The 144,179-nt window shown below is 39.2% G+C and overlaps 2 protein-coding genes across 4 annotated transcripts; one reads left to right on the top strand and one right to left on the bottom strand.

Moving 5' to 3' along the window:
• Window positions 1-56,531: 56,531 nt before the first annotated feature.
• LOC126298623 (gem-associated protein 2) lies at window positions 56,532-59,345 on the bottom strand. 2 transcript variants are annotated; one of them, XM_049990028.1, is made up of 2 exons: window positions 58,727-59,307; window positions 56,532-58,638 (listed from the first exon to the last, which is right to left on the bottom strand). In XM_049990028.1, the coding sequence occupies exons 1-2, from the start codon at window positions 59,095-59,097 to the stop codon at window positions 58,569-58,571; spliced, it is 441 nt and encodes a 146-aa protein (XP_049845985.1). In that variant the 5' UTR covers window positions 59,098-59,307; the 3' UTR covers window positions 56,532-58,568. The 2 variants fall into 2 exon arrangements, with proteins under 2 accessions (XP_049845985.1, XP_049845984.1); XM_049990027.1 differs by having other exon boundaries at window positions 56,532-59,345.
• Window positions 59,346-65,866: 6,521 nt separating this feature from the next.
• Window positions 65,867-143,215, top strand: LOC126298449 (vang-like protein 2-B). 2 transcript variants are annotated; one of them, XM_049989779.1, is made up of 9 exons: window positions 65,867-66,607; window positions 66,687-66,804; window positions 79,249-79,443; window positions 94,244-94,504; window positions 99,989-100,141; window positions 104,533-104,742; window positions 121,556-121,763; window positions 133,557-133,765; window positions 138,776-143,215. In XM_049989779.1, the coding sequence occupies exons 1-9, from the start codon at window positions 66,495-66,497 to the stop codon at window positions 138,992-138,994; spliced, it is 1,686 nt and encodes a 561-aa protein (XP_049845736.1). In that variant the 5' UTR covers window positions 65,867-66,494; the 3' UTR covers window positions 138,995-143,215. The 2 variants fall into 2 exon arrangements, with proteins under 2 accessions (XP_049845736.1, XP_049845737.1); XM_049989780.1 differs by lacking the exon at window positions 65,867-66,607 and adding an exon at window positions 67,680-67,817 and having other exon boundaries at window positions 66,719-66,804.
• Window positions 143,216-144,179: the final 964 nt, after the last annotated feature.

Here is a 144,179-nt window from a genome sequence, read left to right as displayed (position 1 = left end):
TTCCATGTCATGTCTACTCGCTGTAGACATATGGAGGCCTTGAGCAGTGCAGCATACCATGTTTTCTCACCTAATGAATGCACACCACTACTGCACCCAACGACCACGGTCACCTCTGTCACGTTGGTTAACCACACCCTCGTGCCTGCTGTGTCGCGCATTATATGTGGAGATCATCTCGACACATCTCGACACCCCCACCCCCCACAGAGTGATTTTGGGCTACACAGTTCTGCGACATCAACATCCATATGCAGTATTCAATCTAGATTTTTCTGACCACAGCTCAGCCTATGTCTGCGAAACAGGTTCTGACTGGCAGATTCCCAAAACTCCCTCCAATGAAAGACAATACTAAGACTTGGTTTGCTTTGACAACTTCCTCAACATCCATGCCATCACGGATGATGATTCATGTTTCATTTGCCTTGTCAGTCACTTGCATGAACACACTGATTTCATCAGTGATGTAGTCCTCTGTCTGCCTACTGATAATAAGTACTGTGATGCTAAAGCTACTATCATCAAACCTCATTCACACCCACCAGCTGAGGTTATTCATCACATCATTCATAAAGAAATCCTTGATTATCAGACTCCCTCTCAACTCTGGCATCATCTATGAGCTATGGTAGATGCAAATTTTATGCCTGATATTGCAGTATAGACTATGTGGTTGGTCAAACTACCATATGAATTGCAACTACACACATTTCTGAGCCCTTGGAGGCCAAGCTTCGTTTTGCACATCAAGTCTATAGCATTCTTTGACACACATACCTTCTCACCTACGTCAGTGTCCTCTCAAAGAATAAAGTTGTCAACTGTGACCACCCTCCCTGGCCCCTTCCAGCTCACACAGGCAGCAGGGGTCCCATGAGAGCACATGCAGTACACCAGGAGGACATAAAACCACCTGGCGGCAGCCTGTCCACACCACCTGCACTGGATCCATTGTCGCCGCCACCAGCCACTGCTTGCAAGAAACACTTCCAGAAATGTCTCAGTTTAGCCAGTGAGTCCATAGATGGTAGCATAAGGGGCATGCGGTATAACTGGCCAGGCTTTCTCACCCAAATTTTGTGATAATTAAGCCACTCTATCCTTGAACTGACTTAGTAAGCTACCGCATAGGAATTCTTACAACCTGTTATTTAGAGATGCTCTCGTAATTTTATGTCCCCTTTGCGAGCCGTAGCAGCGCCATCGGATTCTGAACGTGCAATGCTACTGCCTATGTTTTACATAATCAAGTGGGAAGAAGTTTTTTTGTGAAAATGATTTTTACACTGGATGCCATTACATCTGTTTAATAAAACACTGTAAAATGAACTTGTTGACAGTGATTAGTAGATAACTATTTACAGTATGAGAGCATGGTCCGCTGCATGACTAGACCAAAAGGCATCCTATCGACGACTGCTGACTATGGCACACAGTCTGTAAGTTGAGAATACATTCAGTATAGTTCACATAAGATTGTACATCTTTGGTTACGCCAAAGTTATTCATTTATTTATTAATATCAATGTTTCCTAGCATTGTAGAGTTGCTGAAAAATATTGTTTATGACTTGTACACTCCTTGTAATGTCTGATTGGCAGAAGGCAATTTTTGTTAGCAAATATTTATTAATAACAATTACTTGATTCACGTCAGAATAAATGTACTTTCTCTACGTATCTCTTCGCTGACGTCACGAGGGATTTCCACATCGACACCTCATCCCAGTGGCTCTGAAAGTGCCAGATGACAAACTGCCCACTCCTTACATGCTGAAGGCACACCCAAACACTTCGCTGACTCCACACGGATCTCAGCAGATGGCGTGCATGCAGTACGGAGCACTCCCCATTCCAAGTACCCTCTCTGTTATTTAGACAATATGTTTGCGCATGCAGCATGGGACTGCTGCAATCCCTTAAGGGTCTATATTCTGCTTGCAGATTGGCTTAGGCACCCCAGTCCGTGACGATCACACACCATGCCTTATTATGCAAGTCAGAAAACGCCGACTCCATCCCAGGTGGATGCCTGTGCGTATTGGATCACATAATGAATTTAAGATTCCTGATCGATATGGGTGCAGAGGCCAGCATCTCCGTAATCGTATTATCATCTGCTCACACATCCCCAACCAAGCACACATTATGTGCAGCTAACATGTCTAACACCAATTTACTCTTCACAGTAGACCTTCAAGGCACGTTGCTCTTCATCTGGTTTTTATCTAGACATTCCACATCACGAGTGCTGAAGAACCTGTACTTGGTATGGACTTTCGGTAACATTTTGGCTTGTCACCAAACATTCAATTTAACTTTTTATTCCACCACACATCCAGCTCTCGCATTCTGCTCTGGTTTGGACCCACAACCAATCTATTGCACACACACATAACTCTCTCCTTCGCTCTCTCTTCAAGTGCTCTACACTGACAGCTCTTCTCACCACATCAATAGAAGAGATTATGATCAAGTGCTACACATCCAAACTCTGTACGAGCACACAGTGGCAAATTTTGTCAATTGATTGATGCAGCAGCCAAGCAACTGTTGCGATTTCATCACAGGCTGCACCATTTTACCAAAACATAACCGCTGTGTACAGTCACACACCTGCAGTCATGCCCTCGCCCCTTCTCGTACCACCATTTCTACAGGACTCTAGGGGCAGCGGCACTTCACTTCTCAGTGTTGCTCTCCAGTGCATTTCCCTCTCACATCTTGACTGTAGCGCTACTTCCGCGAGTATGCATGATTTGTACATGGCAAGTTTTACTAACAGTACTTGTCACAAAATCAGTACTATGGAGGGCCACCTTTACGCCATGAGGGTTGCTGCCTCAGTCCTAAAAAACTGTATCACATGAAAAACGCTGTCAAAGAGTTGCTAGACATAGGTATTACCCACTGCTCTGACACCAACTGATCTTCACTCATCACCTCGTCCTCAAAAGAGATGGTTCGTTTTGATTGTGTAGGGACTACACAGTCCTGAACACTTGCACTATTATGGACAACTACCTAATCCTGCAGATATGGGATTTCGCCCAACTACTCAATGGTGCATGAGTGTTCAGTGTACTTGACTGCTGCAAAGCTTATCATCAAATTCCCATGTTCAAAGACGACAGACCTAAGACAACACTCATCACCCCTGTCGGACTTTTTTAGTACTGTTTCATGCCTTACTGACCCAAGAATGTGTCCTTGAGTTGGAAATGATTTATTGACTCTTTATTGTTCATCCTGCCATTTTCATCTGCCTACATCTATGACGTTTTACCCCTCGGTCTAGGAACACAAACAGCATCTGGCCCATGTCCAGGCCACATTCCATAACAACGATGTCGAAATAAATCATGAAAAGTCACAATTAACTTGTAACAGAGTTACTTTCTTAGACAATACTGTTTTTTCTGAAGGCGTTAGACCACATTGACTTCATTTGTAGTCGCTAATTGCCTACTGACTACTGTGAACTGCAGGAGTTTTGGGCATTATAAACTTTTATCGTCGACATCTGCCACACCCTGCCTCCATCCAGGCCTTACTTACCGACGCTCTGCCCGACAAAAAACAGCTCCAGCACAAGAACGGAACCCTGGATAGATGAAGGGATCCATTCTTTCGATGCTCCGAAGATCGCTCTAGTCCACACTTTTACACTGACACATCCCGTACCCAACACACTCATTTCAGCCACTGCAGACGCAGCAGCACATCAGCAATTCCACCGAGCCCCTCAGATTTTGCTCCAAAAACCTATCGTCTTCTCACTGCAAGTGGTCAGTTTTCGATTGTGAGCTCCTAACAGTCGTCAGGCACTTCTGTGATGAAATAGAAGGGCGTGAGTTTACCATCTTTATTGATCACTAACTGCTTGCAGATGCCATTCACAACCCAGGTAGAGACATTCTCCCAAGTGACTCAGGCACATGGACTTAATCAGTCAATATTCGATAAACATTTGTATTGTCTTCGGTTTGCTGCAGAATCCTTGAACATATTCTCAGTTCGAATATAATAAACTTTCTTGACACTGAGAAGCTTATGTCCACGAATCAGCTTGGTTTGGGAAAGCATCGCTCACGCGAATCTCGGCTTGCCCTTTTCTCACATGATATACTGAGCACTATGGATGAAGGGCAACAACCAGATTCCATATTTCCAGATTTCTGAAAAGCATTGACACAGTGCCCCATTGAAGATTGTTAACGAAGGTACGAGCATATGGAATAAGTTCACAGATATGTGAGTTGATCAAAGGCTTCTTAAAAAATAGAACCCCGTATGTTGACCTTGATGACGAGTGTTCACCAGACCCAAGGATATCGTCAGGAGTTCCCCAGGGAAATGTGATAGGACCGCTGTGGTTCTAAACGGTTTGGAGGACAGGGTGGGCAGCAGTCTGCGGTTGTTTCTTGATGATGCCATGGTATATAGTAGGGTGTCGAAGTTGGGTGACTGTGGGAAGATACAAGGCGACTTAGACAAAATTTTCCAGTTGGTGTGATGAATGGCAGCTAGCCCTAAATATGGAAAAAATGTAAGGTAATTCGGATGAGTAGGAAAATCAAATCTGTAATGTTTGGATACAGTATTACTGATCTCCAGTTTGAAACAAGTCAAGTCATTTAAATATCTGGGAGTAACGTTGCAAAGCGATATGAGGCGGAACAAGCACATGAGAACTGTGGTAGGGAAAGCGAACGGTGGACTTCAGTTGATTGGGAGAATTTTTGGAAAGACTGGTTCACCTGTAAAGGAGACGGCATATAGGACGCTGGTGCGACCTATTCTTGAGTGCTGCTCGAGTGTTTGGGATCTGTACCAGGTCGGATTGAAGGGAATCGTCGAAGCATTTCAGAGGTGGACTACTAGGTTTGTAACCAGTAGGTTGGAACAACATGTAAGTGTTACAGAGATGCTTCGAGAACTCACATGGGAGCCCTTGAAGGGAAAGCGACGTTCTTTTTGAGAAACAGTATTGAGAAAATTTAGCTAACCGGCATTAGAAGTTGACTGCCGAACGATTCTACTGCCACCAACATATATTGTGTGTAAGAACCACAAAGATAAGATACGAGCAATTAGGGCCCATACGGAGACATATAGGCTATCTTTTTTCCCTCACTCTATTTGCGAGTGGAACAGGAAAGGAAATGGCAATTAGTGGTATAGGGTACCCTCCGCCACGCACCGTACGGTGGTTTGCGGAGTATCGATGTAGATGTAGAGGTACATATATAGAGCTGATAATGTCATCGCTGATTATTTGTCATGAATGAACATCATCACCTCTCCCATCGACATGAACAAGCTGACTCTCTTACATAAAGACAAAATTGAACTTGCAAACATGCCAAAGAATCCCAATGCTGCCAAGCTCCTCTATGCCAATTGTGTGTGATACTTCTACAGGTACACCCCAGCCAGCCTTAGTTTCCTTCACTTTGATGAGCACTGTTCGCATCCTTGCATGGCCTCACTAACACAGGCACCAAAGCCACTACCTGACTTGTTACTTAACACTTCATGTAGCCTGGAGGCAAGGCTGATTTCTGGAACTGGACACGTGCATGTATGCCTTTGTCAGAAAAGCAAAGCTGGATGACATGTACACCCACTTTGGACCAATTTAACGTCCCCAAAGGGTCGCTTGTATACACTGACATCATTGGCCCTCTCCCTCCTTAGAAAGGTTTTCAATACATACTCTAGATCATCGATTAAGTCACGAGGTTGGTGGAGGCAGTCCTGTTATCTGATTTTACAGCTGACTCAATTGCTGATATTTTCGTCAACTGCTGGATCACACATTCTAGATGCTCTTCCTCCGTTATCACTGACCAGGACCACCAACTTGAGTCTTTCTTGCTTTTTTGCTCTCATCTGCCACAGTGATTCCTAGTCGGGGACACTACTGTGGATGCTTCTTAGCATCTGTGCTGCACACAAAGAGGATCTACATGTGTCACTCGCTGAAATTCTATATGGGGAACTCTCGTTCTGCCAGCTGAGTTTGTAGAGTATTCTCACTTCCTGACTGAAGACGAGCTCCCACTCTAGATGAACAAGTACGCTCACATATTTCTCATATTCATACCGCCCTGGTGAAGCGACACATCCTGCTATGAACCGTCATACATAAAAAACTTTCTAATGGTAAATACGTCATGCTTCATGATGACTCATTTCACGCATCTCTCCAGCCTCCATACTTCGACCCTCACAAAGTCCTTAGCCAAGGACAGTACATTATGGACATGCTGCTAAATAGCAAATGTCAAACTGTCTCAGTGAAAAGGATGAAATTGGCTACCCCAACCCGAACCTTGCGACACTCCTGCCATGAACGACGACGTTTCTCTGTCTGACACTATACGATGGTTCTTTACAGGATACAGTGCACGAAGACTGTAATAACATTGTGTCCATGTGTGACGCTTCTCTCTCTATCCCTTCACCCCCCACGCCATCTACAGTGTATACAGTCAACGTCATGGGCCTTAATACAGATGAACTCTCCATTGAGATATGGCGCAGCACAGCCTTTGTCTTCCTTGCCCCTCCGACAATGCAACCTGATGCACCCACAATCCACAGTCAGCTACTGGAATTCTTCTAGCTGCTGGTAGATGCAGCTCAGGACCACATCATAGACAAAATCTCAGGCAATCGTGTGCTATCCATTATTATTATACACCAGAAGAGTGCAGAGTGGCATGCTGCCCAGCACTCTGAGCCCAGAGGCTTCTCTGGCCCAGCCTGCCCTATTCGATGCAGCTGCCTACCAGCTTGTGGCTCTGGGTCACATCAATCCGCCACAGTCCACCACACTGAGCATGCTTTGTCACAGCATAGGCAAGCATGCGCTACCAAGGGTGCACAGGTGACATGTCGAATGTTCCTATTTTGGGTTGTTTTGGGGGAATAGACAAAACAACAAAGTCATTCGTCTCATTGGATTAGGGAAGGATGGGGAAGGAACTCAGCCGCGCCCTTTTCAAAAGAACCATCCTGGCATTTGCCTGAAGCGATTTAGGGAAATCATGAATGTCACTATGTGGTATGTGTGTCTCACCATACCTGCCCTCACTGAAATAATTTTTTATTCACAGATGTCTTACTTTTGTCATATATATATATATATATATATATATATATATATATATATATATATATATATATATATATATATCAAATCACCACAGTGAATGTTTGATGATGACTTCACATGTCACTTTCATGACAAGATACTGGATAATTAGTTTTAGTTATGATTCATTACAGGTGAAACCAGTTAACACTACGGTGATCTTTAATAAAACCGACAAACTACAGGGACGGATTTTTGACTGGAAACGGAGGTAAAAAGGCCCTATGAACTTGTGTCTGGAAATGAATCGTTGCCACGGTAGATGGCGCTGATAAATGAAAGTTCCTCTGACCATGTGCTGTGTGTTTGTTGTGTGTTGCAGGCTGTGTGACTGATGAAGCATACTGTGAACAGCAGAATCGGCCAGTATTCATGTCGGGAACAAGCCAAGATAGTGTCTGAGTATGGCCAAGCAGATAAAAAGGGCCTAGAAGCAGCACAGCTATACCATTGGCTGAGGTAGCTCGTCAAACTGAGTAAATGTTATTAGCATGCAGAAGCAAGTAATAAGACTCATTCGTGACGTAAATTCCAGAACATCATGTAGAAACCTGTTCAAGGAACTTTGTATTCTAACCACTGCTCCTCAGCATGTTTATTTCTTAGTGAAATTTGTTGCAAGTAATATATCGATATTTCCTACCCATAGCTCAATACATAGTACCAATACTAGGAATAAGAGGAATCTACATAAAGAACTAAAATCACTCATCTTGGTCCAAGAAGGGGTCCAACATTCAGGAACACACATTTTCAATGAATTTCCAGCAACCATCAAAAAATTGGTATCAGACAAAGCACAGTTTTAACAGAGTTTGAAAGACTTTTTGATAGGCAAGTCCTTCTATGGTATAGATGAATACGTTAAAAGGGACTGTTAGATGAGCTTAAGTAAAAAGTCTTTTAGATTTCAGTTTTGACAGTGCTTTCACAACAGTCAATATTAGGTATTCTGTGTATGATAAATTTACTAAAAGTGCATAACTATGTTTCATTCTGACAGTGTATTAATTTATCTAAATATTAGCAGTTCCAGTTTACTGTAATGTATTCACTTATTTTGACAATTTGCTAACATATGATCAGTGTAGTGAGTATTGTAATCACATATTATATGTTTTATGTTATACTTCCTGACTTGTTCCTCAACCACAAGAATCATCTCATTTTTGGGTGTATCGAACGAAAACTGAATTTAACCTAATCTCTCCAAAACAAGTACCCTCACAGACACCAACAACATCACACAACGTTTCAAGTCCTTTTTGGACGCTTGTGTGATCATGGATCGTTTCAGAACAAGATTTGGAGGACTCGGTGCTACAGGATATTTACACAAACCCTATTGCAAGCTCCAAGCAAGTGGCCCGCCAACATGGTGTAAGCCAAAGTACCACTATGTGTATATTTCATGACAACTGCTACTACTCCTATCATCTGCATTGAGTGCAAGGATTATTAGCAGAGGATTTCTCTGTATGAGAAGGATTTTGTTGATAGTTTTTCCACCAAAACGTGTGAAAGACTTCAGCTATCTATAAGCTGAGGCTCATATAAAGCTGTCATTATTGGCCCTGCTGCCTAGTAATATTTGGGAAATAAGCTGGGTTTTATTTCATATCAAAAAACAAAACTAATTTGAAAAGCAGCATACATAAATCAAACATAAAATGTGCAATACACATATACTTTTTCATCACTACAAACAAAACTTAATGTCTGGAAAAGAGTTTCAGCATGTTTTTCACTCATTTGTCTCTTCTAGAATTACAATGAACAAAAAGAAGAGAATCAACATTATTCGGTTGTAAAAGCGACCATCTTGCATTGAGACTGACACCAGCATAACTAAAATTTCTCTTAGAAGCATGCTCATACAAAACATTTTTCTGGAGATCTTCTTAAGAGTAAGAAAATTTTGCCCATTTATTTTTCAGTAAGAAGCCACATTTTCTTCCATTTTGTAGTCCTGACTCAAACATCTCTCCAGCTTATCCATTGGAGTAAGATTATCTTCGACATCTGCCCACGAAGCAAATTTATTTACTTTCGCTGGCTGTGAAGTTTTTGTGGAATTTAATGAAAGAATTTCCTTTTCGTGGCTGTTACATGTCTTTTTCACAAAAATGCATTTTACTTGATTGGAAAAGTGCAAAAGTTTCTCAATATATCGTTTTGCATATCAGCGCCAATGTGAGCCCGGCACTGAATATGAAAGTTTATTGAAAATAAAACCAGATGTTATATTATTGAAGCTATCTAAACCACTTCATTGAATTTCAGGGCTCTGCCAAGTTCGCTCACAAATTCGATCGAGTGATCTGATAAAGTATTCTCGTATATTTGCCTGTTTCTCAGGAGAGAGAACATCTAATCTGAGCCCATAAGGCCTGTATTCGATTCTGTGACCGACTTTGGTTTCTATTGAGAGTTGGCAGTGAGCTTTGAAACTGGCCACTGGGGAGCTACTAAAATAGCAGTAAATCGATTACACGTCTCATCTCTGTCATAACTTCAAGTCTGTTGTCTTCAGATATCATTTGTAATAACAAAATGGTGGTCATCGAACAGTTACTACCTCATGGCACCTTTGGTCAATTAATTTTTCGTCCAAGTATAAAATGATGTATTTACATTAAACTCTTATTTCAGAGGCTTCTCTGTCGTGACATGTCGAGCCAAATATTGTAATAGTGGCAACAGAAGGGTTGCAAAAGCCCTCATGTTTTAAGGGGCTTGCTATAAATTAAACGATAACATATAAAAACTACAGTAATAAAATAGCATACATACTGTGATAAGAGGAATTAGTTCGTTTATCGGCATGATATCAGTTCCTTTAATTTGAGCTATTTCTCGCTTCTCAGACCCTTTCCGTACACTACCAAATAATTACTTTCTATCTATTCTAGCACTGTCAGCTGCGTGTTACACAGAGTTCACGAGAACTGGCTATTCACACCACACCGGGTTGTTCCGCCACCTCATATATAATGCATGTCTTTGGAGGGAGATCCCTCTGTCAGGTACTGAAACCTAGCGGACAGCCCCCAAAATGCTGTCAGTTGGGTTCAAGCTTGTGTGAGAACTGGTTTAGTGTGAGGAACCATTTTCGTTTTTCTTGAAGATTTCACCTCATTTTTAGCTTTCAAGTCATTGAGGAATGTAAATTTTGCACTGAAAATAGAAATGTAACGTTAGTAAATATTTACACTGTACCTATTTAGGCACATTTCAATGTCATTAGTTTTGCTTATTCTGTACCCTTTTCGACGTAGGCTACGTTACTTACGTCCGCCATGTTACGAAATCGGGTAAAGACGTCACCATGTGATGGGGCTATCCTACGATTCCATAAAGGTGACGGCACTACCAGGTTAATGCGTCGTTATGTTTATACGATTTTCGTACAATTTCAGATTCCTCATGTACGAATAAGGACTACAGAGAATGTACAATGCACTCAAGAAGAGCTCCAGGTTTCCATGCAACAAGTTGCTGAGGGAAAAATCATTTATAAGTGTTGCATTGGCATTTAAAATATCTATGTGTATGCTTCGAGACAGACTGAAAAGTATAAAATCCTTCAACACCAATATGTGAAGACCTCCCATTTCTAACAAGGAACACGAAGTAGAACTGACAAAACGAATCACTGGTGTAGCAAACATTTTTATGGACTTACTATCACAGATTTGAGACAGTTGGCATACCATTTCACAGAGGAACTTTAAATCAAGCATAAATTTAATCAAGATAGTAAAATGGTAGGGGAAGATTGGACATCAGGCTTTCGAAGGAGAAAGCCTCAAATTTCGTTGCACAGACCACCTGCAACAAGTATTAGCAGAGTAACTTGGTTCAATAAAAAGGAGATAGAACTTTTTTCAAAGACCTAAATTCAAGTATGGCTAAAAATAAATTTCAACCATCCAGAATATTCAACATGGACGAGACTGGTATGTGCAGTGCAAAAACTGGGTTCCAGTTTAGGGCCTAAACGTCAAAAACAAGTTGGCGGTGTGACCAGCTAGGTAGAGGTGTGTGCTATATGAATGTTTCTGGACACTATGTCCCACTGACGTTCATTTGCCCTGAAAAAGGACGATTCCCCTACTCAAGAGAGGAGGACCAGCAGGCGCATTTTACAAATGCTCACACAGTGCATGGTCTAATGAAGAAATTTTCCTCCACTAGCTAAAACACTTCAATAACTTTACTAAACCATTAAAATAAAACCCAATTCTGTTCTTACTTAATGACATTAGAAGTCACATATTACTAGATACTTATGAGGTTTGTCACAAAACAACATTCATTTGTTATCAATTCCTCCACATACATCCCACAAAATACGACGACTTGACGTTATATGTTTTTCAGACTGCTGAAAAATGCTTTCAATAAGGAATGTGACAAATTCATGAGATTAAATTTATACAGAAAGATAACACCATATGACACTGCTAACATAGTCAATGCTGCATGTATAAAAATTGTAACAATTAAGAAAGTGTTCTGGGATTTGAAAGTACCAGAATCTTCCCAGTAAATGCAGATAAATTTAAAGGACTTTGCACCATCTCAGGCTGGATATCCTTTCGTGATATATGACCAAGAAGATTTTAGATGATTTGCTTGCATTTCCTGGGTGCTCTGGAACGTCATCAGGAAGTAAATTTGGGAAAATGTTTTCTCAAGTGTTGGATAAGCTATCACCAATTCCCAAAGTGGCAGTGATTAATGTTAGTGGAAATTCAAAGCGAGAAGGTCCACTCCTATGAAGTTAGTTCTTGAAGATAGCAAATTGTAAAAGAAGGTAAAAAAATTATTAACAAAGAATTAGCTGCCAAGAAAGTGCCAACAAAACTTTTGGAAATAAATACACAAAATGTGAAAAAGAGGTGTTATATTAAAAAGAAGAATGTCTCATCCAAGAGAAACAAATCACTATCTTCCTGCCATTGAATCAAATTTGAGAAATCGTCAAGTGAAGACAAGATGGATTCAGACGAAAAAGCATAATGCAGTGACAATGAAGACGATGTTTTTGACATAAGGTCAGATAATATTGAGCTGTGCCTTGTTTGGAGAGTACAGCTTCAATGAGCTTTGGTTGAGATGTAAACAGTGTGGCCAATGGCCACACTCTGGGTATAATTGTGCTCCATGGACAATTACAGGGTGACAATTATTGAACTACATGAAATAAAATCGTCATAACTTCTGAACGATTTGCACTAGAATGTTCAAACTACACGGTTTTCTGCCAGGCATGGTGGAAATTAATATGTGCATTATGGCCTGGTTAAGCAACGAAGCCCACTTTCATTGGATTGGTTCGTCAATAAGCTAAACTGGCGCATATGGGGGACTGAGAATCAGCATTTCACAATCGAGAAGTCTCTTTACCCTTAACAGTTGACATTGTGGTGTGCAATGTCCAGTCAAGGACTAAATAGTTCAAATGGCTCTGAGCACTATGGGACTTAACATCTATGGTCATCAGTCCCCTAGAACTTAGAACTACTTAAACCTAACTAACCTAAGGACATCACACAACACCCAGCCATCACGAGGCAGAGAAAATCCCTGACCCCGCCGGGAATCGAACCCGGGAACCCAAGCGTGGGAAGCGACCATGAAATGCGGGCAGTCAAGGACTACTCAGAGCAATATTCCTTAATGGCACAGTGACTACCATACGGTAGTTGAAGGTTTTGGAAGATGACTTCATCCCCATTATCCAAAGTGACCGTGATTTCGACGATAGGTGGTTCATGCAAGACGGATCACGACCTCATCGAAGCACGACAGTGTTGATGTTCTGGAGGAGCACTTTGGCGACCGCCTTCTGGCTCAGGGGTACCCAGAGACGACTGGCATAGGCCTCGATTGGCCTCCATATTCTCCAGATCTGAACGCATGCGACTCCTTTTTGTGGAGCTATTTTAAAGACAAGGTGTACAGCAATAACCCCAAAAACCATTGCTGAGCTGAAAACAGCTATTCAGGAGGTCATCGACAGTATCGACGTTCCAACACTTCAGAAGGTAATGCAGAATTTCGCAATTAGTCTGCGCCACATCATCGCCAATGATAGTAGGCATATCGCGCGTGTCATAATCTAAATCCAAATATATGTAGTGACGTTTACATGTTGAATAAAGTATGCTAACGCCAGGTTTGTAACTAATTTAAGTTTTTTCTTCATAGAGATCAGTAATTGTCACCCTGTATATTTATGACTTTTGACAGAGGCTTTAAAACGTAACTTTAATTTTTTCATGTATATTAATGGCTGTAAAACTTAATTGCACAAAAATATTATATCATTTAATAAATTTTTCATTAAATTATTTGATTTATTGCGTTTTCCATACTCTTCCTAGTTTTGTAGCAGGTGGCATGAATTCCCACCGAGCGAGGTGGCGCAGTGGTTAGCACACTGGACTCGCATTCGGGAGGACGACGGTTCAATCCCGTCTCCGGCCATCCTGATTTAGGTTTTCCGTGATTTCCCTAAATCGTTTCAGGCAAATGCCGGGATGGTTCCTTTGAAAGGGCACGGCCGATTTCCTTCTCAATCCTTCCCTAACCCGAGCTTCTGCTCCATCTCTAATGACCTCGTTGTCGACAGGACGTTAAACACTAACCACCACCACCACCATGAATTCCCCCAGGTACCTGAGGAAATACCACCACTGTGTATACATTTAATTAAAATTTTTTTAATGCACTTAGAGTGAAAGTACAAGAAACAGAAAAAACTGTGGATAACCAGATAACTGTAGATTCTATTATCCTTATGTAATTATAATTAACTTTTACATCAGTTAAAAATCATTTTACCTTAATGTGGCGCGATTCTTGTGCTGTCGCCTATCGTTGGACTGTTCCAGTGATCTTGCTACAGCAATGAGAACGCTACTTTTCTTTGCATAAGTGCCAATTCTTGAAGCTGAGTAAAAGTACCATGATCTTGTGGATGAGGTGCCGGTGCAGATCTCGCTCGTGACGTCAGCACAGAGATAGTAGGGAAAGTACATTTATTCTGGCGCGAATCAACTAATTGTTATTAACAAATATTTGCTAACAAAAGTTGCCTTTTGCCACTCAGAGATTATGAGGAGTGTACATGTCATAAGCACCATCTTTCAGTAATTGTACAAAGTCAGATAACGTAGGTATTAACAAATAAATGAAAACTTTTCATAACCAAAGATGTACAACCTTATATGAACTATACCGATTGTACGCTCGTATGGCAAAGATGGCACTCGTCGACAGGATGCCTTTCGATCTAGTCATGAGGAAGCCTATGCTCTCGCACTGTTAATAGTTAGCTTATAATCACTGTGAACAGGTTCATTTTACGGTGCACCATAATGGCATCCCATGCAAAAATCATTTACTCAGAAAAAACTTCTTCCCACGTCATTATGTAAAATATATACAGTAGTATTGCACTTTCAGAATCCGACGGCCCAGCTACGACCTTGCAAAGATACATAAAAACCACGTAGTATGAATTCCTACGCGGCAGATCACTAAGTCAGTTTGTGGCTTAATTATCACAAAACTCGGTAGGAAAAGCGTGCTCACTTATACTCTATGCCCCTTATACCACCATCTACGGACTCGCTGGCTAAACTGAGACATTTCTGGTGGTTTACACGAGTGGTCATTCTTGTAACATAGATAGCAAAAAACATGCAAAATGCCACTTGACCCCTTCAGCCTGAGCGTAAATTTTACTGACCAGCGAACAACCAACAAAGTTAACGTTTTTCCCATCACAATCGACTATAGGCTTAAATACTGTCCAAATTGAAATTTTGCTATTCATTTCAGGTGTGAAGCTCTGTGTTCTTGACTGATACTATTTTTCTTTACTTCCCTTTTTCTCAACATGATCCCCTTCCTTACTAAATCTCGTTTAGTTTCTGCACTCATTATCTGTCTTAAGAAAAAATGCAGAAGTTGCACCACTCCACTAAGCACTGCTGTACTAGCCGTTCAGAGGCCATGGCTCGCAATGTCGGTCAGTGCTACCACCAGCATGTAGCGCACCAGTGCTTGCGCACAACACTGCTCGGCCCGTGCAGAGATGTCACAGGCTTGTTTAGTGGGGCCGCAGTCCATGGGCTGCCTCTGTAAGTGTGACTCTGCTGAGCCCATACCAGCCGGTGCTGACGTACTGCACTCCTTGACCCATGCGGTGACATCACGGGCTCGTTTTGTCTGAAACATTTGTAGTCCAGCTCAGTCCCAGCACGCGGGCCACGCCTCTGGGCATGACTCTGGTCTATGCTCACCATCCATAGACCAAACCTTGCTTAGGAAACCTACTCGATCTCGTGCAGGACATCATGCTCGCCTTCGTATTTGGCTATAGGACTTCGTCTTGTCCAGCATCTCCTGTCCAATGTATGCCCCACACTCCGAATTTTGGGTGATGGGAGGGGGAAAGGGGGGGCTCTATAGCGTCTACTGACCACTCGAGTGGCACATTTGGGTTTTGACTGAACGGACACTTTAGTTTAACTTCCATTTTGTTTTTATTCACTGGTCGGTTCACATGTTGTGTTCTTATCTAGTCGATATTTGCGAATAAAATTGTGTTCAATATGTTAATGTGTGTTGGTGCTATTATTCCCTCATCTACCTCAAGGTGATTGGAGTTAGTGCCAGCGATTTTCCCTAATTTGCGACTGTACTTGACAAATGTCATTCCCTCAAGCAGAAAGTGATGATGTTGGAAAAGCAGTGATATGAAACTAGGAAGACAGTATGAAGAGCAGAATGCTATTAAATATTTGGGAGACACACAAATATATTTCAAGTGCTATCCATATAAATAAGAATCAGTGGTACTGAGTAAACAATAGATAGTGCTGTGTTTAGTTGATACTGATGTTATAATAGCTAACATTATTAGATCAGTAACTGTTAAGACTGATTTGAGTGTCCTATTTGCCTCGAGAAAGTATAAAATTCTAAAGCATAAAGCGCCTAATGAATGTCTGTCAGTAAAATCCAAATGTGTTTGTTAATGTAATTAAATATATTGAGTCAACAGTGACTAAAGAAGACACCTCAAACAAGATTTTTGTGGTACAGACCATAATGAATATGGTAAACAAGGGTTTTTCAGGTGGCAGGTGTTCACAGCTACAACTAATAGTTGAAAAAATCCAGTTTCTTACTAAAAATGAAAAGTCAGGTACAGCAAATATATGAATGTAATTTTCAGCTGATAAATATGTAAATTACATTTGTTTCAACCATTCACTCCAAGTACTTATATATTAACCCAAGGACCACAACCAGCAACAGAACTACACTGGTAACTGAAATATGTTAACATGTTGCTTGCCACAGGCTTTGTGGAGAACGTTTCAGAACCAGGCACATACAATTAGGCATAAATCTCTGCTGTGGCCGCTGGTGGCCACACTGTGTTGAAGCTGTGTGGTTCTGCTGTGGCGGCAGGTGACCAAATGGCAGTCCGCACATTAAGAAACACAGTCTGAGTGGGAAAAACCTCACACGCAGACAGATCCATAGATTGGTCTGAAAGATAACTGACTGAAGCCAATAAAAGTAATCACAAATTATTAGTCAAGTGGCAGGCCGATTTGTAGAGAACTATGTAGGCAGATCTTAAATGCTATTGCCAATATCAAAACAGAGAAACATGCGACAGTCCCATTGTCAGAAAAATCAACATTTGGACCATCTAAATTGGCATCTTGTGCAGTGTATTCAGCTGATGGTTCCATTACAGAGAAACAAAATCTGGTAGTACCAGTAGTAGAAAAATTAGTGGTAACTGATTTGACAACACACTTAAATACAATTCACATGCCAGTGACACACAGGCTACTCAACATACTGGACAGTCACAATTATTGGAATTTTCAGCAGTGACCACAAGAGTAATGAGGCTAAGAATAAAGCAAAGTTCCACACTCCAGGAGAATTTTTGGTATTCTTCACTACAGAAGCAGAAGGTAATGAGAAGTTCAGCAGCCCAAACCAGTATTGGTGCTCAGTGAAATTATCTTGATACCTAATAATTCTGAAAAAGAGTGCAAATTTAAACAAGTTTAAATCTTCAACAATTTTCTTCCACAATAAAGAGGACATAAAAATAAAATAGAACAGTTAGTAATGAATCTATATAACACCATGTCACTAGTTATGCACTGGCATTCAGTTTAGAAACTCATTATTCTAGATATACAACTGAGAAAAGCGGAGTAGTGATTTAAGATAGAAATAACGTAGTATTTAGAGCTTTACACTACAGCAATTTTTGTAGTGAGCAACACTTTGAAGTGTGTGGCATAAAACTGACAGCAAATAGTACATCAGCTGTCATATTATCTGTTTACAGGATACAATACGGAATCTTTTTCGGAGAGAAGCAGTCTAGTCAAAATTGCATAAAAACATTTCAGTCGTATGACTTGGTGACTCTTGTCTGACAATTGTTTTACTAAAAATTTATCATCAGGAACATCAAATGGTCAGAACTCTACCTTTTGAAACATGTTTTTCAAGTAAGGGTTTTACTGTTCCTCATACACACAGTGCTCCTAGCTCGTTTAGTAGTATTTTATGGTCAAAGGGCCAAAAGCTTGGGACAAGTCTAAGAATATGCCTGTAACACAATCATCTTTGTAAAGAGCTTCAAGTCATATTTTTGTGTACTCTATAACATCTGACATTATACATCTCCTACATTGGAAACCAAATTGTTGTTTACTGTAAATGATTTATTTATTCGTGTAACTCATTAGACCAGCTTTCATGATTCGTAAAATTATTTTTGAGTGTGCTGACAGTAGTCTCCACAGTACTCTCAACATTACCTTTCTTTAGCAAGGACACAACTTATGCATGCTCTTGGTCCTCTGGAAAAATATTTTAACTTAAGGGCTCATGTTTCTTAATAAGGCTTGTACACTGTCTGTCAAAATAGGCCTAACTGATCGAGTCCTGAAAACTGAAGTACCAAAAAGACAAAATACGTGGGATACAGAACAGCTGACCACTTTGAAAAAACAAGTTATGCTGTTTCAGAATGTTTATTGTAGATTGAAGACTAATCAAGCTAAACAAGCCTATGTTACATGTAGGAATGAATATAAAAAAGCGATCATAAAAGCCAAGAAAGCACACAATCTCAAAAGTATTGAGAAATCCACCAACAAGTGCAAAGCTGCTTGGAAGCTAATAAATAGTGTTTCTAAAGACAAAAGAAATGATACAATTAATATCTCTCCCCAAACATTCAATGATTATTTTGTTAAATCAGTTGAAGAAGTACAAAGGAGTATTGCTAAACACACAATCAGCTCATCACAGTTACTGTCAAAAAATAGTTACTGTCAAAAAATCTCTGAGGTCTCGCCACATTTTGGATTAAGAATAGTGAAACAGTTAAAAATCATCAGACAGTGTAGACATATATGACTTATCCTGTAACGTACTGAAGAAAGTCATAGGCAGTACAGTGTACCCCTTAACACATTGTGCCGGCCGCAGTGGCTAAGCGGTTCTATGCGCTGCAGTCTGGGACCGCGCTGCTGTTATGGTCGCAGGTTCGAATCCTGCCTCGGGCATGGATGTGGGTGATGTCCTTAGGTTTAAGTAGTTCTAAGTCTAGAGTCCCATAGTGCTCAGAGCCAACCTTAACACATTGTATGAACAAATGTGTAGCTGAAGAATATTTTCCTGATGAGCTTAAACTGTCTAGGGTAGTTCCAGTTTATAAAAAAGAGGATAAAGTCTCTGCCTCAAGTTATCGGCCAATTTCCATAGTCCCATCTTTTTCTAAAGTTCTGGAATGCACAATTTACAAACAACTATCTTTGATAATATAGGAATTATTAGTGGATCTCAATATGGTTTTTTGGGAAAATATGTCAAAAATTGATGTGATAGATGCTGTCGTAAAATGTATCCATCAAGTATTTGAGGATAAAGACTTTGCTCAAGTCACTTTTTGTGACCTAAGCAAAGCCTTTGACTGTGTAGAACATACACTACTACTTGAAAAATTGGACTTCTATGGTGTTAGAGGTAATAGCCTTAAACTATTAAGATCATTTTTACAGAACCGTAAGCAAGCTGTCTGTGTTGGCAAAGAATTGTCTAGTTAAGGTAGGTGTCCCATATGGATCTGTACTCGGCCCTTTCCTGTTCCTAATAATGATTAACGACTGGCCATCATGTATTAAATCAAAAACTGTACTATATGCAGATGATACAACTTTTCGGAACAGCAGTAATGACCTCAATAGCCTTAAAACTTGTGTTACACAGACAATTGTTCAAGCATCATACAGGTTTGAACCAAATGGATTTCTGCTAAATGAAAATAAATCTCAGCTGGTAGTATTTAGTCTAAAAGACAAGCTAACATCTGATGAACCTAGTTATGTTAAGTTTCTAGGGGTATATTTGGATGACAAATTATCTTGGTGTCAACATGTCAAGTATCTTAGTGGTAAGTTGTCTAGGGTAATCTATCTGTTAAGGTGACTAATGGATTATGTACCTAAAAATTGTGTTACAAAGTAAAAACTTTGAGGTTCGCCGATGACATTGTAATTCTGTCAGAGACGGCAAAGGACTTGGAAGAGCAGTTGAACGGAATGGACAGTGTCTTGAAAGGAGGATATAAGATGAACATTAACAAAAGCAAAACGAGGATAATGGAATGTAGTCAAATTAAATCGGGTGATGCTGAGGGAATTAGATTAGGAAATGAGGCACTTAAAGTAGTAAAGGAGTTTTGCTATTTAGGAAGTAAAATAACTGATGATGGTCGAAGTAGAGAGGATATAAAATGTAGACTGGCAATGGCAAGGAAAGCGTTTCTGAAGAAGAGAAATTTGTTAACATCGAATATAGATTTATGTATCAGGAAGTCCTTTCTGAAAGTATTTGTTTGGAGTGTAGCCATGTATGGAAGTGAAACATGGACGATAACTAGTTTGGACAAGAAGAGAATAGAAGCTTTCGAAATGTGGTGCTACAGAAGAATACTGAAGATAAGGTGGATAGATCACGTAACTAATGAGGAGGTATTGAATAGGATTGGGGAGAAGAGAAGTTTGTGGCACAACTTGACTAGAAGAAGGGATCGGTTGGTAGGACATGTTTTGAGGCATCAAGGGATCACAAATTTAGCATTGGAGGGCAGCGTGGAGGGTAAAAATCGTAGAGGGAGACCGAGAGATGAGTACACCAAGCAGATTCAGAAGGATGTAGGTTGCAGTAGGTACTGGGAGATGAAGCAGCTTGCACAGGATAGAGTAGCATGGAGAGCTGCATCAAACCAGTCTCAGGACTGAAGACAACAACAACAACAACAACCTAAAAATTATGTTAGAATATCCTATCTCTCATTCTTCCAAAACATAATAACCTATGGTATCATTTTATGGGTAAATTCCAGTTGTGTGCATGACATCCTTCTACTGCAGACGAAAGCTTTAGGCTAATTACAGGGTCACCATATAAGGCACACTGTAAACCTTTGTTTTCTGAGCAAAAAATTATGACAGTAGTAAACACACACACACACACACACACATATATATATATATATATATATATATATATATATATATATATATATATATATATATATATTTGTGTGTGTGTGTGTGTGTGTGTGTGTGTGTGTGTGTGTGTGTGTCTTAATCTATAAGTAAAAAGAAGCTACCCAAAGCTAAATGCAGAGAGAATATACATTGCTGCAACACTAGGACAAATAGATGTATTTACACTCCATTCAACAGACTCTCAACATCACTGAACAGTTATGAACTAATGAGGCACAAATTATTTAATAAACTTCTACTCGCAACCATTGAAACAAGCACTGTATGACCGGTTAGTTGCCCACACACTCTATGACATAAAGGATTTCATCAGTTGTAATATTATACTGTAATAACAAACTGATTAATCTTTTGCAACAGGAATTATATAGTATTATAAATATGGCTTTGTGGGATTTCACCAATCGTAAAACTACACTGTAATAACAAACCCATTCTTTCGCAACAATAATTATATTGTATTATATGTATGACTTTGTCAATTGTAATATTATACTCTAACAATAAATCTATTACAACAGGAATTATATTGTGTTATAAGTATGACTTTGAAGGATTTCATCAATTGTAATATTACACTGTAATAACAAACCTAGTGTTCTATTGCCACATGCATTACATTGTATTACACGTATGACTTTGTCTATTGCCTTAATGGCCAAACGACAATAAAATTATTCTATTCTATTCTGTGCACCCCTTCAGATCAGAGGCTGGAACCTGATCTGTGCCTACGGACGTCTTCGTCTTCTTTTTAAATATCTGCATTGTCTTCCTGGCATCAAGCTCTTTTGTGGGAAACAATCTGTTTGCTGTGTAAATCATTGCGGCTGCTGAATATGTTTTTGGAAGATTTTGCTGCAACTTCTCTGAAATACCAGAGAAATAAATCACTTATGAACTTTCCCTATTCCTCAGTATTTTCTGTTATTTCAGTCCCACTTTCAATTTGTGTGTTGTTATACTTACATCTGCCATTTTCATTTCTTATGACATCCTAAACTACTTTGCTTTTATGTTCTGCATTGTACATTATTTTGTCATTGAATGATTTCTGCAGCACACAATACCCTCATGTATATATCATTTTATACCTGTGTTAGGCATGTAAGACCTGTGGTGTAGTGCAATGTTGCAAAGGCTGAAGAATTGAAGTGTCTGGGAGGACTTTATCATACCTGCCGTTATCCCTGTATTTTCCTTACCTGCTCCTGTCAAATGGCCACTTTTGAAAATCAATCAACAAGAATTAAATTAAACACTGCATAGAATTTAGAAAACTTAGTGTCTACACTGTTTTCCATTTACACTTCATCCCAAGTCTGATTTGCCAATGCACCATTAAAAGTACATACTTTATGTTCCAAGAAGCTGCTTTCATAGAACTGCAGTTTTGTGGGTTTTACCTAGCCTGTATTTAGCTGTATTATCTGGCCATAATTATCAGAAACGCCAAGCTCTCTTGTAAATACTTTACAATTTTCGCTGTCAATACATATAAGTAAACGATTCAAGACAGTTGCTGAACTCTTTGATACCCTAGTGGCAACATTTATCATTAACAACATGCCAAACGGCTCAAACTGTTCGGGAAGTTAATACTAATTACACCCTCAACCACTGTGTTAATATTCATGTCTCAACATTTTAGATTTTTTTGGGGAGAGGGGTGTGTGAGGGGGAGGGGAGGATGGCCTTTTTTCAGAACATCACTTAATTTGTCGAAGTGCCCTTATTACCCCTAAGTGAGCAGTACCACCACACACTAGTTAACTTCTTATAGATGTCTTGCCTTGTTAGTTTAATTATTCTAGTTGTTATCTGTACTAGCTGTTTATCTATGCTAGTTGTTTATTTACACAAGTTGTTAAAATGCCTTCTCTGGCTTTAAAATATGCGCCACCTTTATTAAACATAGATCATCTCCCAACCTTTACAGCTGTTCTACAGTAGCAACTTGTACACCCACATGATGATAGCACTATATGCTATATTTTATTCCCTCTGCAACAATGCTTGGCAATGCATACCACCATGTTGTTCAAAGACTGTAGTTTAGCTACAAGCTGCTGTACTTTACTTTCAATAGACTAGTCCCATACGATACACTCTATTTATTGTTTATATGTTGATGATATCTAACTTGTTCAGATACTTTTAAGGGAGGGAAGCCTATTGTCATGATTTGTCTTTGAAAAGGACTAGTGCTCCAACCCACAACAACAGGTACTTGTCCATATATGGCCCCACACTCATATGGTAACAACCCTCATTTGATGATAACCTTTGCTGTTGCCTATTTCGTAGTTTACTTGTGGGTATATTTACACAATAGGCAGCAAAATACTTGTCAGAGGCTTCTCCATTATGTGATGTAATGTCTGGATTTATTTTGCAGTCTATTTTAATAAGTATTGTGTTAAATATGTCTCAAAGGTCGACATCAGGCTACTCTCCTGATGAAACTGTAATGACAATCTTTATTTAAATTCACATTTGTTGGCTTCAGTAAATCACAACACTCCAACCTAACTTACTGATTGTAGTGTGGGGTCTAATACTCTAATTTTTAAATTATTTTCACACCACACTGCATTAATTCAAACAGAAGGTATGATGTATTTTTTTGATTCATCATAATCAATGTTTTTGGTAAGTCTCCAACTTTCTAATTCACTATTTACATAATGAAACACAGCACAACTTCCATATTTTTTCATACTTAGCAAAATGCATTTTGAGTATTCCAATCCACTAACAAAGAGTGTGAGTGAAGGTTTGCACATGTGTGGGCTTCTGTGTAATGCCTTAAAACTACAGGACAACAGAGACAGAAAAAATACACGGAAACATCAACATATGAATGTAAATATTTTCACTTAATGCAGCCGTATGGTACGTAACATGCTCTCGCCAGCCGACCTATCTGGAATGCTGAGAATTTGCTTGATCAGTACACGTACATCTGGCCACACTGTGACATATTTCGTGTAATTATCATCCGGGCAACAACACAAACAACCCCCTTATAGCAGGTAAATTCTTGAAACATGTTGTGCTAAGATTGAAAAAAACAAGTAATTGGTGCATTTTTCATTGTTTAAATCTGGTACAATTTTGTTTAGATGCTATGGGTAGCATTTGAATATATATTGCTTCGAAATCTTTCAATAACTACACACTCTTTTCTGCCAACTTCACATTTAAAAAGCAATTTAACCACACAACACCACCAGTACAAACATGGCAATGTGTTAATATATTTTTAAAGCACAAGCATTTTACAAGGACCAACGACTTTGCATGGCGTCAACCAAATACGCCTCCATGTCAAATACTTTTTTTTTCTTTGTTGTTATTTCATCCCCCATGTCTCATATGGGCGAGGGGTAGGTTGTCAGCAGTACAATACTCCGTTCTTCCCCCAAGAGTGCTTATAAAAAGAGAACTAAAGCGATATAAAAATAAATATACACAACTGATTACAATGTATGTTAAAAAGGTTAATGACAAACAGCTGAAAGGACAAAGAAAATATACAATTTAAAATTACAGTTGCGATGAGGTGAAATTCTTCGGTGAAAAAACGCTGGAGCACAGCACTTTCGCTGATATCTGAAGAACCCGCACAAGGTGAAAAAGTATTCTGTGTGGAGAGAAAATGTTGCATGGAGGTTCTGGGGTGGGTGGGTAAGGAGATAGGGGTCTGTGAGGTGTGGAAACTATAGAGACGGTAAGTAGGAACCGAAACAGACAGTGGGAATACAGACACTGGGATGGACAGAGGGTATGGTGCCTGGGGAGGGTTGTGGCACAAAAAGAAAGGGATACAGGTGAGTGTAGAGGGAAAAGGAGAGACGAGCCCTGATGTGGAGTGGGACAGATTGGGGAAGGGTTAAAGTTGGTAGGATCGGTAAGTATCAGGGCACATCTGATTTTCTGGGAGAGGGAGTTGGTTGAAGTTACATTCGGATAGGATATGTATGGAGTGTGTGATATGGAGTGTGTGGAGGTGTAGAGATGGAGGGATGTGTTGGTGAAGGTGTGGCACACCTGGGCAAGGGAGACAATGGGTATATTCGAGACTAGTTTGCCGACAGTATAGGAGATGCGTAGGTGTTTGATGTGGGTGAGGAGTGGTGGAAATTTGACAAGGTGGTAGAGATCCAGTTGAGGGGAGTGCGTGGCATTCAAAGATTTGAAAGGATTTATAGAAATTTGGTAGGTCAGAGATCCTCACAACATTTGCAGGGTTTTGTAGGTGGAGACGATAGTGGTGGAGTATAATTCCCAAGTTCAGCCTGTTAGTAATTTGAGAGTATTGTGGTGGTTCTGTTGGATGGTTAATAGGTGGGGGTTTCACGTTAGCTGTTGGTCGAGGGTTACTCCAAGATATTTTAGTGTGTTAGTTAGCTGGATAGGATGGTTATAAATGGTAAATTAGATGTTATGGAGGCAGAAGGTGTGGGTGGTTCATCCTACAATTATTACCTGAGTTTTGGAGGTATTGATCTTGAGGAGCTATTTGTTACATCAGGAGGCCATTGGTTACACCAGGAGGTAAACTGATTGAGATGAACGTGGAGGGATCGTTAAGAACTCTGGAATGTTGGGTAGAGGGCGAGTAAAACGATGTCCTAAGCATACTGGTAGGGATGGTTTAGGCATATCAGCGATGTAGAGATAAAGGAGAGGAGAGAGGACAGAACCTTGGGCGACTCCTGCAGTGGGGTGAAAGCTACAGGAATCAGTACCGTTAATAGTGACAAAGCCTGGGCAATTAGATGGGAAGGATGCAATAAGTTCGACATAGTTAAATGGAAGTGCGTATATCTGGAGTTTGAAGAGGAGTCCTGAATGCCATACACAATCGTAGGCTTTTTCTAGGTCGAGGGAGATAAAAACTGCGGATTTATGAAAGTGGAGTTGGTGGGATAGGAGATGGGTTAGATGCTGTGGGTTTGTCCATAAAGTACCCTGTACATTTAGAATGTCATTACATCACTAGTATATACAGATTAACTTCATAGGTGCAGTGGATATGGCATAGACTTTTCACAAACATCATAACAATTTTTATTTGATACCTGGATTAAAGCAGTTTGAAGAGAAATGAAGGAAACCAAGAATTTAAAACTTTGATGTGCTGCTTTGCAAGAAGTGTCACAGCCCAGATGCACCCATTTATTGGTATCTGCGTCAACCACTGAAAATTTTCGGTATTACACGACACATGAGGGTATTATGGAATGTGACATAGTAAATTTCTGGTTTTATAGTATTGAAAAATGACTTTACAGCAAATTGGTACCTCTGAAAGTATCCAAAAACCACAGAGTTTGCCGCAAATTAATGATTATACCGACTACTAATCGATTTTTTCCCTTTTTCTTGTTGGCTAGTGCACAGTTTTGTTTACTGGCAACACTTTCTCATAGACATTTAGCGCATTTGCTCCCACTTCATTACAGACTATGTAATAACATGAATTTTAAAAAATCTGATCACTGGTTAAATACATTACAAAGCAAGGTGCACCCCACATATAAAAAATATATAAGACATGTCACTCTCTCTCGCTGCCTCCCCCACTCCCTTAACACACAGGATATTGTATGAATTTATAATACCATTGCTCCTGTAACATTTATTTTAGCTCTTCAGTGTCGGACCATTTAACAGCATCAAGTGAAGCTGCACGACACACATGGTTGGCATCTTTTGTAACAATATTTTATGCTTGCTAATCAAATAATGAAGACAATAAATTAAATAAAATTCAACAAAGTAGCTGATTTTGTACTTTGGTAATACTGTGGTTTTTGTCTTATTTTTGTTCCTCGTTACAATGATTCACATTCAGTCTGTTGATTTCTTATTGGCTTCCAAAGCAGAGTATACAACCTAGATGTGAAGATGCCAACGTTGTGGTAAAAATAAACAAAGCAATTGTCCTGTACTTGCGTTAGCTTTTAATTTTCTTCACTGTTTTTTTTTTTTTTTTTCTACAATGTTGGGTTCTCTCTCTCTCCCACACACACACACACACACACACACACACACACACACAGTTTTTCTTCTCTATTTTGCAAAGCATTCTGTCTGACCAGTGGAACATTTCATGAACGTTTTGCTTTTGAATAAAACACAAAACTGTTTCTACATGTTACATAGTACCACACGGTAAGAATATTTCAGTTTAAAACACACAAAGTGGCCACTAATTACACAGTTGTGATCTATCATAAATACATGAAGAGGAAAAAGCCTAATTGAAAAGGTTCACCACTTTCAAAAGAAACGTCCACTTTTCGAGCTGCAGGTTGAAATGCCCTTTTATGTGTATCACTAACAATAAATTAGACACATTTTGCACATACAATAACAGATTTAGAACGTTTATTCAAAATGCAATCAGATCAGCACAGACCTTCGAAGCATTCATATAAAACAAACTGTTTCTCCTTCCATGTATTTCTCTTTGCACCTGTGGCAGAAACAGTAATTCACATTGCTGTTATGAATAAACAAATCGCGAAAATGCAACAAATATTGCAATATTGTAAGTTTCGAACTATGCAGAAAGCACAAACAAGCATCAGTATCCTGAGATCACGTGACAACCCCAAGTTAATCTTGACAACATGTGCGGAATGCAACGCTCACTCCAGAGATGTTTCTACTCTATGTTGTGACATCATGAACTTCAGCGAATCGACATGGCATGTTTATGCGCACACCCCACAGCAGCGAGACGTGACTGATGATAGTTTGCCAGTTTAAATTTCTGTTCGTGTGCATCTAAGTTCCTTGGTGTGCATGTAGTAGTTTCTGCTGGTTGAATTCAATACTACCATCATATTAGTTCAATGGAAAAATTATAGTTTCAGTGTCAATTGTGTTTACAATTTTTATATGTCATAAATAATTTGCCCACACCACATCAAAGAAATCGTCTCATGTCTTTTGAGGATGAACAATCTATCTTCTAAAAGTAAGCTGCCCTCCAATTACTTGTGTGTCTGTTTGTACTTTGGTGACTAATAATGCTATTTTGTTTGGGAATCATATTCTCAAAGAAGCCGAAACACAGACACAGGGGGACTGATATAACCTCAGCTGTTAAGTCCTACAGTGCTCAGAGCCATTTGAACAGACACAGGCAGATGACCATAAATTTCAAACGCCATTAAAAATAGTGGGTGATACTGGTACCAGCTCCTGGTGGTAGCAAGGGTATACCAAAGAACAATATGGCAAGAGTGGGAAACCTTGAATTACTCGGAGGATCACTGAAATCCGAAAAAGGAAATTGGCCGTAAACCTCTACTGAAACCTTTCATGGTATTTTCATTCGTACATAATTTGTGCCATGAAAAACAAGTTGCACCATTTTCTCTAGGTTTCGACTCAGTGTGGGCTTCAACCAGTGATAAAGAAATAGCAGAAGCAGGGAGCCCAGTTGCAGTAGTGGCCATCTGGATGGGAAACAGATACGGCTTCGTCAATGATTGGTGTGGAAGACTGTCTTTCTAATCATGGAGATACGAGTAATTGGCCTTGTCAGTATAGTATGGTATAGTTTAGTGACTGATAATATCAGTATTTATTTTAACAGTGATATTGGATTTATCAGGTTAATACAATGCACAGAACTTGTTATACAAACGTAGATATACATCGAGTTTAAAAAAATACAGTTACAAACTTTGGGCCAGGTGATACCAATGTCACAGTGCCTGTGTTATTCAAAATTACAATGCTATGTTCATTCAGATGTACATCTATGTCTGAAGGAACGGGCACTGTGGCACCTACAGCCATTATGAAAAACATGAAATGTATTCCCAGTTGCAAAGATGGACAACCATCATCTGTATAATGGAATGACGACAATGAAAATATTTGTCAGACTGGGACTCAAACACACAAAATTATTCATAACTCTGGAATGTTAAAGTACATGTCATTGCTGAATGTAATGTAGACCTAGTGTTTCATCGGTGTAGGCTATATTAGCATATTACAGCAGGCTCCAAATTCATTCTAGTCCAAAATTACTAGAAACAAACAGAAATTACCTTTATTTTTGAGATATACTGACACTGCAATGAGAGAAAGGAGGAGAGAGATAAGAAGAGGATGGTGACATTGCTGCAAAGTGGACTGCAAGATTTAGCATGAACTAATGCATCTATGCAAATACCACACTGAAGGAAGAGACCTGGAAAAGTTACTAATCTTTGGCGACTCGGATTAAAGAGCTTGGCCTGCACCTGACATGAAGAGGCATAGAGTTCCCAGCACTCCTCCTTACTGCATTTAATTAGTGAGCCTTAATGCATAGACATTTTAAGGTGAGAAGGGAATCTGTGAGGAGTGTTGCTTGAGATGTTGCAGGGTCCTTCAATGGCCCTCAACAACTGTTGCATGGCCCTTTAACAATCCTGAACAGCTCCTGCAATGCCATTGGTCCACCACGACACTGGGCAGTGGCCAAGGAAGCTTCTAGAAGAATGAATAGCAGTTTCATCAATGTTTGAGATGTCTTCCACTGTGGGTATAGTTAACAGAAATAGAGTGCTCAGTCAATGTACCCATAGTCTGTCGCTCCTTCAACCACTAGCAGTTTTTGAGCTCCTGATCTGTGGATTTCTGCAGAGAGGAGTGTGTGGTGGATGTTTTAAGGTTCCCAATAGCGAGCCTTGACACCAGTAGATGCTGGAGGAGAAAACTGCTTCTCTGGCCAGATGCGGGACGTGGTTCCTGAAGATAGTGCCACAGGAACCACAAGAGCAGAGAGCAATATCACACCCTTGGTCAAGTTTAAATGTGTGACTACCAGATATTGATGTCAAGGGAGTAAATACACTAGGTACTATTGATAATTTGGCCCCAGTAGTGGCATAGGTAGATACTGAGAACAGATACAAATAATCCTGTTCTGCTGAGCTTCAAAATATGAGAGACAGCCTGTGACCTTCAGTTCCTGGATTTTACGTTTTTTTGGTAGGTTAGCACACTTTGGGTATGCAGACAGGCGGTGGTGGTGGTGGTTAGTGTTTAACGTCCCGTTGACAACGAGGTCATTAGAGACGGAGTGCAAGCTCGGGTTAGGGAAGGACTGGGAAGGAAATCAGCCGTGCCCTTTCAAAGGAACCATCCCGGCATTTGCCTGAAGCGATTTAGGGAAATCACGGAAAACCTAAATCAGGATGGCCGGAGACCGGATTGAACCGTCGTCCTCCTGAATGCAAGTCCAGTATGCTAACCACTGCGTGCAGACAGGTGGCAGTGCACATTGCATTTTTGTGGTGTTGGTGGCCACAATCCCCCTAAATCAGGTTGTACGTGCACTGGTAAGACTTGCCCGAAGTGCAAGCATTTAAAGGAGTGGGAAATAACTTCACAACACAGAAATAACACATGATTTTGACCTTTTGTAGAAGTGAACGCCCCTCAAAACATGGATTAATGCACCTGTGCCTATGTTGTCTGGTGGGCCTTGACATGTACAACATATTAAGTGGATCCATTGCCTCTCCAAGTGTTCACATACTTTGTCAGTATGAAACATTGGGCCTTGGTGAAAAATTAATCCCTGTACTACACTAAACTACTTACGTGATACATAAGCAAGAGAGCAACACCTGGAATGAGGTAGGATTTGCCATCTTGATTAAGATGCAATCGCTTCGCAATTTGTTAAAGGAAGAGAGTTCACCTATTAAGTTTTCAATACCTTGCACCCCCCCCCCCCCCCCAAAAAAAAAAAAAGAAAAAAGAAAAAAAAAACTAAGAGGAATAACTGTCCACAAGTCAACTGGTTGTTTTCCTACAATGGTGTAGCCAGTGACATAAAACTGCAAGGGTCATAATGAAGACACCAAATTTTGGTCTCTCTGAAGAGACTGCTAGGGTCTCATGGCCACCTGCTGATAACTTTGGTTGTTTCACGACACCAAATATCTGCCGTGATGCCACCTACTCCAAACAGGTGTGGACTGATGGCCAGTTAGCTTCTCTATTAGCAGATACTGTAAGGGGGAGGGGGGGGATCACAGTCACACAAGGGATGATCTCTGTTGTTAATGGAACTAGGCAGACAGGTTTTTTAGGTTAAAGCCAAAGTCCAGACAGACAACAATCAAGAAAAATAGAATAAAAGAAGCTTCGTGTACAGTACATAGGAATAAAGCTAAGGATAATATCAACTTACTGCATCACAATATCAGGGGAATAAAAAATAAATTAGATGAACTGTTAGTGTGTTTAGATGATCTCAAAAATAAGAATGAGATTGATATACTTTGTCTGAACACCATGTAACTGTGGGGATGGAAAGTGTCAGTATAAATGGGTATAATTTAGCATCTTACACTTGCAAATCTAGCATGGATAAATGAGGAGTTGCCATTTACACAAAACAAGGCTATAAAAAAAACTGTAGATGTAAGCAAATTTTGTGTCGATCAGCACTTTGAAGTTTGTGCATGTGAACTATGTAGTGTTAATATTAGCAACAGTGTACAGGTCCCCATGAGGAGATTGTGAGATATTCATGAAAAAGATTGACTCCCTATTATGCTGTCTGTCAGACAAAAAGAAGAAGTTACTAATCTGTGGTGATTTCAATGTAATCTTTCTAAGCAATTTTGATAGTAAAAGTCAACTAGAAGTGTTATTAATGGCATATAACTTAGAATCAGTGATCAATTTCCCTACATGTATAACTCAAGACAGTAGCACTCTAATGGATAATGTATTTGTTCAGCAACAGGGTATAAAACTAACGCACACTTCCCCTGTGATAAATGGATTATTAGATCATGATGCACAATTGATTAACTTACGAAACCTAGCATGGTGTACACTTCAGAAACCAGTAACTAATGTGTAAGGTTGCTCAACCTGGTATCTACAGACCACTTCAGAGAAAGTTTAAGAAATGTTAATTAGGGAGATGTATATAATGACCCAAGTGTTAATGATAAGTGCAACATATTTCTTGATAAATTTATATCTCTTTTTGAACACTGCTGCCCAAAAATATTACTAAATATGACACCAAACAGTTTACAAAGAAACCTTGGATTACTAAGGTATTAAAGTGTCTTCAGAAAGAAAAGGAAAACTGTATGAGATAGCAAGAATTAGTGAAGACCCAGCAGTAATTTCACACTATAAAAATTATTGTAACATACTAAGAAAAGTTGTCAGGAAATCAAGACATATGTATGTTAGAGATGAAATTAACAACTCGGGCAATAAAATCAAATCAATATGGCATGTTGTTAGAAGAGACATGAAAAGTAACCACTGGGGTAGTTAGTATTACTATCAAAGAGAGCAATATCATCTTAACCAACAGTATACAAGAAACTAATGTATTTAACAGCCATGTGTAGATGAAAAAAACAGCCTCTTGTGGAGTACAGAAAATCATTAAATCTTTGAAAAATAAATGTTCTGTTGGATTAGATGACATCTGTAACAAGATATTAAAACAATGTGGAGTAGTTACAGCTGATGTTCTGAGTCACTTATGTAATGCATCACTAACTCACGGTATTTTCCAAGACAGGCTAAGACATGCAGTTGTCAAGGCTCTCTACAATAAAGGGGATACCACAGCTGTCAATAATTACTGGCCAGTACCCTTGCTTACAGCATTTTCAAAAATCATCAAGAAAGTAATGTATTCAAGAGTGGTTAACCATCACAACAGTAATGGGATACTTAGTAAGTCACAGTTCAGATTTCAAAAATGCTGTTCCACTGAGTGATATACAATTTCACTGCCCACATTATAGAGTCTTTAAATAGTAAAATGTCACCAATAGGAGTTTTCTGTGACTTGTCCAAAGCATTTGATTGTGTGAACCATGACATTGTTCCAGAAATTATAATTCTATGGTATAAATGGAACAGCACACTAGTGGTTTAAGTAATATCAACAGAACAGGAAGCAAAAAGTTTCTGTATGTGGTTTAAGTGATTTAAGGATGTTTGCTACTTCATCTAACTGGCATGAAATTACATTAGGTGTTCCACAAGGTTCGATTATTCTGTTCTGTTCTTGATATAGGTGAATGACCTCCATTATTATCTGAAACAAGAAGTTGACCTGACACTGTTTGCTGATGATACAAATAATGTTTTTGGAAAAAATCATTAATTGGTTTTCTGCAAATGGGCTTGCTTTGAGATGTGAAAAAACACAGTGCATCCAATTTTCTGCTGCAAAGACTACAGTTCTTTCAATAAATATAAAACATCAACAGAAGTTGGTAGCCAGAGTAGGGCATACTAAGTTTTTGGGTGTACATATAGATGAGAATCTTAACTGGAAATTTAATATTTTGGATCTCCTAAAGCGACTAAGTTCAGCAACTTTTGCAACAAGAATAATTGCCAATTATGAGGATACAGAAATTAGTAAGCTACCATACTTTGCATACTTTCATTCTCTTATGTCGCACAGAATAATATTTTGTGGTAGCTCAACACTTAGGCAAAAAGTATTCACTGCCCAAAAGAAAGTGGTTAGAATAATGTTTGGGGCTCATAGTTGCACATCTTGTAGGCATCTGTTTAAAAGGTTAGGAATTCTCAGCACATTTACTCAGTAATGAAATTTGTTCTGAACAACATAGACCAGTTTAAGAACAACAGTGACATTCATGATTATAATACCAGAAGACAGGCAGATTTACCCTATTCTCTACTTAACCTATCTTTTCACAGAAAGGGGTAAAATATGCCACTGTAAAACTTTTCCGTAAATTACCAGATAAAATAAAATGTCTGACAGACAGCAGTAATAGTTTCAAAAATAAATTGAAATCATATCTCCTTGACAACTGCTCCTATAGCATAGATGAATTCTTGAATAGGAATTAATAAATCTATAGGTATAATATATGCACTTTATGCCATTTAAGGGAATGGAATATGTAATAAAAATTTTAAGCTTAAAAAAAAAAAAAGAACTTGATTCATGTTTATGCATTTCTTATGCACTTGATACATCCCAAATAATAACTGTTACCGTGAGATTGATCAATAGAACCCGTAACTAATTAACTTACAGCTCAGGCATCAACAAAGCACTTCCTGTGTTGTCAGGTACCATAAGGGTACCTGATGACCACTGACATGTACAGGCTACCATGCTGGGTAGTGGGCAATCTTCCCCCATCGCCTACACAATCACTCAAAAATTTTTAAAAATTTGAAGGTCAGACCCAGATGTGGGGACTGAACATAAATAAATCTATGTACATATACAGTGTAAAATACAGGGCATAAAGTGAGAAAAGCCATAATCAACATTCTATAAGCAAGCCAGATTGTCAGCAGTTTGTGTCCTAGAGACTAAGTCTCAGAAAAGATACAGCCAAAGAGTTGCTGAAAGATGTAAGTCGAAACATGGCACCTGGAGTAATGGTGAAATTCTCAGAAGCAGTGATATCTTTGGAGAACACACCATGACAAAAATGTTCTACATAGTATACAGGATGTATGAGATTTACGAAAATATGTTGTAGCATTTGTAGATTTAGAGATAGCTTTGTTGTGTGTGTGTGTGTGTGTGTGTGCGCGCATGTGCTTGTATATGAACACTTGCTTGATATGTCCTAATTTGTTGTGCCGAATGGCCAAAGGCTAAACGAATAAAATAAACCTCCAAATTGTACAGAAATTACATTTCAATTATAAGAGTCAAAGGGCACAGGAGAAGACTTGGAAAATCAGCTGAAGGGAATGGAGAATGTCTTTAACAATTGATGAAGGTTGAAGTAGAGATGATGTAAATTGCAGACTGCCAATTACAAGAAAAGCATTTCTGAAAAAGAGAAAGTTGTTGGTATCAAATATAAATTAAAGTGCAAGGAAGTATTTTTTGAAGGTATTTGTCGGGAGTGTAACCCTGTAGGGAACATGGACAATAAATATTTAAGACAAGATGAAAATAGATTTTTAAATTTGCTGCTAGAGAAAAAATCCTGAAGATTAAATGGGTGGATCAGATAACTAATGAAGAGGCAATGAAAAGAAATGTCAAGTAAAATTGATGGCATAGTAGGTTGACTAACTAAAGGGATTGGTTGACCGGGGAAATGTGGTGGCGGTGGCGGGAGTGGGGGTAAAAATAGTAGAGGCAGATAAAGGCTGAATTAACTGAAGTGTTGGATACACTGTCATAACCAAACTGTAAGCATTCAACCCAACCTAGATGTCAGGCTATGCTACACATCATTATATGACCACAACCTACATTTCAGAAAGTAATTCCGAAAGGTACCCAAAAAGAAGAGGATGGGGTGGTGGTGGTGGTGGTGGGGGGTGTTACGAATGTTGCAACAACTTTTTTTCTATTTTTTAAAAATTTATTTTGTATGTAGATGGTCTGAAGAGCAGAATTCAAGTTATCTCAACCCAAAAAACCCTGTGCCAACTTGAGGGAATTTAAAATGTTCAAAATTTTGACTATTTTTTTTCAGATCTTTTGCCCATCACATTTTTGACCTTTGCATTCCATGACAAAAAGCACTTGGATCTTTCTTGTACTGCATTACATTTTCAACAATTTCAACTGTTAAACATTTTCACACCATATACTTCCAAAGATACAGAGATTCAAAACAATAGAAATTTTTCAAATTAACAAAAAACTCCAAAAAATGCCAATTTTAGCACCGTACTATTTTTAAAACCATAATGGTGTGTGCATGAAATGGTCAATGTTTATCAATCCCAAGAAGCCCCCATCCTACATCAGTGCGTTGTTCATTTCTGTCTGGTTTGGAGAACTGGATGGCCAGGTGTCCTTGGGAGGCCTGACACTGTCAATACCAATTACCCTCCCCTCACAACCTTCTGTCTCTGCCTGTACTGCAGTTGAAAACACAGCATCTTTCCATAGCATTGTAGGTCTACTGCTATGCGATGGATTCAGCACTTCTACATGTGCACCTTAATGAAAGATTTCAGTATATGATCAGGCTAAAAAGCAAAATAGATGTCTGAATGAAAATAAGCAAAGTAGACTAATTTTTGTGTTAAATGATCACTTACTTCAGATACTGTTCGAATAGTAAAAAAGGCAGCATTAAGTATTTGAACCAGATCCTGAATGTGGGTTTTCCACGATAGTTTACTATATATCTGAACACTTAGAAATTTGAACTGTTCACTTTTAATACTCATATGCCCATTCTGTGAAATTAAAGCATCAGGTTTTGTTGAATTCTGTGTTACAAACTGTAAAAACTGAGTCTTGCTGTGATTTAGTGTTAGTTTATTTTCTACAAGCCATGAACTTCTGTCAGGAACTACAATATTTGGAACTGAGCCAATGTTGCACACAACATCCTTTACTACCAAGCTAGTGTCGTCAGTAAACAGAAATATTTTGGAGTTACCTGTAATGCAGGAGGGCATATCATTGAAATAAATAAGGAACAGGACTGACCCCAACACTGATCCCTGGGGTAACCGCCAATCGACGTACTCCACTCAGACCGCACATCACGGCCATTCTCAACACTGTGAATAACGACCTTTTGCTGTCTGTTGCTAAAGCAAGAGGTGAACCAATTGTGAGCTGCTCCCCGTATTCTGTAATGGTGCAGCTTCTGGAGCAATATTTCGTGATCAACACAAACACACAACTTAGCTAAATCAAAAAATATGCCTAGCGTTCAAAACCTTTTGTTGAGACCCTCTAGTACCTCACAGAGAAAAGAGAATATAGCATTTTCAGTTTTTAAACCACTTCTAAAGCCAAACTGTACATTTGACAGCAAAATATGTGATATAAAATGATCAGTTATCCTTACATACACAGCCCTTTCAATAACTTTAGCAAACACTGATGGCATGGAAACAGGTCTAAAATTGCCTACATCACCCCTTTCTCCCTTTTTATAAAGCGGCTTTACCACTGAGTACTTTAACCATTCAGGAAACTGACCATTCTTAAAGGAAAAATACAAATATGTCTAAGTACTATGCTAAAATGTGCAGCACAGTACTTTAATATTCTGCTAGGCCCTCCATCATATCCCTGAGAGTCCTAAGTAGTCAGTGATTTGATTATTGACTCTGTCTCCCTCTTGTCCTTATCACAGAGGGGTATTTCAGACATCAATCTTGGAAAAGCATTTTCCAAGAGAGTTATATGATTCCCTGTACAAACTAAGATTTTATTTAATTCACCAGAAATGCTCAGAAAGTGATTGTTAAATACTGTACATACAGGTTGAAAAGTATTTAAACCGACAAACTCTGGGAGGTTGTAGGGGACATCAAAACAAATATTTTTCCCTAATGTCGTTTTTTCCTATGAGGAGTATTTAAACCGGTGGAGGTCGTATTACACTCTTCAGTTGTTAGAGGCTGTATTACGATCTTCAGTTGTTAGAGGGCATATTACGCTCTTCAGTTGTAGGCAACTGCTTTCCACCAGTGCAGTAGTGCATTGTCTCTGTTTACTAATGGAGCGATACATCTGGAGTGAGTACACTGGTATGGTTGATGCGTACTACGTAGCGCACAACAACGGACAAGCTGCAGAGCGGGTTTATCAACAACAATATCCTAATCGCTGTATCCTGCATCATACGACCTTTGCTGCTGTGTACCAACGTCTGCGTTAGACCGGGTCATTTAGCAGATTACCTGGACAGGGATGCTGTTGCATGGTAAGAACGCTGCAATTTGAGGATGCTGTCTTGCAGCATGTGGAGTGGGATCCTTCAGTCAGCACTCGTGCAATTGCACATGACATGGGGACGAATCAGAAGAATGTAAGAACAGTCCATTTCATTCACAGCGTGCCCCACAACCTGGAACCAGTTGATTATCCACCCAGAGCACAGTTTTCGCAGTGGTACCTGGAACATTGTGAAATGCAACCTACATTTCCATCCTGTGTGTTGTTTACCGATTAAGCAACGTTCGGGCATGATGGAGTCTTCAACATGCACAATTCACATTTTTGGAGTGAGGATAACCCACATGCCACAGTTACTAGCACTCATCAAGTGCCGTTCTTCGTTAATATGAGGGTTGGTGTTGTTGGGGACTGTTTAATTGGGCTGTATCTGCTACCTAGGCCATTAAATGGCAGGCACTATTACAATTTTCTCGTCAGAGCATTGCCAGAATTGCTGGAAAACGTCCCGCTCCCTACAAGACAATGCATGTGGTTCCAACATGAAGGGGCGCCGGCACATTTCAGTCATTGTGTGAGTTGATTCCTGGACCGACGGTTCCCAGAAACGTGGATTGGCAGAGGTGGTCCTGTACCATGGCCTGCTTGATCCACAGATATGTCCCCTCTGGACTTGTTTGTGTGGGGAGAGATGCGCAACCTTGTTTACACAACTCCTGTTGCATCAGAAGAGGATTTGGTTGCCCAGATAGTGGCAGCCCCAGGAACAATTCAGGATACTCCTGGGGTTTTTGCCCGTGTCAGGCAGATCATGATCCGACGGTGTAACCTTTGTTTACGTGTCAATAGATGTATTTTTGAAAATCTACTGTAATTGAAATTGGGTTGTGTTAATGTGTTGTCTCTTGGTCATAAAAAATGGAAAAGTGCTTGTTGGTTTAATTAATTTGCCGCCAGAGAAATCTTCCTCTACTGGTTTAAATACTACTTACAAGAAAAAATGACATTAGGGAAAAATATTTGTTTTGATGTCCCCTACAATCTCCCAGAGTTTGTCGGTTTAAATACTTTTCACCCTGTATATCTGATTTATCAGTAACAGAAATATTTTTACTGCGAACTTACTTTATATTGTTGTCCTTGTGCTGCTGACCAGACACTTCACAACTGACAACGTGGTTTTAATTTTTTCCTGTGAATTAGCTGTTCTATTTGCATACTACATACCCTTTGCCTTCTTAATTACATTTTAAGCACCTAAACAATACTGTCTGTCATGGGCTACTGTAGCTTGATTGTGACTACTTCTAACATTGTGATATAGTTCCTGCTTTGTTCTACACGAGATCCTTATCCCACTAGTCAGCCACCCAGGCTGCCTTTTACTGCTAGTACCTCGTTTAGAATGTTCTTATGGAAACTAACTCTCAAAGAGCATGAGAAATGAGGAAAGCATTATATTTGTCTTTTATGTTATCGGCACTATCAACATCCTGCCACTCTTGTTCCTTGGCAAAGTTTAAAAAACTCTCTATTGCCGTTCGATTAGCTTTCCTACGCAGTTTGTTTGAGTACAAAAGCATTTTCGTGTTAAAATTTGTGCATCATGGTCTGAAAGGCGATTAACCCTTTTACTAACAGAATGCCCATCTAGTAATGAAGAATGAATAAAAATATTGTCTATGGCTGTGTTACTGTTCCCCTGCACCCTAGTAGGAAAAAACACTGTCTACATCAGACCATATGAGTTCAGGAGATCTACTGGCATCATTTTTCCTGCACAGTCGTACACAAAATTATTATTGAAGTCACAATATATAACTAATTTTTGGTACTTCCTATGAAGTGAACCAAGATCTCTCTCTAGCTTGAGCAGAAATGCTCTGAAGTCAAGAGTTAGGGGACCTATAAACAACAACAATCTGAAGTTTAGTTTCAATAAATTCAACTGCCCCTGCACAATGTTCAAATATCCGTTCAGTGCAGTGCCGTAACATATCTATGGACTGTGTTTTACGTATATGGCCACTTCGCCACTCTGCAAGGAACTCCTTTGAAAACAGCCAGCTAATCTGTATCTCGGTAAAGGAAGCCTCTGAATTGTCAAATTATTTAAGTGGTGCAATGAACTCAGATTCATAAGGATACAGGTTCAGCTTCATTCCAGCCATCCTGCTTTAGGTTTTCCTAAACCATTCCAGACAAGTAGCAGGACAGTTTCTTCAACAAGGCTGTGGCTGATCGCCTGTCCCATCCTAGTTTAACATATATGTATAGAGGGGACAGCTTTCATATACGAAAACAAGGAAAAAAGTTCATATAAACATTTGTCTGAAAAATCCTTCATTTTTGAGTAATTACTGAAAGGCGACATTCAACAACTTTCCACACTGCACAACTCAATAACTTGCAACTGTTTGGCTCATTATTATTATTATTATTATTATTATTTTACATGTCTAGTTCCATAGGACCAAACTGAGGAGCAAATCTTCAAGGTCATGGAACGTGTCAGTACATGAAATTACAACATAAAAGTAATAACAGATAAAATAAAATGTTTATGAACTTAAAAAAAGACAAGCCATAAGTTTATGTAAATGTAATCAACAATATAACACAGAAATCAGCTTAATTTTTTAAGGAACTCCTTGACTGAATAGGAGGAGCGATTCACAGGGAAACTCTTTAGTTTCTGTACATGTACTATTAGTAGTGACTTTACTGTAAGTGCTCCTTCAAACAGTTCAAGATATTCATTTCATGAACAGGCATATGGGACTTTTATGTATGGCTGCGTGAATGGTAGTGGACACAAAGCTGCACAGCACATGTGGAAATGATGGAATAGAAAATTTCCACAACCAATATGTATGGGCCAAACACAATCCTCCTGACACTGCAGTACATCCTAGACATCAGCATCAGTTAAAGATTAATGTGTGGGCCAGAATTGTAGGTGACTGACACAGTCTTCCAGCATGTCTTACAAGTGCTGCCTACAGAGACATCATTCAGAACACACTCCAAGACTTACTACAAGATGTGTCCCTGCAAATAAGAAGAAACTTTGCTGTATGTGTGCTAGGGCTCTAGCACATTTCAGTCTGTGTTTGAGATGTACTGGCTGATAACTACCATGACAGAGGAGCAGTTCAATGGTCTACACATTCCTCCAACCTCAGTCCTTTGGATTATTATCTCTGAGGGCACCCTAAACAACTGGTCTATGCAGCAGACAATTTGGATACGGAAACTCTATGGCATGTCATGGAATCCTGTGAAACCATCAGGGAATATTTGAAAGGGTGCAACAGTTCATGATTCAATGAGTGCATGCATTTTATAAGGTAGAGGAAATCTTTTCAAGCATTTATGAGTTTGTCTTGAATAATCCCAATCACCTAAATTGTGAACATGTCCGAAAAAAACAGACACCATTTTGCTCCTGTAGCCTTTATGAACCACAACACAAAGGAGATAAAGACATCAGCTGCCAATGGACATTGATTTAAATCAATGGGGAAAGTTGAAAATTTGTGCCGGACTGGGATTCAGTCCCAGATCTCCTGCTTACTCAGTAGATGCACTAACCACTGCACCTCCAGCCACCGTGGTCATTGCAACTCCACTGACTACCCGAGCATGCCTCCTATCAGACCCAAATTCCCAACCTATCCACACACTACAAATATAGTGTCCCTTGCCCATTATCCTCAATACTCTTGGTACCTCGCCGATCGCTCTAAAAGTTTGAGCTTGTGTGCATATGTCCAAAAGAAAAGGCCCTTCAGTGCAGACGCACACCAACCCAAATTCTTACAGGAATCAGTGAGATGCCGTGGGTAATGAGGAATAATTTGGAAGGAGCACTACATTAGTTGTTTATGTATAAGTTGACAATTTAGGTCTGAAGGGAGGCATGCTGGGGTAGTCCATGCAGTTGCGTGACCACTCTATCTGGATGGCGCAGTGGTCAGTGCACCTGCCTAGTAAGCAGATGACCCAGGTTTGAATCCCGGTCCGGTATAAATTTTCAACTTTCTCCATTGATTTAAATCAGTGTCCACTGGTAGCTAATGTCTTTAATTCTTTGTGTCCACAAAGTTTAATTAGAGTGCAGTTGTAATAGAAAGCTTAGTTTAGGACTCTGACATGACAATGGATTTGAATGGTATCATCCAACTTCTCCACCATGGCTACAATTGTCCAATTATGTGTCTCATAATAACACCATCAAACAAACTAATCTCCGAACATCATTGTGATAAGATATTTGTTGGTATCCAAAACAGGCTTGTCATATCACTTCTGTTCTTGACACCTTACTATACATTTCACATTACTTATCGACTTTGCAGCAATACATGTCCTATGCAGTCATGGGCCACTGTTTACTCTGCTGAATTTAATTGTATTATCTATTAAACTCTTTACATCCCTCGGAATGTGGTGATAGGCATTTATGGCCGGATGTCTCACTCCTTTCTATGTCCCACTAATGCAGAGTGGTAGATAGTGCAAACTTCATAGTGGAGGAAATGTACTATGAGGCTGCTGTCAGCATGCCGAAGTTTAAAGAGCTGTCTAGATGTACCCTTGTCCGGTTCTCAGCTACGCTACAGATCAGTTTGCATATAAACAATTTATTTATGAAAATATACAGTACAATCACCAACAAACTTTACATATTCACATACACCTTTACCTTTTACCCAAATGAATACAGACTCATTTACAGATATTTTCCTCCTGTTACGAGTATATAAAGACAAATCAGAAGTGGACATATAAGCAGATTTACCGAAGTCTTTATTGGAAAGTTCGGCCATATGGTAGGTGTGAAATGCAATAATGTCTCTGTCAACGAAACTTTCGAGTCCACCAACATTTGGTACTCCAGAACCTCCACGGACAATGGCTACAGTAAACCATCCGTTACCATGACCAAATGAATCATTAATATCTAAACTAAAATTAAGTCGGCACCCACAGAAAACAGATGGTCCGTCCAGCAAGGCCTACAAGATGTCGTAGAATGGACATCACATATAATCCTTATTATATGCTTCTATGCAACACACACTGCTATTCTCAATGAAGAACTACACCAGATTTTGCCAAAATCTTGTATTATCCAAAACACAAAAGATGCGTTGCGTAGACATTTAAAATTGTCTGCAATATTTGAATTCCAGTTCAAATACTTATCAATTTATACACCTAAGAATTTGGAGTATTCTATTTCATTTTCTGATTTACCTCCAAACACAACTTATAATGATGTGGTCAGGCCTTGTGCAGTACTGAATTGTGTGTATTGTAGAAATAATATCATGTAACACTTTAAGCTGTTGTTCACATTATTCAAACAATGGAAAATCCAGGATGGAATGATGGCAATATTATGTACAGGATAGAGTGCTACTCATCTAATAGTGGACATGTTGAGCAGTAGACTGGCACCACAAAAGGCTTATAAACAAGTGAGCTTATGGTCAAAAGGCCTTCCGTCATTGCTTATCACAATTTTCATGTTTGAGAGGTTCCAAATAAAGACTTTGGTAGGTCATATTATATTTCTGGTATGGCCTTGGCTGTCTGTACCTGCAGTATACATAGACTGGAGAGTGTTGAATGTGTAAATCTGTGGTTTAAGGGCCATGGATGTCATGAAAATTTTACTGTAACTGGTGATTGTACTGTTTATGAGCATCATCATCATCATTAAAGGTGGCCTTGAACCTCTATCCCTCCCATGATTAGTCAAAACACATTGATCTTGCCAAACCTGAGAAGTGTGTGTTGTCTTATTTGAGATTGTCTTTTGGCTGAAAACTCACTTGTTTAACAGCCTTTTTGTTGTTCAACTTATTCTTTATTGTGTGACTGGTTTCAATCAAAGACTATTATCCAGCACACAAAAGGTGGGTAATTGCTATCAACTGGATGAATTCTCACCAATTCACAACTCTTCAGCATTCTAGCATCTTATTTGATGTCATTTCTACAGTTTATAAGAGCTGTGAAACACAACCAACAAATAAATTTTTTCACATATTGTGTTATATATGAATTTCGTGACAGTTCATTTGCAAAGCAGCACTTCTTAATTTTCAGGAACATATATATGTTTTCAGGTATTGAAGTTACTCAAGTAGGCTTGATTCTAATAATAAATTCCACTACAGCTGTAAAAATTATTTGTTACTAAAAAAAGGAAAGCACTACCCAGTTTCAGGGCATGTGTCCCATCTCCAGGTGCACATTAAAATGTGAGTCCCCAAAGGATGCATAAGTAAGGGTGAAATAGGTTAAAAGATTACATCACTTTTCCATGATGAATAATTTTTACAACTGTAGTGAATTTTATCATTAACACTGAATAACAGTTGCGGATGTCCCATCAAGAGAAACGTGTGTTGATTATAATACTTGCATCATCAGCAAAGAGAACTGTTTTTGCTTCTTGGATATACAATAGAAGATCACTTACACATAACAAGAGTGAGTCAGTATCTGTCCCATTGGTGAACATGTATTGATTATTCCCCCCTTTTGTAGTTGTTGTTTCATTGTGAACACTTTCAGAGTGTCTTAATGGACACATTGTGTCTTTTCATTAGATACAAGGAAAACCAGTTACCAGCAAAGATATCTGATACCATAATATTTTAGCTTCTCTGTATAATGCTTGAATTATACAGTGAAATGCTTTTACAAGTCACGATTAATGCCAGCTGACAATATTTTGTCATTTAAACTCTGAATAATCATTAGTGAATTAAAAATATCCTATAGTAAGATTCATTAGAAGTAAAAATTGGGACCGATTAAGTACCTTGTTTCAAGAGAGATGTGTTATGGTTTCCTGAATACATATTTTTTCCAATATCTTAAAGGAGGAGATAAGTATACTTTCTTTCTTTTAGAGGGATTTGACGGTAGCACATTTCTGTCCATGTGCAAATATAACCTGTGATAGTGTATTGTTGCATGCGTGACTGAATACACTGCATATATGTTTAGAATTGTGTTTTACACGAGATATTGTTAACTCCGTGTGAGATTTTTGATTTTCTAAATCACTTTCCTTTAACACAGCATAGACTTTTTCTTCTAGCATGTAATCACTCCTATTTCTCTGTTTGTCCTGTTTCAAACAATTTCCTTTTTGTTGCACATAACATTTTGATTCTTTCTTTTAATCCAGAGTGTGTCTTACCTGCACTTAAAAGATATCATTATAGAAATACATTAAATTTTGAATTGACATTGCCACATTACACACATCCCTCTAGTCAGCTTCCAGTAAGGCTGCCCTGAAACTTTGTTGACCATTAATATGTGTATTCCATCTCCACAATGAATTTTCACTCTGCAGTAGAGTGTATGCCGATTTGAAACTTCCTGTGAGCCACACTGGATTTGAAACCAGTTCTTCATTACAATGTAAAAAATGTTAACAAACACACTGGAAGAAGTAACACTGAAAGGACAGACTTGATATGTGTTTGGATAGCTCAGTTGGAAGAGTCCAAAAAAATGAAGGTCCTACATTTGAGTGCCAATCTGGCACATAGTTTTAATCTTCCAGGAAGTTTTAGTAATCTGTTTTCAGTGACACCACAACATCATTATCAGATAAGTTGCTTGGTATGGCTAGTCATAGAGGTCATTCAGTTTGGATTGATATTTATGTCACTAAGTGTTTACCTTCAAATTTTTTTGTGTATTAATGTAGTACTTTCCTGTGTAACTGTGGCGGGAAAGTTGACAAGACACCACAGCTTTTAAGTATTAAGTAACATTTTCAATTCATTCCTTGTTTCTTAAGTTTCCAGAAAATTAAGATTAATAACTCTGCAGTCAATCATCTGCTTATTTTTGTTTGTTATGTGGTATAGTGTGTGAAATTTTTGTAGGAATATTTGCAAGTTTTTCAGTTGGGGTCTATATGTTGTATGGGCATAAATGAAGAACCACAGGTAGAAAATGTATTTGAGCATGAAGTCTTTTGCGATGGCACTGTTGCAGAAAACATTCTCAGACTTCTTGCCACGTCAATTCAGGGTAGAACCTCATGCTTTTAATGATCACATTTATCATCTTCATCAGGAGCAACTGACTATCTGATTAGCCAAACTTCTGCTGTAATGGCTATATACAGGGTGTTACAAAAAGGTACGGCCAAACTTCCAGGAAACATTCCTCACACACAAATAAAGAAAAGATGATTTCCATGTCAGAGCTCATTTTAGTTTCGTCAGTACGTACTGTACTTCCTCGATTCACTGCCAGTTGGCCCAATTGAAGGAAGGTAATGTTGACTTCGGTGCTTGTGTTGACATGCGACTCATTGCTCTACAGTACTAGCATCAAGCACATCAGTGTAGCATCAACAGGTTAGTGTTCATCACGAACATGGTTTTGCAGTCAGTGCAATGTTTACAAATGCGGAGTTGACAGATGCCCATTTTATGTATGGATTAGCACGGGGCAATAACCGTGGCGCAGTATGATTGTATTGAGACAGATTTCCAGAACGAAAATGAAGGTGTCCTGACAGGAAGACGTTCGAAGCAATTGATCGGCGTCTTAGGGAGCACGGAATATTCTAGCCTATGACTCGTGACTGGGGAAGACCTAGAATGACGAGGATACCTGCAATGGACGAGGTAAATCTTCATGCAGTTGATGATAACCCTAATGTCAGCGTCAGAGAAGTTGCTGCTGTACAAGGTAACATTGACCACATCACTGTGTGGAGAGTGCTACGGGAGAACCAGTTGTTTCCGTACCATGGAGTTGGAGGTTTCAATTTACCAGATATAGACTGGGACACTCAGATGTTTAGGACGGGTGGTAGGGACAGAGCATCGAGTGACATTATACTGAGTGCACTATCCGAAAATTACCTCGAGCAGTTAAACAGAGAACCGACTCGTGGTGATAACATCTTGGACCTACTGATAACAAACAGACCCGAACTTTTCGACTATGCTATGTGCAGAACAGGGAATCAGTCACCATAAGGCCGTTGCAGCATCCCTGAATATGGAAGTTAATAGGAATATAAAAAAAGGGAGGAAGGTTTATCTGTTTAGCCAGAGTAATAGAAGGCATATTTCAGACTACCTAACAGATCAAAACGAAAATTTCTGTTCTGACACTGTTGAGTGTTAATGGAAAAAGTTCAAGGCAATCGTAAAATACGTTTTAGACAGGTACGTGCCGAGTAAAACTGTGAGGGATGGGAAAAACCCACCGTGGTACAACAAAGATAGGAAACTACTGTGAAAGCAAAGAGAGCTTCACTCCAAGTTTAAACGCAGCCAAAACCTCTCAGACAAACAGAAGCTAAACGATGTCAAAGTTAGCGTAAGGAGGGCTATGTGTGAAGCGTTCAGCGAATTCGAAAGTAAAATTCTATGTACCGACCTGACAGAAAATCCTAGGAACTTCTGGTCTTACGTTAAACAGAGGATGACACGCGTAAAACTGAAATACTAAACACCTTTTTCCAAAGCTGTTTCACAGAGGAAGACCGCACTGCAGTTCCTTCTCTCTACGCGAAAGAACTTGCCCCCCTTCTAACAGCTGTGTACCGCAAGTCTCTAGAGGAACAGAAGGTTCCAAATGATTGGAAAAAAGCACAAGTAGTCCCAGTCTTCAAGAAGGGTCGTCGAGCAGATGCGCAAAACTATAGACCTATATCTCTGACGTCGATCTCTTGTAGAATTTTAGAACATGTTTTTTGCTCAAGTATCATGTCGTTTTTGGAAACCCAGAATCTACTCTGTAGGAATCACACATGGATTCCGGAAACAGTGATCGTGTGAGACCCAACTCACTTTATTTGTTCATGAGACCCAGAAAATATTAGATACAGGCTCCCAGGTAGATGCTATTTTTCTTAACTTTCGGAAGGCGTTCGATACAGTTCTGCACTGTCGCCTGATAAATAAAGTAAGAGCCTACGGAATATCAGACCAGCTATGTGGTTGGATTGAAGAGTTTTTAGCAAACAGAACACAGCATGTTGTTATCAATGGAGAGACATCTAGAGACGTTAAAGTAACCTCTGGTGTGCCACAGGGGAGTGTTATGGGACCATTGCTTTTCACAATATATATAAATGACCTAGTAGATAGTGTCAGAAGTTCCATGCGGCTTTTCGCGGATGATGCTGTAGTATACAGAGAAGTTGTAGCATTAGAAAATTGTAGCGAAATGCAGAAAGATCTGAAGCGGATAGGCACTTGGTGCAGGGAGTGGCAACTGACCCTTAACATAGACAAATGTAATGTATTGCGTATACATAGAAAGAAGGATCCTTTATTGTATGATTATATGATAGCGGAACAAACACTGGCAGCAGTTACTTCTGTAAAATATCTGGGAGTATACGTGCGGAACGATTTGAAGTGGAATGATCATATAAAATTAATTGTTGGTAAGGCGGGTACCAGGTTGAGATTCATTGGGAGAGTCCTTAGAAAATGAGGTCCATCAACAAAGGAGGTGGCTTACAAAACACTCGTTTGACCTATACTTGAGTATTGCTCATCAGTGTGGGATCCGTACCAGATCGGGTTGACGGAGGTGATAGAGAAGATCCAAAGAAGAGCGGCGCGTTTCGTCACAGGGTTATTTGGAAACCGTGGTAGCGTTACGGAGATGTTTAACAAACTCAAGTGGCAGACTCTGCAAGAGAGGTGCTCTGCATCGCGGTGTAGCTTGCTCGCCAGGTTTCGAGAGGGTGCATTTCTGGATGAGGTATCGAATATATTGCTTCCCCCTACTTATACCTCCCGAGAGGATCACGAATGTAAAATTAGATCGCGCACGGAGGCTTTCAGAGAGTCGTTCTTCCCGCGAACCATACGCGACTAGAACAGAAATGGGAGGTAATGACAGTGGCACGTAAAGTGCCCTCTGCCACACACCGTTGGGTGGCTTGTGGAGTATAAATGTAGATGTACAGAGTGTGCAGGCACTATCAGCAGCTGATTCGTCTCCACAGGTACACTTCTGCGAATGGTTCATCCAACAATGTGTCAATCCTCATTTCAGTGCAAATGTTCTCTTTACGGATGAGGCTTCATTCCAACGTCATCAAATTGTAAATTTCCACAATCAACATGTGTGGGCTGACGAGAATCTGCACGCAATTGTGCAATCACGACATCAACACAGATTTTCTGTGAACGTTTGGGCAGGCATTGTTGGTGATGTCTCGATTGGGCCCCATGTTCTTCCACCTATGCTCAATGGAGCACATTATCATGATTTCATACGGGATACTCTACCTGCGCTGCTAGAACATGTGCCTTCACAAGTACGACACAACATGTGGTTCATGCATGATGGAGCTCCTGCACATTTAAGTCAAAGTGTTCATACACTTCTCAACAAGAGATTCAGTGACCGATGGATTGGTACAGGCGGACCAATTCCATGGGCTCCACGCTCTCCTGACCTCAACCCTCTTTACTTTCATTTATGGGGGCATTTGAAAGCTCTTGTCTGCGCAACCCCGGTACCAAATGTAGAGATTCTTCGTGCTCGTATTGTGGACAGCTGTGATACAATACGCCATTCTCCAGGGCTGCATCAGCGCATCAGAGATTCCATGCGATGGAGGGTGGACGCATGTATCCTCGCTAACGGAGGACGTTTTGAATGTTTCCTGTAACAAAGTGTTTGAAGTCACGCTGGTACGTTCTGTTGCTGTGTGTTTCCATTCCATGATTAATGTGATTTGAAGAGAAGTAATAAAATGAGCTCTAACATGGAAAGTAAGCATTTTCGGACACATGTCCACATAACATATTTTCTTTCTTTGTGTGTGAGAAATGTTTCCTGAAAGTTTGGCCATACCTTTTTATAACACCCTGTATAGCCTGTAGGCAGCTTGTGACTGATCACTAATTACATAATGCTGTCACAGATCTTGTCAACATCTGCATTGGTGGTACCACCGCTCCCGTAGTAGTGTTAACATTGTGATGAATATCTCTGCCTCTTCTCTACATGTGTGAGTTCACTACCATGCACCACTAAACTCTTCTCATGTGTTCTTATTTCTACAGCCCCATCAATTACAGAATCCAAGTGTGTAGGAGCCTGGGATAAGACTTGCCGCCCCCCCCCCCCCCCCCTTCCTGTGAAACCACATTTTGTGTTTGTTTTTAAGGCTGTACTCAGCAACGACAAATTTCTCCAGTTCTTGATTTTTAATATGACTTTTTGGTTCTGCACAGTAGTTGTAAATGGGATGGACTGACCAACATAATTGCAACCACACCCCAGGAATCCTGAGGCTTAGCATCTTTATCTTCTTAGGAAGAAGTCTTATACCTCACCTTGTCAGGACTCGGCCTATTTTGCTGGATATAACTCCACAGAAAGGAAGGAATACCATTGGTGGTTCAATATGTGAATGTACAACATTTTCGAGTTTTCTTTCCTAGGAGAACGCTGACCTCATATCACAGGAGCCATAGCGGTTCTTTTGAAACGTATACTTCAGATGATTAATTTTTGAATCCAAGCGGTCCTCATCAGACTCTTCTGGACTGTATGAGAAAACGTTTGGTGCTACGATCTTAATCAGTGTGCATCGGCCTGTGGTACATGGAGTGACCAAGATGTCCATATGACCTTTGTTGTACCGAAACTTCTAAAAAGGCAACCTTTCTTCTTTCCTGTCTTGGCAGTGAACTGGATGCTTTGGTGCATGCTGTTCACATGCTCAAGACCTTCTATAACGCGTGGCCAGAACATAAATGTGTCATCACCATAACCATAGAATGAAGTTGGGCGAAGGGAAATCAAATGTAATTCACACTGTTCAAAATGCTCCATATTAAAGTTGGATACTACTGGAGACAATGGAGAACCATCTGTCATTTCATAAAACTTACTGCCATACAAGAAGTTGGTGGTCATCATAACATGGCGGAACTTATCATTTCAGGTGGAAAATGCTCTGCCTACAGTTTCAGTGCATCCTCCACAGGAACTTTTGTAAATAGTGAGACCACATCCAGTCCGATTGAAATATCATTTGCACCAATACTACTCTGTTTTATTTTCTTAAAAAACATGTGAGATTTTCTGATGTGATGACAGAAGCCAATTATTGGAGTCATTAAATTAGTTTCGTATTTGGCAAACCTGTATGTACGAGAGCCAATAGTGTAAACAATTGTCTCAATGGAATACCTTCCTTGTGAACTTTAGGTAATCCATACAGTCTGGGAAATATAGGGTCACAGGCTCTAAGATTTTTCATGACATCCTCTGATAGACCAGAATTCTTCAGGAGATTCACCATTTTTCTGCTTTAGGACAGAGTTGGGTTCCATTTCATGCATTTGATCCGAATATTTACGAAAGTGCCTCAGGAGGACACAATAAAACTGTAGAGCTGAGAATTTTCCTCCTGAAATGATATAGTTGTTCCATCACATTATGATGATACCTATTTCTTTATGGCGGAAGGTTTTATGAAATGACAGATGGAACAGCTATTGGTTCTCCACTGTCTCCAACTTTTTATAGGACATTTTGAGGCATGTGGATTAAATATGGCTCCCCTTCATCCATCTTAATTTTATCGCTATGTTGATGACATGTTTATGGTCTGGCCACAAAACAGTGTAGAAGTTCTTGAGCACTTCCTTGAATGTATGAGCAGCACACACCCAAACATCTAGTTCAATGTAAAGACAGAGAAAGAATGAAAAAGGCTGCCATTTTTAGATGTTTTGTTACAATGAAAGGTGGATGGCATTCTGGGCTACTCAGTATACTGGAAGCCAATGCACACTGAGTTGGATCTCAGTGCTCAGAGTTTTCATCACCCAGTCCAGAATAGAGCAGTTTGAAATACATTGGTACACAGAACAAAAACTGTTACTAATGAGGACCAGTTGGATTCCAAAATTAATTATCCGAAGCATATGTTTTGAAAGAATGGCTAGGGTTCACGTGATATAAAGTCAGCAATCTCCAAGGTAAAATTTAAAGAAAAAGAAAGTGAGAATGTTCAACATTCATGTGATGAGCCACTGATGGTATTCCTTTCTTTTTACAGTGCTATCCAACAAAATATGCAGAGTCCTGGTAAGATGAGGTATTTTCTGATTTCCTAAGTAGTTAAAGGAGATGATACATTCTGTTATGGTCAGTCTTAGACTCAGGAGCCCTGGAATTCATAATATCCCTTGTGGTGCAAAGGCAGTTACATCTGGTCAGCCCATCTGTATTGTTCCTGACTACTGTGCAGAACATTAATGGCATATTAAAAAGCGAGACTTGGAGAATTCTGCAGTTTCTGAACAAAGCCTTAGAAAATAACACAAAATATTATTTGAGATGATAAAAGTTTTGTTCCAGGCTACTGCATAATGGGAGTCTATAATTAGAGAGGCAGCAGAAATAAGAATGTATGAGCAGAACTTAAACTGTGACAGCAGGTGCATGAAAGCGAGCTCTTGATGGTGAGAAGAGGCAGCTATTCGTCACATTGTTTACACTATTACAGGAGATGTGGTGCCAACAGTGTAGAGAGTGACCCATTGGTGACAGCATTATATAATTACCGACCAATCATAAGCTGTCTACGGGTTATATAAGGCCACCACGGCAGCAGTTTAGGCAGTCAGTTGCTCCTGACAAAGATAATGGAAGCAATCATCAAAAACTTGAGGTTTTTCCATGAATCTATGCGGCAAGACGTCCAAGAATGTTTTATTCGGCAAATATATTTCATAATCATTTCTTGAATATAGCAGAAAATTATTGGGACAAATTGTTCCAGAGAAAAATCACAGTAGTATGTTAAAAAAGTAGCTCTCACAAATTTCAGTCATATGAATGTATTACCTACTTCTCCTTCTGAAATTAAGAAAGTTAGATATTCTCTCAAAAATAAAAACTCATCTGGTTTTACTGAGTACTGTTCCCAAATAATAAGTTCTGTCTTATCTGAACTATGTAATGCATCACTAACTCAAGGCATTTTTCCGGGGAGACTGTCTTGTCAAACCCCTATTTAAGAAAGGTTTCCAAAATTTTTGATGAAGTGATGTATTCTAGAATATTATCTCGCCTGAGCAACAATAATATCCTCAGTAAATCACAATATGGATTTCTAAAAGAGTAGCTGCACAGAGAATGCCATTTACATGTTCACTCACCAAAGTTTACAAGCAATAAATAATAAAATAGTGCCAATTAAAATTGACAAACTTAAGTTAAGTACCCTGAGTATGTACCTGTGTTCAACAAAGTATTGTTTCCAAGAAGTTAATTTGCTTAAGCCAAATCTGATGACCTTTTTCTACCAGATAAATGCCTCTTTTGCTCCAGCAGAGTTTCCCCAAAGAAGTATCCCATAATGTAAGTCCGCATGGAAAAAGACATAGTATAAAATAAGCATAAGCTCTTTATTCACACAATCCTTCAGTTTCCTTAAGAGATACCAAACTCTTGGCACTTTACTTCAGAGCTTTTCTGTGTGGGTAATCCAGCATAATTTACTACCAAGGTAGATGCCTAACAACTTTACTAGATGGATTTCTCCATTATTAATATTTCCAAGAGAAAAGAGGATACATTTAGTTTCACTATTACTTGATGTCAGCCTATTTTCCTGGAACCACTGAACTACCTTTTGCATCCTCAAGTTGTTCAATTTATTTGCCAGCATTCACATCATTATGTGATGTGATAAAAGTTGTGTCATCAGCATGCATAAAAGATTTATACAGTAGTAAGTTCAGCAGGTCATTCACATTGACAATAAGTGTGAGAGGTCCCTGCATGGCTCCTTGTGGGACTCTATATTTTACTTTCAGAAGGTCAGATTCATTATTTGAGTTTACAACAACCACCTGGTTTCTATTTGCCAAACATTATTTCAGTAATGCTAGTTCCGTTTTAATTATTCCGTGTGTTTAAAGTTTCTTAATTGAAATGCTATGCAAGACGGAGTGAAATGTCTTACTGAGATCTACTAATGTGGGGCAGGTGTGCTGTCTATTTTCAGATCCATGTAATACTGATGATGCAACTTCTTAATTGTTGACAGCCCACTTCGAAATCCATATTGGGCCTCATTGAGTAGGTTGTTACAATAACAAAATCATTTAATTGGTCTTTCATTAATGTTCGAAATTATTGGTACTACTGCTATTGGTCTGTAATTTTGGCACGAACTTCTGTCTCTCGTTTTGTATATTGGCAAGACAATTGTCAGTCTCAGGCAGTCTGGAACTTTAAACATTCTATTATTCTTTTTATGGTAAAATTAGAGAAACCATGTATGTCATCACTTCTGGAGCTGCTCAGTGATCTGATAACATCAAGTATGTCTTTAGGATAAGTAGTCCGCCACCCAGATTTTGGCAACTAACCTTAAGCTCTGCTTCTTGTGAATTGGGAAGTGCAGCCATGTTGTCATCTAAATTACTTTTATTTGCCAATGCTAATTTTCCACAACGTATAAAACTATTATTTAGCTCATCTGCATTTAATGGAACTGGTAGATTTTCTACAGGTAGCCCTCCTTCTGTCTTAATTATTTCCAAGCGGCTTTATATTCGTTACCGGATTGAGGAATGTGGATACCATTGGCCTTTTTATTTTCAGAAATTATATGTTTAACCCATACATTTTTTGAGTTGTCTTATGAATGTCTAGACCCATTAATAGTACAGGATTTATCATGGTAACTTTTAAACAGAATCCTTAAATGATTCACGTAAGGTGTGTACCGTTTCACCATAACCACACCCTGCCATTGGATCGCCAAATTGTGTATCGTGATTCGTCACTCCACACAACCTTTTTCCACTGTTCAATTGCCCAATGTTTATGCTCATTACACCAAGCGTGGTGTCGTTTGGCATTTACCGGTGTGAAGTGTGGCTTATGAGCAGTTGCTCCACCATGAAACCCAAGTTTTCTCACCTCCCGCCTAACTGTCGTAGTATTTTCAGTGGATCCTGATGCAGTTTGAAATTCCTGTGTGATGGTCTGTGTAGATGTCTGCCTATTACACATTACGACCCTCTTCAACTGTCAGCAGTCAACAGACGAGGTCGGCCTGTACGCTTTTTTGTTGTACATGTCCCTTCATGTTTCCACTTCATTATCACATCAGAAACAGTGGACCTTGGGATGTTCAGGTGTGTGGAAATCTCATGTACAGATGTATATGACATGAGTGACACACAATCACCTGACCACGTTTGAAGTCTGTGAGTTCTGCAGAGCACCCCATTCTGCTCTCTCACAATGTCTAATGACTACTGAGGTAGCTGATGTGGAGTACCTGGCAGTAGGTGGCAGCACAATGCACCTAATATGAAAAACATTTTTTTGGGGGGTGCCCGGATACTTTTGACCACATAGTGTATACCAGTGGATTACCTAGATGTTGGAAAAAAACATTAGCAGTAGTTTTGGCAGCACAGTAAGCAGATACTACCACAACCTTGCTGTCAGGGAAGTGAACGGCAGCAATTTCAATTTCTCCCTCGTATATTAAATGCTTGTGATCTATTATCTTAATTGTATAGGTAAATTTCATCAGTATCGATACCCCACCTTTTTCTGTATTTTATCTAAAACAGCCAGTTAAAATTTTATAGTGAGCTGTAATATACATAGTATGTTCATGTTCCTTCAGCCAGTGCTCATTTAGGCACAGCACATCACACTGAAATTCTTCTAAACATAGTTAAAGTGCTGGAGGTTTATTTCCCATTGAATTTATATTTAAATGGAAGACAGGCAGAGATCCACAGTCTTTAGCTGTTAATTGTTGCAAAGATTAATAATTATGTGACTGTGTAATTAATGATGATGACAGTAATTTCACTGATCAAAACTTGGCTGTACATGGCTTGATCATCACTGTAAGTTTTCCTGGGGCAGACATTCATATTCCATACTATGGATGGTGTACATAGATTTTAATTTGTCACTAAAAACTTTTTCAATTACATTGCATAAAGCAAGTTTCCCCATTGCAGTTAAGGTGCTGGCCAAGTTTTGTATATTGGTCCCTCGTAGAAGAGCTTGTACTGTTTAGCGTCACATTATTGAAATGGTCACAGATTTCTTTTTCCATCAAGTCATGTTAATTCCACTGTTATGGCATTTGTATATGTGAGGCTAGTGTTCTCTTGAGGGCAGAAGTCACATCAGATGCATGATTTTTAAAGACATCATTTTATCCTCCTCCTATAGCAATAAAATCTTTAGCTGACAATTTACATAAGCCCCTCTTTTACCCACAACATTACTCATGCAAAGTGCAACTTTTGTAAACTCTTCTACTTCAGACTTCAGGGGAGAAACCCCATACGCGATTTCTCCCTAATATTAGGTCCATTATTGTTCCTCGTATATGTAAACGATCTTCCACTTAATATAAACAACCAGAATAAGTTCTTTTTGCAGATGATGCAAGTATTGTAAATCCAAACATACAGAAACAGTAGAAATGGTACACAGTGTTGTTAAAAGTATCATTGATGTTTTTCTGCAAATGGTCTCACCCTCAATTTCAGTCCTGCATATCTAGGGGCAATACACCAATGATAAGTGTAACACATGGTGAGGAAATAATAAATAGGGTGGAAACTTCAAAATTCTTGTGCGTCCATACTGATGACAATTTAAAATGGAAAAAAACTTTTTTTCAACTCCTAAAACAACTTAGCTCAGCCACATTTGTGCTTGGAATAATTGCAAATCTTGGAGAGAGACAAACCAGTCAGTTCACATATTTTTACTCAATAATGCCATATCGAATAATGTTCTGGGGTAACTTATCTTAAGAAAGTCTTCATTGCTCAAAAACAAGCTGTAAGAATAATATATGGTGCTCACCCACAATCATCTTGTAGACATATGTTCAAGGAATTGGGCATTCTGACTATTGCTTCATGATACATTTATTCCCACATGAAGTTTGCTGTAAATAATACCCTGCAGTTCAAAAGTAACAATGATGTACATAATTAAAATACCAGAAGGGAAAATGACATTTATTTCTCCACATAAAAACTGCCTTTAACACAAAAAGGGGTGCATAATGCTGCAATTAAATATTTTTTATAATTTAGGCAGTGATGTAAAATTCCTGACAGACAGCAAGTAAAAGTTTAAAACAAACTCCTATTATGTAGAAGAATGTCTACTGTTGTAATGTACTAAAAGGCGGTAGGTAGAAATTACAAACTCTGAATTTTTTTTCTATAAATAAAACAAAACTTTATAAATGCTAAGCATGTTGCCATATTTACAAGTTAATTTGCAATGTGAATGTAAAATGGACCATCCCACATCATTAAAATTTATTGTGCAAAAGATCCATGGAACATGAAACTAATAAACAACTATAAATGACTTTTCTGGTAGTAGCAAATAAGAAGCATGGGCTTCCAAATTTTGATCTAACCAAAAACCACTGCTACCATTATATTTGAGCCTGATTTTATGTTCATTGTGATTTCTCTTTTGTCCATATTTTACCAACAAAAACAGCTTGCTAATTGTTTGTCTTCAATGTTTACAATACAGATTCCTGTATTTACATGGTGTCCAGACACATGTAATATAATATAATATATCACCTTCCTTTTGACGTTCTAAATCATTTTAACAGATAGAAAGTTTAACTTTTTTGTCCATTTTACATTATGATGTAAAACAGTGCAGTTACTTTTGAGTATGACAATTTATCTGGATCTCTTTTGCAGCAGCCTGTCTAACTGAAGTATTTAAACCTCTCCCACCTATAATCACAGGGATTCTATCACTGGTGACAGTGCCCCAACCTCCTATATTTTTAGCAATCAGTCCAGCTCATTTATCTTTCTCCTTCCTATGTAGTTTACGTCATGACACGAATACACCTATCTCCAAATACCAGCAACTGGCACAGCACCAATCTGAGCTTCATCCAGCCAGCAGCAACTTGGTCAGTTTCTGGTTAACAGCCATATAACACATTTTATTATGAGTGAAGTGGCAGAGTAAATACCAATCTGTCATAGTCACAATATCCCTGAAATTTACAATGAAAATTTGCTTTGTTCCCAGAACCCATTTAATAACATGGGCTCTGTATAAAATGAAGTGTGGTGAGCATAAAATTAATTGGTATCTCTAATTACCAATGCTGCAATCCAACAAAAATAGTATGTATACTTGCCCTGACAAACTCATATTAATATGGAAAATTAAGAGAGCTGCTCACTTCCTTTCATAAGACACTATATTATGCTGGGCACAAAATAACATACATGGTTGCAAGGGGAACTGGCAAACACGATAGTATTCATTTACTGAGTCCCCTAAGATTTAAAACTCAAGCACTCTCTTGTCATGATAAAACTGGATCATCAAATGCATTGCATTGCACATTACATTAACCACAACGTCTCATTACATAAAAACGATCACAACAACAAGTTATTGAAAAATATCTACAATGACCGGCTAAACTAATAATGATATTTGCCACTTAAAACGGGGCGTATAACAGTTCAGTGCTTAAATTTGTTACAATATCAGCAGTACTCAACTCCAAATGTCATATGTCTCGGTTGGGATCGCACTTTATATGAATGCACAGAGTGCTTCCTTTCAAAATTTAGTACAGCTAGCTTCGCAATAAATCAGCAGTAACGACTATGACTGGCACCTGTACACCTTATTACACGCCAATAGAAAAAAACGTTCCGATTTACAAATATCTTCACTTGCAATGTAGACTCTTGTCTGAATAACACTTTTCCTCTTTATTTACACTGAAGTTCACTTTTAGTTTTGGAAACGTGTGCAAATTACAGTAAATTTTTATTCAATTACTACGTCTGCAAGATCCGATTGCTGGAAGTATTTGGCAACTAAACAGATGAAAAGATTTAGTGATGTTACTGCAGGCTCTTCAGTATGACTTACTTCACAAGCACGAATTCTTGCACATTCTCGCGCTATCGCGCGAAGACTGCTGCAACTTTCTGGAGTGAGTGGCAACTCTATGCATGCCATTAAAGCATACACCCACCTTCCTTGATTCTTGGACAGATGTTCCGAATTCGATAACCATTCCGCGTTGCACTGCAACAGCCACTCTATCAGAAGTTGCGGCAATGGCAAAACGACACTCAATAACGGAGGTATTTTGTATTCTACACAGATAGCGTACCAAGCTTCCTCGTCGCCTATTTCTGGTACACTTTCTTGCGTATTGCTGGTTTGTGGTGGATCTCTGTTCCTGTATTTTGATACTCTCTCTCTCACTGCTGAAAAGTGCGCAACTTGTAGCTGTTGCCATTCCAAATCTGGCAAGAATTGTGGAGGGATCTTCTCACACTCAGGCAGTACATTGACAACACCTCTGATCTTCCGTTTCTCCTCATCAATAACTGCAGTCACAACGGGGGCACATTGCGAAGCTTCCCAACGAACCTGCTGCAAATAATGCACCCCGTCAACTGGGTCTGTAGAAGGATCAAAGTCTTCTGGAATATCGTCAACATGGAAAGCCCTTTTAAGGATGTTCCAATCATCGCCCATTTTTAACAAAAATAAAACTAGTTTCGCATCTCACAGAGAACTACACAACACCCAGGAAACGTATCTTCTAAAGTTTTGACACGCAAATCTTTAGGTAGCTGAACTTCGTCGGGATAGCTAGATTGACGCCGGTATGCCACTTATCATAAAAAACACTCCTGTTCGACACATCTCACTATGGCGTATACGTACGCATCTTCAATCGGTGAAGTCTATCGATTCTCATGGTCGAATCGAGTTCTGAGACCTGTGTCTAGGGACAACCGATCGATTGCGCTCGGCTGGTCTCGGGCATGCAGCTCGTAGAGCATCCTGGTGGTCGACAGTGAAAGCTTACATTCACCTTAGGACAACGGGCTATTTGATACGTTCCTCGCGATATTCAAAGCTCTACGTTATTTACTGAAGTTTTTAATCTCGTGTACATTGTTACAGGCACCACATCACAATGTTTCGAAGTGCCTAAGCCGCTCATGCGGTTTTTAGGACCTATAGTTTACGGCAATGAAGCAATTTACAAAAAAAAGAAAAAAAATCCTCGAATATACACTCCTGGAAATTGAAATAAGAACACCGTGAATTCATTGTCCCAGGAAGGGGAAACTTTATTGATACATTTCTGGGGTCAAATACATCACATGATCACACTGACAGAACCACAGGCACATAGACACAGGCAACAGAGCATGCACAATGTCGACACTAGTACAGTGTATATCCACCTTTCGCAGCAATGCAGGCTGCTATTCTCCCATGGAGACGATCGTAGAGATGCTGGATGTAGTCCTGTGGAACGGCTTGCCATGCCATTTCCACCTGGCGCCTCAGTTGGACCAGCGTTCGTGCTGGACGTGCAAGACCGCGTGAGACGACGCTTCATTCAGTCCCAAGCATGCTCAATGGGGGACAGATCCAGAGATCTTGCTGGCCAGGGTAGTTGACTTACACCTTCTAGAGCACGTTGGGTGGCACGGGATACATGCGGACGTGCATTGTCCTGTTGGAACAGCAAGTTCCCTTGCCGGTCTAGGAATGGTAGAACGATGGGTTCGATGACGGTTTCGATGTACCGTGCACTATTCAGTGTCCCCTCGACGATCACCAGAGGTGTACGGCCAGTGTAGGAGATCGCTCCCCACACCATGATGCCGGGTGTTGGCCCTGTGTGCCTCGGTCGTATGCAGTCCTGATTGTGGCGCTCACCTGCACGGCGCCAAACACGCATACGACCATCATTGGCACCAAGGCAGAAGCGACTCTCATCGCTGAAGACGACATGTCTCCATTCGTCCCTCCATTCACGCCTGTCGCGACACCACTGGAGGCGGGCTGCACGATGTTGGGGCGTGAGCGGAAGACGGCCTAACGGTGTGCGGGACCGTAGCCCAGCTTCATGGAGACGGTTGCGAATGGTCCTCGCCGATACCCCAGGAGCAACAGTGTCCATAATTTGCTGGGAAGTGGCGGTGCGGTCCCCTACGGCACTGCGTAGGATCCTACGGTCTTGGCGTGCATCCGTGCGTCGCTGCGGTCCGGTCCCAGGTCGAAGGGCACGTGCACCTTCCGCCGACCACTGGCGACAACATCGATGTACTGTGGAGACCTCACGCCCCACGTGTTGAGCAATTCGGCGGTACGTCCACCCGGCCTCCCGCATGCCCACTATACGCCCTCGCTCAAAGTCCGTCAACTGCACATACGGTTCACGTCGACGCTGTCGCGGCATGCTACCAGTGTTAAAGACTGCGATGGAGCTCCGTATGCCACGGCTGACACTGACGGCGGCGGTGCACAAATGCTGCGCAGCTAGCGCCATTCGACGGCCAACACCGCGGTTCCTGGTGTGTCCGCTGTGCCGTGCGTGTGATCATTGCTTGTACAGCCCTCTCGCAGTGTCCGGAGCAAGTATGGTGGGTCTGACACACCGGTGTCAATGTGGTTTTTTTCCATTTCCAGGAGTGTATATCCCACAACTAAAAACATAGATAACTTGTCCGTAAACTACGAGTAATTTTTCACAAGAAAAATATTCCAGTTCTTGTTATCTTAACTAACTAATACTACACATTTCTGGCTGCAGTGGACTACACAGATAGATTGATCTGCATCCCGTGTTTATCGCCAAAGGTTGCACAATCACCTGACATTGGTTCCCTTTATTAACCAAAAGCTTAATTTGATCCTGAAGAAGCGCAACTTTGTGTAGTTATCTAGAAAAGTTCGGATTAAACTACAACAGTTTACGAGCAGCTATGTATTGTTATGTAGCATTCCTTTCAACGAATTGAATTTGCCAGTAACACAAACACTAGTAAATATGTTTCACACTCCTGCAGGCGCAGGAGTAGTCATTAATGTACTCCACAGGCGTAGAGAATCAGAAAAAGTTGACAGATTTTGTAATATCAGCTAGCGTAATGAACCTATTAGTAGAAGACGATCTAAAAGGTATGTATTTTCTGTCAATGTATGAAATACCGTATTTTAAAATTCTGCGAACTGTTTTCGAACGCATACTGATACAGGAAATTTTCTTGCTAAAGAACTTTCAGATGAAGAAGTTGCCAGTAAGATACAAAATGTGTTGCAGTAATTCAAGATTATTGATTGTTAAGCTTACATTAGTATCGTACAACAGTGTGAATTTAAAATAAAAGCTGCTTGCGTGCGTTTCATTAGTGTTTTTGCTGATAAATGAAAAGCAAATGAAAATTGTCACTGCTAATGAAAATGAGAAAACTAAGGAAAGTGCCAAAGCACATTTTTAATGGTCAGAACCATGACAAAGTAGGTGATAGTTTGTTTTTTTGATGCGAGATGTAAACTTATAAACGTGTCAGAAATGAGGTATTTAAATTGAAAATACAGAAACTGAGACATTCTACACTAAAGTGCCAAAGAAACTGGTCCATCTTCTGATATCGTGAAGGGCCCCCTCGAGCAAGCACAAGTGGTGTAACATGACGTTCCATGAACTTGACTAATGTCTGAAAGCGTGGTGCAGGGAATTGCGATCCTGAAATTTTGCGTGGCTGTCCATTAATCCTTGAGAGTACGAGGGAGTGGAGATCTCTTCTGAACAGTACGTTCCAAGGCATCCCAGATATGCCCAATAATGTTTATGTCTGGGGAGTTTGGCAGTCAGTAGACGTGTTTGAACTCAGAATAGTGTCCCTGGACCAACTCTGTACCAATTCTGGACGTGTCGGGTATCGCATTGTCCTGCTAGAATTGTCCAAGTCCGTTGGAATGAACAACGGACATGAATGGAAATGATCAGACAGGATGCTTACGTACGCGTCACCTGTCAGATTCGTATGTAGACGTATCAGGTATCCCATGTCATTCCAACTGCACACCATCACAGAGCCTCTACCAGCATGAACATTCCCCTGCTGACATGCAGGGTCCATGGATTCATGAGATTGTCTCCATACCTGTACACGTCCATCCACTCCATACAATTTGTAACATGTTTCCAGTTATCATCAGTCCAGTGTCAGTACACGAGTGGGCCTTAGGCTTAGAAAGCCCATATTGATGATGTTTCGTTGAATGTTTCGCATACTGACACTTGTTGATGGTCCATCATTGAAATCTGCAGGAATTTGCAGAAGGGTTGCACTTCTGTCACGTTGAACGATTCTTTTCAGTCGTCGTTGATCTCATTCTTGTAGGATATTATTCCGGTCGCAGCAATGTCGGAGATTTGATGTTTCACCAGATTTCTGATTGTCACGGTAAACTCATGAAGTGGTCATATGGGAAATCTCCACTTAATTGCTACCTCGGAATTGCTGCATCCCATTGCTCATGCGCCGACTATAACACCACGTTCAGACTCTCCTAAATCTTGATAACCTGCCATTGTAGATGCAGTAAGCAATATTACAACTGCGGCGGACAATTGTTGTCTTATGTGGGCGTTGCTGACCGCAGCGTCGTATTCTGGCTGTTTACATATCTCTGTACTGTATACCAATTTCTTTGGCGTCTCAGTGTATATCAGAATGTTGAAATAAACTAATTTTTTATGTCATTAGTTTCGACTTTGATGGAATTTGGTATAAATTACACATATGAGAAGTCCAATATTTAGTATGGGGTTAGAAGAACGTCGTGGCAACAGCGTTCTTTCCATAATGTTATGGTATAGCAAGGTTTATGGCATTCAAGATTAAAAATTAAGGCGAATGATCTAGAAATGTAATCTGTCGTAAGAATTTGCAGGTTAAATGGAAACCTCTATACCTTAGTTTCTCTGATAATTTTCACTCTCCTAAATCTTTATCATTAATTTTTACGAAAATTTTGATTATCATTCCTCGATCTTCGACAATCTGGCGATGTAAGCCTTTAATACTGCCATATCTTGCTCTGCACAAATTACAACTATATGTTTTCCTGCTCTGAGCTGCTGACCCGAGGCTAGCCGAGCACACCCCATCGGTACCAAGATTTTCTGTCCCTAGACACGATTGTACGATTATATTTTTCAGGTTTGAAACTACTATGTATGTCTTAAGGATACAGGCTGCTTCAAATTTTGAAGATCTCTCGAAAATGTGTTGGTAAGATTTGTTATAAAATGGTTCGAATGGCTCTAAGCACTATGCGACTCAACTTCTGAGGTCATCAGTCGCCTAGAACTTAGAACTAATTAAACCTAACTAACCTAAGGACATCACACACATCCATGCCCGAAGCAGGATTCGAACCTGCGACCGTAGCGGTCGCTTGGCTCCAGGCTGTAGCGCCTAGAATCACACGGCCACTCTGGCCGGCTAAGATTTGTAATAATTAAATATAAGGTAATAACATAACGACAGATGAAGTCTTCACGGTGTTTAAATTTAAAACTGAGTTGGATGTTGTAATGCCCTATAGTGGCGTAGTGATTCAAGTGCCTGGTAATATAAAAGAAATCTAGCTAATACGTCGGTTCACATTGTGCTACACCTAAAAGTGATTTTTTTTTGTCTTTTCTAAAAAAAATTCTGGGACCTTATTAGCTGAAGAAAGTATGTTCTATAAGGTTTGATATTATGTACTGAAAAGAGCGCTCTCTCCCAAGAGTTAGTTGTATTTCACAATAATTCTCAAATTAAGCATGGAACACGCAGATGCCAGTAAATGTTCGAAATACATTGATGATCTAGTAAAACAAAGTAATTACCACTCAAAGTAAAAAGGATAGAAAAGACATAAATTTGAAAAAGCATTAAAACGTAACTTTTCCCAGCCTCCTAAAAATAAAAATTTAATCGCTAGTTGCTTAAGTAAAGATTTTCCAAACAAGAACATCCTAATACTATGCAGATGTAATTTAATCTGATAGTAGAGCAAGAATGTAATTGCAACTCATTTTTCTTGTTATTTCCGTTACTTTCAAAAGCGTAAAGGTAGGTAAGTTTTCTTGCAGTGAATTGTAATTTTTCGCATTAATTACAAAATATTTAATACAGTCACCACTCTTTTATCATTGGGAAAACGTAACCTCAAGTATTTATCGTAATACATAATTATTGTTTAGAAATAGCCAGTATGAAGTTGGCAGATTCGCACTTTCAAAGAAAGGCAAGAATGGTTTTCAAAATTAAAATGAATGTACCAGTTGAAGATATGAAGTGCTGCTTTAATTCGTGAGCAAGAATGGCTACCAGACTCACAGTACTCCATACATACAATACTTTTACGATTTCGGAGGAGTGTTACAGTAATACTACATTTATTAGCCTGGTGTTCAAAGCATGCATGATTTTGTATATATAACTAGACAAAATTACATTATGTATGTGGTCCTCAAATGAACAAACAATTCAACTAAAACAAACTCGATAAACAAATCAAAGCGAATAAGATGAGGAAAGATGAGAGTTATCCACCGATACACAGCCAGTAAATTAGTTTCAGTTTTCTAATACTAATGGGGCACACACAACGATTGGCTATTTGCTGACCATTTCTGAGAATAACATAACTTTGTTATCCACACATTACTTCCAAGCTTGTAAATAATTAGATGTTGACAACAGCAACCAGTCACATTACATCAGATAGGTAAACTACTAAAAAAATGTTCCTTAGCTGGTGGCATGCATCAACATGACGATGGGTGCAAGTCCCACTCCCAACTGAAATCATGATGAAACTTCCTGGCAGATTAAAAGTGTGTGCCAGACAGAGACTCGAACTCAGATCCGGCACACAGTTTCAGTCTGCCACGAAGTTTCATATCAGTGTACACTCAGCTGCAGAGTGGAAATTTCATTCTAAAATCATGATACCTATTCGACCAGGGGCAACACATTGGGGCCAACGTTGGTGCTAATAGTGTTCGCCCAGTGCGTGGATCAATGAAACAGCATTGGAACCAACGTTGGCTCCAATTTTGGTACGACTCCATTGCTTGTCAGAATTTCGATGGAACATCAAAGAACATTTAACTACTACCGCTACGCGGACCACACACTGGCACCTTCATTCAGTTCTATGTCTTTGTCATTTCGAAACCGTTGGTTTGTTATTTCGTAGTCGTCTTTGTAATCATTTCTAAGTTGAGTTTTTAGAAATGTCTCAGGAACAGTGGAGCAATATTGTTTGCACTCTTAACCACAAAAGCAAAAGTCAGACAAATTTATCTTGGTTTTATACGAATTCAATTGAATGTTGGCTCAAATGTTTGGGCAGGTCCCACAAATATTTGCCAACGTTGGCACTAATGTGTTGACGTAGATTAAGAACAAAATGGATGACAGTTTCACGAGAGCTCGCAGCGCCTAGACAGAATAGGATTGGGAAAGTCGATAAACGTTCCCTATGGTTGGAACTTGGCAAGTAAACGTGATAGTGACGTCACGGACAAGTTTGCCGTGGTGAATCTAGCGGCTGCCAAAATTTGACGTTCTTCGATAACGACCAAGTTTTCGACTTCATCGCAATGTCGTACTATCGATGTATGAAATCGAACTATTTCTGTCATAGGATCGATACGTACGCAAAGTTCATAGACTTTCAAGACAACGCTGTTTTGTATGTGATGTGTTGATGTAGCCGAATAAGAGAGGAAGTTATAAATGTTGCGCGTGTTGACGAAGCTGGAGGGAAAAGCTCCAGGTTATTCCCATTGTGCTACACTTGTAGTGTATTTGACATGTTGGTTCAGAAGCAGTACAGTTTCACGAAATAAGGCATTGTTTGACAGCAAACGATGCAGTCGCGTACTCAGATCTGATTATTGGGACGTGCGATTAGCGTATATGGGATCACTGTGTCTTATACGGTGTATTGAAGTTGGTGCTAAAATAAAACTACTATGAGTGCATACAGGTCAGAACAGACGTGATGAACAATTTACTGCTTTCCGGAGCTGTTTAATTTCTTTAATGTAGCTAGTAATGGAGACGGAGTCTGTGAAGTCGGCTGTGAGCGAACAGAGTACCAGATCCAGGAGATCGCGAAGTCATACTCACAGGAACAACCACAGACTACATAATAATCATAGCTTAAGGTAAGATGAAGTGTAAATCCTATTAAGTTTTATGTTGGCAAGTTATTTCGTTTTTGTTCACTTCGAGACATTTTCCTAGGAGTAGCCGAAGTAACAGGAAAGCAGAGGATTCTATGGCACCCTTCCAGACGTCTGTCACTCTTAGAGATGAAAATCGAGGTGGTCAGGAGGTGATTGAAGTCCAGATTCTTCCGCAGGTAGGACTGCAAATAGAGTTTTACAACTTGGACCATAAGTGCGCTATTTGGCACCCTTGCCCTATTTGTTCTTGGTGCATTATAACATGCATGAGTCTTGTATGCAGAAAATCAATAACAAAAGTTACTTTTTGATAATACTTAGTTGAGTCACATGTTAGAGCTTGCTACAGACGTACATAGTATGTTTCTGTCAAAGTGTATTATTATCTGAGTGAATAACCTGATGAGGGGGGTGGCTAGGAGGATCAGAGCAGTAACTTAGTAATAATAAGCTGATGGTCCAGAGCATTGTGTGATTACAATGTGAAATGCAGAATTTTTGTGCTGGTGTACCACTTTAAGTTGTCACACAGATCATCATCTTATTTCTATTGAAACTAATTCTTTATTTGTAAGTCATTAGAGAAATCAATGTGGTGCTTTCCAAGAATTAGTTGAGTCATATCACTGCAGCCACAAAACCAAAAATCAAGTTTGCTGTCCCAGTTATTGAACCATGGTGTTATTTTTTTATTTTTATTTATTTATTTATTTATTTATTTATTTTTTTTTTTTTGCAAAACATTTATTTGCCTGATAGCTAGATTCTTTTGAACTCGAGTTCAGAGTTGTGGCCTCATAACTCATTTGTCATAAAAAATTCTCTTGTGCTCTGTCTTATATATGAACAAACAGTCTTGATTCACATTCAAGAGGAATAATTTTCAGATTCTCATTTAGGCCTACTGTGGATTTTCTACGTTACTTGAGGAGGGCAGTATCCTCAGCTGATTCCTACTGTATTTTTGTACAACTGAGAATATTCTTCCTATCTTATGATGTCTGTTAGATTATTAACTACAACCTTCCTTCCTTCTCTTTTTGTATTTCAGAGCAGTGAGGTTCAAATTCCAGTTTAGGTAGTCTGTCGGTGCCCATAAGCTCATAAAGTGACTGCTGGTATGGTACCATATACTGGCCGAGACCTTTGCTTCTGCAGCTGAGCCAGTGTTCCAGTGGCATTATTGTTTGTGAGACATTTAAAATCTAACCTTCCTTCTTAAGTGTTTGTAGAATTTGTGTGGTGTAGCTTTTTGTTGTTAAATCTTTTTGCCAAATGTTTGAAATGTAGATTTTTATTAATGAACACTACACCTTCTTTGTGAGTCTTTGACAAGGATGTGTGTGTCCCAAGCTTTACTTTCACTTATCTTGGTTGATCTGTGTAAAATTGGCACATTGTCTTTCCCCCCCCCCCCCCCACCTCTTCCACCCCTCCCCCCTCTGCATTTTCCAGTATGGCTCAGACGTAAATATTAGGCTTTGCTGCCAGCCAGTTTATTAATACAGCTAGACTTTCTGTGTTCACTTTCGTTGTGTTCACCAGCTCAGAACCAATTTGTCACCTTCCAGTCCAACCTATATCTCAGACTGCACTACGGATCACTCTGTTATCACAAGCAAAAATTTTTGGGGTGTGGGAGGTGGTCCAATACAGCACCATGATGATGATCTATTATGCAGTTGATTTTGTATGTAATTACTGCAGTCAAATCCATGAAATGTTCTATGAATTACCATCCTTTCTGTGTAGATATGAGTTCTGCTCCAAAGCATTGTTCTCGGATTATTGTCTTACCACGACATTTTATTTTAGCAATTTTAGAGTGAAAAATTTAGAAAAATTAAAGCTTCTAATCTGGTTTTGGCAATCTTACCATATTAAAATTTTGTGTATTGTGACTTGAAGAGAATTCTTCCCCTTTCAGGGCTGCGTGTTGTGATATGCAGTTGCCTATGACTTTTTGTCAGAAATTCCTAATTTGTTAGGTTTATTTCTTGAAAGTTTGAAGAATTATTGGATCAGTTTTAGTAGGCAATAACAACTTAGCTGCAGTGACTTTGAGAGAGAAATATACTCAGTGTCCTAAACTGGATTAATTAATGCCTTCGATACCTCTTTGCCTACTCTCTACCAAATTACCAGCTTTCTACCTACCAGTCACCACAACCTATATCGGAAAAAATAATATAGGCCTAGGTGGAGAAAGAAAGTCAGTGTTCTGTTCTCTTCTTCTTGGCATATATTTGATATCACACACAAATCATCATTGCATCACAGGATAGAGCCAGCATCTGTTGTTGGCACATTCAGTTGGCCCAAACTTGAATGGACTGCTCATTGGCTACTAAATGTATTATAGGTTACACAAAGTCTGACCAACTGCCAAGTAATGATATTGATTACAGATTTATTTTTTCTACTGGCATGCCATCAGGAAAGGAACTGGTTGTGTTGATTCTAGGCTTGTTACCCTGGAAGCACTCAAATGAATTGCATCTTAGGGAGATATCATTTTCCAAGTATATGTATGCAATTGTAAGTGATAGAGCATCTTAATTTGGTAAAAACCAAATGAGCTAATGTATTTAAGACACTGGTCTCTCAGATTTGGGAGGATGGAGGATTATGCTCTTTTAGGCCATCCTGATTTATGTTTTCCATGTTTTTTTGGCTATGAAGCCAAGGCCTTGTCTAGTTACACACCTGTATGCATCAGTGTGACATGATTTTTTTTTATTATTTTGATGATTTTTTTGCGCTAGAAGCCCCATACTGGTTGAGCAAGTTATGCAAAGTGTATTTTCACAGCTTCCTGGACCACTGAATCATGATAGGATTAAGCAGCTCGTCTCGCATCTGTGAAAGACAATTTGCTTTTATGAAAGGCAGGTATTCATCAAATCCTATGTCGACATGGTAAAATATATGTAGTACTGACAATATGGACTGCACAAGAATATGTATTGAACACCAGCAACACACCTGCTTTTTACAGCTCAGCAAGTCTGAAATGGCTTTCTATGGATTATGGATTATGGAAAACTCAACCTACTTGCTGCAATAACATCCTATTGGGATTCAGTCTCAAGGAAGCTGTGGAAATACAGTCAGCAGATAACCTTGTCAACAGAGACGAAGGTATCCAATGTGACAAATCATGGAAACCACTCATTTCATGTCTGCAGTCTGAGGAATTATTATTATGAGTCCTCACTGGCTGCCATTCCAACACATGCCATTCATTTTAGTAATCAAACCCATAATTTGTAAGCACTGTAGAGTTGGCCCATAAAGTTTTATCTATAACAGATGCTCTTGATGTTGAAATTATCTCTGTCGCATGCACAATTACTCGACAGCATTGTGTCACGTGGTTTAAATGCTGCCAGGCACTCCCTTGCAGATGATTGTAAGGTTATCAGATGACGTATCTGAAGCAGAAATAATACTATCCTGGATGCACACTGAGGATTATGAAATAATGAGGTGTTACTCAGTCCAGTTGGGAAGAAAAAATATTCATGGTACAACTTGACTAAAGGAAGGGATCACTTGGCAGGTCACGTGAGGCATCAAGGAATTGTCGATTTGGTAATGGAAGGAGAGAGAGAGAGAGAGAGAGAGAGAGAGAGAGAGAGAGTGAAGATGAGACATATAATGCAATTTTAGGCATGAATAAAAGAAAGAGCACTGGAGATAGAGATAGTGGTGTTTCCATAGAAGTGGCCAAAGCTGTAGGCAAAGCAATATGTTTCTCCTTTTAAGGGGTTATTACAGAACAACTGCAGAGTAAGTCAATTCTCCCAAAGTGGAGGAGCATGCTAATTGTTCAACTTCATAAGAAAGGTGACTGACAAGAGAGGAATAAAATACTGTACTTTAATGGGAGTCAATGGTTTTGAGAATGATTTTCTATTTTCTGAAGAAAAAAGGCATTTTTCAGCATATAATAATATAGAATATAGTGTCAGCATTGCAGCTGCTAGTTGTTCATTAGGAGAGTGAGAAGTTCACTACTGAAATAGTATTCAGGCAGGGAGTGTCCGTACCACCAAAAATATTGTCTGCCCCCGGTAGCTGAGTGGTCAGCGTGACAGAATGTCAATCTTAAGGGCATGGATTCGATTCCCGACTGTGTCGGAGATTTTCTCCACTCACGGACTGGGTGTTGTGTTGTCCTAATCATCATCATTTCATCCCCATCAATGCACAAGTCGCTGAAGTGACGTCAGATCGAAAGACTTGCACCCGGAGAAACGTCTACCCAATGGTAGGCCCTAGTCACACGACATTTACATTTACCAGAACTATTCTCAGCAGCCCTAGTGGATGTTTCCGGAGTCCTAAACTTGGAAAACTGAGGCGGACTAAATATTAATGGAAAATATCTGTTGACAACTTGCGTGGTTTGCGTCTAGTGCAGAGAAAGTTCAACAGTGGATGGAGTCATTTAATACAGCTAAGTTGAAAATATGCCTGAAAATCTGTTATAATGAGACATAAATAATCCACAAGAAATACACGGAAAAGAATATAGCAGGCCATCACTTAACAATGAAGTCTTTTTTACTGTATGATTAGTTTTTTTCTTTTAACTAGGGCAACTGAAGACAGCAGCTGGTTGCACAGGGAAAAAAGTAAACAGGAGAATAGAAGTGACCTGGAGTGCTGTTGATAAACTACACAGTTTTTGTGCTTAGCTTTTGAATGTGTCTAAAAATGAAACTTAGCAGTCAATGTGCATTTCCAGTTTTGCTTTATGACATGGACATGAAATGTGAAAACCATTGAAAAATAGAATAGCTTATTGAGCTGCAGAGACGTCTAAAATTATTGGGAGGGATGGGAAAGAAAATGTGCTGTGGAAAAGACATAATTATGACTGAAATTAAATTAAGAAAGACATTCATCCAAGTAAATAGCTGGTAGCAGAGATATGGGAACAGTTCTAGATGTTTTGTTGAGATTTTTTTATTTGAAAGATAATTGCATTATGATTACAAAGAAATCCTCCATTTGGAAATATCTGTTAAAGTTCTTTTACTATAGCATTCTGAACTTTCTTTATAATTTATGGATGTTTTTTTAAATGCCAGTCCATAAAATTTTGACTTTTATTCTGTTGATTACTGCCATATAGTTCTGCATTCCCAGAAAAGGAGAGCTTCTACCTTGAGGTTGAACAGGTTTTATAAACAATTGAAATTTTTGCCATACATAAAACCTGTTTTATTATCACATAAGAGATTCATAAAAATCAAAACTTAGCCTTATTTAACATAATTTTAGTTTTGGAAGATGAGTAACACTCATTTTTTCAAGCATTTTAAATGATTCCAAAATGTGTGTGAAAGATCAATTTATACAACTTCTGTGCACTCTGTTTTGTGCTGAAATTAGCCAGTCAATGAACTAAAAATGTGTTCCACTGCTTCAGTATGGTCCTTTGATATAGAGTGATGCCTTCCTATTGAACCAATAGGAACTGGAGTACTTACAGTCTTCAAAACATTGTGAATAGGAAGTGAGCACTGTTGGTGTTGTTGGTTGTTGCTGTCCTTTAGCTGGAAACCTATATCCAGCAGCTGGTCCATGTGGGAGCATAAAAGTTCACTACAGTTTCATTTAACTCGTAACTTGTGTTCGTAATCTCCGCAATCCACCAGTCAGTCACACACACACACACACACACACACACACACACACACACACACACACACACACACACACACACACACACACCACAAACATCCCTCTTCTCAGATTGTGAATCTGAATATTGAAATGAAATGATTGTTGGCCAGGAGGCTCCATGCAGGGGAGTTCGGCCACCGTATTACAAATCCTTTTTAGTTGATGCCACTTCGCCAACTTGTGAGTCGATGGTGATGGTAGACACACAACACCCAGTCGTCTCGAGGCACGGAAAATCCATGACCCTGCTGGGAATCAAACCTGGGACCCCATGCACGAGAAGTGAGAATGCTACCACAAAACCACGAGCTGCAGACATCTGAATATTGTCCTGCTGTTTCTGAGGTGTTGGCCGAATGAACGAAATTTCTTCTTTCTTGCTCTTTAATGTGTGTGCAGTATGAGTTTGCCCATGTTGAGTCCAAAAATGTGTCTTCTGAATTCCTTTCACAGGAGTAGTTTCTTTGGACCATTCTTCTTTTTTGTGCTCATGGAACTCTTCGATTTCCTCTTTGGACACAAGAATGAGCTGGATGGATGTGTAATATTTCTCAACTCTTGTAAAATCCTCAGCATTCTGAATCACAGCTGTATTTGGTCTGGAAAGATTGTTTTGTAGCATGGTGCTTCAGTAGGCCTCCTCCACCATCACAGTGCCACTTCCCATGACCAGTAGCACTTTATACCCAATCAGTTGGTACAAGCGACTTACTCAATTCATACAGCTGGTAATGGTTTTTAAAATGACTAGGGGCACCATCAGAAATAATGATCATCTTTCTGCCCTTGTTAGCAGTTGAAACTGCAGTAATTGTAGTCTTGTCTTGAAAATATGTCACTACTGTAAAAAATGAAACCTGGTCATTACTCAAACAATTCCCTTGTACTTCTTGTGGGAGAATTACAGACTGGTTCTCAGAAAAATCACAGTGAAGCACTAAACATAATTCTTCAGTCTGTAAAGACCCTTTCACTTCTGCAATGTCTTTTTCTTGCAATTCCTTCAGATGCTGGCATGTTACTGCTTTCACTGACCATCTGCCAAGTGAAACTGTCAAAGGCAACAGTTTTCTTAGTTAGTTTATTTACCTCCCATGTTGCATATGTAATTTCTGCAGAGTTTTCTGCTGCATCTTCCAGGCCAAGTTGTCCGCAAAGACAGTCCTCCCTGTCCAGGGCAGTCACCACGTTCTTGATACAAACAAGTCTCTCGCTTTACATCAGAGACTACTGATGACTTCACATTCCCAACCAAGATGTCACATGTCATGTGCTCCATTAATTTCTCCAAAGTTATCACACAAAGTTCAAAATTTGCACAATACACACATAACTATAGACACCTCTAGGTGGATGTGGAACTACCCACTTGGGTTGTAGTGCATAAAATTTTGATCTTACAATATGTGAAGTTGTATAGTTGCTCTTATAAATTGCAAGAGTTTATTTAATTCTGTGAGTCATGTACCTCTTCACTTGCTCAACTTTTTGAGCTTCAACTGTTACAGTGTCAAAAAAATAAATTGTAACTGTAACAGTTCCAAATAAAATGACTACAGTATTTGAATTTGATCTGCTTCTACAGTATCACCATAATAGGGACCTGGTCTTCCAAAGACTCCTTTTACAGACATCACATTACTTGATTTTTCTACCATGTACGTTGATACTGATGAAACATGGTTCCAAATTGTTTTCTTTAAAAAGTCTCTCGAATAATAGTTAAAACTTGCACATTTTCACTGTAGGATGCACAATATTCAACACCTCAATTGATGTTTGTGGAAAAATTCCTTGCAAGAGTGCTTTGGTTCATTTTCTTCTGAATATGGAATTTCTACTTTTAAGAGTGTGGTCAGTTGTGTTATAGTGTATTCATCCATAACTTTAGTATTTTCCTCTGTGCTCTCCTGATGCATAGAGCTTATGACTTGACTTCACTGACCACGGTTTCTTAACTGGACTAGCACCTGCCCTGTAGTTGACTGATTCAGAGTATTTATTTCTTCGTCTATCAATGCAAAAATTGCAGCATCTGCACCATGGGAGTCTTCACCCTGTTCAGATACTATAGTTGTTATTGTTTCAAAACATTTCAAACACAAAAAGTCGTCACTGGAAACATCTTCATTTTGAAACAGTCTTCAAATGAGAACACTTTGTCCCAACCTGAACAAAGTCTGTTTTTGTTTGTTTGTTTGTCTTATATATCACTCTTTTATGGATATGCAAATAGTTGGCACACTTCACTCTCCTGTGGCCCCAGTCGGAAGACATTTCAAACAGTCCTTTTCACGAAACGCACTGCAACTGTGTCAATTGGCAAATTCCTCACGAAAACAGAACTCACTGGATGGTCTCAGATTTCTTAGAAGCCTCTTCAGTAAACAAATTAGCGCTGAACAACTACAATACAGAAACCTACAATGAACAACCATGACAGAGATACTGACAAACTACAACAAAAAGAAATAACTGCAACAATGGAAGGGAAATAACTGCAACAATGGAAGTGAAGGGAAATAACAACTGCAACAATGGAAGTGAAGGGAAATAACAACTGCAACAATGGAAGTGAAGGGAAATAACAACTGCAACAATGGAAGTGAAGGGAAATAACAACTGCAACAATGGAAGTGAAGGGAAATAACAACTGCAACAATGGAAGTGAAGGGAAATAACAACTGCAACAATGGAAGTGAAGGGAAATAACAACTGCAACAATGGAAGTGAAGGGAAATAACAACTGCAACAATGGAAGTGAAGGGAAATAACAACTGCAACAATGGAAGTGAAGGGAAATAACAACTGCAACAATGGAAGTGAAGGGAAATAACAACTGCAACAATGGAAGTGAAGGGAAATAACAACTGCAACAATGGAAGTGAAGGGAAATAACAACTGCAACAATGGAAGTGAAGGGAAATAACAACTGCAACAATGGAAGTGAAGGGAAATAACAACTGCAACAATGGAAGTGAAGGGAAATAACAACTGCAACAATGGAAGTGAAGGGAAATAACAACTGCAACAATGGAAGTGAAGGGAAATAACAACTGCAACAATGGAAGTGAAGGGAAATAACAACTGCAACAATGGAAGTGAAGGGAAATAACAACTGCAACAATGGAAGTGAAGGGAAATAAACATTGTAACAAAGAAATTAGTAAGAAACAACTTCAGTGAAGTTATAAATTACACTTAAAATTTAAAAAAAAAAAAACAGGATTTTATAAAAATAAAACCTATCCAACTGAAAAGTGGAAGCTCTCCTTTACGGAGAATATAGTACTACATGAGGGGAAAAAATCTAACTATTGTGGATTGGCATTTTTGGAAAAAAAACATTTTTTTCTGTAAATTATTAAAAAAATTCAAAAGGCGACAAGAAATTTGACAAATATGTCCAAAAGGAGGATACCATTGTAATTATAAAGCAATTTTCTTTCAAATAATAAAAAAACTAACAAAATATCTAGAACTGTTACAGACATACGGCATTTTAAAAAAAATTCCGGTATTCGCATCTTCAGACTGGTGTTCAGTGTCATCTTTGGAGGCCTGTATCTTGGGGCAGGAAGTTTTTGGGAGAAAACCAAAAAATGTGTGTTTCTTACTTACACCTGAAATTTATCATTTGCTAATTTCGATAACATCCAAGACTATTAAGGTAAACCCCCCCCCCCCCCCCACCCTGCACCTGAAGTGATGCGGATAATGCATTTTATGTAACTGAAGACCATAATGTGCGGAAAGCCTCGAAGCCTTTATCTAGCAGTGGGTATCAAATGACTGATGGTGCTGATTATGGCCGTATGCAGAAAGTACAGACTACCATCAAGAAAACTAAGGCCTTCATCTGGAGTGAAAGGATGTGTGTGGGGCATATACCAAGATGAGAAATAAAATTACACCAAAGAAAACAGAGTGTGAAACTTCGTTACTAGCATAAGAGTAACAACAAATGGGAAAATTATCAGTGAGGAAAGACTAGAAATAGTTCCTGCTATTTCTGAAATGCTTGTTATCCATTAGTTCTGGAAAATATTTTTAGGGCCGTATTTATAACCTTATGATTCAGAAACAACACATGTTTATAAAATTAGGAAAGGAGATAGATATTGAATGATATGACACCTGAGAGCTAAGCTGAAGAAGGACAAAGCGTATGAAAGCACATAATTAACAGCTAATTGTGTCTCAAGTGTAGCAATCTGTGTGGACAACTTCGGACTTCAAAGACTAAAGTAAATGTGTTTATTGTCTGTGGCTATATGCCAACTAATAATGAGACAGCATCAAAAAACACGTCAAATTAAATTTTCAGTTTAGAAATAATTTATTATGATAAATTGAAACTGGGCTACAAAATAGCAGGTCAGCAACTGGAAGCAGTTAATTCCATAAATTATCTGGGAGTACGCATTCGGAGTGATTTAAAATGGAATGATCATATTAAGTTGATCGTCGGTAAAGCAGATGCCAGACTGAGATTCATTGGAAGAATCCTAAGGAAATGCAATCCGACAACAAAGAAAGTAGGTTACAGTACGCTTGTTCGCCCACTGCTTGAATACTGCTCAACAGTGTGGGATCCATACCAGATAGGGTTGATAGAAGAGAGAGAGAAGATCCAACGGAGAGCAGCGCGCTTCGTTACAGGATCATTTAGTAATCGCGAAAGCGTTACGGAGATGATAGATAAACTCCAGTGGAAGACTCTGCAGGAGAGACGCTCAGTAGCTCGGTACGGGCTTTTGTTAAAGTTTCGAGAACATACCTTCACCGAAGAGTCAAGCAGTATATTGCTCCCTGCTACGTATATCTCGCGAAGAGACCATGAGGATAAAATCAGAGAGATTGGAGCCCACACATAAGCATACCAACAATCCTTCTTTCCACGAACAATACGAGACTGGAATAGAAGGGAGAACCGATAGAGGTACTCAAGGTACCCTCCGCCACACACCGTCAGGTGGCTTGCGGAGTATGGATGTAGATGTAGTAACTTTCCACCAATTGACACACCTCGACTGCAAATCTTGCTTGAGAAAATATTCAAGAGAAGATAGGAGACAAATGACCTTGATTTTGTGTATTGCATATGGAAACATTGGTTTTGATCCTATTCATCTCACCAACTAGAAATTTTTGTCAAAGTCATCTTGTATCCTCCTACAGTCACTCTGTTTCGACACCTTACCAACACCACAGCATCATCAGCAAACAACCACAAATTGCTGCCCACCCTGTCCACCAGACCATTTACATATATAGAGAATAATAGCACTCCTATCACACTTCCCTGAGACTCTTCTGACAATAACATTGTCTCTCAAGAACACTTGCTGTAGAGGACAACATACTTTGTTCTATAACTTAAGTAGTCTTCCATCCACTCACATACCTGTGAACCTACTACATGTGCTTACATTCTTTAATAGCCAGCAATGGTGCACTGTCGGACACTTTACCGTACTCTAGAAATATGGAATCTGCCTGTTGCCCTTCATCCATGGTTCATAGAATATAATGTGATAAAATGGCAACCTGAGATTTGCGTGAGTGATGCTTTCTAAAACCAAGCTGATTCACAACCTGCGAACCTTGCAGGAGAGCTTCTGTAAAGTTTGGAAGGTAGGAGACGAGATACTGGCAGAAGTAAAGCTGTGAGGACCGGGCGTGAGTCGTGCTTCGGTAGCTCAGATGGTAGAGCACTTGCCCGCAAAAGGCAAAGGTCTCGAGTTCGAGTCTTGGTCGGGCACACAGTTTTAATCTGCCAGGAAGTTTCAACGGAAACATAGTTTGTAAAGAGAATGTCACTGAGTTTTTTGCAGACTCTGTGCTAATCTTCATCATTAAGATAATTAATATTGACAATTTCATTTCCAGAAGACTGGGCAGTCAAAAAATTTTCCTCGAGAAGCATAAGAGACTGATAAATGTGCCAAAAATATTGTCAAATAGACAAGGCACTGAGCATTGGATAAGCGATAAGAAATGACAAAAAATTACTCACCCCAACATGTTGGCATTCGTAGCAGCTTATTCACAATCCTTCACCACAGCTATCATTATCGTGAAGTCATGACAACAGTCTGACATAATATAAAAAAAGAAAAATCACATAAAGCTAGGTCAAATGATTGTGGAGAACTTTGAGTAAGATGACAGCATGTTTATATGCATGGCCAATGAAAAATTCTGGAAATTAATATTTAGGATGACTACAACCATATGTATGAAAGTCAGTCGAAGTGTCGTCATGTTGCAATATGAAGTCATCACTATCTTCAAATAATTAGAATGTAAGCCAGTCTCATAGCATGCGTAGGTGCACAGCACTAACAATTCTCTCTACAAATAAAATTATCCATAGACTTTGAGAAAGGATGTGACAGAAACACACACACTTGAAAGGAAATGGCAGGGTGACTCCTAGTCACATGTAAATTTCTTAGATACTTTCTCAAAAGGCGAGGGCCCACATTCAGGGTGGTGCAGCACACTATTTTAATCTACCAGTTTGACAAGACTGTAGACTCAGTTGCAGAATGAGATATTCATTCTCATTCCATTTTTTTGATGATATGTAGGGGCTGTAGAACCACTACTAGCCACCTTTCAACATCAACAGAATTTTGTCATTCTTCCGTTCTTCATACTGTGTGTTTCTCGCAGTTTGTCATACAAATGCTACATACAATCAGTTATTCTCTGGTTTGTAACAATGTTAATGCTGTCTGAGAGTGGCACATATTGGTGGTGATGGTGTCACTGAACATAGTCATTGTTCTTTTTTATTTATTGTAATGTGAGTGTGTGATGTGGTGCTACATTGTGCGTAGGCCTAAGAATTAATTGTGACTGCACTAGGAATATCGTGATTACACTACATTTTTAAATTATGTATTTTCATATAGGATGACAACTGGGGCGAAAACACTACTGCCTTGACAGGCAACACTTCTGAGCAGTCAGATGCAGAGGAAATGGCTGTGAGCCAGTGGAATGGAGAACCTGACACAGGCTTCAGTTTCATGTGTCATCGGTATCTGGGATCTGCCCTTACTGGATTTGTGTGTGTTGCAGCTTTCCTCAGTCCCCCTGCGATGGTGGTATGTATTCATTTTTACTGAGAGACAAAGTAACGATCCCAGCAATGATTTGGCATATTGTTAACTGTACTACTACTACTACTACTACCACCACCACCACCACCACCGTACTACTACTACTACTACTACTACTACTACTACTACTCGTTTTACCTTTACTACTGATGTCTTTGTGGTGTAATGTACCTACTGTCACACTTGGTTTGTATTATTCGGTTAGATAATGATAAATCTTTTTTTTTTTATCAGGAAGACCTACAAAGATGAGATAATACACTGTTACCTTGAATGCTGTGTAATGTTGTTAATGGTGCTACAGGCACATGTTGCAGTAAGGAAAGTATGTATAAGCAGAGCAGAGATGAATGGGAATTATTATATTGATTATACTGCCTCAAATAGGGAAATGGACTGACATAAGTGACTTTGACAAGAGGTAGATTGTTATGGCCTGGTGCCTGGCAATGAGCACCTCGGAAATGACTGCATGCCACTGTTGTGAGCATCAATAGAAAACAGTTGGAGGATGACAAGGTGTTGGATGTCGATACCTCATCACAGGACATGGCGGTCACAGGCGTGCTCATACTGTAAAGCAGGATAGGCGTCAGGCAGTCTATAGCAGATCTGACAAGAGTACAATGCTGGTACATGCACAAGTGTTTCAAGAGTACTGTGTTGAGTACCTATTGTTGAATTTGGGGCACTGCAGTAGATGAATACCTACATGTTCCCGAGCTGACCAAATGACATCATCAGTTATAAGTGCAATGGATGTATGATCATGGAGATTGGAGCATAACTCAATGAGAACTTGTTTCCTGGTTGTATGAATCTCTTGTTACACCAAGTCAATGACCATATCTGGATACACCATAATCCAGGCAAACAGCTGCTTGAAATATGTAGCATTCTTTGTACACAGGTTGGTGGGAATGTATTATGTTGTGAGGGACATTGACCTGGGCTTCCATGGAACCTGTGGCAGTAATCAAAGGGACCGTGATAGATGCAGACTACATGGACGTTATTGTAGACCACCTTCATACTTGATGCTTCCCTGATGATAATAATGACATTTTCCAGCAGAATTTCTGGATGTCACATGGCCAGAATTAAGCTGCGGAGGACTGAGGAGCACGATTGTGAACTCACGTTGATGTCTCGGCCACCAGATTTGCATGATCTGGACCCGATGAAATACGTCTGGAACACTATCGGGTGACAGCTCTGCACCCACAAACCACTGGCCTGTCACTTACACTTATTGTGCAACCTGTACATAGACATCTGCTGACACACATCTCCAGTAACATACCAAAATTTTGTCTAAGCCAGCCACACAGAATCTTCTAACTGCATAACACAACTGTCAAATTCATCATATGGTGTCATAGCACACTACATGTCTCTTGCGGTTCTTGAAAGTCAAAGATATGAGCTGTCACAACAAAGATTTTGCTTCTTTATGTTTTTTTTATTTCTTTTTATTAAAACTGTAGCACTGGCTTTGCTCTGCAAGGTGTACAGCGATCTTTAAATGCTGTCTGGTGACCAGTAAGTCTTCCTGTGTGGCATGATGCTGACAGCCCCAGTGGTGTGGTCATGTTTTATGCTCTTCTGGAGCCTTCACAACTGTATTAACTTCTACGTCCATTTGAATGTTTAACAAGGATATTATAGGTGTTAGTTCGGTTTTTGTTGACAGTGAGTGTACAGCTTTCTCAAAATCTATAAATACCATACATAACAGTAATTTACACTCGTTGCTACATTGTATAAATTCATTCCCAACTAGTAAGATGTCTAATGTGCTATATCTTTTTCAAAACCCAATTTGCTCCTATGCTTTATTAAAATGTAGTGGTATTCTATAAATCTTGTAATGTTGCCATCTCACAGTTTCATTTGCTGAGAGTAGTAGCTTGCGATCACAGGATGCTAATGAAGAATACAGAAGGGAAAAAATCAGTAACAAATATATCTGAACCTGAACTATGTTAAATGAAATGTGGCGAGACAAAAAAGACATTGTCCCTTGTTTTTTTGTTCACTTTATTAAAGAGAAGTATTATTCAGTTCTCTGGGTGTAGTTTCAATGTTTGAACAGCTGAATTGTAGATACATGTGTGGGTGTTTTTTTTGCTGATGGCAGAAATGGAAATCGTTGCAGAGTCGTACTGAATATATGAAACTGTCTCAAACATTTTGTTAGGCAACCAGCTTCTAAGGATAATAATGGTTGTGGCCATAAATGGGCTTAAACTTCTTGCCTCAAGTAGTTGAAGGTACAATCCACTTTAATACTTTCAAAACATCAGTAATTATCATAATTGAACTATTTGGTTTTGCTAAGGAGAAACCACAAGAACCAGTTTTCTAATTACCTGTATACCTAGCAACAACACCCAACTTTACAAATGAAAGTGTGTGATTCCAGAGTTCATTGCATAATTTGATACATATACTATATAGACAAGTACATAAAGTACATATAACAACTGGGGTCTAACAAAGAAGAATTTAATTTTGGTAAAGTAATCCAAATACAACTAGTTCCGAAGCCACAAACAACAAAAGAAATCATAAAACAACTTAAAAATAACAAAGTATCTGGAGAAGACAATATAGTTGTTGAATTATGGAAACACTCTAGTGACTACTTTATCATGTGTTTAACTAGAAATCGCTCACCCCATGAACCATGGACCTTGCCGTTGGTGGGGAGGCTTGCATGTCTCAGATAGCCGTACCGTAGGTGCAACCACAACAGAGGGGTATCTGTTGAGAGGCCAGACAAACATATGGTTACCGAAGAGGGGCAGCAGCCTTTTCAGTAGTTGCAGAGGCAACAGTCTGGATGATTGGCTGATCTGGCTTTGTAACACTAACCAAAACGGCCTTGCTGTGCTGGTACTGTGAACGGCTGAAAGCAAGGGGAAATTGCAGCCGTAATTTTTCCCGAGGGCATCCAGCTTTACTCTATGGTTAAATGATGATGGCATCCTCTTGGGTAAAATATTCCGGAGGTAAAATAGTCCCCCATTCGGACCTCCAGGTGGGGACTACTCAGGAGGACATCGTTATCAGGAGAAAGAAAACTGACATTCTGCAGATCGGAGCATGGAATATCAGATCCATTAATCGGGCAGGTAGGTTAGAAAATTTAAAAAGGAAAATGGATAGGTTAAAGTTAGATATAGCGGAAATTAGTGAAGTTCGGTGGCAGGAGGAACAAGACTTCTGGCCAGGTGAATACAGGATTATAAATACAAAATTAAATAGGGGTAATGCAGGAGTAGGTATGATGATGAATAGGAATGTGGGTAAGCTACTACAAACAGCCTAGTGAATGCATTATTGTGGCCAAGATAGATACGAAGCCCACGCCTACCACAGTGGTAAAAGTTTATATGCCAACTAGCTCTGCAGATGATGAAGAAATTGATGAAATGTATGATGAGATAAAACAAATTATTCAGATAGTGAAGGGAGACGAAAATTTAATAGTCATGGGTGACTGGAATTCGATATAGGAAAGGGGAGAGAAGGAAATGTAGTAGGTAAATATGGATTGGGGGGAAGAAATGAAAGAGGAAGCCGTCTGGTAGAATTTTGCACAGAGCACAACTTAATCATAGCTAACACTTGGTTCAAGAATCATAAAAGAAGATTTTATACATGGAAGAAGCCTGGAGATACTGGAAGGTGTCAGATGGATTATATAATGGTACGACAGAGATTTAGGAACCAGGTTTTAAATTGTAAGACATTTCCATGGGCAGATGTGGACTCTGACCACAATCTATTGGTTATGAACTGTAGATTAAAACTGAAGAAACTGCAAAAAAGTGGGAAATTGAGGAGATGGGACCTGGATAAACTGAAAGAACCAGAGGTTGTAGAGAGCTTCAGGAAGAGCATTAGGGAATGATTGACAAGAATGGGGGAAAGAAATACAGTAGAAGAAGAATGGTTAGCTTTGAGAGACGAAATAGTGAAGGTAGCAGAGGATCAAGTAGGTAAAAAGACGAGGGCTAGTAGAAATCCTTGGGTAACAGAAGATATATTGAATTTAATTGATAAAAGGAGAAAATATAAAAATGCAGAAAATGAAGCAGGCAAAGAGGAATACAAACGTCTGAAAAATGAGATCAACAGGAAGTGCAAAATAGTTAAGCAGGGATGGCTAGAGGATAAATGTAAGGATGTAGAGGCACATATCACTAGGACTAAGATAGATACTGCCTACAGGAAAATTAAAGAGACCTTTGGAGAAAAGAGAACCACTTGCATGAATATCAAGAGCTCAGATGGAAACCCAATTCTAAGCAAAGAAGGCGAAAGCAGAAAGATGGAAGGAGTATATAGAGGGTCTATACAAGGGCGATGTTCTTGAGGACAATATTATAGAAATGGAAGTGAATGTTGATGAAGATGAAATAGGAGATATGATAATATGTGAAGAGTTTGACAGAGCACTGAAAGACCTAAGTCGAAACAAGGCCCCGGGAGTAGACATCATTCCATAAGAACTACTGACAGCCTTGGGAGACCCAGGCCTAGCAAAACTATAAGATCTGGTAAGCAAGATGTATGAGACAGATGGAAAAACCCTCAGACTTCAAGAATAATATAATAACTCCAATCCCAAAGAAAGGAGGTGTTGACAGATGTGAAAATTACCGAACTATCAGTTTAATAAGCCACTGCTGCAAAATACTAACACGAATTCTTAGCAGATGAATGGAAAAACTAGCAGAAGCCGACGTCAGGGAAGATCAGTTTGGATTCCATAGAAACGTTGGAACACGTGAGGCAATACTGACCCTATGACTTATTTAGAAAATAGATTAAGGAAAGGCAAACCTTTGTTTCTAGCATTTGTAGACTTAGAGAAAGTTTTTGACAATGTTGACTAGAATACTCTCTTTCAAATTCTGAAGGTGGCAGGGGTAAAATTCAGGGCGTGAAAGGCTATTTACAATTTGTACAGAAACCAGATGGCAGTTATAAGAGTTGAGGGACATGAAAGGGAAACAGTGGTTGGGAAGGGAGTGAGACAGGGCTGTAGTCTATCCCCGATGTTATTCAATCTATATATTGAGCAAGCAGTAAGGGAACAAAAGAAAAATTTGGAGTAGGTATTAAAATCCATGGAGAAGAAATAAAAACTTTGAGGTTTGCCGATGACATTGTAATTCTGTCAGACAGCAAAGGACTTGGAAGTGCAGCTGAACAGAATGGACAGGGTCTTGAAAGGAGGGTATAATATGAACATCAACAAAAGCAAAATAAGAAGAATTGAATGTAGTCAAATTAAATCGGGTGATGCTGCAGGAATTAAATTAGGAAATGAGGCGCTTAAAGTAGTAAAGGAGTTTTGCTATTTGGGAATCAAAATAAATGATGATGGTCAAAGTAGAGAAGATATAAAATGTAGACTGGCAATGGCAAGGAAAGTATTTCTGAAAAAGAGAAAATTGTTAACATCAAGTATAGACTTAAGTGTCAGGAAGTCTTTTCTGAAAGTATTTGTGTGGAGTGTAGCCATGTATGGAAGTGAAACTTGGACGATAAATAGTTTAGACAAGAAGAGAATAGAAGCTTTCGAAATGTGGTGCTACAGAAGAATTCTGAAGATTAGATCGGTAGATCACATAACTAATGAGGAGGTATTGAATAGAATTGGAGAGAAGAGAAATTTGTGGCACAACTTGACTAGAAGAAGGGATTTGTTGGTAGGGCATATTCTGAGGCATCAGGGATCACCAATTTAGTATTGGAGAGCAGTGTGGAGGGTAAAAATCTTAGAGGGAGACCAAGAGATGAATAAACTAAACAGGTTCAGAAGGATGTAGGTTACAGTAGGTACTGGGAGATGAAGAATCTTGCACAGGATAGAATAGCATGGAGAGCTGCATCGAACCAGTCTCTGGACTGAAGACAACAACAACTAGAAATCATTACTGAAATCTGGAGAGCAAACAGCATTCAAGCAGAATGGACCTTTGCATTAATACATCCACTCACAAAAAGGAAAAGAAAACATATCCTAACAATTGTAGGGGAATCTCCCTCTTTCCAGTGATGTGACAATATTGTTATTCATTCTCCATTAATAGATGGGTATTCTGTTAGTAAAAGTGTGAATGACCTTTCAGACCATGATGCACAAATTTAAACATTGAAAGGCTTTTGTACTCAAACCAGTGTCATATTTAATTACAAACTATGTATGAACGTTTTTTAAACCTTGTCAAGGAACAAGTGGCAGGATGTTTATAGGGCCGATAACATAGAAGACAAATACAAATTAACACATTTCTCATGCTCTTTGAGAGTTGCTTTCCATTAGAACATTCTAAATGGGGTACTAGCAGTAATAGGCAGCCCGGGTGGCTGACTAGTGGGATAAGGATATCTTGTAGAACAATGCGGGAATTATATCAAAATGTTAGAAGTAGTCACAATCAAGCTACAGTAGCCAATTACAAACAGTATTGTAAGGTGCTTAAAAATGTTATTAGAAAGGCAAAGAGTATGTGGTATGCAAATAGAATAGTTAATTCACAGGATAAAATTAAAACCATATGGTCTGTTGTGAAGGAAGTGTCTGGTCAGCAGCACAAAGCCGATGATATAAAGTAAGTTCGCAGTAAAAATATTTGTGTTACTGATAAATCAGGTATATGTACAGTATCTAACAATTATTTTCTGAGTGTTGCTGGTGAATTAAATAAAAATTTAGTTTCTACAGGAAATCATATAACTTTCTTGGCAAATGCCTTTCCAAGATTGATGGCTGAAATACTCCTCTATGATACAGACAAGAGGGAGATTGAGTCAATAATTAAATCACTGAAGACTAAGGACTCTCATGGATATGATGGAGTGTCTAGCAGAATATTAAAGTACTGTGCTGCGCATGTTATCCCTGTATTAACCATATTTGTAATTTTTCGTTAAGGAATGGTCAGTTTCCTGAGCGATTAAGTACTCAGTAGTAAAGCCACTTTATAAAAAGGGATAATGTAGATAATTTTATACCTATTTCTATGCCATCAGTGTTTGCAAAAGTTATTGAAAAGGCTGGTATATAATGATAATTGATCATTTTATATCACATGATTTGCTATCAAATGTACAGTTCGGCTTTAGAAGTCCTCTAACAACTGAAAATGCTATATTCTCTTTTCTCTGTGAGGTGCTGGCTGGTCTCACCAAATGTTTCAAATGCTAGGCATATTTTTTGATTGAACTAAGACATTTGATTGTGTTGATCACAAAACATTACTCCAGAAGTTGGACCATTATGTAATACAGGGAGTAGCTCACAATTGGTTCACCTCTTGCTTTAGCAACAGGCAGCAAAAGTCATTATTCACAATGTTGATGACGGCTGTGATGTGGGGGTACTGTCAAGTGTTGTTGTTGTTGTTGTTGTTGTTGTTGTTGTTGTTGTTGTTGTTGTTGTTGTTGTTGTTGTGCGTGCCCCCAGGGATCAGTGTTGGGCCCATCTTTGTTCCTTATTTATATAAATGATATGCCCTCTAGTGTTACAGGTAGCTCTAACATATTTCTGTTTGCTGATGACACTAGCTTGGTAGTAAAGAATGCTGTGCGCAACATTGACTCTGTTTCAAATAGTGCAGTTCATGACAGAAGTTCTTGGCTTGTAGAAAATAACCTAATGCTAAATCACAGTAAGACTCAGTTTTTACAGTTTCTAACACAGAATTCAACAAAACTTGACTTTTAATTTCACAGAATGGGCATATGATTAGTGAAACTGAACAGCTCAAATTTCTAGCTGTTCAGATAGATAGAAAGCTGTAAGGATATTTTTGGCTCAGAAATGCACGCTTCAGGCAATAAGTGGTGTAAGTTCACGAATCTCTTTTAGTCTCATGTTTTTGAGTCTGGGTATTTTGACATTGGCCTCTCAATATATATATTCCTTACTGTCATTTCTTGTTAACATTATTAGCTTATTCTCAAGAATTAGCTACTTTCACTTGGTTAATACTCGGCAGAAATCAAACCTACATTTGGATCGGACTTCCTTAACTCTTGTGCGGAAAGGTGTGCATTATACTGCTGCATCAATTTTGAATATAAGCTATCACTCAAACTCAAAAATCTTAGCAGTAATCCATGCACTTTCAAATCCAAATTGAAGAGTTTCCTCATGGGTCACTCCTTCTATTCTGTCGAGGAGTTCCTTGAAAAATTAAGCTGATTATTATTGTATTTTGAATGTTGGGCTCCATAAGGTTCCCTTTCTGTGCAGCAACCATGGAATATAAAATATAAAATTATAAGGAATGTGGGAGCCAGTCACGGAATCATGATTTGTTTGTGTTGTTGCAGGTCGGTTTCGACTGGTATCAGTTCTCATCTGTGCATTTTTCTAGCCGATGCATGCTGTGGGTGGGTGTGCTGTCCTTGGCAGATTTCTATCATGATAGACATCTGCCAAGGACAGTGCTTCTACTTGTGGCATGTGTCAGTTGAGGGGATGTGCCGATGGTGGCTGGTGTTGGTTGAGGTTGGTTTGCAGTGGGATGGGTGAATTATGTTTCTGTGACTGGTTGCTGCATTTTTTATAATCTTATTGTGTTGTTGATTGCGTTTACTTAAACTTGTGGACTGGCTTTTTTGGGGTTCATAAAGATTTATTTTTGTCTGTTATTACTTTTATGTTGTAATTTAATGTACTGACACGTTCCATGACCTTGGAGATTTGCTCCTCAATTTGGTCCTACGGAACTTGAAGTGTAAATAAATAAATTTTGTCCATTGCACCTTCAAGTAGAGCTGAAAGGATACTTAACACTGAACTAGGAGAATATCAAGCAGAATTTTGGAAGGCAGTGTCCTGCACAAAAAAATATATATATTAAATTTAAAAAAAATACAGAAATGAGAAAAATCAGAAACTTGAAATATAACTTTTGCAGATTTTAAAAATGCCTGTGAATCAGACAGAAATGCACTAAACATTGTAAAAGAATTTGGGATCAATAAGAAAACCACAGAAATAATTAAAGGAACTTTAACAAACACAATGCCAAAAGTAAAGTTTGTGGGGATACTATAAAAACACAATGAAATAGTTGTAAGACAAACAGATGGTGTGTCACTCCCTATGTCTCAGGTGTGTGTTTGATAAGGTATTTAAAGAATGGAGGTAGGTAATCCATCAATATTGTTGTTGTTGTCTTCAGTCTGAGACTGGTTTGATGCAGCTCTCCATGCTACTCTATCCTGTGCAAGCTGCTTCATCTCCCAGTACCTACTGCAACCTACATCCTTCTGAATCTGCTTAGTGTACTCATCTCTCGGTCTCCCTCTACGATTTTTACCCTCCACGCTGCCCTCCAATGCTAAATTTGTGGTCCCTTGATGCCTCAAAACATGTCCTACCAACCGATCCCTTCTTCTAGTCAAGTTGTGCCACAAACTTCTCTTCTCCCCAATCCTATTCAATACCTCCTCATTAGTTACGTGATCTATCCACCTTATCTTCAGTATTCTTCTGTAGCACCACATTTCGAAAGCTTCTATTCTCTTCTTGTCCAAACTAGTTATCGTCCATGTTTCACTTCCATACATGGCTACACTCCAAACAAATACTTTCAGAAACGACTTCCTGATACATAAAATCTATATTCGATGTTAACAAATTTCTCTTCTTCAGAAACGCTTTCCTTGCCATTGCCAGTCTACATTTTATATCCTCTCTACTTCGACCATCATCAGTTATTTTACTTCCTAAATAGCAAAACTCCTTTACTGCTTTAAGTGTCTCATTTCCTAATCTAATTCCCTCAGCATCACCCGATTTAATTTGACTACATTCCATTATCCTCGTTTTGCTTTTGTTAATGTTCATCTTATATCCTACTTTCAAGACACTGTCCATTCCGTTCAACTGCTCTTCCAAGTCCTTTGCCGTCTCTGACAGAATTACAATGTCATCGGCGAACCTCAAGGTTTTTATTTCTTCTTCATGGATTTTAATACCTACTCCGAACTTTTATTTTGTTTCCTTTACTGCTTGCTCAATATACAGATTGAATAACATCGGGGAGAGGCTACAACCCTGTCTCACTCCTTTCCCAACCACTGCTTCCTTTTCATGCCCCTCGACTCTTATTACTGCCATCTGGTTTCTGTACAAATTATAAATAGCCTTTCGCTCCCTGTATTTTACCCCTGCCACCTTTAGAATTTGAAAAAGAGTATTCTAGTCAACATTGTCAAAAGCTTTCTCTAAGTCTACAAATGCTAGAAACGTAGGTTTGCCTTTTCTTAATCTTTCTTCTAAGATAAGTCGTAAGGTCAGTATTGCCTCACGTGTTCCAACATTTCGACGGAATCCAAACTGATCCTCCCCGAGGTCTGCATCTACCAGTTTTTCCATTCGTCTGTAAAGAATTCGCGTTAGTATTTTGCAGCCGTGGCTTATTAAACTGATAGTTCGGTAATTTTCACATCTGTCAGCACCTGCTTTCTTTGGGATTGGAATTATTATATTCTTCTTGAAGTCTGAGGGTATTTCGCCTGTCTCATACATCTTGATCACCAGCTGGTAGAGTTTTGTCATGACTGGCTCTCCCAAGGCCGTCAGTAGTTCTAATGGAATGTTGTCTACTCCGGGGGCCTTGTTTCGAATCAGGTCTTTCAGTGCTCTGTCAAACTCTTCACGCAGTATCGTATCTCCCATTTCGTCTTCATCTACATCCTCTTCTATTTCCATAATATTGTCCTCAAGTACATCGCCCTTGTATAAACCTTCTATATACTCCTTCCACCTTTCTGCCTTCCCTTCTTTGCTTAGAACTGGGCTGCCATCTGAGCTCTTGATATTCATACACGTCGTTCTCTTCTCTCCAAAGGTCTCTTTAATTTTCCTGTAGGCAGTATCTATCTTACCCCTAGTGAGATAAGCTTCTACATCCTTACATTTGTCCTCTAGCCGTCCCTGTTTAGCCATTTTGCACTTCCTGTCGATCTCATTTTTGAGACGTTTGTATTCCTTTTTGCCTGCTTCATTTACTGTATTTTTATATTTTCTCCTTTCATCAATTAAATTCAATATTTCTTCTGTTACCCAAGGATTTCTAGCAGCCCTCGTCTTTGTACCTACTTTATCCTCTGCTGCCTTCACTACTACATCCCTCAGATCTACCCATTCTTCTTCTACTGTATTTCTTTCCCCTATTCCTGTCAATTGTTCCCTTATGCTCTCTCTGAAACTCTGTACAACTCTGGTTCTTTCAGTTTATCCAGGTCCCATCTCCTTAATTTCCCACATTTTTGCAGTTTCTTCAGTTTTAATCTACAGGTCATAACCAATAGATTGTGGTCAGAGTCCACATATGCCCCTGGAAATGTCTTACAACTTAAAACCTGGTTCCTAAATCTCTGTCTTACCATTATATAATCTATCTGATACCTTTTAGTATCTCCAGGGTTCTTCCACGTATACAACCTTCTTTCATGATTCTTAAACCAAGTGTTAGCTATGATTAAGTTGTGCTCTGTGCAAAATTCTACTAGGCGGCTTCCTCTTTCATTTCTTAGCCCCAATCCATATTCACCTACTATGTTTCCTTCTCTCCCTTTTCCTACACTCGAATTCCAGTCACCCATTACTATTAAATTTTCGTCTCCCTTTACTATCTGAATAATTTCTTTTATTTCATCGTACATTTCTTCAATTTCTTCATCTGCAGAGCTAGTTGGCATATAAACTTGTACTACTGTAGTAGGTGTGGGCTTCGTATCTATCTTGGCCACAATAATGAGTTCACTATGCTGTTTGTAGTAGCTTACCCGCATTCCTATTTTCCTATTCATGATTAAACCTACTCCTGCATTACCCCTATTTGATTTTGTGTTTATAACCCTGTAGTCACCTGACCAGAAGTCTTGTTCCTCCTGCCACCGAACTTCACTAATTCCCACTATATCTAACTTTAACCTATCCATTTCCCTTTTTAAATTTTCTAACCTACCTGCCCGATTAAGGGATCTGACATTCCACGCTCCGATCCGTAGAACGCCAGTTTTCTTTCTCCTGATAACGACATCCTCCTGAGTAGTCCCCGCCCGGAGATCCGAATGGGGGACTATTTTACCTCCGGAATATTTTACCCAAGAGGATGCCATCATCATTTAATCATACAGTAAAGATGCATGTCCTCGGGAAAAATTACGGCTGTAGTTTCCCCTTGCTTTCAGCCGTTCGCAGTACCAGCACAGCAAGGCCGTTTTGGTTAATGTTGCAAGGCCAGATCAGTCAATCATCCAGACTGTTGCCCCTGCAACTACTGAAAAGGCTGCTGCCCCTCTTCAGGAACCACACGTTTGTCTGGCCTCTCAACAGATACCCCTCCGTTGTGGTTGCACCTACGGTACGGCCATCTGTATCGCTGAGGCACACAAGCCTCCCCACCAACGGCAAGGTCCATGGTTCATGGGGGGGTGCCATCAATATTAAGGATGAACAACTAGGCAGAAATATATAAAAAAAAAATCTAGCTTTTGCGGTCGATGTGGATTTAATTACTGACTTGCTGGGTTGTGCCAAAGAACAAATTACAGAGCTATGAAAATAAATAGCTAAAATAGGACTAAAATATCATTTGAAAAAACTTAGTTCATGACAAATGCCAGTGATGTTTGTAAAAATTTGTAATGGCACAATATATAGAAATAAATTATTTTAAATATGTAGGACAGTAGATATAATGAGCAATACAAAATATTGTGTATCCATGGGAAGAGCATTTCATGTGACAAACATGTATAACAAAAAATCTTTGTCGTGGAACACACAGTCGAAATGCTATCAATCAGTGGTAAGGTGCAAAACAGTATATGCATCAGAAACCCTTAAATTAGCAAGATATGAGGATCTTGAAAAATTGGAAAGAAGAATTCTAAGGAAAATACAAGGGAACTAAAATTAGTAGTAATGCTGAATACAAATTGTGATGAAAGAGAAGGCTCTATTTGAAAATGTAACCTAGTTTTATGGACACACAAATACTGAATGGCTAGTAGCAGACTAACCAAGCAGGTCTTTAACTTATTAAGCAGCTGGAAATAAAAAAAATCACATTATTAACTGAAACTGGCAAAAATAAGAAAAACTCTGGAGTTAGAATGATCATATTAAATAACAGAACATTTTCTAGAGAAGCAACACAACAGGAAAGAAGAGATAGGTAAATGGTATTAAGTGGACACAGGTAGCATAGGAATGACACACTCAAAGGATTAAGGAAATCTGGGAACAAAGAAATCAAAACATGAAGAAGCATTGTCAAAGTTGATTTACTCTACCCACGAAATCGATGAATAAATTAAATAAATAATACTTTGGAAGGGGAAAGATGAGCTTTGGTTTAATAACTGTAGTAAGGACTTATTAAAGCTGAATCACTGATTCAAGAAAATTGCTACCACCACTGAGAAATAAATGCTGAATTTAGTTATAACAAACACACACAGCAGAGATGGGAGGGGATGTTTTTCAAAACAGTCATATCTCTCAAAATGTCGAAGATCTGAATAAGTTTCAGCCCTATGAGAGTCAGTTAACTTGTTGAAATAGTCTCCCTGATTACCTACTGAGAATACTGGTACTGTGAAATAAAGTGAAGGCAAAAATTATGAATTGTTTCACAAAGGAGAACTCTACCATAGCCCATTCTTTTGCTCACTGTATGGACACAGGTGAAAATTATGGAAAAATATATTTAATGATAACTGGATGTGACTGAATGCATGTTGTAAATATGCAGATTACAGGTTACACAACAGAATGGTCTCTTTTCCTAGCAGCTGTTAATTTGGAGGTAATTTAAGCAATGGATTGCCTCTCATGACGAGGCACAGGTCATTTCAGTTTTCGTGAGGGTCACAGGAATGAAGCAAAAACTCAGTGAACTATATTAATGTCAATTTGTTATAGAACTATGGAAAGTATTTAGTTCACCTTTTTGGTGACTGAACAATTCCACTGTAGGGACCAGTACAGTTTTCACTGGCAACATTCCTGCACAGCAGAGCTGTTTCTAGACCCAAAATGCTGTAGGTAACAGTGTTTAGTTTGTGTTATATTTCTTGGCTGCTGTGTACTCTTTGATAAAATTCCCCATTGCCAATTCATCAACACATAATATCCAAATAGAATTATTAGATCATTCACAGTGGAGAAACATTGTTGGAAGTGTAATTAGTGTTAGTTTTAACCAAATATATTATGATAGGGCCATTATTGTTACTTGTATTTCTAAATAAAATGTAAGACAGTATGCATAAATAAGTGTAATAAATAGGGGAAAAGGGGGGGGGAGATTCTTCAATTTCCACGTTCTGTCCACAAGTAGCTTATAAAAAAGAAGTTGGCAATGATAATATATATCCCCTCTGTGTGTGTGTGTGTGTGTGTGTGTGTGTGTGTGTGTGTGTGGACTCCAAATGTTGATGTAACTTGTTGCTTAGGAAATGTAGTGCTATTTTGGGAATAAATGTGCAATAGCTTGTGTAAAAAAAAAAAAAAAAAAATTAATGGTTAGCAGTACTTGGAAATTATTCAGTTGCCAAACTATTAATATCACAATGCATTTACAAATCATTAAAAAAACTATTAAATGAGAATCAGACATAGACTATATCTCACAGAGAAGGTCTACAGGTGCACAAAAGGCAGAAAAGTATTCCATTGTTCTATTTTATAACAAAGCTGCTTTGTAAATGCCTCTGTTCTTTGTGGATTTAGGTATTACCACGACTGCCAGGGCTGTTACCGATGCCACTTCTGCCTAGTCACCAGCAGTCAACACTGGCATGTGGCACTGAATGCAAGGGTTTGCTTCTAGCTCTTGCTTTCAAGTTAGTGATACTGGCTGTCGGTGCATGGGCACTCTTCCTCAGGCGACCACCCAGAGCTACTATGCCTAGAATATTCCTGCTGCGGGCAGCAGTCAATGGACTAGTGTTAATTTGCACGTTTGCTTACTGGCTGTTTTATGTTGTGCAGGTAAATAACTCCAAAACTGGAAAAAGACATAAAAATAATTATTGTATTACTGTTCTTTGAATTGATATATTGATGTTGCCTTCAGTAGTTAATTGTTGGGATACTACTCTTTCCTTTTTGCAAGTGGTATGTATCTATTCTTAGCAATCTGCAACTTACGTAAAACACTTTACCTTTTAAGTTACTTACCACTAAATGCTAGAATTGGGATGTTCCAAATAAGAATATTTGTTATAAATATGATTAGCGCAACATGTAACATAAACCAAACCATCATGCTATATTCCTTAATCTTGTTTCGGGTTCCATAATCTTGTTTCGGAGAATGATTTATACAAGATTTTTTTCTGATTATAGTGTCATTTTTATATTTGATTCCTGCATCTGAACATAATGCGAGATATTTTTCAGCTGATGATTAGCCTTTCAGATTTGTTTACTGGAGATGTGCTGTCATTAATGACATTAAAATGCTATTGAAATGGTATTAGCAAATTGTAAATTGCTAGATGTTGCTGATCTTGGACAATTGATAAGGGAATGACTTTAGCCTTAGCAAGCAACATGACCCAATGGTTAAGATACTATACATATTCCGTAAAATTTTGGATGAACTGCCAGACGTGTAACTTGGCGGCGTGATATTTCGGCGCAGAGTCTTCTGGCTATCTTTAGGTGAATACATGATGCATGTTCTGGTGGGGTCTTAAATATGTGATCTCAGTGCATTTTTGTCATTATTTACCTGAAGATGTCCAGAAGACTCTGTGCCAAAACATCATGGCAGCAAGTTGCAGACATCTGGCAGTTCGCCCAAAATTTTATGGAACCATCTGTATTCCATTAAAGTTTTAAATTTCACAGTATACATGTGTTTGGGATGGGACTCAAATCCCTATCTGGCCATACTGACTTCAGTTTCCATAATTTCCCTACATCACTTTAATAAAACACTGAAATAGTTTTTTTGTGAAAGGCCATGGCTGTCTTCCCAGCCTATCTTTGTCCCGTCTTAGCTTTGTGCAGAGTCTCTAATGACTCCTTTGCTTCAAGGCATTAAGACTTTTTTCTTGGTGGTTATCACTCACAACAATCTTCCATTGACAAATGCTGTGTGTTGTTAGATTCATTGTTAGTCACAGATGTTTACAGGAGCATAAAAACCACTTTTGGTTATTATACAGGAACATGATTCCTTTGCATCGGTAAACACTACTGCACACTTGTCATTGAGTATTGTTTGCAGGTAGATGACTCTAGTTACACATGAGAGTAAATGGTAAATAACTGTGGTAACTAAATGAAATAATACTACAGACTCAATAAGAGGGCGAAACTTGAAAATGTCCAATAGTAACAAAGACTGTTACAGAAAGAGTAACAAAATCCAGTATTGGCCACATCTAGATTATGTTAGTTAGGTTTTCTGGTTGTGTATTCATGTTAGTAACTGCTTGAAAATGATTCTGATACTGTTATATCATCTGTAAGATAGCTTTCGTGAAATTTAGTGCCAAAGTAATGATTTGCATGTTTGGTCTCTGTAAAAAGGTCAAACAAACTGGTCACACTCTGGCATGTATTTCCCTGCTTCAGGCAGTATAACTGAAAAATATTTGTCTACACATACACAGAATATTCCACAAGCCACCATATGGTGCATGATGGATGATGGAGGGTACCTTGTATCACTACAAGTTGTTTCCTTTAAATAGAGCTAAGCAAAAAGACTCTATATTCCTCTATACAAACCCTAATTTATCTTATCTTGTCTTTGTGGTCCTTACACAAAATGTATGTTGGTGCCAGTAGACTCATCCTGCAGTCAGCTGCAAATGCCAATGAAGCGTCTCGATAATAATTGGATGCTGATCGAACCTATCGGTAACAATCTAGCGATACGCCTCCAAAATGCTTCAGTATCTTGCTAAAATTTGACCTGGTGGGGATCCCAAAAACTCGAGCAGTACTGACAAATGGGTCGCTCTAGCATTCTATATGAGGTCTCTCATATAGATGAGCTACACTTTCCTAAAATCCTCCCAATAAACTGAAGTGAACTATTCGTCTTCCCTAGTACCGACTTTATCTGCTCCTTCCATTTCATATCACATTGCAGTGTTATGTCTAGATATTTAATCAATGTGACTGCATCAAGTAGCACATCACTAATACTGTGTTAAAGGGAACATTTTTCCTATTCATATGCATTAACTTACATAAACACCTGCCTTCAAGGACAACATATTGGGTTCCGTTACTGAAGTAGTCTTAGTCACTTACATATGTGGAAACATATGCTCAGAACTATAAATCTCCAGTGTGGCACCATGTCAAATATTTTCCAGAAATCCAGCAATATGGAACCTGCCTGTTGTCCTTCATCCATAGTTTGCTGGATATCAGGCAAGTGAAGTTTTGCATGAGTGGTGCATTCTGAATCTGAGCTGATTTGTGAACAGAAACTTTTCTGTCCCAAGGAAATGTTGTATTCGAACTTAGAATATTCTCAATAATTCTGCAACAAATCAAAGTTAAGGGTACTGATCTGTAATTTTGCATGTCCTTTCTTTTACACTTCTTGATCATGGTGCCCCACAAAGGAGTTTACACTGTTTGAACTTTAATAACTCAAACAAAATAACAAAAACTGTGAATTTTTAAGTCAAATGGATGGTCACGTCATTACTGAGGATGTTTTACAGTTGAATATGTCAAAATGTCCCCATCAGCAGCAGTATGGCATCTACAGTGCTGCAGAACAGATTGACACAAGTGTTATGGAATGGATTCACAGGCAGTCACAATCACCTCTCTCATGTCATCCAGCATATGTGGCTTTGTGTTGTTGATGGTGTTATTCAGAGCTCCTCACAGTAAGAAACGTATCAGTGTGAGATTGGCAGAGCTGAATGGAAACACAACCCATCTTCATTGTCTCAACAAATGTTTCACCCAGGAATTGCCACACAGCATGGTGATAATGTGACAGTGCACCATCTTCTTGAAAAGCAACAGTCTTCACCTTGGTACCATTGGTGAACAGCTGGTACAATTTGTTTCTGCAACATGGAAAGCTACTTTACACCTGTCACTTTCTTCAAAGAAGAATGCCTTTCAGGTCCTCTGATGGACATACCACGCTGTACTGATAACCCAGGAAGATTAACACCTCATTTTTCCATAAATTGGGGATTATGTCTTGACCAGTACACACAGTTGTGCTGATTGATTGTTCCATCCAATTTAAATGTTACGTCATCAGGCCAAACAATGACATTATTGCAGATCCAGTCACAAAATTCATGACATCTATCCAGAGTGTCCTCATTCATCATGTGAAGCAACCTGGGAATGTTGGATTTAAACTGTACTTGTTTTGAAATGTGGTGAAGACTTGATTTGCTTAAACCTGGTTCACACGCAGCTTGCCGTATGGGCTTCTTTGAGGATCTTGTGAAAGCTTGTACCGTAACATCCACCACTTTTTCGTCCGCTTCTGATTTCTTCCTGCCACATTGTCCCATCTTCAGATCACACGCACTTCCTTCTCTCACAGACTTGTCTTGTAATTTCATTACTGTCACATGTGATGGTGGTGCAGTATCAAACTCTGTCTGCCATCATCTCTGCACTACTTTCATATTTTTAAAATTCTAGTAACACTTCAAAATAAATTTTCTTTGCTCTGTGGGCAATCTTGTTGTTATAAGTAATTACTGGCAACTGAAAATGAACAAAAGAAAAACAAATGAATGGCTACACATTCTAGTCATGAGAGCACCATATAATCACAGTTGGATCAAATTGTAATTAATACCTCATCAGATTTAAAGTTCAAACAGGTACCCGGTATACATGAATCATGTTCTCATTTTTCCAGTCTCTTGGGACAATTCAGTGGACAAGAGTGTCGTGATCAAGGCAAGCTAAGTAATGAGCTGATGTCAAAGAGCAATCTCTGTAAAACTGAATTGGGATTCCATCCATACCTGGCAACTTACTTGTTTACAATTCTTTCAGTTGCTTCTCAGTGCCAGGAATGCCTATTACTCTGCCTTCTGTGTTGGAATCTGTGTGGCTGTCAACAATGATATGTCTGTATGATCCTCCTGTGTGAATGATTTCTTATGAGTGAAATTTAAAACCTCAGCTTTCTTTTTGCTGTCCTTTATTGCCACAGAGACTAGTCAATAAGTCACTGGGTAGAAGCCTTCAGCCAGCCTAGTGCTTCTACATAGGAACAGAATTTTCTGTTTCCCAGCAAGATCTTTCTCTAAGGTATGGCCGTGGAAATTGTTGTATGCTTCTTGCATTGATCTTTTTGTAGATGCATGAACTTGTAACTTTTGTCTGTTATCATTTTCACATTCTTTTTTGAACAGTGTGTGCAACAATCTCTGTTTCCACAGTATTTTCTGAATTTTGTTACTAACTCCCAGTGGATCTTTTCCATTTACAATCCACTTATTTGGCACACGATGATTAAGTTGAGTTTACCTAGGTAGATTACACAAATCCAGAAAACTTGGCAGTTAGACTCGATGTTGACCTCAATAGACAAAATATTTTTATTGACTGCAATGAACACCCACCCTTCTATAGTGTCTAATCCATCTTTTTGATACACGTTTCATTCCTCATTAAATGTTTTAGAGCGTTCTACTTCAGGTTTCATCCAGCTCTCCATTTACAGTTTGAGTATGACAAGTTTCCTAGAGGACAGTAAATTGCATGGAATCTTAGCGTAGAAGAAAACTATTTTTCTTTTCTCAAGCGTTGGATAAGTCAGGAGAAATATTACCTATTAGTTTTTTTCAGCCATATAACTTTTCCCGACTGTCATGTGTAATAAGAGGAAATAGATAAGATCCAAAGAAGAGCAGCATGTTTTATTATAGGTCCATTTAGTAACCGTGAAAGCATCACAGAGATGTTCAGCCACCTCCAGTGACAGATGCTGCAAGAGAGGCATTCTCCATCACTGTGTGGTTTACTGTTAAAGTTGCAAGAGCATACATTCCTAGAAGAGTCAGCCAATATATTTCATGTAAAGGCCACAAAAGTAAAATCTGAAAGACTTGAGCTTACACAGAGGCTTACCGACTATTGTTTTCCCATGAATCATTTGCGACTGAACTGGAAAGGGACAAAGTGCCAGTGGTTCACAAAGTACCCTCTCCCCCATATCCTAAGGTCACTTGCAGAGTATTGATGCAGATGTGGTAGTAATGTTATCACCAGTGAACAATCTTGTTTCTTCATAATCAGTATCCCTATGTGTAAACTCATAAATTTTAATGCAGAGTGAATTGGTTTTAATTTTATTAAGGAGATATTGACACACCTTGTTCTGCATTAAGACTGTACAGTGATTTATGTTACTTTCAGTAAATTTACTTATTTTGATCAGTTGTTGTACTATACAATATCATAATTATCATGTAATAATGGTAATGCTTTGTTTTTAAAAATTACTTACAGGTCACAGAGGGTGGACTGACAGGTGGAGAGGCAGTAGAATACCGAGGTCTTGTATCTTATGCTGGAAGTTTGACGGACACACTGTTGTTCATTCACTATTTGGCTGTCGTATTAGTAGAACTTCGACACTTGCAGCCTATGTATTACATTAAGGCAAGTATCTTTTGTTAAGTAAAATAAGTCTCATTAGAATTTCATAACATAGTTGTGATTATTATTCACTAATTGTTAATTCATCTATGCACCAGAGCTGCATTAATTCCTTCAGTATGATGAGGCTAAACATTATTTGAATAGATTTTCCTTGATTGGTTAGAGGAACACCAGACCAATTCCAGGTCATTAAATTACATACATGACAGCTCACAGTATTTCACACACTCAAACAGCGGCTGGAAGGGAACATCCTTTCATTGACTACACGTTGCAGTGAATCCTATATTGCCCCATTTACAGAGTGGGAGCTCCTCAGTGCCCTTGCACATTGCCCCGACACAACTCCTGGGCCTAATCTCATCCACAGCCAGATGATTATACATCTCTCGTCTGAATACAAGGGACACCTTCTCATCATCTTCAACTGGCTCTGGTGCAATGGTGTCTTTCCATCGCAATGGTGAGAGAGCACCATCATTCCAGTGCTCAAACCCGGTAAAAACCCACTTGATGTGGATAGCTCTTGGCCCATCAGTCTCACCAACGTTCTTTGAAAGCTATTGGAACGTATGATATGTCGGTGGTTGAGTTGGGACCTGGAGTCACGTGACTTGCTGGCTCTGTCAGGGCAGCTTCTGCCAGGGTCCCAGGGTCGCTCTATCACTGATAATCTTGTGTCCATCGAGTCTGCCATCCGAACAGTCTTTTCCAGACAGCAACACCCGATTGCTGTCTTTTTTGACTTACGTAAAGCATACAAAACGACTTGGCGACGTCATATCCTTGCCACATTGTATGAGTGGGGTCTCTGGTGACCACTTCCGATTTTTATCCAAAGCTTCCTGTCACTCCGTACTTTGTGTCCAAGTTGGTGACTCCCATAGTTCCATCCATATCCAGAAGAATGGAGTCCTGCAGGGCTCTGTATTCAGTCTCTCTATTTTTGGTGGCCATCAACGGTCTTGCAGCAGCTGTCGGGCCCTCCGTCTCACCTTCTCTGTATGCAGACGACTTCTGCATTTCGTATTGCTGCTCCAGTACTGTTGTTGCTGTGCAGCGCCTCCAGGCAGCCATCCACAATGCGCAGTCATGGGCTCTAGCCCACGGCTTCCAATTTTCAGCCGCAAAGTCATGTGTCATGCACTTCTGTCAGCGTTGTACCGTTCATCCGGAGCCTACACTTTACCTTAATGATGATCCACTCACTGCAGGGGAGACATATCAGTTCCTAGGACTGGTTTTACACACTATTGACTTGGCTCCCTCATCTTTGTCAGCTTAAGCAGAAGTCCTGGCAGCACCTCAATGCCCTCCATTGCCCCAGAAATACCAATTGGGGTGCAGATCGCTATACGCTGGTGCAGCTCTACAGAGCCCTTGTCCAATCCCCAATTGACTATGCAAGTGTGGTTTATGGTTCGGCAGCGCCTTCAGCATTGCATTTACTTGACCCTGTACACCACTGTGGGGTTCGACTAGTGACAGGAGCTTTTAGGGCGAGTCTAGTGACCAGCGTACTGGTGGAGGCTGGTGTCCCTCCACTGCAGATCAGACACGTGCAACTGCTGCCAGTTTTGTAGCACACATTCATAGTTCCCCTGAGCATCCAATACTATCTCCTTTTTGCGCCCGCAGCAGTACATCTCCCGCATCAGTGACCCAGATCGGGGCTAACAATTGCGGTTTGTGTGTGTTCCCTTCTGTCCGTAAATTTGTGAGAGAACAAGGCACTAAGTAGATAGTATCCCGATAAGCATTAACTTTAATCCGATACTTTATTAACTGTTGAGAAATTTACTTAGATATTAAGTTGTTAGATTAAAACCATGTATGATCACCGCTATGTTGTATGGTTCTGCAAGAGTTCATGCGGGGTATGAACAAGGTTGTATGTCCGTAACGCGAGAACTTCTCAGCGTTAGGAGAAGGCGGAAATAAAATAATTTCCATTATACATGGAGTAATATGTCAGTTTGTTAAGGCGAAATTTGACTAACATTGTTATGTTATGGCACTACATTACCACGTATTTATGATTGACTGGGTGTGTAAAGCTTGGGCATCATTTATGACTTTATGCACATATGGTCAACATTGTGTTTAGGAAACTTGTAAAAACTTGTATTCACAAGGGTGACGTGGAATAAAACTCAGTCTGCAGCTCGTTGTCGTGCGGTAATGTTCTCACTTCCCACGCCCGGGTTCAATTCCCGGAGGGTTCAGGGATTTTCTCTGCCTCGTGATGACTGGGTGTTGTGTGCTGTCCTTAGGTTAGTTAGGTTTAAGTAGTTCTAAGTTCTAGGGGACTGATGACCATAGCTGTTAAGTCCCATAGTGCTCAGAGCCATTTTTAGCCAATAAAACTCACCTGCGCGCCACAGTCATTTCTAACGTAGTGTCGGCGGTTAACCGACTGCTTTCCACGAAGTGGGAGTGGGGCTGTTCCTCAGCTAAGTAACATAGCTTGACATGGTACCATGGTACTTCAGCTTTTTATGTTTGACCGTGCCTTATTCTGGCATGTATTAGTTTATTTTTTGCATCTGAAGAAGGCTAGATTACTCTACCTGAAACCTGGGTAAAGACCAGTAACATTTCACAACTGAGGCGGATTTTTGACATATTAATGTATCACAGTTGCTGACAGGGCTGCAACATGTTAAAAATTGTTAGATTATTATTTTCAGCTACCTAATCCATCAGTGCTCGCACTGTTTTCTGTAGTCACAGTAACAAAAGCATCAACTGTTAGTATTTCAGCTACAAGAGCTGCAGATGCTTCACTGTTTTGATTGGAGATTCTATTCTTTGAAAGATTCCAGATCAGTGCTGTGGGATTTAGGTCTGGATGGTATGATAGCAATTGGAGGTGAACAAAGCTGTTTCCTTGCAAAATTTTGTGTCTGGAATAAGATCAGAAGGTTTTAGCTCCTTAACTAAGTTCAACTTTTTTATATCTGGCTCAATATGTATGAGATGCTTGGCCAGCCAGGACTGCATTTCACTTTCTAGTGAACTATAGGAAGATGGTTTACTCTCTTGCTTGTTGTGATATGGAGCATTATCAAAGCTATACTTCTAGGAGGTATACTTGGAATAATCTGGATATCTGTGTATCTTGTTAATAATTTTTGTTGTCGATTTCTGAATGATAGTACAATGTTTTGCATTTTGAATCATATATGAGAAGTGATCTGAGAACAGAATCCATATCACCACCTGTGTGCATAGCAATTAAAACAGACTGGCTATTTTGTTTGACAATTCTAATTGTACACTGTCACTTTGCAAATATTTATTTGAAGAAATGTTATGGGTTTGAATCCACATGTCTTCTAAATAAACCACTTGCTGCTTTGGTTATCATGCACCATTTTTTTCTGTAAATATCTTGTTTGCACATGAGTATTCATTTATCTTGGCAACTTTGAAAATGAAATATTTTAATAGAAAGAACAATTTCTATCATAGTTCACTTGTTAATCTTGAAGTCAAGTGCTGTGAAGTTTTCACAAATTTGGCATTTTTTGTGTTCATAATATTGCAGAAATTGCTTCCCAATGACACATTTATTTCTATCCACAAATGAGTATTTATTGTGCGCACTTCTTCTTTGGAGTAAATCTTGAATATCATTGTACTTGGTATTGTGTTCCTCCTCGCATAATTTGTAAGCAGTCAGTGTACTCAGAATCAACATATTGTTTGCAATTGCACCTCCTTCTCCATCAGTACTGTCACATTTTTCTCCTTTTTAATGTCAGTAAATTTAATGACATTAACAGCAATCCATTATACCTGAGCAGGAAGACATTTTCTGCAGTCACATCCCAAAATCTTACTCTGAGTTAATGATGTGCACTACTTTTGAACTGGAATGTGGTGGTACCTAGTCATGTGACCAAGTTATTGTTTGCTGTGACCATGTTTGTATTTCTCTGTGTCAAATAATAGTAATTGTGATGCTTCACATTTCTCATAGCAAAAACAATGAATATTGGAATACCTTTCCCTAGAAGTAAATTCTTATGACTACCAGAAACATAAGCCAGGCAGTAATAGCAGTAGAAATGAGTGACCTAATGGGTATATGTAAATCAATTAATGGGAGCTGCTGGTAAGAAATTTTGTGGGCTGAGACTATGATAAAGTTCTGAAATGTACCAAATGTAAAGATATAACAAACTTGGACTCTCTTATGACCTAATCTGTGACTGCATTTTGCACCTATTTATTATCTTTCCGTATTTTTGTCTGTATCAGTATCCTGCTAGTATAACATGCGGTTTAATTTGTGTCCCATAGCCAAGTTGCATTTGGTCATAAATTGTGATGTACATTGGATAATTCAGTGCTTCTCTAATTGTTCACCCATATGTTATTTCTAGATTGTACGAAGCCCTGATGGTGAGAGCCGTTCCTATGCTATTGGACAGCTAAGCATTCAGCGTGCAGCTGTTTGGGTGTTAGAACATTACTACACTGATTTTCCTATATATAATCCATATCTGGAACGGTTACCAGTTTCAAAGTCGCACAAAAGTGGCTCAAGTTTTAAATTCTATGATGTAGATGGAATCAACAACACTTCAGTGCAGGTAATTATTATAATTTTCCAGTATATTCACAGATTGTGCATGTTGTATTGATTTCTCTCTCGTAGATAATTGTGTGCTTTGTTTTTAGATATGTTGGAAACTGATATTTAGCTCATTTTATATCAAACCTGATAAATTTAACTCTAGATAAAAAGTGTTGTAGGGCAGTAATTATAGGTGAGGCAGTGTACATAGTGAGACATGAAGACAGCTGCACTCTTATACTGGAAGATGTGTTTGCCATAGAATTTGATAATCAGGAAGAGCATTTCATAATACACACAAGATGGTGCAGTTGTACTTCTCATACAAACTGCATATTGAAATGGTTTACTCTGAGGTGGCAAAAGTCATGGGATAGCAGTATGCACATATACACATGGCAGTAGCATCATGACATAAGGTATAAAAGGGCAGTGCATTGCTACTGCCATATGTACTCGGATGATTCCTGTGAAAAGGTTTCCAACATGATTATGGCCACACAACAGGAATTAACAGGCATTGAATGCAGAATGGTTGTTGGTGTTAGACGTGTGGTCATTCTGTTCTGGAAATTGTTAGGTAATTCAGTGTGCTGATATCCAGTGTTAAGAGTGTGCCAAGAATACTAAATTTCAGGCATTACCTCTGATTGGCAATGCCTTGGCTGTTAGCCTTCACTTAACAACTGAGAGCAGTGGCATTTGCATTGAGTTATCAGTGCTAACAGACAAGCAACACTGCACAAGATGATAACTGAAATCAATGTGGGGCGTATGATGAATGTATCTATTAGGCAAAATTTGGCGTGAATGTGTAATGACAGCAGATGACTGATGCAAGTGCCTTTACTAATAGCGCATCACCTTCAGCACCTCTCCTGGGATCATGACCAGACAACCTAGACAACTGAAAAACTGTGACCTGGTCAGATGAGTGAGGATTTCAGTTGATAAACGCCGATAGTTGGGTTTGAGTGTGGCATAGGCCCCACAAAGTCATGGATCTGAGTTTTCAACAAGGCACTGTGCAAGCAGGAGGTGGCTCCATAATGGTGTGGGCTGCGTTCACATTGGATGGACTGGATCCTGTGGTCCAACTGAACCAATCATTGACTGCAAATGGTTATGTCCAGCTGCTTGGAGACAATTTGCAGCCATTCAAGGTCTTATTGTTCTCAAATGATGATTGAATGTTTGTGGATGACAATGCACCATGTCAGAACATTCTGGTCAGTTCGCGTGAATGATTTGGCCACCTAGATCATCCAACAAGAATCCCATCAAACATTTATGGGGCATAACCGAGAGGTCAATTCTTGCACAAAATCCTGCACAGGGAACACTCTCGCAATTATGTATGGCTATAGAAGCAGCATGGCTTAATATTTCTGCAGGGGACTTCCAATGACTTGTTGAGCCCATGACACATGGAATTGCTGCACTACACTGGGCACAAAGAAGTCTAACACAATATTAAGAGGTATCCCATATCTTTTGTCACCTCAGTGTAAATACAGTGAGTCAGTAGCTTTAGTTCCACCATGAGTTGTGAAACCATTCATATGTCGATGTGCAATATAACCCCTCACCCCCTTTCCCCCCCTCTTTTTGCTGGAGATGTATATTTTATATTACATATTGGGCCTGGCCTATGAAAATCTTACTGTTGTTTTTAGTTAGCTTGTTGGCTCTCTAGTAGATGATATCATCTAGGTCTTTGCCAGTATTAGCATTATGTAATGATTTGATTACTCAAATGCAGCTGGTTGGGACAAATAAAATCACAATTTAAAACATACTTTATTCCAGCTAGAGTTCACATCCAAGTTCATATCCACACTGCAGCACTGTTCCAATGGAAAGGACCCCCCCCCCCCACAACATCCGCCTGGACCCCTCACTACTTGCGCTGCTTCCGCCACATTTCAGACGTACAAAGTGGTCTCTCCAAAATAACGATTTCCACTACTTTCTCACATTCTGGCATTATAAGATTGTAGTTTAATAACAAATTGCACTGTTCTTAATGAAATATCATTACTCTGTTTTAGTTCTGAGGAAAATTTGTCAAGATGTGACACATGGATACAATATTTAGGAGTACAGATTTCCAGTGAAAACAACAGACATTTGAAAATAATATCTTTGAATTACTTTCAGAGAGTCTTTAGATTTCATTTATCACTAACCATCGATGTTATTGTAATGTTTAATTACCCCCCGCCTCCCCTCTCCCCCGAATTTTTGTCAAATCACAGATGAAGAATAGAATCTCTCAATGGCTAATCTGAAAGACTTACAGTTTAAAGTAACACTTAAAAACAATCCCACCGAATGAAAACATACGTTCCCAGTGATCATTCCAATATCAAATAACTGAATAGTTAATTACACATAAGACTTGAAGTAACAAGTAAATGTAACTAAAATATGTACAAAATATACAGGTAATCTCAACCTATATGCCAGAAATGTGGAAGATATGTAAACTTACTTTCCATACCACATCAAATACCCACATGAAAAAAATGCAAATTTTTCTTTTAAATTGTGTAAGATTGGAAAAAAACCAGTGAACATCTTAAAAATGCATTTACTCTTATGCTGCAGACGATTTTTCAGAACAGCAAATGTGTGACATGTTTTTTTTCAGTTTTATAATGAACTTTTCTTTGTCCCTGTAAAACATACGTATTTCCTACTGTGATATAGCTGTCCCTCAGCATCAATAAAATGAACTCCAACTCCCACATCTCACAAGAAAGTTATCTGTTAATCTCCAACATGTAAATGAAATGGCTCAATTTATTCTCCTACTGTGTAACAACCACATACAAATTAAAATCCAAGCAACAACAAAAGTCTTAAGTGTGCACTTGAGACTCTCACACAATATTATTACATGGGCACTGATGAACTAATACCCATTATTCAGGACTACTATAGAATCTTTACCCTCAAAAGTAGCACACAAATCTATAAGAAAACACACACACACACACACACACACACACACACACACACACACACACACACACACACACACACCCTCCGCTCCCCACCCTTCCCTCCCTCCTCTCTCTCTCTCTCTCTCTCTCTCTCTCTCTCTCTCTCTCTCTCTCTCCCCCCCCCTCTCCCCCTCTCTCCCCTTACTTCAATATATTCCATCATGATCCTCATTCTTTATACAGTTTTATCTCATTTATATTACTCACCCGAAGTATTTTGTTTGACTGTGAGCAAACCAAAAACAGTATGTACTTGGATGTGGAATTGCCATTACTTCAAAAGGCCCATAATGTAATTTAAAAAATTCTTTGTCTCCTTATGGTGTTCTTCTCCTTAGTTCTCGCCAACAAGAGATCCCCAATTCTTATTTGTCATCTTCACCTTACTATCACAGTTCTATCATGTCTTTGCTTTTCTTGCATTGCTCTTTTCTCCATGTTCTCCTTTGCAAATGTTTCTAACTCCCCTTTCATCATCTCTTTATGTGGGGAGAAATCAGTATGTTCAGACATCAGGTTTGGCAGCTTTATGTCGAACTCCACCTTCCGTGGTAAAAATTCCATTGAGCTGTGCCTCACACAGCTCATTAAAGTTTCTAAATCTTTTATATATTGCACCCAGGAGCTATGTTTATTGCCACAATATGTCCTGCAGAGCCATCCCAATTCCCTCATATGGGTCAGTCCATACCAAGTGATCCAGCACTGGTTGCTTGAGCATCTCAGAAATTTTTTATATTTGCTGGGTGAATTCCCAGTGTTTAGTAGTCACAAAAATATTTTTTTAAAAAAAGTATTGATTATTATTTTCAAGTGACGGCCATATTTGTTCCAGGCCGCATGCGCCTTTTTGTATTTGCAAGTATCTACATTTTTTACAATTATTCTGTAGTGGATTGTCCTAAGCCTTTCAGATAAAATGCATTTAGTTCAACACACACTGGGCTACAAATTAACATCATTATCACATAGCTGAATGTATTCTTTAATATATTTTAAATAGTTAAAAGTTATCAGCCACAAATAAAAAAACTCAATTTTTTAACAGTAGTTTTCCAAAGAAAGATTAATTTCTCAGCTTTAATATTTTTTCTGCTATTACATTGTATAGTATAGTTACTTTTTATAGGATGTCAATGGTGAGCATCTTACACTTGAAAAATACACTATTTTAAAAAATGGATTTTATTAATTTTTCCATTTTGTGGCCTGCAATATCTTTGTTGGGGGACCAGAGAAAAATCTGAAAATTTCACAGTTAATAGACTTTTATGAAATCAAACTTCAGTATAAATTTCAACTTTGAGATTACTTCTCTGGTATTTAAATTGCATGTATTTCTAACTTCAACTCTTTGACAGACGTCAAGTTGTTTTTGTGCTCATCTGATCATATTATTTAACATGGCATTTTCTGTATTTCATTGCATTTTTTAAGTCCACAGAGTGTGCATAGCTCAAGTGCACATGCTGAATTAAATCATTGACATAGTCCTCTGGAAGACATAACTTCCACTCATCACTGTTTTTGTTTGCCCTTCTGAACAAAATTCCCTTATGTATTTTGTGGTGTTCATCCAAATTTTCCTCCCCTCTAGTTTCAAGGCTCCTCTTCATCTGTTATAGCGTGAGATCCTGGTCCCTACATACTCCCAAGATTTTTCTCATTTGGCAAATCCTTTATGTACAACATTTAAAATTCTTTATTTTCATCATCTTCCTCGCATAAAATATCCCTGTTTCCCACTGAGAAAAAATCAGCCACAACATTATCAGTACCCTTTATGTACTGAATGCTGTAATTAAATTGCTGCAGGAACATAGCCCGCCTCATTAGTCTGCTGTTCAACAGTTCCCATTTACGTAAATAGCCTCTCTTCGGTCAGTGAAAACAATCATTTTGTCATCCAGTGGATGGTTCCAGAATTTGGTGAATGCCCTCACAACTGCTACCAACTACTTTTCAGTGGTCCCATCACACTGCTCATGTTTGGGAAGTGTCCTTGATGCAAAAGCTATACTCCTCAAAGCTTTATGTCCACTTAGCTTTATGTCCAATTACCTCCCCCCTCCCCCTCTGACAGTGCCACTCCCAAACCATAACCACTTCTGTCAGTGTGTAAACAGTAAGGAAAGGTTGGATCTGGGTGTTACAGCAATCCACTATTACTCAAGCTGTCCTTTATTTGCTGAAAATATTGAGTGCAGTCCTGTGTCCACATCCAAGATGGATGTTTCTTCAGTAACTTGGTCAGATTTGGTGTGTTCAGACCTTGATTCCCGATTATATTTTGGTAGAAGCTACACATTCCTAAAAAGGACGGTAATTAGTTCTTGTTATTAGTAATGGGGCATGTAACTGTAGCCTGTATCCTGCCTGTCTTTGGTATCTTTCCAGTGGGTGTGACAATGTATCCTAAGAATTCTGTCTCCTTCCTTGAAAACTCACACTTGCATAGTTTTAGCTTCATGCCAGGCTTTCTAAGACCACTTAACACTTCCCTCAGTGAATGGTAGTGACTTTCCCAGTCAACAGATGCCATCAATATATCAGTTTGCTCATACATTTTCTACATCAAACAATTGAATGCTCTTATAATAGCTGCCATAGCAATTTTCAGACCAAAGGGAACTACCTTAAACTGGTAGTATCTGCTCCCACACACGAAAGCTGTATACTGCGTACTATTCTTGAGTATAGGAATTTGCCAGAAACCAACATCAAATCAACACTGACTTTATTTAGACATGATGGAACTGATAGAGCAGATCATTCATATTTTCTAGATGGTCTGTTTCCCCACAGATTATGGCATTCAGCTTTCTGCCATCGAACATTAGTCTCACTGATTTTCCCCTCCTCTTAACAGCTAGAGGATTGTTATATTGACTGTTGCTTCTCTCCATTATCCCTATCTGCAGCATTGTTTCTCTGGTACCGCGTGCCTGGGAATTTGAATCCCCGCCAGAAGTCATAGATATCGAAGACCCCTAGAGGTCTCTGTGCCATCGCGCCGTAAGCTGTGATAGTGCAGGCCTCCTGGCCCACATTTACTGTGAGGGTGCTACAGTGGAACACGTGGTTCTGGCGGCCAATAGCGGCGCCCCCGATAGATTATTTAAGCATCTGCCTCTCGCTCAGCCAATCAGTCTAACCTTGTGTACGTCTCTGGATACATCGCCTCGCCTTAGACAGCTTATTTACTTTCTTGTTCTGTGTACGAGTGGACGTGGTTGTTAGGTTTCCTTGTGACTCCATTGTTTCGATCTTGTTGTTGTTCGTTCTGTCCTTCGTTGGTCATGTCCGTCCCACCCCCGTTGTGTTGTTGCTTGCGGGCCGTTCTGCGGGTCCCGCCACGTGTTTTCTGTCACTTCAACCCCACGACCATTCCAGTCGGCATTAAAACACTTTCCAACTCAGTTTCAGCTGCCTTCTTTAGAACAATAGCTATATGGTATGATCTCTGCATGAATTGTTCATGTGGCTTTTTATAATGCATCAAAGTCATCCAACTTTCCAGGCACATCAGAAAAGCTCTCTAGTTCGGCTCCCACTGCTCACCACATTCTCTTGCCCTTTTATCCATTACAAGGGATGCTGTCATCATTTTCCCTCGTTATACTGTATGACCAAATTAATCCCACTTCCTTCTGTTCATAACTGGTTACTGTTGCAGTGTACAACAGCTCTTACATCATTCATCTAATCCATTCCAATAACATCATTTTACAGATTTCAGATATAACCACACAGTTGTAACAAAACTCTGTATCACCTATCTTAAAACACAGCATTACTTGTCCTAACAAGTTTTTTTTTTTTTGTGGGGGGGGGGGTTTGCCACATGATCAAACAGCGAGGTCATTGGTCCCATCGGATTAGGAAAGGGTGGGGAAGGAAGTCGACTGTGCCCTTCCATAGGAATAGGAACCATCCCAGCATTTGCCTAAGATATGGGTTGCATATCTAATCTGTATTCCAACGAATGGCAATTACATAACTTGTGTAATAGATTTCAGATACTCGTAAAACAGCTCAGAGACACCACTAACCTCACTACCTGAATCCAGAAGTGCTTCCGTCTCAAACCCCCAACACTCACTTCAATTTTTGATTGTAATATTACCACCCTGTTACTTCTAAAAGGTTCTTTTTTCTAACAGATCCTTCTCAGTGCTTTCAAATTCATCTGTAGCATCTTCCATGGTTGTAATGTTGAATTCTCCCACTGTATGATTCATTGCTTTATTGCTACTCCCAAAAGCAACTTTACATTTTAATTAAACACACTCTGCACTGGCATCTACATCTCCACAACTTGTATCCCCTGCTGTATTGACATCATACTGCAAAACTGCCCTCTACCATATCAGTTTCATCAAAATGTTCCTCATTAGTTGCCAATAATTTATATTTATTTCATTTCACCACAATAAATTTTTTCTCCACTGTGCTTTAGTATCTCTGACTGCCAGTTCTGTTCTTGTGGCTCTAAGCTGCTGACTATGTTTACATATTCCCCACTAATTTCATCTAGTCCTGTCTTGGTACCCAGGAAAATGAAATTCCATTTTGTTTACAATTTTCACTCGTGTCCTTAACTGACTGCTGCCTTAACATCGTCATTTTCATTAGGTGTAAGACTGCTAGTGCCTCCTCTCTAGAATAAACTTCATCTTATGTGCATAAAGAAATAGTTACACCAGTAACATCTACACTGTGGTGCAAAAATAATTGGTATAGGCATCCATATTCAATTACGGAGATCTGTAAACAGGCAGAATACAGTGCTGTGGTCAGCAACACCTATATAAGACAACAAGTATCTGGCATAGTTGTTACAAGGTGTACAGCTTTGCTTCCGCCATTTGCCAATAGGTGGCGACAACAGTAAGTAGCGGTTGAAAGAAACAGATCGCAGACATCAGGCAGTTAGCTTGGACCTTGATCAAAATAACCTGATTCAAACATTAGTCAATTTGTGTCTGCATCATAAAGTTGTTCCTGACTGAAAATGTCAGTTTACGAGCCTAATTCTCGTCATTCGCGGGAGGTGTTACTGTTCTGTTTCAATGTGAAGAAAACAACAGCTGAGTCTTATCAGATGCTCTAAAGTACATATGGTAAGAATGCTGTTAGTGAACGAACATGTCATGAGTAGTTTCAACACTTCAAAAACGTTGATTTTAATGTTGTAGACAGGCATAGTGGTGGAAGAGAGAATGTTTTCAAAGATGCAGAATTGGAGACATTGCTGAGTGAAGACTCGCGTCAAACTCAAGAAGAATTGTCGTGATTAATGGGAGTGACACAGCAAGCCATTTCAAAATGTCTCTAGGCTATGGGCATGATTCAGAGAGAAGGAACTTGGGTCCCCTGTGAGCTGAAACCAAGAGACGTTGAACGGTGTTTCTGTGCTTGTGGACAGTTGCTTCAGATGCAAAAATGGAAGGGATTTCTGCATCGCATTGTAACCAAGGATGAAAAATGGGTTCGTTACGATAACCCTAAACGCAAAAAATCATGAGGATATCCTGGCCATGCTTCCACGTTGATGGCCAAATCGAATCCTAGGTCATGCTCTGCATTTGGTGGGACCAGCTCGGTGTCATGTACTACGAGGTGTTAAAACCAAGTGAAACAAATTACAGGTGCTCGTTATCAAATGCAATTAAAGCATTTGAGCAGAGCATTAAAAGACAAATGGTCGCAATGCAGCGAGAGGCACGATAAAGTGATTTTGCAGCACAACAGTGCTTGACACCACATTGAAAAAAGAGGTCAAAATGTACTTGCAAACATTAAAATGGGAAATCCTACCCCCCCCCACCCCTGCCGTATTCTCCAGACATTGCTCCCTCTGACTATCATCTGTTTAGATCAATGGCGTATGGCCTGGCTGACCAACACTTCCCATCTCATGGAGAAGTCACAAATTGGATCGATTCATGGATCGCTTCAGAAGATGAGCAATTTTTTTGCCGCAGGATTCATACACTGCCAGAAAGGTGGGAGAAATTAGTGGCCAGCAATGGAAAATACTTTGAATGATACATGTTTAAACAATTTGTTTCATTAAAGCCTCAAATGTTGGGGAAAAAATGGCTGAGGCAAAGTTGTACACCTTGTAGATTGGTTACTGCTACAATGGCAGGTTATGAAGATTTAAGAGAGATTGAATGTGGTGTTACAGTCAGCGCACGAGAGATGGGACACAACATGTCTGAGGCAGCAATGAATTGGGTATTTTCCCATATGACCCTTTCATGAGTGTGTCGTGAATATCAGGGTTCTAGTAAAACATCAAATACCTGACATTGCTGCAGCCAGAAAAATATCCTGCAAGAACTGGACCGACGATGACTGAAGAGAATTGTTCAGTGTGACAGGAGTGCACCCCTTCTGCAAATTGCTGCGATTTCAATGCTGGGCCATCAGCAAGCATCAGCGTGTGAACCATTCAATGAAACATCATCAATATTGGCTTTTGGAGCTGAAGGCCCACTCGTGTACCCTTGATGACTGCACGACTTGATGCTTTACGCCTTGCCTGGGCCTGTCAACACCAACACTGGACTGTTAATGACTGGAAACATGTTGCCTGGTTGCACAAGTCGCATTTTAAATTGTATTGAGCAGATGGATGTGTACAGGTATGGAGACAACCTCATGAGTCCATAGACCCAGCATTTCAGCAGCATGCATATTCAATTACGCTGTTGGAGGCTCTGTAATGGTGTGGGACATGTGCAGCTGGACTGATATGGGCCCCCTGATATGTCTAGATACGGCTCTGACTGGTGACACATTCGTAAACATCCAGTCTGATAACTTGCTTCCATTCATGTACATTGTGCATTCTGATGGACTTGGGCAATTCCAGTAAGGCAATGCAATGCTCCATATGTCCAGAATTGTTACAGAGTAGCTCCAGGAACACTCTTCCAAGTTTAAACACGTCCGCTGGCCACTAAACTCCCCACACGTGAATGTTATTGAGCATACCTGGGATACCTTGCAACATGCTGTTAAGAAGAGACCTCCACCCCCACTCGTACTCTTCTGAATTTATGGATAGCCCTGTAGGATTCCTGATGTCAATTCCCTCCAGCACTGCTTCAGATTTTAGTCGAGTCCATGCAGCATCGTGTTGCAGCACTTCCGTGTGCTTGCAGAGGCCCTACATGATATTAGGCAGGTGTACCAGTTTCTTTGCCTCTTCAATGTATGTTACACTATATCTGCCCCTGCAGTACTACTGCCTACAACAAAAACATCTGAAACATTGTTCCCAATAACAACTTCAGGAAGCCCTCCTGTAATAACATTAACACCATTACTATTATGTGGATCCACTTTCACTATCTCATTTATTTCTACCTCTATACTAATATCATCAGTGACAGCATATGCATTTGCTACATCTTCCTCGAAATAAGGTTCAGAATTAACATCAGTGTCAACAACATTTGAAATATCACATACAGAATCAGCACAAGACATATTAGCATATTAAGGATCCACCCTCCCAACATCAACATGTAAAGCAACACAGTTGCCTGTAACTTCACTTACAATGGTTTCATACTGCTCACTAGTATCAATATGCACTCTGTCAACATTTTTATGAGCAGCTGCAGTACAAGGACAAACACACTATCATACCTCAAAATTTTTAAACTAGCGTTTCCATTATCATTCACATTTGAATTTTCACCATTAAATCCATCGTTTGATTCAACCCACTGAAACAGTCACTCACAGTATCATTTACAATCTTTTCTTTGAATTTTCTCTCCCTTTTCATACTAGCAGTTTCAAAAACTTCTTTCCAAAATTAACCTTCCCACCAAAAGTCTCTCCACACAGAATGAATTAAACTGCCTACATGTTGGTTCCTTCGTCAGCATTTCTCTTTTGGTCTAGTCTTTATCTTAGATCTTACCTCGGGTGGGATTGGGATACCAGCTCATTTCCCTAGTTGCCAGCAGCCACAAAAAGCTTAACAACCAATGAAATTTAGTTTAAGAGAAGCCTAAAGGATTTATTGGTAGCCAACTTCTTCAACTCCATTGATGAATTTCTCAGTAGAACCAACTGATTTGTGTGTGTATATATGTAAGTACAGTATAGCTTGTGCACAATTTCAGTACAGTAATGTTTACATTGTAAATAAATGTGTGGGTGTGTGGTGTGTGTGTGGTGTGTGTAAGTACAATCTAACTTCTGCACCATTTCAGTGAAGTAATGTGTTCATTGTAAATAAGTATTATGGTAGTTGTATTACACGTTTATTATCTTATAAATAAACAATAAAACTTTATTTTAAATTCAGTGCATTATTATTTGTAAAATGATTCTTTCATATAGTGTTCATTAAAAATTGATGATCATTCCACTTGGGACATGCAGAATGGTACATTAGCTTATTTGTTTGAGTTGTAAATGTTTGTCATGTATTGTTCTTTTTCTAACATGTTCTACATCCTGGAGGACGTCCTCACTACGGATCAATTGGAATGAAGTAAATCTAATCTTCCACACCTTTATGTCATCTTCCTATGTGTTTCTTGGCGTACACTAGGGTCATGGAAGCTTGAATAGGAATTCACATCCCTGGCATACAGATTATGTGACGTGCCCATTGAAGTTGTTTACTCTTGTGTTTTATTACTCTTTCTTGCTCTCGAACTATCTCCATCTCTCGTCAGGCATCATATTCTTCTCATCACTTGTCTTTCCAATGTTAGAAGTTTTGCACCTCCTTTTTTGTTAGTGTCCAGCTTTTTGAACTGTAGGGGACAATGGAGCATATAATGGCATTGTAGATCGTCATTTTTACAGCATGTAATATGGCTTTAGACTTGGACATATCTCTGAGGGCATATATATGTCTGGAAGCAGCACACATTCTTCCATGTGCACCTATGGGTATTTGATTATAATAATTGTACCAAATTCGCAGGCACCAGAACTGATCAAAAGACTTGATCTTATCTCTGCCTGGATGTGAAGTGCTCTTGTGCGTATTTAGCTCTGATTACTTGTATATGTTCTGTTTTTTGTTTGTACTATGACAATCCTTTTGTACATCTCCTTAAGATCTTGTTCCATTCTCACCAAAACTTACTGTGTTGAATGTGTAAGCAAACATCTGAAACCTGTCACTTTTCAATCGTAGCCTCTTACACTCTTTAACATTGCTCTTGCTTATGACTTTCTCCAGGTTCAGATTAAACAGTATTCATGACAGTGCATCTCCCTGTTTTAATCCAGTTCTCATGGGGAAAGGCTGTGAATATGCTCCCCCAGTTGTTACTGTAAAACTAGATTCCCTCATACACACATTTCAGTGCATTTATTTGGGATTTGGGACTCCTTCAAGGTTTTATAGATGCTATCTCAATGAATACTGTGATAAGCTCTTTGAAAAATCTATGAACAGTACCTGGTTTTCTTCTCTTTACTGATATTTCTCATGAATTTGCCTAAGAGCAAACTTGTTATCAGTAGTTGAATGGTTTGGATGGAGTACAGTGTGATATTCTCCAATGATACAAGGTCTGTTCAAAAAATTCTATAATTTTGTCCGCAAAATTTTTCTACAATTGCCTTTTATTTATTGTGAATGGTCTCCTTCAAAATACTCTTCTCCTCAATCGATACACCGCTCCCAACACAGATACCACTTCCAGAAGCAGTCTTGGTATGCCTCTTGCCGGGTCATGCTAGGTGCCATTAACAAATTTTCTTTTACGTCATCTATCATTGCAAATCTTGATCCTTTCAGCGGGTTTTTGACTTTGGAAGAAAAAAGTCACAAGGGCCAGGTATGGAGAGTACAGAGAATGAGGCAGCACAGTGATTTCGTTTTTTTGTGCAATAGTCACACACAAACGGGTGAATGTGCGGGTGTGTTACCGTGAATTGTCTTGCCACATTTCAGGCCATTTGCACCTCACATTTTCTTGCAGGTGTCAGAACACATCATGATAGTACCATTGATTAACGGTTTGCACAAATTCATGATGAACTAATCCTTCAAAGTCAAAGAAAACTTATAGCATGGCTTTGATGTCTGACATGACCTGACGAGTTTTTTTTTATCTTGGAGAACCTTTCCGGACCCATTGTGAAGGTTGAACTTTGGCCTCAACACCGTAACCATAGACCCACGTCTCATCACCAGTTATGATTCTCTTAAGGAACATCTCGTTCTCATTTGCGAGATCCAAAAACTCTTCACAGATTGCGTGACAGAGATCGCCCTGGTCTTCACTCATGAACCGTGGGACAATCTTTGCAGCAACACAATGCATTCCAAGATGCTGTGTCAGGATTTCATGACATGATCCAACTGAAATGTTACATTCTTCTGCAATCTCTCAGACTGTCAGTGTTCAGTTGGCACACACAATTTCATTGACACTCCTGACATGAACGTCATCGATAGATGTCCAACTGTATCCTGAACGAGTGTCAACTTTAATTTCTTTCTGACCATTTTTAAACCGTGTGAACCGTTCATAGTGCTGAGTAAGGCTTAAGCACTCTCCACCAAGACTTTCTGCACCGTTTGTGTGTCTGTAAAGGTTTTCTCAAGTTTTATGCAAAATTTAACATAGACACGTTGCTCCTGTGACTCTGCTTTCTCGAAATTCACAACCTGTTTGACACAATGTTCTACTCAATACAGCACTGAAGAAGAACTGACATACATAAAACAATGAAACTTCCAACATACACATTAAACACAGGCATGTGCAGGGATGCCAACCACATTTGGCTCCAACACACCATTGGCAAGAAATTATAAATGTTTTGGAATTTTTTGAACAGACCTCATATTTTCTGCAAATAGCTTTAGCTTTACTAAAATAATTGTAGAAAGGATCTTGTATGCCTTATTGCATGAACTGATTCCTCTGCAATTAGAGCAGTCCATCAATAAATATATTGAACATCTTGGTCCTTTTTATGCTGTTCAGTTTATCTATTGGTAACCATTTTTATAGGACATCACAGTAGTCTTTCTTTCGTTCTGTTGGTGCTGTATTCTATATTCACCCACAGAATCTGTCATTAGTCACTGTTGTTGTTGTTGTTGTTGTTGTTGTTGTTGTGTCATCTCATGTGGTCTATCCTAGTTTGCTTGATCTTCAGCTGTACTTTCACCCTTCTTGGCAGTTCCTGTCTTCTTTCTCTGGCTGCTGTTCCTGCAATGTCCTCTTGATTCAGTCTCTCATATTTCTGTGTCTCCCTGAAAAATACTCATGTGACACTTGACTCGCTCAATACCTCATTCCCTGACTGTCACGTATACTTTTGTCTTTTAACATGCACCTTTCCTGTTCTTCTGTGACATATCTGTGCATTGGAAATCATGATATGCTCTAGCGATCCAAGCTGTTCATGGTCGTTTATATCACCGTTTTATTTTCTAATCTTGACCACTTAACTGATCTATTACTCACTCATCCTTGCTGCCCCCCCCCCCCCCCTTTACAGTCTTGCCCTCTCCCACTCCTCCCCCCGTACTAATGCCGAATTGCTGAAAATAACAACTGTTTGCACTCTGTCAACTTTGCTGTGTAAAGTAACATTATGGTGTAATATCCCTAAATGTGCTGTCCTTTCTATGAGAGATAGATAAGATATTAATAAAAGGTTAGAGGAAGGTGAACCTGCAACCAAGTTATCTAATGAGTATGAGGTTGGTAAGTCAGCAGTTACATGTTAAAAAAATTAGAAGCATCACAAATTTTATATCTAACCTTGATTCTACTGATGGATCGACAGTTCGTAAAACTGAAGTTTGCCATAAACACAGGTATAGATGATGCTGTGTGCAAGTGGTTTACACAGAAAAAAAAATCACAAGAGGAGCCCATCTGTGGTCCCATTCTACATGAAAGACCAACTCAATTTAGTGGAAACCTGGGATGGCCTTCGAATTTTAAAGCAAGCATAGGCTGGTTAAAATTCTTTAAATCAATGTATGGCATTCATGAGCTTCAAATAAAAGGAGAAAAACTGCTGATTCTTTCAAAGTAAAACTAGGGGTATATTGGGGGAAGAATGCTATGCTCTGAAAAAAGCTTACAGTGTTGACGACACTGGGCTCGATTGGAAAGATTTGGCAGAAAAACTCTTGCTTCCCGGCATGAATAAGTGGCACCTAGGCCAAAAATGAACAATGAGCATATTATTGCTTTAGCTTGTGTTAATGCTGGCGGTAGCCATTGATTGCCTATACTCATCATTGCTAAAAGTAATAAACTGTGTTGTTTCAAATGCATTAAAATGTTTGTGGTGTCTATTGTTTACATCTCACAAAAAGGTGCCTGAATGGATAGCAAGATTTTTCACAGAATGACTTATGGAAGTTTTTGTGCCTTCTGTAAAGCTCATCAGTTAAAGAATGGGAAAAAGTGGAAAACATTATTGTTCCTGGATTGCAAACCAAATCTTCCATGAAGTGATACCTTAAATGAAAAAGATGCATTCATGAAAGGGATGTTTCTGTCACCTAATGTAACCTACCTAATAGAGCCCGTGGATCAAGGCTTTATTGAGACTTCCAAACAGTATTACTGAACAGAATTGTTGTTTAAGGTATTATTGGAAAGAGAAGGGGAAGGAGAATAAACTTTGTTAATCATAAAAATATTGATTTGATATATTCAATGTACTTGGTTGGAGCAGCACGGGATTGTGTAAAGGAACAGAATTTGAAAAAGAATCTGGAATAAAATTTTGGGCATGGCAGAAAGTTCTCAAAGTCTAATAGAAAATGACAAAACAGATTGATATATCCAAAATGCTCAATATGCTAAAAGAACTCAATTGTCATGAATGTGATGAACCAGACATTTAAAAATTTGAGTGTTGATGATGCAGACCCAAGGCACCAAATCGTGTAGGATAGCGAAATCATAAATCTCACCATCCATAACACTGATGCCACCAGCATCTCATCAAATAATGATCTATAAAATGAAGGTGAAAGTACACCAGCTTGTTTTGAAGCATTTATATGTTTAGATTCTGCTGTGCAATGGTTTGAATCTCAAGATGTAAGCAACAAGTATAAAATATCTGTCCTGAGAAAAGTGTGTGATGTAGCTCCTTGTAAGCAGGCAGACTTGGTTAGACAGATAAAAATTAAGGATTTTTGAAATCATTATTTCTTTATATATGTACTGTATATACACAATGCAAATGTAGTACATACTTTTTGTTTACTAGGTTGTACTACATACATCTCTACTGTCCTTGTCCTTGTAATAATAAAAGATATTCATTTTGTTATAAGTATATGCAGCTTTTATTGGTAAACTGCTAAATAAAAGTATATGTGTGGATTATCGGAATAATTACTTCAAATAGTCAACACTTTCCATTGATTGTTACCTGTTATTGGATATAAAGTGGACCAGACCTCTTCCAGTACTGCTGCTATCTCAAGCTTCCCTCCACTCTCTCATTAACTTGTGCCTTATTTCTAACTTGCTCTCAACATCATTGTCCACAATGCCACAGACATTCTCCATCTGTCTTTGGAACCAATACACCACACCTGTACATCTTATGAGATAGTCAGTTTATTGTATCTCTAAAATCAGTTACTTTGCCTGCTTCAAGTGTGAAGCTAAGGAAACATACAGGTTATTTCTTATACTGAGGAAATATAATTATGTGAATTTAGTTTTTACAGCTGTGTAATATTAAGGAAATTGTTAAAAGTGGGAAAAATAAAAGAATTAGAATTGAACAGTTACAAAGGTTTTATTTGAACAAAGACTTGTCATTAAATTACAGAGTCAATCTCGGGCAGTGCTGGCAGCACATGCTAGGAGAAGAGACTCTAGCCACAATGAACGTTTCTATGAGGAACATGACTATGAGCGGAGGGTGAAAAAACGAAGAGCACGGCTGATAACAGCAGCCGAAGAAGCATTTACCCACATCAAGAGGCTGCACAATGATCAGGGAGATGCATTAAATAGGCATGTTCTGGCAAATACAGGTAAGATATTAATAGCTTTTTTGCTTAACAGAATTAAGGTGGAGTATGATCATTTGCTTGAGAAACTAAAGGCAATGATATTTGTTGAGTGGCGTAAGCATTGTGTACCTCTTGCCTACTAGTGCAAGTTTTTGTGGGGTGTGCCACAAATTTTGGATGACTCAAATAGCTACAAGAACTACACAGATATTCTCATTTTTAATATATTGTAATATAAGTTATGAAAACGTGTTGGTCTTTATTTTATGAGTCTCTGGTCACTGTTCAACAACATGAAAACATATTAAAAATATCTTTAATGAGTAAAGTAATTTAAGATGAAACAGTTTGGCACATCTCTGCCTTGTCCTCGATATGATGTAAGCTGATGCAAACTCAAAATTCTATAAAAATCATATCTAGGTGTGCTAAGTACATGAGCTACCTGTTCTCCATATGAACAGATCATACCCTTCTTATGAAATGTAAAGTGCTTTTGGAATCTTAAATGTATTTCAATTTAAAAGATTGAAAAGTTTTGGTATGGTTAGGATTGTCCCACCTCCCTGAAGTGTAAGTAGTTGCTGCAAAAATGTATTTCTGTAATAATGTGATAGTGTACACAGTGTACTTGATGACACATTAACTTAAAACAGTTTTGTTGTTAAGAACTTAATTGACTTTTCTCCTCGTTCTTCCCTCTCCAGAAACCCGTGAAAAAATTTTGTATTGAAGTAGTTTCCTCCCTTCCACATCGGTACACTTGTTGAGAGTCCAGTTCTGTCAGAAGACAATTTGTATTTGAATTTTCTGCCTTAAACACATTGCAGTTAATGCTGTGTGGTTGAAGCCCCAGAGTTACTTTATGACCAGCTTCCTACTCAAACACTGCTCAGTATAAAGCTGGTCTAGTCATTCATTTCAGTCACCATTTCATTATCTTCATGCTCCTGTCAGGCAAGGCGGATGCTGAGGAAATGCCATGTAAATAGTGGCCAACATATACTTCTCACGTGCATTTGATCATTTCAGTATCCAGAATTGTCACTGTGCTGCTGATATCTCAATACCAGTGTTCTCAAAAACCTTTGCTGACAGCCAGTCTCTCAATAGTGCGATAATTATCCTCCCACGAGTTAAGGATGAGTAGGTGCTGCAAGAACCTCATAGAATTTCATGCCATGAGGGCAAGTAGTCATTTTATCTGAAAAAGGAAACATGAAAAGACCATAAGAAAATTTGAAATAAATCCTCAAGCCACTGATTTTTCTGAGATGTAAAATATTCTCAGGTATTGTTGAAAGGAAAGTGCGAGTATTAGTTGAGGACCAATTGGATGTAAATCAGTGTGGGTTTAGGCCTCTTAGAGGTTGTCAGGACCAGATCTTTAGCTTACGGCAAATTATGGAGAAGTGCTATGAGTGGAACAGGGAATTGTATCTATGCTTTATAGATCTAGAAAAGGCATATGACCGGGTTCCTAGGAGGAAGTTATTGTCTGTTCTACGAGATTATGGAGTAGGAGGCAAACTTTTGCAAGCAATTAAAGGTCTTTACATGGATAGTCAGGCAGCAGTTAGAGTTGACGGTAAATTGAGTTCATGGTTCAGAGTAGTTTCAGGGGTAAGACAAGGCTGCAACCTGTCTCCACTGTTGTTCATATTATTTATGGACCATATGTTGAAAACAGTAGACTGGCTGGGTGAGATTAAGATAAGTGAACACAAAATAAGCAGTCTTGCATATGCGGATGACTTAGTTGTGATGGCAGATTCGATTGAAAGTTTGCAAAGTAATGTTTCAGAACTAGATCAGAAATGTAAGGACTATGGTATGAAGATCAGCATCTCCAAAACAAAAGTAATGTCAGTGGGAAAGAAATATAAACGGATTGAGTGCCAAATAGGAGGAACAAAGTTAGAACAGGTGGACGGTTTCAAGTACTTGGGATGCATATTCTCACAGGATGGCAACATAGTGAAAGAACTGGAAGCGAGGTGTAGCAAAGCTAATGCAGTGAGCGCTAAGCTACGATCTATTCTCTTCTGCAAGAAGGAAGTCAGTACCAAGACTAAGTTATCTGTGCACCGTTCAATCTTTCGACCAACTTTGTTGTATGGGAGCGAAAGCTGGGTGGATTCAGGTTACCTTATCAACAAGGTTGCGGTTACGGATATGAAAGTAGCTAGCATGATTGCAGGCACTAGTAGATGGGAACAATGGCAGGAGGCTGTCCACAATGAGGAAATCAAAGAAAAACTGGGAATGAACTCTATAGATGTGGCAGTCAGGGCGAACAGGCTTAGATGGTGGGGTCATGTTACACGCATGGGAGAAGCAAGGTTGCCCAAGAGACTCAAGGGTTCAGCAGTAGAGGGTAGGAGGAGTCAGTGCAGACCAAGGAGAAGGTACCTGGATTCGGTTAAGAATGATTTTGAAGTAATAGGTTTAACATCAGAAGAGGCACTAATGTTAGCACTGAATAGGGGAACATGGAGGAATTTTATAAGGGGGCTATGCTCCAGACTGAATGCTGAAAGGCATAATCAGTCTTAAATGATGATGATGATGATGATGATGATGATGATGATGATGATGTATGAGTTCATGTAAATGCTTTCATACAATTGCCAAGGTACTCTGCAGTTATTGTATTTTACTGGGTGTGTCTGCCTAAAATATGGAAGGTTGGGGGTAATGTTCACCACATCCATGCCATTCAGTAAAGACACTTGGCTCATATGAAATGACAAACACCTCAGGGAACTCATTCAGTCTAGGCTGGTTATGGATTTCATTATCCCAAGCTTCCAGAGCTAGGATCTGATGAGCACCACCAGTTATCTGTAACTGTAAGCTATGGGGATGCTTCATTGTTCACTGTGTAGTGAGGTACTGGAACTTTGTGTGTCACAGGGTGCTGAGATTGGAATGACGATGCAAATCTCTCAAAGAAAGAAAGAAATCAGTCTCAAAGCGTTCTACATGCCAACAGAGTGGATGGCTTTTGAGATGAAAAGTAATTAGTGGGCAACTTCTAGGGCACCTTTTGCACCTTGGTTGTATCTTCCTTGTCCAGATAAGGCAAGGCCTTGTTTGGACTGACCTTTAATATCCCAGCTAAACATGTATGTCGATAACTTTCACAATTCAAAACTTCACAGTGGACTGAATGGACCTTTGGTTGGAACTTTCATCCAACCACCAAAAGGAGTTCGATAGACCAATCCTCCACACCAGTCAACAGCTAATATTAAAATCTTGGTTTTTAACAGGGTATATCTCACCTTTCTGTAGAAAGAAACCGAGACTCTAAAGATAGTGAATTTTCTGTGGAATGGGGCACTGCTTATTCAAACATAATCATCTGCTCAATCTGAACAGCTGCTCAAATGCAAAACATTAGAGAACATAAGATTGTGTCACAAGAAACATAGTTCCTGTAAATTAAGAAAGGGTGTGGATTCTTAGCATGACATGAATATTGCCACAAAGAATTTTCTGAAATGATCTGATGAAGGGGTAACAATTTAGGAAATATTATGAAATAAGTCAGTTGTCAGCTTTAGAAGAGTGCTGCTTATGTTCTACCTTCTGAATCACTAAATTTGGCAGACTACATGAAGACATATTTCTGTTTTCAAAATGCTCATATATCTGTACCATAACAGCTTTTACTGTTTGAGTTGTCACTGCTGTAGCCATAAGACATTTCAGTGTAATGCACACGGAATGCGTGGCAGATTTGTTAAAGCATACCACAAAGCTGAGTTCACATGTTCATTCAGTGAATTTTGTGTCAGTTTCTCTGTTGATCATTCTTTATGGAGCCAAAAATGCCAAGGAAAAAAGAGGAGTGAGACAATGATGTCTTAATATTTAGGCTAAGAAGATATATAAATCATTAAATGTCAGTATTTAAGAATGCTACTACCACAGAGTGTTTCAGAGAGAGCATTAGTGATTGATTGACAGGAACAGGTAAAGAAATACTGTAGAAAAAGAATGGTTAGCTTTGAGAGACGAAATAGTGAAGGTAGCAGAGGATCAAGTAGGTAAAAAGACGAGGGCTAGTAGAAATCCTTGGGTAACAGAAGATATATTGAATTTAATTGATAAAAGGAGAAAATATAAAAATGCAGAAAATGAAGCAGGCAAAGAGGAATACAAACGTCTGAAAAATGAGATCAACAGGAAGTGCAAAATAGTTAAGCAGGGATGGCTAGAGGATAAATGTAAGGATGTAGAGGCACATATCACTAGGACTAAGATAGATACTGCCTACAGGAAAATTAAAGAGACCTTTGGAGAAAAGAGAACCACTTGCATGAATATCAAGAGCTCAGATGGAAACCCAATTCTAAGCAAAGAAGGCAAAAGCAGAAAGATGGAAGGAGTATATAGAGGGTCTACGCAAGGCTGATGTACTTGAGGGCAATGTTATGGAAATGAAAGGGGGAGTAAGTGAAGATGAAATGGGAGATGTGATACTGCATGAAGAATTTGACAGAGCACTGAAAGACCTAAGTGGAAACAAGACCCCGGGATTAGACAACGTTCCATTAGAACTACTGATAGCCTTGAGAGAGCCATCTATGACAAAACTCTACCATTTGGTGAGCAAGATGCATGAGACAGGCGAAATACCCTCAGATTTCAAGAAGAATATAATAATTCCAATCCCAAAGAAAGCAGGTGATGACAGATTACCGAACTATCAGTTTAATAAGTCACGGCTGCAAAATACTTACACGAATTCTTTGCAGATGAATGGAAAAACTGGTAGAAGCTGACCTTGCAGAAGATCAGTTTGGATTCCGTAGAAATATTGGAACACGTGAGGCAATACTGACCCTACGACTTACCTTAGAAGATTGGTTAAGGAAAGGCAAAATTACGTTTCTAGCATCTGTTGACTTGCAGAAAGCTTTTGACAAGATTGACTGGAGTACTCTGTTTCAAATTCTGAAGGTGGCAGGGGTCAAATACAGGGAGTGAAAGGCTGTTCACAATTTGTACAAGAACCAGATGGCAGTTAAGAGTCGAGGGGCATGAAGGGGAAGCAGTGGTTGGGAAGGGAGTGAGACAGGGTGGTAGCCTATCCCCGATGGTATTCAATATGTGTATTGAGCAAGCAGTAAAGGAAACAAAAAAAATTTGGAGTAGGAATTAAAATCCACGGAGAAGAAATAAAAACTTTGAGGTTTGCCCATGAAATTGTAATTCTGTCAGAGACAGCAATGGACCTGGAAGATCAGTTGAACAGAATGGACAGTGTCTTAAAAAGCGGATATAAGATGAACATCAACAATAGCAAAACGAGGATAATGGAGTGTAGTAAAATTAAATCGGGTGATGGTGGGGGAATTAGATTAGGAAATGAGACGCTTAAAGTAGTAAATGAGTTTTGCTATTTGGGGAGCAAAGTAACTCATGATGGTCGAAGTAGAGAGGATATAAAATGTAGACTGGCAATGGCAAGCAAAGCGTTTCTGAAGAAGAGAAATTTGTTAACATTGAGTATAGATTTAAGTGTCAGGAAGTCTTTTCTAAAAGTATTTGTATGGAGTGTAGCCATTTATGGATGTGAAACATGGACCATAAATAGTTTAGCCAAGAAGAGAATAGAAGGTTTCAAAATGTGGTGCTGCAGAAGAATGCTGGGTAGATCACATAACTAATGAGGAGGTACTGAATAGAATCGGGGAGAAGAGGAATTTGTGGCACAACTTGACTAGAAGAAGGGATCAGTTAGTAGGACATGTTCTGTGGCATCAAGGGATCACCAACTTAGTGATGAAGGGAAGTGTGGAGGGTGAAAATCATAGAGGGAGACCAAGAGATGAATACTCTAAGCAGATTCAGAAGTATGTAGGTTGCAGTAGTTACTTGGAGATGAAGGAGCTTGCACAGGATAGAGTAGCAAGGAGAGCTGCATCAAACCAGTCTCTAGAATGAAGACAACAACTACTACAACTGCGACTACAACTACTACTTCCACATTTGATATATCATATCTTAACCTGACCAACTATGTAAGAATTAATGCATGCTTTTCCAAGAAATTGTGAGGCAGCTGTTCCTTTCTTTCAAAACTGCAAGTTATGTCAAAACTAAGTACCATACAGAATTCAAGTAGTGTGCCATCCTCATCAACATCACCACTGCAAGATAATTGCCATGTGCACAATCAGAAACGTAATGAGGTGGGTCAATAACCAACAGACGATACGGCATTTGAGCGATGATTGATGAGACTAAAGAGAGCCCATCCAACAAGGTGATGGAATACAAGGTTTACCAGAGGGAACTCACCAGTCCCTCTGAATCATTAGCTGCCGTACAGTTAAAATTTTGGTTAAACGATGAAAACACTGTGGCAGCGGGTGGGCATGCAGGAGGCAGTTGCGAAGGTCTAATGACAAGATGTGAAGTGGTAATCAGCTGATGAAGCGAGTCTAACTTTTTGTTCAAACTACTGCTGCCACTGTAACAACTGAACCAACACCGAATCCATTATACTCGCAGAATAAGTGCTGAAATGGAACAGCCTCGTTGCTAAAAACTGTAGGACCTACAGGTCTTTATTACAACTACTAATTGCAAGAAGCACAATGGCAGTGACAGAGCACCAGAATGACATGTGAGAACAGTATCAAAAGAATAGCATTCCAGGCCAGTTCTAATAACATGCACTGTTCCCCATGCAAAATGATAGAAAATAGTCCTAGTCAGTGAGTGGAACCTTCATTGAGAACAGTTGAGGCTAGAGAGAGCAAGGTCATGCTGGGAACTTGCCACCTGCACTACTTTGCTGGTTGTGGCAGTGACAGCGAGAGAAGTGGGCGCTCTTCTTTCAACTTCCCACTGGTGGTGCTGAATGTGAATTCTGCAGTCACAGTGGCAGTGTACATGGATCCACCACCACACTTGGCAACAAGACGAAGGAACGGATTTAGAAAACCTTGCTGCTGGTTGTCATACTACAGTGGAACATAAATCAGTTCAGGCCACATGGGAAGGAGCTGAAAGGTCAATATCCCAGTGTGTATAAGAGACAGTTCAGAGGTACTGGAATGTTCAAAGAGAAAGTATACATAGAAAGTAAACCTTTGAGATTAAACTGGTTTAACCACCTTTATTAATAAAATTTTTCACACCTCATATCTTCCCCTTACTACCTCCTTGCGCATAGGCACTGTAATGGTTGTCATGCCATAACTGTATTTCCAGTACCTGCTTCTAACTCCACAGCAGATGAACAGGCTTTCATAGAACTTACAGCACAAAACTTCGGACTGGTCTGCCCCTGTTTTGGCTTAAATGCTCCATAACCTTCTACCCCAGGGACAGAACTGTAGTGGGCTTCAAAGTGTTCAGAAGAATTTCATCACTGGATTGTGTTTGTTCTCCAACATGGATCTCTCAATATGCTCTCCTGCATTGCTGGCGTTGTTCATTGGGATACGATTAATGATGTGCCCTCCACAGACAGCTCACTGATCTGTATACATATACAGGACAGATAAGGCAGTTTCCTAAAGGAAGCTGCAAAATATATGTTTAGCTGGCTTAACTGAATGTGTACAGCCAACTCACTGTATCTGAGCACCGTGACAGCAACTGACTGATGCATCCATCTGTGTGTTCAGTCCAGTTAAAAAACCCTAGTCAATGGTTAACCATTAAGTGGTCTGGGTACTAGTGACATGGATCGTTACTAACTGCTATCTGTGTTGGTAAGGCAGGATCAATGAGAAGTTGACAACTTTACCCGGCTGAGGACTGCTATATAGCACTACCTGGAGGCATAATAATCTCAGGTAGCTCCATCAGCGAGACTTATGTGGTTGTCTGCCTTTATTCATTCAATCCTTCGTATCGAAATGCTTATTTTGGTATCAAGTTGGTGAAGTCCTGACTGTCAAGTATTAACAGATTAATGAAGAAGCTTGTGATTGTCATCTCCCCCCCCCCCCTCCCCCACCACACACACACACACACACACACACACACACACACACACACACACACACACACACACACACACACGTATCTTGGTTGTTATGATAGACTTATCAGTTGTGTAGCCTGAGACCTAGGTTTGGTTCGTTAAATTCAAGAAAGCTGTTTTAGATAATAAACAAATTTCTGCTGAGATGTTTGGTGTTATTATTTACATATATGAAACAATGGAAACTCAAAGGTGAAATAACAACAATATGGAAAGGATAGATTGCTACTTGCCATGTGAGGAGGCATTGAGTCGTAGATAGGCACACTGAAAAAGATTCCTAAAATATTGAAGCTTTCGGACAAAGTCCTCCTCCTGCAGTAGAAAACACACTCATTAACACAAGCACAATTCTCACACGTATGTGCTTGTGTGACTGTGTGTGTTTTCTACTGCAGAAACTTAGAAAGCTTTTATATTTTTGTGGTCCTTTCCATTGCACCTGTCTGAAACTCAATGCTGCCTCTATGTGGTTATTTATATATGTCATTCGTAAACTGTAAAAAATGCAACAGAAGAGCTACTGTGTAACTCTTACCAGAGAATTCATCAAGGAAACTAACTAAGGTGTTGCAGTATCCAGGGGAAATTTACAAAATTTCTTGTGACTTAGTTCCATTCCTTGACATGCAGTCACCTCAGCCAGGTGATGTTTTCAAGACTATTGCCTAGAAGTAACATACAAAAAGCTGCAACTGTTAAAGTCGACCATTTGTCTGGAGCATACCTCTATGCAACTACTCCGGCTAGATGAGGTATTTTTAACTCTGATTTAGGTAGGGTGCAGTTCACTAAGACATGGTTTTATTCCCCAGAAAGGGGACCATCCAGTGTGCAATGCTTGGCGTGTATGAATTTAATCCACTCTATTTTACATGATAGTGTGTATAAAACAGTTTTCTTCCCTCTCAGACAAAAGGCCAAAGGTGAAATCTATTCTGTGCAGCAGGCAAATTAAATAAATATGGTACAGATCTGAAGATTCTTTTCAAATCCTCAATCTGCTTCATTCATCTATCACAGTAGGTCATGTAACATGATTTTGTGTACTTCTGTAAGGCAATGCTTCATTGTTGCACCTCACAGTTCTACAGATGACTGTATGTCATGGCTTCAGTACCGCCAATAGCCTTTTGCATTTCACAGTTGAAAGCTGGCAACAACATTGCCAGATGACAGTTTTCCTTTCACCATACCAAGTACAGTACACTAATAACCTTGGATGAATAAATTACTAATACTTTTAAGCACTCACAATCCCCCCCTCCCCCTCCCTTCCTCCCTCCCTCCCTCCCTCCCTCCCTCCCTCCCTCCCTCCCTCTCATACACACAAAGAATACATTATTACATGAGATATAAACAGAGTACTTTACTAGTTTTTATTGCCTTACACTGACACTACAGGGTCATGGAGAAAGTCATTTGAAATGTCAGTTCCTCCAAGGGTGTGTCACATAAATGTGATTTTCTCTGAGAGTCTGGAAATTAATAGCATTCGATTCCTCATGAGGACACTATTCAGTGCAGAAAATTAAACTCCAAGGAAACTAATCAGAAGACATACTATAATAATCTTTATTTATTTATTTATTTTAATTGCTGAGAAGATACTTAACTGGTTTGTGTATTACAGCTCGTCCTTCTGCTTTGCATCTTGACATAGACAACTAATTATCTAGTCAACAGAAGATTTGACTGAGCAATATGCATTTGAGTTAACAAATGATTTTTTTCTCTTATTATTCATGCTTCTTTTTTAAAATGTTAGTATTCTGGCCAAGGGAACTGTTTTCAGTTTTTAAAAAATCATTTAAGCTCGCCTTTAGAGCCAGTTCCACACCTGCTCCCCATCTGAAACTGTGAGCCTACATTTGTTATCCAGCAAAGACTTTTCATGGGGTAAGTATACAAAGATTTTGCCTTACCAAGTTTACTGGTGTATGACTGTCAAAATACTGCATCTGGACTAGATTTTAATTTCTGATTTTGAAATATCTGAACCATAATTTCTTATATCACTGTGGCATGCATTAATATTTGCAAACAAGTGGTTATTCAAGGACTTAACTGTAACAAACAGATTGACAGTGGTACATATGTCGACTCCAAACCTGTGCGACACATTGAAGCTGATATGGCTTAATCAGACAAGTATTCAATCACTTATTAACAGGGTGTCGTCATACTTCTCCAGCAAATATAAAGGAAACAGGTTTTAATATCCTCACTTCTAAGGCTCATGGAAGTCCAGGACAGTGTGGTAGCTGAACAAGTTACCACATACACCTTTAACGAAGAGTTTAAGACCATTCTTTACCACCTCATTACCTCACTGGTGATGTGAAAAGTGATACATGAGTGGGAGGCTAAATAAATGGCAGTGAGGGAAGTAACCTGCCCTGTAATCTCAAATCCTTATCATTTAGAAGGAACAAAAAGTTTCTGATGAGCCATCTCAACTATTCTTATTGTATAATGCATCCTGCCTTTGCAAGGGGACCCCACAAGCTCTGTACACTGATAAGCCAAAACTTTATTACCTCTGCCCACTGTGACATTAGTTGCCACCTGATGTTGTGGGCATGTGACACGGTTACAAAAGTGTGAAAGTAAAGCAGACACAAACGGGGAATCACCTCAGCAAAGATACATGCTTCAAATTGGGAAACCCATTGAAATAACAAAGGGCAGTTTATTATTATGGAGGCTCTGTGAATGAGTATCTCTAAAATCGTGAAGCTGGTAAAATGTTCCCATGCTACTGTCTTGAGCATCTACAGAAAGAGGTAGGAAGACAGTGAAAATATCACTAGGTGCTAAATAGTTGGATGTCCATGACTCGTCGTAGAATGTGGGTTTTGGAGGCTTGTCTGCTCAGTAAAGTAGGATAGATGGTGACTGTGGCATCTCTGCTGAAAGAGCACAAGTGTTTTGGAATGAAGCATTCATAATACATTATTGAACATGGAGCTCTGCAAAAGACCAAACGTAAATAGTCATATGTTGATCCGACAACATTGTCAATTAAGATTTCAATGAGCTGGGGACCATCAGGATTCGACTGTTGATCAATTGAAATGTGTCGGCTCTTTGGGTGGATCACATTTCTGCTACACTAGGTCAATGATTGCCTTCACAGACGCCATCATTGAGGTGAACCGCAGATCTAAATGTGAAGCATGCCCCGGACGCATTCTGGTAGTAGTAGTAGTAGTAGTAGTAGTAGTAGTAGTAGTATGCTGTGGGAGACATTCTCCTGCACTTGCATGAGACCTATGGTAATAATCAAAGACATACTGACAGCTGCGAACCACCTGCATCCTCTCATGCTTGATGTCTTCCCCAATGGTGATATCATTTTTCAGCAGTATAATTGTCCATTTCTCAGAGTCAGAAATGTGCTACAGTGGTTTGAGGAGCATTATAGTGAACTCATGTTTGTCTCAGCAACCAGATTTTCACCTGATGTAAATCCTATGGAACCCATCTGTGTCACTATTGGGCACCATCACCGCATAACACTGATCAGCAGCCAGTTATTTGTGTGAATTACATGACCTGCGTGTAGACATCTGATGCCACATACCTCCATGAACCTACCAACAAGCTGTCGGATACCTGCCAGGCATAATCAATGATTTATTTTGTTCCAAAGGTGCACAAACAAGCTATAAAGCAGGTGGTCATAATGTTTTGGCTCATCAGTGTATCCTTGCAGTCTGCATAGTTCTGTTTGCCAAATTTGAGAAAATGTTTTTTCATCTTGTTTATTTCATTAATACAGCATATTGTGTCTTCAGTTCCAGCAATTCCAATGGATCCACATGAAGCAGCCCAGGCTGTTTTTCCATCAATGGCACGGGCATTACAGAAATACTTGCGCATCACCCGGCAACAACCACGGCATTCGGTGGAATCTATTTTAGCACACTTAGCAAAGTGTTTAAGTCATGATTTCACACCCAGGGCATTCCTTGAACCTTATTTGGTGCCTTCTCCAGTTCTGCAAGTAAGTACCACAAACATAAAAGGCGTCTTCTGCTTTCAGCTTTTTAATCTCTCTTATTATTATTATTATTATTATGTGAATTCACAACATAAGTTAAAATTAATGGGTATCATGTGCTCTATAGTTCTTTGCTCCTTGTGAAAGTGAATGTTTATTTTTGTGGCTGCACTAATGGCATTGTACTACAACCACACTGTATATCCTCCAGAGGAGTGAATAAAGGCAACAACAGTGATGATCCTATATCAGCACAGTCATCGTCGGCTAAATAGAAATATGGTGTAGGTACATTCAAAGCAAAACCAGTTAGTAGCTTAAGACCCAGTACTAGAGTTGAAAGTAAACAGTGGAATTGCAGTCAATGGTTCAATAACTGGTGAAAAGAGAAGGTATAGACTGCATTTATTGTAAACACAATAATGGCTGGACACTAACCCTTTACCACTTATCATCACAGAGGTGTTGTACATAAGATGTAGTAAGATGGGCGGTTCATGAGTCTTGCGTGGATAGCTCAGTTGGTAGAGCATTTTCCCGCAAAAGGCAAATGTTCCAGATTTGAGTCCTGGTCTAGCACACAGTTTTAATCTACCAGGGAGGTTTCAGGGAGCAGTAAGATTGGTACTTGAAGCAGCATCTGGAGTCTCACAGTTGTAGTGCTCTTGGTGGTGCGTGACTAGTTACAAGCTCCATCTCACTGTCTGATGAAGGTGTGAAATGCATGAAAATGCATGAGCTCCAGGAAGAGCTGCTGAGATCTCTGCCAGAGGTTCCTGTGTGGAAGTTTTCACCAAAAGTAGTGCTACTGGCAGTTTAAAGAGTCCACTGCAAGAAACATCAAGGACATTGGCAGTGCTGATAGGACCAGAGACCTCCATCTGTGTCCATACCTACAGTGATAGTTCATCATGGTCCCAAGACATTGGCTGAGGAGGTAACAATGGTGAGCAGCATCACCGACCTTGCAGGTTTTTTTGGTGGTGTGGTTAGGCCACCAACACCACCATATGGCATGTGGGCTGCCTGGGATCCTGATAGGGTGTTGGATGTTGTTTGGAGGTATTATCTCATGGTTGCAGCCTCAGCTGGTTCTAATCACACACAAGGGTTTCGCCTTGGACTGTGATGGAGAACACGTATTTGGCCTTTATAAACAATGATCATGCCAGTATCCTTGTAGGAATTTGTCCAGATTTTCAATTCCAAATAGGTACCTCAGCTTGGAAAAATGGCTTCTTGGTGTGTGTCCCTGCTGGAGGGTCCAGCAGGGATCGATTGTGGTGGCTGTAAGTAATCTTGACTGGACTTTACCCTTTGATGGTTAATATGCATAACACCTGTAGGTAGGCATGAATACTGTCAATGCTTCATTCTTTGTTGTTGCCAGTAGTCCCTTTTACATTTGGAAATTGAGTGCCTCACAAATTGCTCAGCTTTTAAGTTGGATACGGAATGAATATGAGTGGTTGTGAGCCACTGAATTCCATTCCTGCAGCAGAAAGATGTAAATTTTTGATGCTAAGCTGACATGTAGTGTTACAGGCACCCTTTGTGGTGAAAATGGTTACCGTAGCGTTCATGGTCCCTACAGTTGTTGTGGATGCCATACAGGCCACAACTTGCAAATTGCACAAGATGTCCACCATGAGGAGCCACATGTAGCCCGAAGAAGGGCCCTGCATAAATATTGTTGATGCACTCCCATGATTACTATAGGGCTATTCGTAGTAAACGGCAGCATGCAATGATGGTCGGTTATGTGCACAGGCTGTCCATTCATAGACTTGGCAGAGTGGTTCTGTAGCCTACCATTTCAGTAGGCAGCAGGATGACACTGTGCAGTGTGTTAAGGTGATAGTGCATGTAGTAATAGTTCATAGAGAGGGTTGAACATACATACATACATACATACATACATACATACATCCAAAAAAAAATTGCATCACTCTGTTTCCCAGAACTCCTGAAGATAGACGTTGAGTGTGGATATTGTATCACAGACACAGTCCCTTTGACTATTCAGAGATGTCATTAAACCCACCCAAAAATGTAAACAACCATGCATGAGCAGCACCTATTAGATGGAGAAGGTCCGACAACCGATCAATTCCAGTCATTCCACCAGGAAGGAGGTACACGGCTCATGTTGTCTGTAGTTCAACCATGCCTAGGCGGTCAGTACTGCAGTTAGATAATGGCCACATTGTTATTTTGTGCCAGGAAGGGCTCTCAACAAGGGAAGTGGCCAGGCGTCTTGGAGTGAACCAAAGCGATGTTGTTTGGACATGGAGGAGATAGAGAGAGACAGGAACTGTCAATGACATGCCTTGCTGAGGCAACCCAAGGGCTACTATTGCAGTGGATGACTGCTAGCTATGGATTATGGCTCAGAAGAACCCTGACAGCAATGCCACCATGTTGAATAACGCTTTTTGTGCAGCCACAGGACATCTTGTTAAGACTCAAACTGTGTTCAATAGGTTGCATGATGTGCAACTTCACTCCCAATATCCATGGCGAGGTCCATCTTTGCAACCACGACACTATACAGTGAAGTACAGATGGGCCCAACAACAAATGGACCACTCAGGATTTGCATCACGTTCTTTTCACTGAAGAGTGTCGCATATGTCTTCAACCAGATAATTGTCGGTGATGTGTTTGGAGGCAACTCGGTCAGGGTGAATGCCTTAGACACACTGTCCAGCGAGTGCAGCTAGATCGAGGTTCCCTGCTGTTTTGGGGTGGCACTATGTGAGGCTGACGTACGTTGCTGGTGGTCGTGGAAGGCACCGTAATGGCTGTTGCATATGTGAATGCCATCGTCCAATTGATAGTGCAATCATACCGGCAGCATATTGGCGAGGCATTAGTCTTCATGGACGACAATTCACGCCCCCATCATGAACATCTTATGAATGACTTCCTTGAGGATAATGACATCACTTGACTATAGTGTCCAGCATGTTTTCCAGAAATGAACCCTATCTAACATGCCTGGGATAGATTGAAAAGGGCTGTTTGTGGACGACGTGACCCATCAACCACTCTGAGGGATCTGCGCCAAATTGCCATTTAGGAGTGGGACAGTCCGGACCAACAATGCCTTGATGAACTTGTGTATAGTATGCCCTGACAAATACAGGCATGCATCTGTGCAAGAGGACATGCTACTGGGTATTAGAAGTACTGGTGTGTACGGCAATCTGGACCACCACCTCCGAAGGTCTCACTGTATGGTGGTACAACATGCAATGTGTGGTTTCTTGAGCAATAAAAATGGTGGAAATCATGTTTTTGTTGATCTTTCTTCCAATTTTCTGTACAGGTTCTGGAACTGAGGTGATGCGAAACTGTTTTTGGTGTATGTATGTAGAAAGATGACATGACAACCCCTGCTGGATGTAAGTGAATGCTTATTGTAGCAGTGGATCCTTTGTACTGGCAACTGCCATTTCTCAGGATTTCACAGTAAAATTACCCTGTGACTCTTGTAAATTTAGGTCCAGCCTCAAGCAAAGTGCATCTGTAGAGTCGGAATCAATATTTGAGTCAGTTGGAATGCATGATAGACATTGGAGTGTTGCACCATGGCCCAATGATGAACTGAGTATTTGAAATTGTTTTGATAGATCTCCCATTTTTACTGTCACTCCACCTCCCTTTTTGGGAGGCAAACGGGATTGACCTTAGTGTACAGAAACATGGTAATTCAAGTAACTTCATTGTTATGTAAGCTTCGAAATTATTAGCACAACCTAACCCAGTTCTAAGAGTGTTGTCATTTCAACAAAGATATGCCTGTTGGGCACTAGACAGGCACCCTTAATTGAGGCATGGGATACAGACTCTTCTGTTGTGGAATCAGCAATGTAACATGCAACCACACACTTTATCAACGCCATTGTGTCTTATTCTCTGCTGTAGTCATTGCAGATCATGGCAACACTCATCGTTTATGTACCCATTTATAATATGCCCATGTCTGTAATCATGTATTAGATGGAAAAATATCTTATGGATGATAATTCTCTTTTGAGACAGTGTTTTTTGTTTCCTTTTTGGGGTTTTATAAGTGTATCATAGGTTCTGTCAGTCACAGGTTCATTATCCCACGAATGTAACCGTACACCAACATCTGGTCACTAGCAATTTATATATGTAATAACACAAGACTGGGTGTGTATGATGGTAGCACCAAAACTCTCTCTTGAAAGTCTCCTTATGGTCTCTAAATATAATGCCACTGGTGGTGAGCAAATAAGATCCTCTTAGTTTGCAAGCCACATCAGCTGAGTTAAAATTCTCAATCTTTTAGCAGCTGTTACTGACATCATTGTAATGTTTTAAAACTATGGACTGTGAGAAATGGCAAGGTATTATTTTTATATGCATTAAGAAACAAAATCTTGAACTTTCCCAAGATGGGTCAAATCTACACATGCAATGTGAGTCAAGCAGTAGATGGAAGATCCAATCCACCATGTGATGTTGTGGACCTGAACAGTTTCCAGAACACTCTCTCGAACTCTCTATAACCATCCACAAATGTTTGAGAGTTTATAACATAGTGCTTCTAGTGCCCCACCGTGGGTGCTAGTAACTTCCACGTGTGGTAACTAGGAGATCCCAATTTGGGTTATAGCCTGGCACAGATTTTTATTGATCACAATATATTCATTGCATTGCAGGTTAACCATTTATGGATGGTTTTATTAATGATAAAAGCTAAAATTGCAGCTGTTGCCCAAATCATAATGCTATTTAAAACATGCATTTGTGTATGCACTTCATAAGTGTTTAAAATTTTATGATTAAGTGTTTAAAATGTATTTTTTGGTCCTTTGTTCAAGAAATTGTGTATGACAAAAATGAATGAAAAGCAAAACAATGCAGTTTAAATAGTACAGTGAAAATGTAGTGGACTTGTTTGTGTATTATTTCTTTGTCACCCACTCAGAGACAGGAAAATCACAAAGTTAATTTTGACTGATGCATTATCTTTTACAGAATGAAAAAGAACAAAAGTCAGTTCAGACATGGGCTTTGATTTGTGACGAGTTGCTGTCACGATCCATTACTGATGGCACGTGCTTCCAGCTGCGTCAGAACGATGTTTCTCTTCTCTGTAACGTGAAAACATTACCACATTTCAATATAACTGAAGAAGTTGTGGACCCAAAATCGAATAAATTCGTGCTTCGTCTAAATTCAGAAACATCGGTGTAATATAAGGATTGACAGTATTACTTTTTTTACTTTTGTATGTATTACTTCATATTAAAATAAATGTTGCCTTTACTCTTTGCTATTCAGACTTTTTATATAAAATTTTTTTGTAATGTAATATATAAACATACTGTGCTTCATATATAGTGCATCTCGTAACAACAGACAGCTTATACCATAAACCTGAAAACTTTTCGACTGCTGTTGTCATTTTAAAGGGTTCCTTATGACTGAAATAATTGACACATTATTTGTGGATAAATGACAGCATGTAACCTATATGTTTAGTAATTACGGTGTTTATGATTTGTACATTTTGAGAAAGACAAGAATGAAAGATTCTTCTTTGTTGACAAACGTGATTCTAAAGTAAACTTCATCCAATTCATATAGCACATATTGGGTTTTGATACTGAAAACCATTAAGACATTATACTGCTCAGAACAAGTTTTGTGAGCCTGTTCAGTCTGCATTATGTGAGTAATGTAAAGCATATTTCAAGAAAAACTGATTAAAAAATTTCTTGCATTTTATTCTTAAACTGCAGTGCACATTCACATAGAATGTGTATTTGTACTGATTAGCATTAGTTAGCAGTTTTGATTTATTAAACTGATGCTCTGTTTTGCGCAGGTTTTATTGGAGTTCTATGCAGAACAGCGTTTTGCAGAACTATAGGCACAAAGTTAGTTTTAGTGAAGTTCCAACAAACTTCAAGTGAAAGTGTGCAGCCTAGGGCTTTCACCTATTTTTCTGTTTTTGTTATTACTTGAAATAGGTGTTTAATGTGCAATTTCTGGCAAATGTTGGAAATGCAGAATAATAAAAGCACAAAACAAATAATATTTGTTTACTTGCTTTGTGAATGAGCTGTACACTCATCGCCTCACTTCAGAATGCTGTAACTAGTACTCAGTTTTGAATATTGAATTAATTCGGGTATGCAGCACTCAAAGACTGCAGCAAACTGAACAGCTTTAACAAAATTTAAATATTATTTTGTAATTATATGTTGTGGAAATATATATAATGTATAAAGTTTAGTTAGTGATAACATTGTTCTCGGAGTGATGTGCTTGTGAGTGTGACTTTTGTAGAACATTTGAGAAGTGTAGTGATTTTGGAGAATTGAGTGATAGATATAAAAATTTCATTTATTTTAAGTGTAGTGAACAATCGATTGATACAGAAACATCAATTTTTGTGATACATTTCATTCCTCAAAATATTTATGACAAAGTTTTGTATTATAAAAGGATACACTGGAGTGCCTCTGATTCCTCAGGAGTTTTAGCAACATTGAATCACTCATATGGAAGAAAAGAATTAAAATATATTATCTGTATATTCATTAAAGCACCACTATGCAGAGTGAGAAAATTGTAATTTGTGAGAATTATTGTCTGAAGAAGACCTGATTTGCAGCTTTAATACTTGACTTCTTCTCATCAAATGAAGAATAATGTACAGCTTTTTTAATAAAGAATTTTATATTGTGATTTTGTTTTTCGAGTTCATAGAAACTTTAACACTGTAAATATGAGGTGTGCCTAAAATGTTATGGGACTGATTTCCTAGAAATATCTTTTAACACCTAAGCTACAAATTAACATTTTTGTGTAGAAATGTTTGCCTCTATATAATGACATTGTTGTTAGCAGACCACCAAATACTAGAAAAACAGTTGCATTGAATCTCAGTGTACTTCTACTCTCAGTGCTTTAGTTTCCTGTAAGAATGTTGGAAATAGGCTTCTCAAGTTATTTACTTTTCAGACTTTCAAATGTCTTTAGTTGCAAGGCATTTGCTTACTGGGTTGTTTTTAGTTTAGTTAGGGGCACGAAGCTATTGTTTTGGCTCATAGATGGGAATCGGCTATCATGCAGAATTGAAACTGTAACCTTCCCGCCAAAATTTATCATTATATGAGCTGCCTTTGCTTTAAATATGATGCTAGCTCATATTGAAGTGCAAACTATTGCTTGAAACACTTTTTTTATATATGAACTTTCTAGTGTATCAACTGAAGTAATGAGTTAGTTAGTTAATTTATCCTTTCCTGTTCTACACTCATACCTTTAATCTATAAATATTATTTGGCATCAAGTGTATGTTTGCACCTCATTTAGATAGTGTTTGTGGATAGTTTACTCTAGTGGCTCCATACCACAGTTCTTCAGATTTATCTATTGCTGAACATACCCAATTTTTTAAATTATTTTTACTTTTCCTCCTTATCTTATTTATACTTTCTGAATCCTCTTGGTCTCCTCTCTTCATTTCAGGCCATTGTATCATACTATTTAAAGTTTAAATGTAAATTTTACAGTATCTTTGGTTTGGTTCAAGAAGTTCTACTGGGGGCATTAAATAGAAGACCTGTAGTTCTTATTATTTCCACGATCTTATCATCCTCCTTCACATGAATAACCCAACATAACTTGAATTTTGAAATTTCTTCTAGTGGATAACCATTCACTGGAATATTGTTCCATTTCGCGTTCCTGCTAATTATCGTGGTCTTTGTTTTTGCAGTTTCATCCCAATTTCTTTCATGAGTAACTCCTCTAATTACTGTGATTTTTTTTGTTTTTGTTACAGTCACATTCATTCTTTTATTTGTCAGCTTTTCTAAATATTATGGTTTTGCTTTTTCCATGCTTGTCCCCATTTCTTTCTTCACAAACCCCTCTAATTTTATGGCCTTTGTTGACATCTCTGTTACTTTCTGTGTCAGTCTTCTACACACACATTGATATAAATTCGTTGATTCTATTCATTGAGAGCTTTTATCATATGACCAGCCACAAATATGAGGATGTCCAGCCACATAGATAGCTGGAGTAATTTGTTTCTTTACTCTACCATGACATTGCTTTATAAATTCTCCAGTGAGTGAGTGAGAGAGAGAGACCAGTAGATTGAAATTAGTCATGACTGACTCCTTGCTTTGTAATACACTCAGCATGCTAGTAGTATCCTGTTCCCACATAATTCTTGTGTTTCCTTTATAGACTGCTAATGGAAAGACACAAAACTTGACTGAAATCATATCCCGTTGATATAAGTGTGGTAATGGAAAATCCTTGGTGGTATACAAGTGATGGAAGGAGTAAAGGTAACAACACACTTGAAAACACAGACATTGCATTGTTAACAGGAACATAAACAAGACTGAAAAATTGTGAAGCTTTTGGGCTAGTTGCCACTAGTACAGAAAACACACTTGCTCTCACTGTGTGTGTGTGTGTGTGTGTGTGTGTGTGTGAGAGAGAGAGAGAGAGAGAGAGAGAGAGAGAGAGAGAGAGAGAGTGAGTGAGTGAGTGAGAGAGAGTAGGAGTGTTGTGCACTGGTTATCTCTAAAGGGGGTCATGGTCCAAAAGCTCATAACATTTTCAATCTTGTGTGTGTGCCTATTGGCTACTCAGTGCCTCTACTATAGAGAGAGAGTTATTACCTTTATTCCTTCCATTAATTATATTCACACTGAAATGCCTAGAATTTTGCTCCAGGAACCCTATCAAAACCTTGTATGAGATTTGAAAAATGCAATTTTCCATCAATATTTTTGCTAGTCATTGTAGCTTCATAAATAAAATCTTGGGTGCTTCTTCCAAGATCCTTGCAAAGAATTTTGCACTAATAGCAGTGAAATGCATTGATGGTTCTTACTTTCTTAGTGGTTCCCTGACTCAAAAATGAAGCTAACAGCAATTTCCCAATCACTGAAGTTATTTTTGTGTTACAAGCATGTGCCAAACCTTGAGTAGTCAAGTGTCTTGCTTTCTGTCATATGCTTTTAACCATGTCCAGGTATAGCTCAAGATTCATAATCCCACTACACTCTATTGGATACTGTCACAGTATTGCTATGAAGTATGGTTCAGAGTTCCATTTCATAATGCTGTGAAGTGTTTCATCATAATTACATGAAATACACTTACCTGTAATTGCGTACTGGATAAGCTGCTGCTGTTGCCAAAGGGGCAATTCAACAGTATTTAGAGTCTTGTAAATTAAAAGTTCAGTCTCATTCACTTAAACACACCTTATATACAACTTAGAAATTTTGTTGATGTTAGAACATGTATTCATAATGTTTTACGTGAATGACTTTTTGCTCAGAATCTCAACAGTATGATTTATTACAAGATATTTATCTCAAAAGTATTTCATGGCATAAATATTGGTTATCTGCAATAAAATTGTGTCTTCAGCAACTGTTGTTGTTCTAATGTATTATATTTATGTAATTAATTATAGTTTTCATTGCATAAGACATGCTTGCGTTTGGAATTTTCGTAAGGAAAGAATTGTATGGAAAGTTGGAGAATCTAGTCATGCAGCAGAAATGTGGAACTTTCCCTTCAGTGCTGTGTCATGTCAGAAAGCTAGTGCGCTCTCTCTCTCTCTCTCTCTCTCTCTCTCTCTCTCTCTCTCTCTCTCTCTCTCTCTCTCGCATGCATGTGCATAGCTGCTGGCGGTGGGGGGGTTCAGATTTTGCACAATGTACGCACACTTACAATTGTGCATATAAAATATAGAAAGACAAAATGCACAGTGTAAGTTCATTTCTGTGGATCATTTATTGTACAAGCTGAATGGAATTACACTCTTCTCAAACATAAAGAATCTTGAAGTAGTTGTGCTGTTTATTATAACTGTGAAGATTGTGGTATGCAAAAAGTCTGTAATGTTATATACTGTGGTGAATCTGTTTCAGAGGTGTAATTCTGAGAGTTCCTAAATTGTTTCCACGACATTTTATGGATGAAATTTTTTACTTCTGCGTTCCCACTGAGAGTCTGCAACAGTCTCACAGTTTAACAATTTAAACAAAAAAGAAAAGAAAGCACACACATGCTGAAAATGGTTTAAATTCAGCTTCTGCAGTACTGTAATTTTTTTTTTTTCTCTCAGTACTTTCCAGGCAGTGTCGGAACACAGCATAAATAATGCCCTGCTAAAGTAATGATTCTTTTTTATACTCTTGAGTTAAAGTTTGAATTTTGACATTCACTGAGTATATCTTTCTGAAGTTAATTTTACATACTTGTTTTCAGATGTTCAAAGACCATGTCTGAAAATATGCTCTACATTGAATTTAGCTTTACATTGTGTGTGTGTGTGTGTGTGTGTGTGAGAGAGAGAGAGAGAGAGAGAGAGAGAGAGAGAGAGAGAGAC

This window comes from Schistocerca gregaria, chromosome X (assembly GCF_023897955.1).
Source record: "Schistocerca gregaria isolate iqSchGreg1 chromosome X, iqSchGreg1.2, whole genome shotgun sequence".
Lineage (NCBI taxonomy): Eukaryota > Metazoa > Arthropoda > Insecta > Orthoptera > Acrididae > Schistocerca > Schistocerca gregaria.
The sequence above is the reverse complement of the archived record's forward strand: the minus strand, read 5'-3'. Positions and strand labels throughout refer to the sequence as shown.

What these genes read in the sequence shown, in the direction of transcription:
- LOC126298449 (XM_049989779.1), top strand. Translation starts at nt 66,495, where the DNA reads ATGGAGACGGAGTCTGTGAAGTCGGCTGTGAGCGAACAGAGTACCAGA. An exon ending in GGCTGTTTTATGTTGTGCAG is followed by an intron (nt 94,505 to 99,988) that starts GTAAATAACTCC and finishes AATTACTTACAG; the next exon opens with GTCACAGAGGGTGGACTGAC. An exon ending in TCAACAACACTTCAGTGCAG is followed by an intron (nt 104,743 to 121,555) that starts GTAATTATTATA and finishes ATTAAATTACAG; the next exon opens with AGTCAATCTCGGGCAGTGCT.
- LOC126298623 (XM_049990027.1), bottom strand. Translation starts at nt 59,097, where the DNA reads ATGGGCGATGATTGGAACATCCTTAAAAGGGCTTTCCATGTTGACGAT.